At 46.0% G+C, this 144,179-nt stretch overlaps 2 protein-coding genes across 3 annotated transcripts; both read right to left on the bottom strand.

Annotated features, from left to right (window-relative positions):
* Positions 1 to 5,588: 5,588 nt before the first annotated feature.
* On the bottom strand, positions 5,589 to 14,960 carry LOC311231340 (N-acetylneuraminate-9-phosphate synthase-like). Its single transcript, XM_084317896.1, has 6 exons — positions 14,660 to 14,960; positions 13,005 to 13,220; positions 11,165 to 11,264; positions 8,103 to 8,257; positions 7,649 to 7,915; positions 5,589 to 6,931 (listed from the first exon to the last, which is right to left on the bottom strand). The coding sequence occupies exons 1-6, from the start codon at positions 14,789 to 14,791 to the stop codon at positions 6,722 to 6,724; spliced, it is 1,080 nt and encodes a 359-aa protein (XP_084174022.1). The 5' UTR covers positions 14,792 to 14,960; the 3' UTR covers positions 5,589 to 6,721.
* Positions 14,961 to 15,389: 429 nt separating this feature from the next.
* LOC311231872 (N-acetylneuraminate-9-phosphate synthase-like) lies at positions 15,390 to 66,590 on the bottom strand. 2 transcript variants are annotated; one of them, XM_084318501.1, is made up of 6 exons: positions 66,493 to 66,590; positions 51,554 to 51,769; positions 47,436 to 47,535; positions 46,412 to 46,566; positions 41,207 to 41,473; positions 15,390 to 17,018 (listed from the first exon to the last, which is right to left on the bottom strand). In XM_084318501.1, the coding sequence occupies exons 1-6, from the start codon at positions 66,541 to 66,543 to the stop codon at positions 16,833 to 16,835; spliced, it is 975 nt and encodes a 324-aa protein (XP_084174627.1). In that variant the 5' UTR covers positions 66,544 to 66,590; the 3' UTR covers positions 15,390 to 16,832. The 2 variants fall into 2 exon arrangements, with proteins under 2 accessions (XP_084174627.1, XP_084174626.1); XM_084318500.1 differs by lacking the exon at positions 66,493 to 66,590 and adding an exon at positions 51,923 to 52,288.
* Between the last annotated feature and the right edge of the window lie 77,589 nt (positions 66,591 to 144,179).

Here is a 144,179-nt window from a genome sequence, read left to right on the forward strand (position 1 = left end):
GAAATAAAACAAAGTCAGTTGTCATTAAGGAACCTCACCAGACTACAAAATTAAATGTAGGCATTGCCTTGTAAAGTCAATGCGATTATCTTACATATATTATTTTATAGGTTGTCGTTGTCGGTCAAGCTAAAAAAGGCTTTTACACACTGTTTTTTTTTCTTTATCAAAGTGAAGGTTTATTATTTTCAGTAATTAACATGTGCAATCACCTAATGAATGCTGTATCAATTGCACTGCATCCAGAAGAGAGGAGGTTCAGTTAAATTCCTCTCCTTGGTAGGCTGAGAGTAATAGATTAATGTAGCACTGTGAAGCTGGGATTACTAGAACACTAATGCCTAAAGCCACTAATATACTGCCTTAAATAGCAGCTAAGAATTGTGTGCTATATGCATGGTCAATGCAAAGAGAGGAGAGGGGGGGATCCTGCTGGTGTGACCAGAGACAGAGCAGATTATCTACGCTGTGTGGTCTATGTGATCTAATGGATCTATGAATAGAAGAAAATAAATGAGAATAGACACAGGCCTCGTTTGACTGTCACAGTGCCTTTAGGACAATTCAATTCCTATTTTATTGTCCTATTCTAGGACCACATTTAATATTTCCCTGCTACTCTATTTTTTAGCATTTAGTTATATTTTAGGATCACATCTATTTATATTCTACTCTATTTTAGGCCCACTTCCACCAGTAGAATCAAATCTACTCTACAAATTGAAATGCACTAAACAAGCAAATTTACCACAATTTAAACTTGTTTTCTAAACTTTTTTTTTTTTTTTTACGCAGATGTCTTTTGACTCTCTCGAACGAAGCAGATGACTTGTGACCCACTCTCTCAAGCAAAGCTCCGGAGGAGCGTATTTTTTTTTTTTTTTTTAACTTCTGTCCCCCTTAAGCCAGCAATAAGCTAGCAGGACTAAGACAGGCAATGTTTCCTTATCTTTAGGGAAAGAGGGTCCTAAAGAGTAGGTCTTAATGCACAAGACCACTTCCAGTGTTGTTGTAACGGTTTAACTAAGCCAGAACACAGATGCAGACGATGTGGAATCAGAGTAAAACCCAAATGACGGGTGTATTTAATTAGAAAAGAATGGAAATGGGATCCAGTCACTAGGCAGTCCAGAGAGTGTGCGGGTACAGGGTAGCCAGACGAGCGGGGGGGGGGGGGGGGGGGGGGGGTCGTAGCCAGGAGCGGGTTCTCATACAGTCCAGGAAGTATTGATCTGTAGGGTAGTCAAGACGAGCGGAGGGTCGTAGCCGGGAGCGGGTTCCGAGACTGTCCAGGGATATACACGGAGAGAATGGTCAGGCAGGCGAAGGTCATGCACAGGGATCCAAGACGGGGGAACAGGGTGTGGGGCAAGGAACGAACTGCGGGCAAAAGAGGGCAAGAAAGAGTAGCTGGGTAGGGAATAACAAGAGTTAAGGTGGACAGGAACCCTGGAGGGGCATGCCAGTTGTAACCCCATGGCAGCTTAGGCTCCTGTGCCTTGTTGGACATGGGCACATTGGAATGGGTGTGCACCACTTTGTAAGGGCAGGAACACTCCAGAAGATTTTGACCAGATTTATAATCCAGCTAGGGGTCAGTGATATATTAGATTGTCACTGGTTAAAATGAGTTTTCAAAAGGAGATCCTGGAGATTGTGATATATTGTTGCACAATCCACACTTGCCACAGTGCACTGTAGTCTCACAGCAATAAGGTCCTGGGTTCAAAACCGATGAGGGGGTTCTCTTTGTGGAGTTTGTGTTCTCCCCGTGTTTGCAAAGAAACCTTTCTTCCAGGGACTCAGGTTTCCTCCTACACCAATAGCAATAGATATGCATGCTAGGTACATTCAGGGCCGGCTCTGTTACATTTGGTGCCCTAGCCTAGATGATGCCAGAGAAATATGATGATGTCAGTTTTCCGAAGGTTCCTGGTTTGATTCCCACTCCATCCGGCAGTGTGTCAAAGTGTCCTTGAGCAAGACCCTTAACCCCTAACTGCACCCGATTAGGCATACAAAAATTATTGTTTGTTTCCTGTTGGTTGTCAGTTAAGGCCATGGGTAGGTAGGGAATTTATTTAATAATTTTTTTTATTTTATTCTTTCCCACGGCGACTATGGATAGGGAATTTCTTTATTTAATTAAAATGTTCACAACAACATGGATGCATGTACTCTGACAGCATGTTTAATATCCATAATACTAAAGGTTTGACTAAGATTTTTATGAAACTTTATTGTACATTTTTATTTAATTATTATTATTTATTTATTATTTAATAATAAAAAAAATTTAAAAAGATTTTAAACTCATTAAATAAATTGGGTCGCACCTAAATCGGCAGGGTCAGTCCGCAAACGGAAACAAACCATTTTTCTCTTTTAGGCCCGAGCAGGTTGGCACCTTGCATGGTTGCCTCGCCGTGAATGTGTAAGTGACTAAACGACACTACTCCTGAATGATATCTCCCAGCTGCTACAGCAAAAAAGCCAAAAAATGTATAGCTATGAGATGGAAACAACCAGACAAGCTTACAACGATTAATTGGGCCCTAGCATTACACATAAGAGATATCCACAGCCCGGGTAATTGGAGTCAAGGAATCTAACATTAGTTTGTGGGCATCGGCAGCTGGGAGAGTAAAGTCAATGATCTAACAGCAGAGCGAGACCGGGATGGTTGGTCGTGAGGTGGGGGGTGGATTTTGGGGGAAGAAATGTCATTTAACATTATAATTTTATTTGTATCTCTATATATGCTTGTGTATTCAGGGTGGAGTGGTTTGGGCCCTCGTTTGTTTTGGTTTTTGATGGTCATGGCTTTAGGCTGGTGGGGGCCCAGGATCCGGGGTCTCAGGGAGTCTAAATGTCATTGAGGCGTGAGGTAAATGTGCTGTTTAAGTTAAGTATTGTGTGATTTTGTGTGAAGGGCGGACTAGCAAAGTAAGATTTTCATTGTATGGCAAACTGTTTAACTGTGCATATGACAATAAACAATCTTGAATGTTCTGGTTCCCTGGGATGCTGGATTGAGGGTTCTCATGAGCTGTGGGCCGTGGCTGTCGGGGTTGGGGCGGATGGGGCCTTGGGATGTTTCACTCTAGTCTATAGATATGTATATATACACTACCGTTCAAAAGTTTGGAGTCACCACGACAATTTTGTATTTTCCATGAAAACTCACTTTTATTTATCAAATGAGTTGCAAAATGAATAGAAGATATAGTCAAGACATTGACATGGTTGGAAATAATAATTTTGTCCTTCAAACTTTGCTTTAGTCAAAGAATGCTCCCTTTGCAGCAATTACAGCATTGCAGACCTTTGGCATTCTAGCTGTTAACTTGTTGAGGGAATCTGAAGAAATGTCACCCCACGCTTCCTGAAGCACCTCTCTCACAGTCACAAGTTGGATTGGCTTGATGTGCTTGAAGTGCCTTCTTGCGTACCATACGGTCAAGCTTCTCCCACAACAGCTCAATGGGGTTGAGACTGTGCTGGCCACTCCATTACAGACAGAATGCCAGCTGCCTGCTTCTTCCCTAAATAGTTCTTGCATAATTTGGAGGTGTGCTTTGGGTCATTGTCCTGTTGTAGGAGGACATTGGCTCCAATCAAGCACTGTCCACAGGGTATGGGATGGCGTTGCAAAATTGAGTGATAGCCTTCCTTATTCAAAATCCCTTTTGTCTTGTACAAATCTACCACTTTACCAGCACCAAAGCAGCCCCAGACCATCACATTACCTCCACCATGCTTGACAGATGGCGTCAGGCACTCTTCCAGCATCTTTTCACTTGTTCTGCGTCTCACAAATGTTCTGTGTGATCCAAACACCTCAAACTACGATTCGTCTGTCCATAACACTTTTTTCCAATCTTCTTCTGTCCAATGTCTGTGTTCTTTTGCCCATATTAATCTTTTCCTTTTATTGGCCAGTCTCAGTTATGGCTTCTTCTTTGCCACTCTGCCTAGAAGGCCAGCATCCCGGAGTCGCCTCTTCACTGTAGACGTTGACACTGGCGTTTTGCAGGTACCATTTAATGAAGCTGCCAGTTCAGGACCTGTGAGGAGTCTATTTCTCAAACTAGAGACTCTAATGTACTTGTCTTCTTGCCCAGTTGTGCACCGGGGCCTCCCACTTCTCTTTCTACTCTGGTTAGAGCCCGTTTGTGCTGTTCTCTGAAGGGAGTAGTACACACTGTTGTAGGAAATGTTCAGTTTCTTGGCAATTTCTTTCATGGAATAGCCTTCCTTTCTAAGAACAAGAATAGACTGTTGAGTTTCATATGAAAGTTCCTTTTCTGGCAATTTTGAGAGTAATCGAACCCACAAATGTGATGCTCCAGATACTCAACTAGCTCAGAGGAAGGCCAGTTTTATAGCTTCTCTAACCAGCAAAACTGTTTTCAGCTGTGCTAACGTAGTTGCAGAAGGGTTTTCAAGGTTTTTCTAATCATCCATTAGCTTTATAACGCAATTAGCAAACAGAATGTACCATTAGAACACTGGAGTGATGGTTGCTGGAAATGGGTCTCTATACACCTATGTAGATAGACATTCCATTAAAAAGCAGATGTTTGCAGCTAGAATAGCCATTTACCACATTAACAATGTATAGAGTGTATTTGATTAATTTAATGTGATCTTCATTGAAAAAAAAAAAAAAAAAAAGTGACCCCAAACTTTTGAACGGTAGTGTATATTAATTATTCATTTTCATATTCTCCCAGTCTTGTGATCCCAGTCATTGTTATGTATAATTTAATTGATTTAATTTAATTCATCATGTCTTATTTGATTTATCATTATTATTTATCACAAAAGAATGTGTGAACTACTCATTCAGTTCACAACAAAAAATTGTAGTACTTAAGTTTCTTCAATGTCATACCTCCACATGACTAAGCACTACTATACCATGACAATAATAGAGCAGAACCCCCTAATATTTCCTAACCTTATTTTCTCTTTTTAAACAGATACAAATTGATGTAAGAAAATATATACATTTGGTTAAAAACATCCGTTTCATTAGCCTATGTGACCCAGGTGTTATGGGGGAGGGGTTAGCCTATATCAAAAAGATTAGTTTCTAGTAACATAGGTTTAAAAGGCAACCCCCCTGGCAACCGTGTCTATACTTTCCGTAGCCGCATTTCTGCAGGACGCTCTCGGATTGGCCGACGTCAGTTTCTACACTGGTTAGGCTTAGGCACTCTTTCGAAGTAGGTTATGGTTAGAGTTTGTCTTAGAGCGTGACGGCAAGTTCTTTCGACGGTTAAGCTTAGGCACTCTTTCGAAGTTGGTTAAGGTTAGAGTTTGTCTTAGAGAATGGCGATAGAACGCCAGGTAGTTTGCAGGCTGTTCAACGCGGAAATGGGCAAAGACACAGCTCGTCATGCGATTGGGCAAACATGTCAGTGGCCAATCAGAGAGCGTCAGTCAGTGGCCAATCAGAGAGCGTCCTGCAGAAATGCGGCTACGGAAAGTATGGACGCCTGGCAACCAACCCCCCTGTGTAAATCTAGCCTACAAACCAGTAGCTTTAAGGTTTTGGTTGAGATAAATAAAACGGCACCAGCTCCACCCAGTGGCTGCAAAGCAAACCTCACTTTTATTTCTTCTCCCAACACCCAGCAGGCCAGTAGGCTTGACTTAACCATGTCATCATATAACAGAATGTACTGGTAAATACCACATCAATATGAGTTACAAACAATAACTCTGGTGTCCAGCATAAATTAACCTTTTAGAAAAAAAATCGAATTAAACAATTATTAGCCTAAGCAGTGATAATAACATAAATGTTAGTTTCACACAAGCTCTTTTGAAAAAAAATAAAGCTGCATTACACAGGAACAGACAATCTGATATTAGAACCTTTGCACTAAAGATGTGATCTTTGTAAATTGATAACATTTATGTTTTTATTTTCTTTCGTATTAGCTTCACCTATCCATAGGGATGCTACCGATTTGCTTCCTAGTGACTGTACATTTTAAATTGTCACTTAGTGACAATGTTATAAACGTACTATGGCTGCTGTCCCAAGTGTTAAAGGGGCACTTCATCAAAAAACAATGCCGATTTATTTTGCACAAAAGATTTCACACATGCAAAAACTCTAAACACACATTAGTTATTGAGAATAAACAAGTTAGAATATGGCCACCAGTGATGTCATTGAATCCTTGTGTTGTTAGTTACAGCTCAATTAAATGATGCAATAGCAATGCCTTGTCTTATAGGGACTGCTACCTTATAATTTCATTGAGCTGTAATTAACACAAGGATTCAATGTCCCTGGTGACATCACTGGTGGCCATATTCAAACTCATTTACTCTCACCAACTGTCAAACTAAAATAATGTGTGCAAAACAGTTTAGAGTTTTTGGATGTGTGTGAAAAATATAAAAAAATTCAAAATAAATCAGCATTGTTTTTGGTGAAGTGCCGCTTTAAAGAGTGGATTACTGTGATACAAGGAAGTTCCCTCTCTATCCATTTCAATTCTGTGTCGACACTGTGACACAAGCCTAATCCTTTCACTACTACACTACAGACGGTTAACCGTCTGTAGTGTGGTAGTGAAAGGGTTAACCTTCTGTAGTGTGGTAGTGAAAGGGTTAATACATTCATATGATTTGACCAGTTTCTTAAATGACCTCTCTTTTCTTGGACCTAGGCCGACTCCCACTGCTTTCTCCTTTCCCTTCAGCATTTGGCCTTTTTGCAGGAGTTGTCCACCACCTCTGGCGTGACGCTCTCGTCCTCCTCAATGTCCTCTGTGACTGCCTTACCGACCAGCTGGAAGATCTCCTCGGGGGCCACGCCTTTGGGCTCGGCCACCTTCACCGTCAGCATGTCCAGGGTCAGGACAGAGCCTCTGGAAATAGCCACCTTGGCCACCACAGACTTCCCCAGCTGGGAAGGGAAGGAGACAAGGGAGGGAGGGTGAACAGCATTATGATAATGGAGAGCAGGTGAAGAGCAGATAATATGGTATTGGGAGGTCCCCACTCTTACTGCCATGATGTCCCATTTGTTTCATGTCCTCACCCTTATCGTCATTATGTCCCCTCTGTTTTATGTCCTCACCTTATCACCATGATGTCCCATCTGTTCTGTGTCCTCACCGTATCGTCATGATGTCCTATCTGTTTTATGTCCTCACCCTTATCGTCATTATGTCCCCTCTGTTTTATGTCCTCAGCCTTACCGTCATGATGTCCTATCTGTTTTATGTCCTCACATTATAGTCATGATGTCCCCTCTGTTTTATTTCCCCACCCTTAATTTCATGATGTCCCATCAGTTATAATGTCCTCGCTGTATCGTCATGATGTCCTATCTGTTATATGTCCCCACCCTTACTTTCATGATGTCCTATCGGTTATAATGTCCTCGCTGTATCGTCATGATGTCCTATCTGTTATATGTCCCCACCCTTAATTTCATGATGTCCCATCAGTTATAATGTCCTCGCTGTATCGTCATGATGTCCTATCTGTTATATGTCCCCACCCTTAATTTCATGATGTCCCATCAGTTATAATGTCCTCGCTGTATCGTCATGATGTCCTATCTGTTATATGTCCCCACCCTTACTTTCATGATGTCCTATCGGTTCCGTGTCCTCACCTTGTCGTGGCATGGCTTCTCACAAGGCAGCATCTGTTTGACGCCGGTTCCCATAGCCCTCTCCACCAATCGGATGGATTGTACGAGTTCCGCCAGCTCCGAGGGTACCAGGGATGCTTCGTGGTCACTTCCTTTCCAGGTCTTGTCCAAGGTCACGTGACGCTCCACGACTTTTGCCCCCAGAGCCACAGCAGCCACAGAAATACTAATCCCAGACTCGTGTCCGGAATATCCAATGGGAATGTCGGGGAATTCCTTCTGGTATTCCTGTTGATTAAAGAGTGGGAGAGGAAAGCATTTTAGTATTTCTTTCTGTAAAAGGGGATCTACAAGGAGCTATATGGTACGGTATGGTAGGATTATGGTGTGGTGTGGTATGTACGGTCTGGTATTCTCCCTACCCAGCGAGCTGGAGCAGTTGGTGTTATATTCTACCTTACTTTGTTCTACTCACCATGATGACCTTCAGGTTTACATCCTCAGCGTCCAGCGGGTAGGCACTGGTACACTGTAGGATGGCAAAATTTTGGTTGTGCTGCTTCACCGTCTTGTAAACCCGGCGCATCGTTTCCATCGACTGCATCCCACTGGACACCACCATTGGACGGCCTGAGAAGTCACAGGTCAGAAAGGTCACAATACATGCCACTGCACCACAGGTACAGTAAAACAAGGACACAGTGTCATAGATGTGAAGCATCGCAGGCTTTAAGGGGGGGGGGGGGGGGGGGGGCAGCGGTCTGTGTTGTACTGCGCATAGGCTTTCATAGTGGTATGGAGATGGATAGCATAAGGTGCCCTTTGTGCACTGATTTGCCAGCACAACACACACAAATGCATAAGCACATGATGACAGAGTAACCGCATGCATCGACCTCGATATTGTCCAAATTGACAAACGCATCTCAGGGCAGTGAGCGAATCCTCTCGGATAACCAATTAGATTAATTTTTTCAGAAAATCTCTTAGTTACATCAATATTGTGCTGTCGGAACAGTCTTGTGTTTGTAGGTATTTAGTGTTCGCTATTGTTCATTTTAACCTCCGTCATCTTCTTATCAGCCAGGAAATGTGCATGTGATGTGTATTATAAGGTGATAAATCTAGTGATCTATGCACAACATCTATATTCCCCACCCAGCAAATCTCTTGTTACAGCAACATTGTGTAAGCCAAGCAGGGTTGTATTTGTGAAGGTGAAGTATTTTTTTGGTGAAATGAGACTGAGACGTATTCAGACCTATACAGTCCTGAAGTCCTGAATTTCCCCCAACGGGATCAATAAAGGAATATCTTAATGACATGGCTCTCTAGCCCATGGAAAAGCAAACCGGTTCTAAGAAGGTTAGCCAGTTGAACCAACTACAAACCGGCACAAGCACCAGTCCAGAACTATAACTAGGTTGGCATTGGTGGAAAGTAACTGACGGTATATGCCGTAATCATGGAATACGCTAAACTAAGAAAGAAAGTAGTACTTAGATACTAATACTAATTATACTAATACCTCTGACCCTCAGCACTGGGCCCCCCAGGGCTGCATCCTTTCCCCTTGGCTCTTCTCCCTCTACATCAACCAGTTCACCCCACTGGACAGTTCAGTCAAGGCCTTCAAATACTCCACCACCATCCTGGGCCTCATCTCCAACAACGACGACGAGTCCATTTACTGGCAGGAGGTGGACAGAGCAGTGAGGTGGTGCTCAACCAACAACCTCCTGCTCGACACCTCCAAAACCATGGAAATTGCCATATATTTCAGGACTTAAAAAAAGGAACCATACTCCCACCATCTCAGACCAACCCATAACCCTAACAACTGAATCAAGTTCCTCGGCACTAGGGATGGGTACCGAATTCGGTACTTTTGAGGTACCGAACCGAAACACGTCGGTACTACCGAGTATCGATTCAAGTGAGATACAGATTTTTTTTGTTTGCTTTTTTTTTAGTTGCTTTTTTCTTTTCATGTCAACGTTCACACGCACAATATATGCTTACCTAGGATTTGACTTGATTCAACAACAAAGCAGTCGGAGCAATGGCAAGCGGAAAACGGTCGAAATTGTAGTTATTTGAAGTTTGGATTATTTTTTTCACGACTGAGGTAGGTAAATAAAATTTTTTGAGACTAAAGTACAGAAAAAAAAGTACCGTTGGGTACCGGTATCGATTCAAATGTGAAAGGTACCCATCCCTACTCGGCACTCGCATCAGCAATAAACTAAAATGGGACATTAACACCACTGCAGTGTTTCCCATTAATTACCTAGACTGTGGCGGCCCGCCACAGTTGTATAATGAACCAAAAAAATAAGTTATTAAAATACAGTATATATTTTTTTTTATTAAATATAAAGTTTGCCAATAGGGATGTATCAGTAGTATTGGCAGTGGTAGTAGTCGTATTAGTAATCCAGTATATTTTTATATTTTCTAAAAAATAACCCAGTTCTACACAGGTAACCACTTTTGCTTCATTTCTTTGATGGCTCAAATGTATGCCCTCTAGTCCAGTGGTTCCCAAACCTCTCCTCGCGACACCCCAGCCGTTCCATGTATTTGTTAAATTCCACCACCAGCACACCCGATTCAACTAATAAAGGGCTAGTTAAGTTGAATCAGGTGTGCTGGTGGTGGAATTTAACAAATACATTGACGGCTGGGGTGCTTCGAGGAGAGGATTGGGAAGCACTAGCCTAGTCGATTTTGTGGTGTTTTGAGCACAAAGTTCATCTAGCCTCTTTATTTTGCTCTCAAAGTGCACCAGATTGATGCATTTAACTTTAAAATGTACACAAGTTCCGGGGGGGGGGGGGGGCATGCCACCACAGTCTCCCAAAATCCTGTGGGAAACACTGCACTGCAATCATCAAAAAGGCCCAGCAGCGCCTGTACTTCCTCAGGCAGCTGAGGAAGTACAGAGTCCAACAACGCCTGCTGGTCCAATTCTACACCGCCATAATTCAAAGCATCCTCACCTCATCCATCACAGTCTGGTATGGTTCCACGGACAAACACACCAACCACAAACTCCAACGCATCAGCAAGACAAGACAATAATTGGCTGCCCCCTCCCCCCTCTCTGGACTCCATCTACACCTCACGCACAGTCACCCGCTCTGGTAAAATAGTCAACGATCCCTCCCACCCAGCACACCACATATTCCAGCGCATGCCCTTAGGTCACTACAGGTCAATTTTAACCAGACACACACGCTTCACAAACAGTTTTTAAACACCCTGGCCTGGCCCCCCCCCCCCCCCCCTTGCACAGACAGGCAAGAATCGGTCACTGACTGACAGTTACATGTGACTGTCCTGTATGTATTTATGTATCTATGTATTTATTGTGGGGATAGAGGGGGGTGTTTGATGTCTGATGTTTCATGTTGATGTCCCAGTGCTTTTAACAAACTGTACCGCAAACGCAAACAATTACCACCAACAATCGTTGTGTGGCATTTAATGTATCTTGTATAAAGTAATACAAGTTAAAACCATCATAAATATCACCTTTCTTAGCAGTTTTCTCCAGTAAGGGGAAGTTGTTGGTGTCTCCAGAGCCCACTTTGAAGAAAGGCACGTCGAGTTCATTGAGGAACTCCACAGCCATCTGAGGAAAAGACAACAAGCTTGTTTACATGCACATCAATAAGGTGTTTCTATGCATGTCAATATGGTAAGATATGGTGTACTGTTTACATATACATCAATAAGGTAAGATACTGTGTTTCTATGCACGTTAATAAGGTAAGATAAGGTGTTTCCATGTACATCAATAAGGTAAGATACAGTGTTTCCATGCACATCAATAAGGTAAGATGTTCCCACAGCATGTTTACATGCATTTTCTTTGTGTATTTAGGCTATTTATTTTAGGGGTCCATTCCAACTGGGTTCAGCTATATTAAAGAAAAGCATACATTCATGGTACTGTGAGATATTATGTAGAGTCATACACAAATGATATGCCACTTGCTATTAAGAGATGCATCCCTGACCATGTACGCAGATGATTCTACTCTTTATTATGCAGCTCCCACTTGTACAGAGCTCAAACAGGTTTTAACAAGGGAGCTTAACAGCATATACAATTGGATTAAAGATAACAAACTTGTGCTGAATCCATCTAAAACTGTTGCCATGCTATTTGGCTCCAAGCTTAGATTAGCCCAAGATCCTCAACTCAATTTAATCATAGAGGGTCAACCCATTCAACAATTAAAGAAGACTAAGCTATTGGGACTATGGCTTGACAGCACACTGTCCTGGTCTGACCATATAAATAACATTGTAGAACGGGTGCATCAGTCGCTGCAAGAAGATGTGCACTTTTTCTTCCATCTGTGTTGTTGAATCTAATTGTTTGCTCCTTGGTTCTCTGTCATCTGGATTATTGTTCTGGGGTGTGGTCATCTGCTTCAACTTCTCAGGAAGTTACAAATTACGCAAAACAAGGGAGCTAGACTTGTATTGGGTTGCTCATCAAGGGCTAATGAAATGCATGAGAAACTAAAATGGCTGAGTGTGGAGAAAAGACTGTCTACAAGTTTGCTTATTCTTTCACAAGGTAATTCATACTCAAAGACACCTGCATTTATCTTTAAGACGATTAGCTACAGTGCAGATGACTCTACCCATACCTAGAACAAAATAATCTTCCAAGTTCCAAGTAACATTCGTTCTATCAGTGGAAAGGCATGTTTTAAGAAAATACTCAGAATCCACCTACATTCTTTAGTCTAAATAGAATGAACATGATTGTCTTATTCTTCCGTCTTTGAATCTTAATTTTTTTTTTTTTAAGATTTTTTTTTTGGCGTTTTATCGCTTTATTTCTACTGGGCAGTCCAGTAGTGAGAGGCAGAGGAGGAATGGGAGACAGAGTGGGGGGGAAGACATTCGGCAAATAACGACGGGGGCGCCCCTTAATATTTTTTTCTCTGACCAATGAAATACATTTTTATCTTTTTTTTATTAGGATTATGGATTGCTTGATTATGTATGCGTTTATGTTTTATGTTTGTGTATGTCTGTCTTGGACCCCAGGAAGACTAGCTCGACATCAAGGCGTCCAGCTAATGGGATCATGGGATCCTTTTAATAAACCATAAATCATTATGTTGATCAGCATCCTATTTGGTTTTGCATGTCTTCTTGGACTATTACATTTACATTTAATAAAGCGACTTACAAGTTTTGTACAACAAGACAGCAGGAAGGGTACACTACAACTCTTTCAGCTGAGTAACAATGTTCATCAAAGTGTTGAGTTATTAGGACGTGCACGACAGTAAGGTTAGTTAGGGTTAGAGTATTTTTTTTCCCTATTGTTTATTATTCTGGTTCTCACCTCATCCATTCCTGAGGCAGTGAAGAATATGCCAACCTCCTCTGCATATTTCTGCAGCTCCCTGTACTGCTCGTGGCTGAACTCCAGGTGACGCTTGTGTTCCCCATAGGTTTTGCCCCAGGAGTGTTTGGAGGTGTAGGGGCGTTCCAGAGCGCGCTTGTTGAACTTGTGCTCCAGTTCACTTTTCTGGAACTTGGCACAATCAGCTCCACAGTCCTGTTGAGGAATTAAACCATGTCTCTAAAAGTCATCGCGCAGCTTCCTAAACGTTTCATCACATAGTAACCTAACTGATGTGAATCTTGCCTTGTGTGCTCACCGACTTCCACTAGCATTGCTAAAGAAAGAAAAGCAACCAATAAATAAAAATGAATACGGTATGCTTGCAATATATAACACTGGCTGAAATTACAAGTGGGGTGGCTTATTAAAATAAGGATATTTCACAATCCTTGTATCCTCAGGATCACAAGGAGCCAAGCAGGTTTTTTTCTTGGCCAAGGGAAGACACAGGTGACACGACGTCACGTGTTACTACTGGACAAAATGGAAATTCAGCATAGACCACCTGCACTTCCGCGTTACATTGATCTCAAGTCATGAGAGCGGGGGAGAAAATGAATGAATGTGGATACGCGAGAGACGTGATTTCCCCCCCGTAGCCTATGTTTGCAAAGACCCTCTCTGATTGGTTTAGCGCCGAAGGGTCTCTTCCGCCTTGTATATTCTCTGCTTCAAAGTGGTTATGCTTTGGCCCTCTTTCGAAGCGAGTTATGCTTAGAGTTAGGGTTAGGGTCGGGAACAACGGACGACCCTTCGGCCAATCAGAGAGCGTCTTCGCAAACATAGCCTACGGGGGTAACCTCGTTCCCAGCTTTATCTCGAGAGACTATTTTCCGCACCTACTCCCTAACTACACCTGCGCAGATTGATACACCTAGATCTCACCAATCTGCGCATGCGGAGTTCGGGAGTAGAGCGGAAAATAGCTCGGCCGAGAAAGTGCCGATCTATTTGAGATTAGTCTCTCCGTCAGGAGACTGGCGTATACAAGTCTATTGGATCGTATCTCCAGCACCCCCACAGCCGTAGCTACAACAACCACTTAATGCCAAGGCTCTCGTCCACATTCATTAATGTATGTTATGTATGTCATAAATGTCTATATGAATTGAAAATGGGGGACCCTGATGGAAACAAGACAAACGTCTTTCTCAGGTCTGCATCCCCTTAACAATTGTATGTATTGAGCCGTACTGTATTGTACCCATTCTGCAATCTGTTAAATAAAGTTCTCATTCATTCATTCATTCACTCCCCCGCTCTCTCCTCCACGAGTTCAATGTAACGCGGAGGACTGGTTGATGACAGCTAGTATCCGCTTTTCTGAAATCTATCCAAATTCATTACCCCCCCCCCCCCATTCAACCTTTATTTAATTATCGGGAATACATAGAGGGTAGACCCTCATTTTCAATGATGCCGAGATTATATTTGGCAACAATAAACAATAATAAAAACTATAAAATGCAAAAAAAGATTAAACACAAGATTAAAAAGCAGTAACGTTAGCAGTTAACATAAACGAATGGAACAAATGTACAATTCAGAAACGACCGTCTACTCGTTCGCTTCCGTTTGTCTAAAATTGTTACCTTTGCCATTTTGATCATTTTCTTTGCAATCTCGATGTCTCCTTGATGGTTTTGTCCAATTTCAGCAATAATGAAACATGGGTTAGAACCCCCAATCATTCTCCCGGGACACAATTCGAATTTGATAGGCATTCTGACAAAGACGAGAGTTTGAAAATAAGTGATATTTGCTATTTGCGTCAAGAGCCGCACGGTACGTTTAAATAACGTAAAAGACTAGCTTATATAATGTTTTAGCGAATGAACGGGGGACATTTATGGTCGGTTAACAATTCCTGTAGACCCGGACACCGGACATCCGGGATTCACGGCCATGGCTAGAACGGATCCGCATTTTGTTGAAATGCATTATAACTTAGAAAATCGATGATTACGCAAATAACCGTTTCAGCTCAGTTTTAGGTTAAAGTGGGGTGTCATATGTCTAGTGAGGTTACGGTTAGGATTAAGGTAAGGAGTTAGGTTTATAATCAAATTGTAAGGTGAAAAATCAACGAAATGCGTATACCTTCTAACCATTACTCCAGAAGAAGTCTGTGCGTGGCCTTCCCGTGCTCATTTCAACATAAAGGTCCTTATATTCAGTTTCTTCCCATTTATAGCATTGCTATTTAGATGTTTAGACATGTTTCACTCAAATAAAACTATAATCATAATTATTTTCTATTGTTTTTTAAACTTTTTATTATACACACAACAACTATTTCAGAAACAGAATAAATGCAGCTATATGGCGAGTTGGGGATTACATGTATAATATGACAGTAATCTGAACAAATATATATATATTCGATTGTTTTACTGCAAAGCATTTCGAATGTGAAATTATAGACTATCATAATTCATAATTTCACTAAATAAAACAATGGTTGTAGATGGTAATCATTACACAATTCACATTATAGTCTGTACATAAAAATAATTGTAAATGTGTTTGGAATTCTTTAACTTCAATGGATTTTGGAGGCAAGGAAACAAAAAACGAAGCAAAAGTAATCAGATTAATGTATGTTTGAGTAGGTTTACTCGTTTGGATTGGTTGCTGATTACAATTTGAAGCAGTCAATTATCCGAAATTATATGATTTGAATAATCTGAAACATGATGCATGTTTATTTCTGCGTCACAGAAAACTGAGAATGGTGTACATGGCCACTAGGGGTAGACATTTTACAAGCCTTCTGCAGTAAGTGTGAGCTAGTGCAAAATGGGGGACTGCATCTCTGCCACTTTCTCAGTCTTCTTTATGCCTGTTTTATCTCTGTCTGTCATTCCTTTGTCTAGTTATCGCTCCCTCTTTGTTTCTTCAGTGTGTGTGTATGTGTGTGTGTGTGTGCGCGTGTGTGCGTGTGTGTGTGTCTCTCTCTCTATCTCCCCCTGCTCTTGTTGTCTCGGTTATTCGATCATGTCAGCTTCAATACTGCCGTCTTCCTCCACCTCCACTTTGACACACAACAACTATTTCAGAAACAGAATAAATGCAGCTATATGGCGAGTTGGGGATTACATGTATAATATGACAGTAATCTGAACATATATATATATATATATATATATTCGATTGTTTTACTGCAAAGCATTTCGAATGTGAAATTATAGACTATCTATCATAATTCATAATTTCACTAAATAAAACAATGGTTGTAGATGGTAATCATTACACAATTCACATTATAGTCTGTAAATAAAAATAATTGTAAATGTGTTTGGAATTCTTTAACTTCAATGGATTTTGGAGGCAAGGAAACAAAAAACGAAGCAAAAGTAATCAGATTAATGTATGTTTGAGTAGGTTTACTCGTTTGGATTGGTTGCTGATTACAATTTGAAGCAGTCAATTATCCGAAATTATATGATTTGAATAATCTGAAACATGATGCATGTTTATTTCTGCGTCACAGAAAACTGATAATGGTGTACATGGCCACTAGGGGTAGACATTTTACAAGCCTTCTGCAGTAAGTGTGGGCTAGTGCAAAATGGGGGACTGCATCTCTGCCACTTTCTCAGTCTTCTTTATGCCTGTTTTATCTGTCTGTCATTCCTTTGTCTAGTTATCGCTCCCTCTTTGTTTCTTCAGTGTGTGTGTATGTGTGTGTGTGTGTGTGTGTGTGTGTGCGTGTGTGTGTGTGTGTGTCTCTCTCTCTATCTCCCCCTGCTCTTGTTGTCTCGGTTATTCGATCATGTCAGCTTCAATACTGCCGTCTTCCTCCACGTCCACTTTGACCACTTTGCCGATCATCTTCTGCATGTCCTCTGGAGCGATGCCCTTCGGCTCGGCCACCTTCACAGCAAGCATGTCCAAGGTCAGCGCAGAATCCTTAGTGATGGCCATCTTAGCCACCACCGACTTGCCCAGCTGGAGAATTGAGGGGGGGGGGGGGGGGGGAGAGACAAATCCCAGACATACGAATTAAGAACAAATAATTTGACGCTGGCTTTTTTGACTTGCTAGAAAGAATGTTTGCATCGTAGGAACTTCCCCCCGGAACTAGGGACATTTTCAGGACCAGGGTATAAACTTCTGGGAGATTATTTTACCCCTCAAACTCTGCTCTGTGTGTAGGACTTTTCCGAAGTCCAGGAATTTTGGGGGGTGGTGCTTGCAGGCACCATTCGCAGCACTTTACCGCTATGCATTAATACAATTTTCCCACATTGAGTGCTCTTAAGCAGAGGCAAGCTAAAGAAAGTCCAGGGAAGAGGAGCCATAGCCTGGTGGTGCTATCACCCCAATAACCCTTACCCCTCACCTCTGCTCTCTCCCTCCCTCCCGGCAACTGGAAGATGACAACCCCAGATGGGAAGAATGTATGTTTAATTACTCTTCCACCCCCTCATTAGGAACAATAAAATATACAGACTCTAGTCACCCAAACAACTGCCTCTTTGAACTGCTGCGGTCAGGCAAACGCTACCGGAGTCTCATGGCCAGTACAGAGAGACTCAGAAGGAACTTCTATCCCCAGGCCATCAGGATGCTCAATGACACTATGTAACAACCCATCATCTACACACACTGCACAAGTGCACAGACATTCACATGTACACACTCACTTTAAAGTTTAAACAAACAAACACTCACCTTACCACTCACTCTATTCACTTTTGACACTTTAACACACTTTATATTTATCTATTATTAAAGAGATTTGCACTACATTCATACCTCATTTGCACCCTACCCTAAGTTTTGTACCTCTGCATTGTACCTCATTTTACTCTGTATTGTATCGTGTATATGTGTATATTGACTTTACTTACTTTTTACTTACTTCTTTATTACTTTTTTTACTTACTGTTGTGAAGGGCCAGATCAAACTGAATATATATATGTATCGTTTGATATACCTTGTATATTATTTATATATATACACGGAATATCCCTTTACCTGCGTACAGACCAGAGTAATATTCGCTCTCCTATTGGACAGCGGCCCCAGGCGCCAACGACCAAGCCCCCAACAGCAAGTTCAAAGACAACTCCGGGCATGTCAGAACATGCCCAGAGTCTGCGTAGTAATACAAGACAAGAACTGAGGTTGGGACTAGATATTCACTTAAGTATAAATACGGCACAGGTGTAAACAGCAGTACCTTACCTAAACCTTACTTACCCTTCACCACGAGTCAACGTGCAGTGAAGTGAGCAACCTTGCATCTAAATAGAGCATTGAGAACCGCGTGCAAATAGAATGTTAAAGTGTCAGAGTTTAATGCAGTAACGTTGAGTTCGACTTAATCTAATGTGAAGTAATAGTCGATCCTTTATTGTGTATCGTGCGGCCACGGTTCTTCCGTGTGTAGCATTACCCATCGGTTCGTCGTGACTTTAGCTAGTGCACTTATCCAGGCTGTGTGGCCTAAATACGTGCCCACACCCGAGGAGTCCTAGGCGAGAACCGTTGGACATGTACACAGGAGAATCGGCACCGGCGATTGCAGAACCATTCCTGGTTGGATTATATTGCTTTGGGACCGTGACCACCGGAGAAGAGCACCGTTGATTTCCACTGTCGTTTGGGATTTAACCTCGTGAGGATTACCACTCGGGCCTGCCTTTTGGAAGGGGCTGGCTAGCTGTCGTCAATGCTGTCGAGCATCTTGGATTACAACTATTGCTTTTGTCTGCTGATCAAGGGAGTACAAGCACCGACTCCTGTACCTGGAGCCTCTTTATTCCTCGTTGACTCAGACGGAGTACCCGAACTTTCCTCTACCCATTGTCTCCAGTTGGTACCGGTGTTGCCCTATATAATTGCTACTGTACCACAGGTGGCGTCAGCTTAGACCCATCATAGTATTCCTACTATTCTGACTTATGCTCTTGACTGACTTTACGTATATTCTTCGCCATACAAGCGCAACCCTAATTCTCAATCTGTAACCTAACGTTGCCTAATAATAATAAATAACCCTCCAATAGAATTTCTGTGTCAATGCCGTGTTCTTGTGAGTGTTCACCATCAATATTTGATGTACTGTTTGGCCAGTAATTAAAGTACATAACTAGCAGTGGTTTAATATATCACAATCTTTAATACAGTCAGGGTTTTGTAACCCCTCAGTTACACTTACTTTCTTTTTACTGTATGTAGCACACTCTCAGGGGCTCATACAGAAACAAGCATTTCATCATAAAGTATTCTGTATTTTGTTGTGACAAATAATAAACAAACTTGAACTTGAAACTATAGTTATATTTCATTTATTGCTTTGCACTCTGCTCTATTGGAACTGTCCCTTTAATCATATGCTATCATGAAAACTTTCAACCACATGTACGCTCCTCACCTGCCTGGCCACACCCACATCCGCTCATACATAAGCGGGGCCATGGCCATACTACCAGCTCCTTCCCTACTTTCACCACTGTGAAGTCTGTGTATAGCACCGCTTCAAGTTTAGTGCTTAAAGTAGTTAGTTAGTTATAGGAGCTGTGTTGGCGTTGTCTTTTGTTTCTCCCTCTCTCACTAATTTACGGGAGAAAGAAAGGATAATGTCATCACCACCGGAGAGTCTAGAGGATTATTCTGACCTCCACCGGCGTTTCACATTTGGGGAGTGCGTGTCGCTGGGCAGTTCCCCCGCCAGTGTTGCTGTGCTGCTAGATACTATTGCCGCGAGAGGTAGTCGGCTGGCCGACGGTCTCTCTAGGTGGGTGGTGTCTTGCGACGCAGGCCTAAGATGTGTCAGTTGTGCGGGGTCGGCTGCGCAGGCTTGCAGCCCTGCAGAACAGCCGGTTCCAAGCGAGGATTCCACCGTTGCCTCTCCATCGCGGGATGGAGGGGACGGGGGGGTTCTTGTTTGACGCCCCACGAAAACAGAGGCTTTGTTTTTTCCTGGGAGCCCCGATTCCGAGTCTAGGGTTCGAGTCCCAAGTCTCTGAGGAGGGATGCCCTCTGCCACCGCACTGGACGTTGGCCCCCGCCTTTCAAGAAGAAAGTGGGCTGGTCTCCCGGCACGAGGGGTGCGAGCTTGCATGTTTTTTAGCCCGAGCTCAAGGCGGCAGCAGCCCGCATAAAACGGGGCTTGCTGCCGACGCCACTGTATCTCTGGTAACGCCGTCCTGTGAGGGAGACGGGTGTTGTCTGCCCTTTTTTTCTTTGGGCTAAAGAAGAGGCAGTCGGCTGTCTGAAGTGATCAGGCCTGCATCGCTATTCCTCACATTACACAGCTTCAGTAGTAGCCGTTAGCTAACAGTGGGCCCGTGAGAGCTAACCATTAGCTTGCTGCTGCGTTAGCCGGTAGCTATCGGTGGGCCAGTAAGAGCTAGCTGTTAGCCGGTAGCTGGCCGTTGGTCGGAGCCGACGGTGGGCCTGTGAAGGCTAGCCGTTAGCTTGGTGCTAACCGTCAGCCTGGAGTTAGCCGTTAGCTTGTGCTAACCATTGGCGTTAGCCGTGGGGAGGTAGCGGGCCCTGAACACTCTGATTCGGCATCATCTCTGGCAGAAGATGTCGTCAGCCTGCACCATGGCCGGCCGCAGGATGTGGGCGAAACGCCGGAGTGAGACTCCAGCCGTCGCCAAGAGGCCTCGTCAACGTGGTGGACCAGCCATTGTTGCGGCCATTCATCCTGCGTCCGGGGGTCAGGTAGGACTCGTAACGCTATGCCCCACTCTCCCCCCCCCCCCCAAATGTTTTTGGTTAATAACAATGTTTTTGTTTAACAAAAGGTGTGTTTACTTCACTGTATTTTGGGGGATATGACGTGTGCTATGTGAACCCACAGCTACAAATGCCTTCTTGCTTGGAGTTTGTGCAGTTTTCTCTGAGCACTTAGCCAAGGGCTTATGTCCTTCTCTCTACTTAATTATTTAAATAGTTTTTATTGTTTTTTTTAAGGTTCAACAACATTATATACATACATACATACAACCATACATACAATACATGACTACATATAACCACACAATAACTAAAATAAATGAAAAATAAAGTAGACAAAAAGAGAAAAAAGAAAATAATAATAATAATAATAATAATAATAATAATAATAATAATAATAATAATAATAATAATAATAATAATAATAATAATAATAATAATAATAATAATAATAATAATAATAAAAGAAAATTGCATCGTTCTTATACAGGTTGTCACTTGCCATACAGAAATTGCCTCACCGTCTTATGCCTAAGCATCCTCATTTTAGATTAAAATAGTCTAAAAATGGCTGCCAAACTTGGAAACATTTCTGGGTAGAGCCCCTGGTGGAGTATTTAAGTCTCTCAAGTTTTAGGTGTGCCATCACATCTTCGACCCAGCGTCGATGTGATGGAGGAATGGCTGACTTCCAATTAAGCAAGATAAGGCGTCTAGCCAACAAAGAGGAGAAGGCCACAGCATCTGATTGAGCGACAGATAGCCTAATTTCGCCAGGGAGCACTCCAAAGACTGCAACCAAATGGTTAGGGCTGATCTCCCTGTCACAGAAGGCCAGAATCGGGATAGTGATGGGCATGACCAGAACATATGGCAGAGAGTGGCTGGAGCCTGATGGCACCTGGAGCAGGTCGGATCGACATCCGGGTAGATCTCGGCAAGTCTGCTCTTAGAGAGGTGTAGTCTATGGAATACCTTGAATTGTAGTAATCCATGTCTGATGCAGACAGATGATGAATGTATTCTTTTAATTGCCAATTGCCAAGAATCGTCAGGGATTTCAGGTCCAATATCCTTACCCCATGACTCCTTGATACGGTCCAGTGATGGGGATGCCATCTCTTGGATATCACTGTATAGTGAACTCACTATCCTCTTTTGTTTTGGGTCTCCCTCCAGCCACTTATCAAGCCACCTATCCGGTTGAAGTACAGGAAAAGAAGCAAAATATTTCTTTACAAAACCCTGCACCTGTAAATATCTGAAAAGATGTGAGCGGGGAATATCATACCCGCCTACCAACTGTTCAAAGGACATAAACAGCCCTTCTTTAAACAGGTCCTTCACCTTCTTTAGCCCTTTTCCAGCCCATGTTTTGAATGCTGCATCCATGAGTGAGGGCGTAAAAAGTGCATTAGATGCAATTGGGAGACAGGGTGAGGCTTGTTTATATTTGAAGTGAGTCCTAAACCGTGCCCATATGTAACGGATGGTATCGTGAAGCGCAGTCAGGAAGGGCTGGGGTGAGTAGCGGTGCTATGGGTTAAACTCACTCTCACATCCTCAAAAGACGCATAGACCCAGCACTTAGAAGTGGATTCACCTCTTGGTACAGTGGTCTGTGTTGCTGCCCGCGGTGTGGGAGACCGGGGTTCGACTCCCACTCGGGGCATCGAAGTTTGAGGTGACGTTGTAATAACCGTTACAATGGTGCCGATTGACCCGGATGCCTTGGGTGGAGTGGAGTGAGTTTGAGAGGGTGAGTGTAATGGATGGTATCGTGAAGCGCAGTCAAGAAGGGCTGGGGTGAGTAGCGGTGCTATGGGTTAAACTCACTCTCACATCCTCAAAAGACGCATAGACCCAGCACTTAGAAGTGGATTCACCTCTTGGTATAGCGGTCTGTGTTGCTGCCCGCGGTGTGGGAGACCGGGGTTCGACTCCCACTCGGTGCATCGAAGTTTGAGGTGACGTTGTCACAACCGTTACACATATACGGAGTGAGCCAATCACCATGGGGTTATTTGTGAGGCGCTTTTTACTGAGTGGCAGTGGAGCACACACTAATGAGGATAGTGATACCGGGTGAGCGGAGTGTTGTTCCATGTCAACCCACACCATTCCGCCTCCCCCGTGTGGTGCAGCTATCCCATATGTCAATTTATGGATGTTTGCTGCCCAATAGAATTGCAAAAAAATTGGGAGTGCTAATCCTCCATCCTCTTTCGGTCTTTCCAAGAATGCCCTTCTAATGCGCGGGGTGGTCTTATTCCAGATACAGGTTGAGATAAATTTGTCTAATTCTTTGAAAAAGCATCTGGGGATAAAAAACTGGCACTGTTTGAAACAAAAATAGGAACCTGGGCATAATTGTCATCTTGATTGAGTTAATCCTGCCAGCTAGTGATAGGGGAAGTGTTGACCAGCGAGCAAGATCTTGTTTAGCCTTATCCAGGGCTGGTTTAAGGTTTAGCTTAAATAAGTCACTATACTTGCGTGTCACAGTCACTCCCAGGTATGTGAAAGACTCAGAAATTATCTTCAGTGGGTATGCGCCGAACAACATCCTTCAAGCTAAATTGTTAACCGGAAACAACAAGCTCTTAGAGCGGTTCATTTTGTATCCTGAGAACTTGCCAAAATTTGAGATAATGTCCAGTGCCTTCGGGATGGAAACATGGAGATCTGACAGGTACAGGATCAGGTCATCTGCATAAAGTGATAGTGTATGTGTTTGGCCACCCCTATCAATACCTGCAAGGCCCGCATCGCTCCTCAGAGCGACCAATGGTTCAATGGCGAGATCGAACAATAAGGGACTCAATCCGCAACCCTGTCTAGTGCCCCTCCCTATCTCAAAGTATTTGGAAATAGTCTTATTGGTTCGGACAGAGGCCTGTGGTGAAACATACAAGACCCTAATCCTAATACAAGGCCCGAACCCAAACCTCTCTAAAGTTGTGAAAAGATATTCATATTCGATGCGATCAAACGCTTTCTGAGCATCGAGAGATAACAGAACCTCTGCCGTGGACGAGGCTTCAGGAGAGTATATGATATTGAACAGCCTACGTATGTTGCCAAAAAGCTGACGCTCAAGAATAAAGCCTGTTTGATCCGGGTGTACCACTGTATGAATAACTGACTCCAGTCTACTGGCAAAAACTTTGGTTAAAATCGTATAATCGCAGCACAGCAAACTGATTGGCCGATACGATTCACACTTCAGAGGGTCTTTTCCTTTTTTAAGAAGGACTGAAATTGTGGCCTGAGTCATTGTGGGTGGGAGTGACTCCCGTTCCAATGCCTCTGCATATACATCTTTTAAAATAGGAATTAGTTTGAGAGAGAATGTTTTAAAAAACTCTATTGGGGAGCCGTCCGGCCCTGGGGCTTTGCCACCCTTCATCTTCCTGATAGCTCTATCAATTTCAGCCACAGAGATATTGCGGTCAAGATCCGACCTATCCTGGTCACTTAAGGTCTGCAAATCAAGATCATCAAGAAACCGCGCCATCTGTATATCCTCCCTCTTCTCAGAGGTGTAAAGGTTCTCATAGAACTCCTTAAATTGGTTATTAATGATTTTTTTATCTGTAGCTATTCCATCTGAAGTGTCAATCTCTGCAATAAGTCCGGCCTCTGCAGACTGTCTTAGCTGGTGACATAGCAATTTGCTAGCTCGTTCCCCATGTTCATAAAACTCCTGGCGAGATTTAAGATGAAGCTCCTCCACTGCCACAGTGGACAGGATGTCAAATTCTGTCTGCAGAGTAATTCTCTCCTTGTAGAGGTCAGTGGATGGTGAGGCTGAGTGTTTATGGCCCCTAAGGACCCTGAGCTTTTCCGGGGGGAAAATGCCAGGGCGGACCGGACGTCACAGGGGTTGATGTCATGAATGTGTGTCTCATATAGGTGCCACTACGAGTTGCCCTTAACAGTGGTCTGTTTGCACAATGTTAGGTGGGTTGGTCCTTCTCCATTCGTTTTCACCCCTCCCTCCCTGCTAAAGGGGGCTGTCGGGGAGGCTGCTTCTGTCAACTCCTCTATGCATCCCTGTGTAGGTCCCGGTCCTCCAGGCCCAGGTCGGGTCGCGTGAATATTAAAGGCAACCAACTTGTGTTCAGCTTTTCGTTCAGCGTTTCTCTGATTGGCCACACGGCCACGTGACCGCCCTAGCACACGCCCTTATCCGCTGAGAGACGCGGCAGATGTGCAGAGAGTGAGCTGGGATCATTTGGTGGTTGAACCAGTTCAGACAGAGGTGTTTATTTATATTAATAAACATATCTACTAGAAACACTGGTGTTCTGTTGTGTGACTGTGCTAAACTCTTCCACCACATGACCGACATTTGACATACAGTACACCTCCTATCTATAACGCTGCCACCACCCACTTCAATGACAGAGCTCTCATATTTGCGAATGCATAAACTATATCTTAAATTATGGCTATGTGTCTAATATGGCTGTCGCGAAGTCATTGATAAGCGACAGCCATATTAGACACATAGCCATAATTTAAGATATAGTTTATGCATTCGCAAAATATGAGAGCGCTGTCATTGAAGGGCTTCTACAACGGAGCACGGCCGCTGCTGCGTCAAGCCGGCGGCGGCGCACGGAAGCCGGGGACAAACCACCGCGTCGCCCCGCTGGCGCTTCAGCAGCCTCCACTGGCGAAATAACATATAACGTTACAGCGTACAGTTCCACACTGATGTACAGTGACACCCAGCAGAGTTTCTAGTTACAGTAGTGACGCATGAATCAATAGTCCTAACAGTGTTTATTATTAAGAGTCAGATAGTCCGCACAGTGTTTATAGTCCTAACAGTGTTTATTAGTAAGAGTCAGATAGTCCTAACAGTGTTTATTATTAAGAGTCAGATAGTCCTAACAGTGTTTATTATTAAGAGTCCTAACAGTGTTTATACGCGCAGTTATGTTTCCGGGGTTTCTCAGTGGGTTAAGGGAGCAGCCACTTTCTGTTAATAAACATAAGGGGGTGGTTGTCTCCCCGGTGTGTTGGTAGCAGAGTCGACTCTCTGGTTGAGCCTGGGTCTGACCCCGGCTGCCCGAGAGTATGCCCCCGCATCTTTCATGACGTCTGCCAATTGTGTCAAACTCTTTCTCTGAACCTCGACCCCGCAGGGTTAATAAATTGGCTGGGTCAAGGTTCGTGGTGGAATCTGTTAGCTGGCGGAGTTGGCTAACTCCGACTGTGAGGTTCGTGGCCCCATGAGATTGTGACATGGTGCACGGCATACCGAACACCCTTTCCACCGCGATACTGTTCTTGCAGTAAGCCCCTTAGGCGCCTGTCTAGTCCGCAGTGCTCCGGGCGCAGGTCGAGTTCTGCTCTTGAGACCTGTCGACCTGGATTGAGGGATCAACCTCCTTGGAGGGTTGTCTCCCCGGCGCGCCAGCTGGCCCCACGACATTGTGGGGGGAAAGCCTCCTTGGGAGCGCTTCGGAGCGGCGTGCCAGGGGGAGAAGGGCCTTCACCTATTTTAGGCCCTGTCCGATACGCTGGTGATGTGGGGGGTGGTGTCACCAGTGACCGTCTGGTGGGGTCTCGATGTTGCGGCCTCGTAGACCTCACCAGGCCCCTTTTTTCAGGGGGTCCTAGCCCCCGGGACCACCTGTTTTTTCTTAATCCTTGAAGTGTCTATTTTATGATTCTGCCAGGTAACAGGTTGAAATAATGTCCCATGGGGTTTATTTTTAACCCTTTATTACACCTATCCTGAACCAAAACCTGAAAAAGAAGAAAAAGAAAACATATAGAGACAAATTAAAACATTTTCCCAAACAAGTTTGACCCAAGGAATTCAGTACAATGGTTATTTTTAAGATTCAAACACATCTGGTGCGGCTACGTGGTGCAGTGGGCAAGGCGCTCACCACGAATACTGCAGACGCTGGGTTCGCCTGTTCGAGCCCAGCGCTCCACATTGCTTTCAGTTTAGCTGGTCGTCCGTACTAATACACATTGGCAGTATTAGGGGGTGGGAAACTGATGGGTGGGGATCGGGCGTTGTGGACAGCGACTCCTACAAGTCGGTTGGTGCGCCTGCACAGTAGAATCAGGAAGCGATGGGGGCGGCGCCTCTCCAAAGCGCAGACCCCTGACGCTGAAAGATTGCGCAGCGCAGGTGAAAAGATGCGACTGAGTATCGGAGGGGACTCGTCCTATGTATGACTTAGTACACAATGCAGCCGGCTTGTGGGAGGCAAGAAACAGCGTTCGAGACAGGGGAGGGTTGAATTGGATGATACGAAATTGGGATGGGAGAAAAATAGAAATGGGAGAAAAAGTGGATAAAAAAAAAAGATTCAAACACATCTTGGTTTAGGTTAATATTGGAAATAATATTGTAATAAAGATTGTCTCCATGCCGTTATGCCCTAAATATTGTGAAAAGACTAATTTGTCCTACATAGACAAAAATGAACACATTTTCCTATACAATTTGAAATCCAGTGAAATATGTTTTGTTTTAAGGTTCAAACAAAGTACTATTACAGTACATCTTCTCTGTTGGCACAACATTCAAACCTAAACTACTAATCATCATCATGATCATCATTGCCAAAGAGATTGTCATATTCTATCTCTCCAATCTCCATCTCTTCCTCCTCCTCATCACACTCCGTATTCTCCATCTTCCTCATCCACGTTACGTTTTGCATAATCTGCCTCCTTATTAAGAGCTTCTTGCTCTTCTGACTCCGCTTTCTGGGCCAGTACCTCAACAAAAGAAGGAGGGAGGATGGGTCCAACCTTCCAGACAGGCTCTAACACCCCCTCATCCATCATCTTCTCCCAGCCCATATCCTGATTCCTGATCATAGGGTTTGGGCCTCTCAAATATTGGCTGGTCTGCTCTTTTGTAGCAGGCAACTCTGAAATTGACTTGCTGTACACGTGGGATGAGACAGACCTTGGGAGGAGGCAGGCGTTCAACTTTGGATCTGGATATGCCCATCAACCTCCAAGAACTCATGCATTACCCCCTCTCGCCTCATGCACTTGGCTCTCCCGATGGCTTTTTTGCCAAGACAAACAATGATGATCCCCCTCTACCAGCATGACCAACCTCTCCACATACTGGTGATCCTGAGTCCTCTACCATGTCAGCATGACCAACCTCTCTATATACTGATGATCCTCCTCTATCATGTCAGCATGACCAACCTCTATATACTAGGGCTGTCCCCGACTAAGGATTTGGATGGTCGACTAGGATTGGCCAAAATTTGCCGTTAGTCGACTATTGGTAAAAAAAAAAATTATCATTCCATTTGGGCTGTGGGGGGTGCTTAATGTCTGAAGGAGTCGACTGAAGGCTTCTTGTCCTCTGCAAAAGCATGCAATTGGTCCACTGATGGATACATCTTGATATTTGTCTACTCTAGTGTGTTCATTAGATGGGTGAAATCCTCTTTCAGTGCCTCTGTGCCTGTTTTCGTATGCAGTTAGCCTCTGGTATGCGTGCCATTAGCGTTAGCCATGCTTCTAGGCCTCTTTTCTTTTGGAAAGAATGATTTTTTTTTTAAATATATATATTTTTTATTATTATTATATTCGACTAAGAGGTTGGCCAGTCGACTACGGCTCCTTTCGACCGATTAGTCGACTAATCGATTAATAGGGGTCAGCCCTGCTATATACTGATGATCCTCCTCTACCATGTCCGCATGACCAACCTCTCCATATACTGATGATCCTCCTCTACCATGTCAGCATGACCAACCTCTCCACATACTGATGATCCTCCTCTACCATGTCAGCATGACCAACCTCTCTATATACTGATGATCCTCCTCTACCAGCATGACCAACCTCTCTATATACTGATGATCCTCCTCTACCATGTCAGCATGACCAACCTCTCCAGATACTGATGATCCTCCTCTACCATGTCAGCATGACCAACCTCTCCAGATACTGATGATCCTCCTCTACCAGCATGACCAACCTCTATATACTGATGATCCTCCTCTACCATGTCAGCATGACCAACCTCTATATACTGATGATCCTCCTGTACCATGTCAGCATGACCAACCTCTATATACTGATGATCCTCCTCTACCAGCATGACCAACCTCTCTATATACTGGTGGTCCTCCTCTACCAGCATGACCAACCTCTCTATATACTGGTGATCCTCCTCTACCAGCACGACCAACCTCTCCATATACTGATGATCCTCATCTACCATGTCAACATGACCAACCTCTCTATATACTGATTATGCTCATCATTGCATTCATTAATTTATTTGCATTTATTTAAAATTTGTTGGACCTTATGGTGTTCTTGTTTTGTTCTTGACTTATTGTTATGTTTCTTCTTGACTTGTTTAAAGAAGACGTGTCCGGCCCATGGGGACATTAACGTGTGTTGTCGGGCCTTACAAATACATTTTATTTGATTTGATTTGATCTACCATGTCAGCATGACCAACCTCTCCAGATACTGATGATCAGGGGCGGATTTAGGATTGTAGGAGATCCGGAGCTTAGCCCGGATAGGTGCCCTTTTTTATTTTTTTTTTATTTAAAATGTTTTGGCAGGCAAGGGGTGGTTTGGAGGGGGTCAGGCCCGACCCCCTCCACGGCATTTTTTTTTTATTTAATGAACCTGTACATGCAATTTCCTGCAATATAGAGCCTTCAATCTTGACCAATAAAGCTGCTCTTTTCACTATAAAACTCAGTTATGGTTAGATTTATATATTGGGGGGGGATATATCATATTTTTCATATGATCAAAAAGTGGTGGAGCAAGAGCATACCTTTGCTCCCCCAAGTTCAATAGTGGGAGAGCAGAGATGCTCCGAATGCTCTTATGGCCAGGCGTCTATGATTCACTGATACAAAGTAAAATAGTGCAGTGCAATAAAATAGTTAGTAAAATAGAATAAAATAATGCAATAGTGCATTGCAATGAAATAGTTATCATCGTATTTTTTCGGGAGGCCGGTAAGGAGTGCATTACAGTAGTCGAGTTGGCTTGAGATAAAGGCATGGATCTGGTTTTCAGCGTCCTTTTGATTTATAAATGGCCGTACTTTAGCTATGTTTCTAAGGTGGAAGAATTAAGTTTTTGTCAACTTGTTGATTGTGATTTAAAGCTTAGGTCTGAGTCTACCATAACACCAAGACTTAACTCACTCAAATACAGTTAGCAGCTGGATAGACCACAGATGGAAATTAGCTTCTGCTAAATCTGGTGCAAACATATTTTCATGTAACAATGATGAATTGTCAAAAAAAAAAAAATATATATATATATATATAATTTCTTTTTTCTTTTTTTTTTTAAATAGATTCGGGGCTTTTCAGAAAACATTCGGGGCTTGAGCCCAAGTAGCCACCCCTAGCCCCGCCCCTGCTGATGATCCTCCTCTACCATGTCAGCATGACCAACCTCTATATACTGATGATCCTCCTCTACAAGCATGACCAACCTCTATATACTGATGATCCTCCTCTACCATGTCAGCATGACCAACCTCTATATACTGATTATCCTCCTCTACCATGTCAGCATGACCAACCTCTCTATATACTGATGATCCTCCTCTATCAGCATGACCAACCTCTCTATATACTGATGATCCTCCTCTACCAGCACGACCAACCTCTCCATATACTGATGACCCCCCTCTACCATGTCAGCATGACCAACCTTTATATACTGATGATCCTCATCTACCATGTCAGCATGACCAACCTCTCCAGATACTGATGATCCTCCTCTACCAGCATGACCAACCTCTCCAGATACTGATGATCCTCCTCTACAAGCATGACCAACCTCTATATACTGATGATCCTCCTCTACCATGTCAGCAAAACAGATTGTCTCTAAACTTGAACAAAACAAAATGAATGATTTTTGGAAATCGTAATTATGACACACCGATCCAAGTTACGATAGATGATACCGTTATTGAAAGAGTACAGCAAACCACTTTTTTAGGAGTGATCATAAATGAAAAAAATTGTTGGAAGCCTCACATAAGCCATGTAAGAACAAACATTTCAAAGAGTGTGGGTATTATGTGGAGATCAAGGTATTGGCTGAACCAACAATCTTCTGTTATCTTATATAATGCTTTGGTCCTTCCATATTTGAATTATTGTGTTCAGGTGTGGGGAAATACCTATGAAACCAACCTACTTCCTTTGGTTATGCTCCAAAAAATAGCAATCAGGATTGTAACAAATGAGAGCTACAAAGCACATACAAATTCTTTGTTTTTAAAAGTTTCAGTCCTGAAATTAAAGGACCTGGTGTATTACAAAACCGCCCAGTTCATGTACAGAGTCATACACCACAGCCTTCCTGACACGATACAGAAATTGTTCTGTGAGAGAGCTGGCCTTCAAAGATATAACCTTAGAGGGAAACTCAAACTGGAACAGCAATCTTCAAGAACAACCAGGAAGGCTATGTGTATTTCTCTGTGTGGAGTTACCTTGTGGAATAATCTGGAGGAGGAGATCAAATCCAGTCAATCCATAAATATATTAAAGAGGAAGTTCAAAATGATGGTGTTCACAAATTATACCAGGGAGGAAGACCAACGTATTGTATGAGAATGATTTGAAGGGTGACATGAGAGTATAGTCTAGTGTGTGCGTGTGTGTGTGTGTGTGTGTGTGTGTGTGTGTGTGTGTGTGTGTGTGTGTGTGTGTGTGTGTGTGTGTGTGTGTATGTGTGTGTGTGCATGTGTGATTGTGTTGTGTGTAGTTGAAGTATTTGCAAATTGTATTGTATTATATGTATTGGTAATCATGTCATATACTTGCTGAAGTATATATAATATTATATATAATATAGTTATTGATGGGGGATGGAAACATATAAGCGTTGCTTCTTCCATCTCCTTTTCAAACAGTGTATAGTTTCTGGCTGTTTTATTTTAAAAATAAAATTGGGGGGGGGGGTTCCTCTTTTCCCATTTCATTTATTTTCAAATGTTGTTTTGCCGGACAATGGTAAATGTAGCCAAACTAACACTGTGGTTTGAAATAAAACTATTGAATCTTGAATCTTGAATCTATACTGATGATCCTCCTCTACCAGTATGACCAACCTCTCTATATACTGTACTGATGATCCCCCTCTACCAGCACGACCAACCTCTCCATATACTGATGACCCCCCTCTACCATGTCAGCATGACCAAGTCAAGTCAAGTCAAGAGATTTATTTGTCACGGCATACAAGTATACAATGAAATGCGGGTGGTCTTGCCCGCAACAATGTGCAAATAACATATAATAGAATCAACATTGTGCAATAAACAAGTAATATTGTGCAATAAACAAGTAACATGTTAGGGCATATCGGTATAAGTTATTTACAGAGCATGGAGGACATACTAGGTCCTTTGGTAGTGTCTTTCTGTACATGCTAATTTATACAATCTCCGGTTATACTATACTATTTTTAAAGTGACCTTTCCTTAGTGGCGATAAGTGTGGGCGTGTGCAGCATGAGTCTGTGCTTGCTCGTGTTAAAGTGGCTGCTAGTGTGTGAGCGTGTACAGTGTGTGTGTTGTGTGTGTGCTCATGTGTGCTTGTGTGTGGAGAGTTCAGTGTTCAGGGCTCTGATGGCCTGGGGAAAGAAGCTGAGCCGAAATTTCTCTGTCCTAGCAGCTGGTGTTCGCAGGCGTCTGCCTGACCTGAGCAGCATGAACAGGCTGTTGTTGGGGTGGTGTGGGTCTTTCATTATTCTGCAGGCTCTGGATTTGCACCTCTTGTTGTATAGAACCTGCAGGGGTGGTAGTGCAATACCCGTGGTACGCTCGGCTGAGCGCACCACTCTCTGTAGGGCCTTCTTGTCCTGTGCCGTGCTGTTTCCATACCAGGCAGTGATGTTTCCAGTCAAGATGCTCTCTACAGCTCCGGAGTAGAAGGACTGGAGTATCTATATACTGATGATCCTCCTCTACCATGTCAGCATGACCAACCTCTATATACTGATGATCCTCCTCTACCATGTCAGCATGACCAACCTCTATATACTGATGATCCTCCTCTACCATGTCAGCATGACAACCCTCTCTATATACTGATGACCCCCCTCTACCATGTCAGCATGACCAACCTTTATATACTGATGATCCTCATCTACCATGTCAGCATGACCAACCTCTCCAGATACTGATGATCCTCCTCTACAAGCATGACCAACTTCTATATACTGATGATCCTCCTCTACCATGTCAGCATGACCAACCTCTATATACTGTACTGATGATCCTCCTCTACCATGTCAGCATGACCAACCTCTCTATATACTGATGATCCTCCTCTATCAGTATGACCAACCTCTATATACTGATGATCCTCCTCTACCATGTCAGCATGACAAACCTCTCTATATACTGATGACCCCCCTCTACCATGTCAGCATGACCAACCTTTATATACTGATGATCCTCATCTACCATGTCAGCATGACCAACCTCTCCAGATACTGATGATCCTCCTCTACAAGCATGACCAACTTCTATATACTGATGATCCTCCTCTACCATGTCAGCATGACCAACCTCTCCAGATACTGATGATCCTCCTCTACAAGCATGACCAACTTCTATATACTGATGATCCTCCTCTACCATGTCAGCATGACCAACCTCTATATACTGTACTGATGATCCTCCTCTACCATGTCAGCATGACCAACCTCTCTATATACTGATGACCCCCCTCTACCATGTCAGCATGACCAACCTTTATATACTGATGATCCTCATCTACCATGTCAGCATGACCAACCTCTCCAGATACTGATGATCCTCCTCTACAAGCATGACCAACTTCTATATACTGATGATCCTCCTCTACCATGTCAGCATGACCAACCTCTATATACTGTACTGATGATCCTCCTCTACCATGTCAGCATGACCAACCTCTCTATATACTGATGATCCTCCTCTATCAGTATGACCAACCTCTATATACTGATGATCCTCCTCTACCATGTCAGCATGACAAACCTCTCTATATACTGATGACCCCCCTCTACCATGTCAGCATGACCAACCTTTATATACTGATGATCCTCATCTACCATGTCAGCATGACCAACCTCTCCAGATACTGATGATCCTCCTCTACAAGCATGACCAACTTCTATATACTGATGATCCTCCTCTACCATGTCAGCATGACCAACCTCTATATACTGTACTGATGATCCTCCTCTACCATGTCAGCATGACCAACCTCTCTATATACTGATGACCCCCCTCTACCATGTCAGCATGACCAACCTTTATATACTGATGATCCTCATCTACCATGTCAGCATGACCAACCTCTCCAGATACTGATGATCCTCCTCTACAAGCATGACCAACTTCTATATACTGATGATCCTCCTCTACCATGTCAGCATGACCAACCTCTATATACTGTACTGATGATCCTCCTCTACCATGTCAGCATGACCAACCTCTCTATATACTGATGATCCTCCTCTATCAGTATGACCAACCTCTATATACTGATGATCCTCCTCTACCATGTCAGCATGACAAACCTCTCTATATACTGATGACCCCCCTCTACCATGTCAGCATGACCAACCTTTATATACTGATGATCCTCATCTACCATGTCAGCATGACCAACCTCTCCAGATACTGATGATCCTCCTCTACAAGCATGACCAACTTCTATATACTGATGATCCTCCTCTACCATGTCAGCATGACCAACCTCTATATACTGATGATCCTCCTCTACCATGTCAGCATGACCAACCTCTATATACTGATGATCCTCCTCTACCAGCACGACCAACCTCTCCATATACTGATGACCCCCCTCTACCATGTCAGCATGACCAACTTTTATATACCGTACTTTTCGGACTATAAGCCGCGGCTTTTTCCCCCATTTTTCGACCCTGCGGCTTATATACCGGTGCGGCTTATATATGGACCAAACCCGAAAATATTGCTTTTTTTACTGCATTGAAATGTTATTTATCTGTTCCCTTATTTGCTAAACTTAATACAACTTGTAAATGAGTTAATTCTTGTTATTTGTCCGACAGTATTGTGACAATCCCCTCTGTGCACGAACCCTTACATATGGTAATTAAACATTAAAACACCTGCGGCTTATAGTCCAGTGCGGCTTATATATGTACACATCATTCAATTTAGCTGCTGCGGCTTATAGTCAGGTGCGGCTTATAGTGCGAAAAGTACGGTACTGATGATCCTCATCTACCATGTCAGTGTAACGGAGGTACCGCAGTCTATCCACAGTCACGTGGTACAAGTAGTTCGGTGGCTGTGGATGTTAAGCGGTACTGCAAGTAAACTCACTCCCCAGAGGCATCCAAACTGAGCACTTAGAAGGGATATCCTTTCTTGGCGCAGCGGTTTGTGATGTCGGCCCCGGTGCAGAGAGACCGGGGTTCAACTCCCACTCAGGGCGATCCCTTAACAGGGGTCGAATAGGAATTTGAAACACAACGCAGAGCAATACGAGACCGGTTACATCAGCATGACCAACCTCTCCAGATAATGATGATCCTCCTCTACCAGCATGACCAACCTCTCCAGATACTGATGATCCTCCTCTACCATGTCAGCATGACCAACCTCTATACTGATGATCCTCCTCTACCATGTCAGCATGACCAACTTCTATATACTGATGATCCTCCTCTACCATGTCAGCATGACCAACCTCTATGATCCTCCTCTACCATGTCAGCATGACCAACCTCTATATACTGATGATCCTCCTCTACCATGTCAGCATGACCAACCTATATACTGATGATCCTCCTCTACCATGTCAGCATGACCAACCTATCTATATACTGATGATCCTCCTCTACAAGCTTGACCAACCTCTCTATATACTGGTGATCCTCCTCTACCAGCATGACCAACCTCTCCATATACTGATGATACTCCTCTACCATGTCAGCATGACCAACCTTTATATACTGATGATCCTCATCTACCATGTCAGCATGACCAACCTCTTTATACTGATGATCCTCATCTACCATGTTAGCATGACCAACCTCTCCATATACTGATGATCCTCCTCTACCATGTCAGCATGACCAACCTCTCCATATACTGATGATCCTCCTCTACCAGCATGACCAACCTGTATATACTGATGATCCTCCTCTACCATGTCAGCATGACCAACCTCTATATACTGATGATCCTCCTCTACCATATCAGCATGACCAACCTCTATATACTGATGATCCTCCTCTACCATGTCAGCATGACCAATCTCTATATACTGATGATCCTCCTCTACATGTCAGCATGACCAACCTCTCTATATACCGCCCTGTTTCTATTCTTACCTCCATCTCGAAAGTCATGGAAAAAATAGTATACGAACAGGTAGAAAAGTACCTCGCGGAAAGAAATCTAATCTACGAATTCCAATCTGGCTTCAGAACATCCCACTCCACTGACACATGCCTTCTCTATTTGAATGTCCACATCAAACAAGAGGTGGACGCGGGCAAATACTGTGGCATGGTCATGCTGGACCTACAAAAGGCCTTCGACATTGTCAATCACTCCATTCTGATTGACAAGCTAAAAGCAATTGGTTTTGATACTCTTGAGCTGGATGCAATCCTACCTGGAGGGGAGAGAACAGGTGGTGGAGGTAAACGGTACCCTACCCCCCCCCCCCCCCAGTGAGCTGTGGTGTTCCACAAGGAAGCATACTAGGGCTGCTACTGTTCCTAATTTATGCAAATGGAATGTCGTCAGCTTGTGACTGCAACTTGTTCCTCTTCGCGGACGACTCAGCCCTGCTGGTCTCTGACAAGAACAAGTTACAGGTTGAAAAAACCCTCAGCTCTGAACTAGGCAGAATCTGCACCTGGCTCGCTGATAACAAACTATCATTACACCTGGGTAAAACAGTCCATTCTCTTCGGTTCAAATAACAAACTCAGCAAGACCGACGGCTTCTCAGTTACAGTGGGTGACAATATTGTCACAAGGAAAGATGAAATTACATACCTAGGTTCCATCCTAGAGGCAAATCTTTCCTGTGACAAAATGGCATCCAATATAATCAAAAAAGTCAACCAACGAACTAGATTCTTGTATCGGATCTCCTCTCGGGTAAACAAGAATACCCTGAAGACTCTGGCATGAGCACTCATTCAAGGGTACTACGACTATGCTTGCACCTCATGGTACCAAAGCACCTCAAAGGCGCTAAAACAAAATTCACAAAACAAACTGGTCAGACTACTGCTTGACCTTACTCCTGCCCACTTTGACAACCTAGGATGGTTAGAGTAGACGACAGAGTACAGCAACTTGCAATGGGCCTGGTCTACAAGATACACTACACGACCAAGGTACCCATGTACATGTCAAAATACTTCCCAAAGGTCAGTGAATACCACGACCACAACACCAGAGGGAGCTCCACAAATCATGTTAAACCCAGATTCGGCTCAAACAAGGGACTAAACACGTTTGGCGCAATTATGCCACATCAATGGGGAACGCCCTACCCACAGCTGTAAAGGAATGTGAATCACTACCCACTTTCAAAACCACTCTCAAAGAGCACCTACGGGAGACTGCAATTCGAAACTGGCCCCTGTAAATGTCCTAACCCAACCCCCTCCAATGTACTGTAAATGTCCTAACCCAACCCCCTCCAATGTACAGTTACCCCCCCCCCCCCTGAGTCTCTGGACTGAGAGTACTGCAGCACTCTGCTGGGATACTATGACTTTTCTGGGGATGACTGTGCCAGCGCTTTCAGAGGAAAGAGGTGAATCTGTTGAATAAGCTGCAGAAGAACCCTAGATTCCAGAAGGCTTTTAGTCAGCTTGGCGCATTGTCGCTGGTAACAGATGAGCTCCAACAGGAGATGGAGTCCTTCACATGCATTATGGATGGCCAGGGTTGGATGAAGTCAGTTGATGCTGTGTGATGCTGTGTGAGTGCTGATAAAGTCCTGGATGCAAACTCCAAAGTAGACATTGAACGCCTGCCTCCCCCAAGGTCTGTCTCATCCCACATATACAGCGAGCCAACTTCAGAGTCGCCTGCTACAAAAGTAAGTAAGTAAGTAAGTAAGTATTTATAAAGCACCTTTCATACATGTCATGTAGCTCAAAGTGCTGTACACAAACATAGGCATATATAACGATAAAAGCAATAAATGATATAAAAGAGCAGAACAGCCAATATTCAAGAGGCCCAAAGCCTATGATCAAAGTATGGACTGGGAAAAACAATGGATGAGGAGGTGTTAGAGCCTGTCTTGACGGTTGGACCCATCCTCTGTCATTGAGGTACTGGCCCATAAAGTGGAGTCAGAAGAGCAAGAAGCTCTTGATAAGGAGGCAGATTATGCAAAAAATAACATGGATGAGGAGGATGGAGAGTACGAGTGTGATGAGGCGGAGGAGGAGATGGAGATCGAAGAGAAAATAGACTTTGACAATTGTTTTAGTGATGATGATGATTAGTAGGGCTGTCCCCGACTAAGGATTTGGATAGTCGACTATGATTGGCCGAAATTTGCAGATAGTCGACTATTTTATTAGAAAAAATAAAATTGGGGGAAAAAAGTATAATTTTTTTGTATCATTCCATTTTGGCTGTGGGGGTGCTTAATGTCTGAAGGAACGGAAGGCTTCGGAAGGCTTCTTGTACTCTGCAAAAGCATGCACGGAAGGCTTCTTGTACTCTGCAAAAGCATGCAATTGGTCCACTGATGGATACATCTTGATATTTGTCTAGTCTAGTGTGTTCATTAGATGGGTGAAATCCTCTTTCAGTGCCTCTGTGCCTGTTTTCTTAGGCAGTTAGCCTCTGGTATGCGTGCCATTAGCGTTAGCCACGCTTCTAGGCCTCTTTTCTTTTGGAAAGAATGATACAAAATAAATACATTTATAATCTTTTTTCTTTTTTTGTATTCGACTAAGAAGTTGGCAGTCGACTACGGCTCCTTTCGATCGATTAGTCGACTATTCGACTAATAGGGGTCAGCCCTAATGATTAGTAGTTTAGGGCACAGAATACAAATAGAAGAAAATACTTGAATGTTGTGTCAACAAAGAAGATATCCAGTCCATGATATCCAGTGCATATGAAAACATTACCTAACCTTAAAACACATTGGGTGCCAACATCGTTATTTCTCGCCATGCGTTGGTTGCCAATAACGAGTTTTCTCGTTATTTAATCGTTATTTCTTTTATTAGCGATATCCATTCATTTTTCATCCATCCAGCCTGACGTTATCATTGGGAATGGCTCTGAGCTCGAAAAGGGCAAATACCGCCCCCTATCGTCTCCCGGATGGTAATGCACATCATTGGATTGGATTGAGTGGCCATGTGCATCAGAGAAAACTCCGGTCCAGGGTTTCCCCATCTCTGGCAAGCAGTGTCTGTTACCACATTCACTGGGGAGGCTCGGAGCAGCTTTCGGTTATGTGTTTCGGACTATAATGTTGGATCAATAAACGCGATCAATATTTGGAATGGCGATCAGGAATTGGATTAATCTTTTTGCAGAACATCTGATGTGAGGTAAGGACTCTATTTTACCAGTATTGGGTTAATCAGATGTTTTTTTCATAGCGATCACAACGTGTCTGTGTGTGTGTGCGTGTATGACGTTAACGCTGACCAGGTCATGGATAATAGATTTTTCAGCCCGCTTCTCTAGCGTGCATAAGTACACATATACTATTGATAATCTAGTGTTTATTTGAAAACTATTCATAAATCAGCCAACGTGTTTTGTGTATTCCACTAAAGGGCTATTATCGCGGAATTTCTCTGAAATTACTAGAACTCTCTGAAACTATACTTGTATTCAAAACGGTATAAAACGGAAATGTACCAATGAAAAAACAATCCGTTTCATACATGTTGACTGCAAGCAAGTCATTGATAAGCGAGGGGTGTTTTAGACCCATAGCCATAATTTAAGATATAGTTTAAGCGTTCGCAAATATCCCCGACCTCCCATTGACTAAAGCGCTGGCACTCAAGGGGTTATCTGGGTAAAGGGGCGTGGCACCCAATGTGTTAACAATAAATAAATCACTTATCAAAATCGCATGGGAAAATGTATACATTTGTCTCTATAGAATTGTTTATGCAAAACTATAATATTTAGGGCATAACAGCATGGAGACAATCTTTATTACAATATTATTTCCAATATTAACCTAAATCGATCTCGTCCAATGCACTACATTTTAGTAAAAACGGAAAATAGAGGGGGAGCTCCCGTAGCTCACCGCATATCTCGGCGCTATTTCTGCGTCGGGGAAAACCGTGCTCGTCACGGATCTGGGGGACACGAGTTCGATTCCCGGACCCGCCGTCATTTCTCAGAATATCTTCCCCTGCTCTACATCCCATTTCAACCTGTTTCTGTCGGTCATGCTTGACCAGAAAAGCGATAAACGCTAAAAAAAAAAAAAAAAAAAAAAAACGGAAAATATAGATGTGATATACGTTTTCTTCAGCGTTTTTTTGCTTTTTCTGTCCTGAAATGTTATCAAGATGTGTTTGAATCTTAAAAATAACAATTGTGCTGAATTCCTTGGGTCAAACTTGTTTGAGAAAATGTTTTAATTTGTCTCTATATGTTGTTAACTTCAAAAGTTACGCTATTTTCTTTTTCTTATTTTTCAGGTTTTGGTTCAGGATAGGTGTAATAAAGGGTTAAAAATAAACCCCATGGGACATTATTCCAACCTGTTACCTGGCAGAATCTTAAAATAGACACTTCAAGGATTAAGAAAAAACAGGTGGTGAAAAAAAATAGGTGGACCTATGTTTCACACATCGATCTAGACTATATATGATGGAGGTTTCTTGTGTGTGTGTGTGTGTGTGTGTGTGTGTGTGTGTGTGTGTGTGTGTGTGTGTGTGTGTGTGTGTGTGTGTGTGTGTGTGTGTGTGTGTGCGTGCGTGCGTGCGTGCGTGTGTGTGTTTGTGGCTACAAACTTAGGTCTCATCAGAAAATAGTACTACTCAACCACAGGAAGAAAGAAAAACATAATAGCTCTCCAGGGAGAAGTGCCTCTCTATATCCTCCATTATGCACAACCAGTGCAAGTCTGTCTGACGGCCCGATCTGCGGAGCACAGTGGACTATTGAGAAACAATAGGAATTTTCAATCGGTTCTCCCAGCCCATGTGACCATTTCTAGCATTCCCATTGGCTATTTCAAGATTATATGCCTTACTTCCACGCACTACTACTATACAGTGAGTGATTGGGGTGAGAGGTGTCCTTGACAATACTGCGTGCCTTCCTCAGACACCGTTTGTGTTGGACATCCTCAATTGCAGGGAGTGATTTGTTGTACAGAACTTGTAAGTCACTCGAAGCTGAACCAACCTTATCATGGCAAGTCTTCTCACAGGGTAGCATGAATTTGGTAGGGGCCCCAAAGGCCCTCTCCACCAGTCTGATGGCTCGCACCAGCTCTGCCAGCTCTGAGGGCTCCAGGGATGCCTCGTGGTCATTTCCCTTCAAAGACTTGTCCAAGGTCACATGGCGTTCTACAACCTTTGCCCCCATCGCCACAGCAGCCACAGTGATGTAGATTCCCCGCTCATGTCCGGAATATCCGATGGGAATGTCAGGGAATTCCTTCTGGTATTCCTGTAGGGAGAAGGAGAGCAAAAAGAGTCACATTTCGGTCACTATTGAATGGGAATTAGAAATAACATAATTTGAACATTATATGATATTGTTACTTTTTTTGCATTCCATGAGGAATATCATGTATCATGAATCATCATCACAACCTTACTGCCCATCACTGTAAGGATTGGCCAAGTGGTTGAATTAGGAGCACGGAAGTTGTAGACAGTGTTTCCTTTTATTTTTCACTGGTCAAAATATGCAATAAACAGAATGGTTTCCAAAAAGACAAAAAATTGAAAATGTACAAGAATTCAATAAAAAACAGATAAAAACACAAAGCAACTTACGTCTCAAACATAGAAACGATCATCACAAAACAGGTCAGGAGTGGTTATTAACACTTTGGGTGCCGGGAAACGCTTAAACACGTCATTCCCGGCCATGCTCAAGTTGCCGAAGACGCTTTACAGCGTCTTTAATATCAATATTTCAAAAATCTGGGATCGGATTCATATGTCCCCTCCGCTGGCCTGAGATCCACCAGGAGGACCCACTGAGCTCTCTGGCGGTTCAGGAGCGCCATCTGGTGGCCGATCGGCGCAATCGCTTAACAGGAAGTGCCGTAGAGGTTGTGCTGGACGGCCGTATTACTTCCGGGCACTCGCTAATAGGTCCCGGGACTCGATCTCGACACACTACATAGCGATCGATTGCCAATAACTCGATAAACAACATGATTTGGACGTATATACCATTATACAAGCTGGAGATGGACCGGGTAAATCTACATCCCATAATGATAAAATTTCTACTCTACGATGATCGCCCAACGGCGCGCGGAGACTGGGGTGAGTTTTAGCGTGTAACGTTACCGTCTTCGATACTAACTGCTATTATCAACATTTGACCCACATTAGATGATTGGTATAACGCTGCCCACGGAATTATAAACGCCCCCTAGCCCATCCGGTCAACATCAGATGACGTGTAGTAACTTCTAGAAGTACGTCTAGTTGGAATGTTTTATATCGCGCTGATTGCCATAAAACTGTATTGCATCATCAATATAATGTATTTGGGGCTATAGATCACGTTCTGGAGAAAGCTGCAGAAAGAGATGAAAACATACTTATACATTAGACCATACTTTACTATGAATATGTGAATGAAAAAGTTTAACGTTGCTACACAATGAACAATTGATTGATTGATTGAAAAGTTTATTAACAGATTGCAGAATGGGTACAGTACAGTACAGCTCAATACATACAATTGTTAAGAGGATGCAGACCTGAGAAAGACTTTCGTCTTGTTTCCATCAGGGTCCCCCATTTTCAATTCATCATATGACACACATGACATACAGATAGACAGTACTGCTACATCTATACATTTATGACATACCAGATTTTCAAATACAGTACTGTTTGTGATACTAAAAAAATCCAGAAGAAGAGTATATACATTTGACATAGAAACTGTGCATTGGGGAGGTTGGGTAGGTGGGGTGGGGCTGTACATTGGAGGTGGGGGGGGGGGGGGGGGGTTGGGTAGGGGGGGACACACACTGTACATTGGAATACTGACATACATTTGACATGGAAACTGTACATTGGAGGAGGTTGGGTAGGTGTTGGGTTGGGTGGGGCTGTACATTGGAATACTGACAAAGCCATGCTTGGTCTTTATTGTACAACTGGGTTAGGACATTTGTAGGGGCCAGTTTTGAATTGCAGTCTCCCGTAGGTGTTCTTTGAGAGTGTTTTTGAAGGTGGGTAGTGATTTACATTCCTTTACAGCTTTGGGTAGGGCGTTCCACATTGTTGTGGCATAATTGCGAAACGTGTTTAGTCCCTTGTTTGTGCCGAATCTGGGTTTTACATGATTTGTGGAGCTCCCTCTGGTGTTGTGATCGTGGTATTCACTGACCTTTGGGAAGTATTTTGACATGTACATGGGTACCTTGGTCGTGTAGTGTATCTTGTAGACCAGGCCCATTGCAAGTTGCTGTACTCTGTCGTCTACTCTAAGCCATCCTAGGTTGGCAAAGTGTGCAGGGGTGAGGTGGTTTCTAGGAGTCAGGTCAAGCAGTAGTCTGACTAGTTTGTTTTGAGATGTTTGTAATTTGGTTTTTAGTGCCTTTGAGGTGCTTTGGTACCATGAGGTGCAAGCATAGTCGTAGTACCCTTGAATGAGTGCTCCTGCCAGAGTCTTCAGGGTATTCTTGTTTACCAGGGAGGAGATCCGGTACAAGAATCGAGTTCGTTGATTGACTTTTTTTATTACATTGGATGCCATTTTGTCACAGGAAAGATTAGCCTCTAGGATGGAACCCAGTTAGGTAATTTCATCTTTCCTTGTGACAATATTGTCACCCACTGTAACTGAGAAGCCGTCTGTTTTGCTGAGTTTGTTATTTGAACCGAAGAGAATGGACTCTGTTTTGCCCATGTGTAATGATAGTTTGTTGTCGGCGAGCCATATGCAGATTTTGCCTAGTTCCGAGCTGAGGGTTTTTTCAACCTGTAATTTGTTCTTGTCAGAGACCAGCAGGGCTGAGTTGTCCGCAAACAGGAACAAGTTGCAGTCACAAGCTGACGACATGTCATTTGCATAAATTAGGAACAGTAGTGGTCCTAGTATGCTTCCTTGTGGAACACCACAGTTCACTGTGAGGGGGGGGATAGGGTACCGTTTACCTCCACCATCTGTTCTCTCCCCTCCAGGTAGGATTGTATCCAGCTCACTGATAAACTATCAAAACCAATTGCTTTTAGCTTGTCAATCAGAATGGTGTGATTGACAGTGTCGAAGGCCTTTTGTAGGTCTAGCATGACCATGCCGCAGTATTTGCCCGCGTCCACCTCTTGCTTGATGTGGTCGTTCAAATAGAGAAGGCATGTGTCAGTGGAGTGGGATGTTCTGAAGCCAGATTGGAATTCGTAGATTAGATTTTTATCCGTAAGGTACTTTTCGACCTGTTCGTATACTATTTTTTCCATGACTTTCGAGATGGATGTAAGGATAGAAACAGGGCGGTAGTTGCCTGGGTCTAATTTGCTGCCCTTTTTGTGCAGGGGTGTTACTCTCGCTATTTTGAAGTCCTTGGGGACGTGTCCCTGTTTTATGGAGAGGTTTATTATGTGTGTGATGACTGGGGTGATGGCGGCTGCTGAGTCTCGGAGGAATTTGGAGGGGATGTTGTCATGGCCAGTGGCCTTGTTCGGTTGGAGGGCGCTCAGTTTATTGAGTACCTCATCTGTAGTTACCATTTCCAGTTTGAAATCGTCTTTGTGGACGCCTAGGTTCTTGTAGTATGCTACTATGTGTTCTACCCCATACTGCCCTGAGTGGGAGGGTAGTTTGTTTACCAGTGTTGTGGCTATGTTTGTGAAGAAAGTGTTTAAGTAATTGGCTACACCCAGTTTGTCTGTGATGAGCGTGTTGTCCGTCTTTATGTTTATGTTTGAGAACCTGGTTTTAAGTTTTTTACTGCAGCCTAGTTGATTATTGAGTAATTTCCAAAGTTCACATGGTTTATTTTTGTTTTCCTCAGTTTTGTCATTGATGAAATTTTTTTTTGCAGTTTTTATCATGGAGTTTACGTCATTTCTTAGTCTGTTTCTTTCTAGTTTGAGTTCAGTCACGTGGGCTTGGAGTTCACTGCTCGTGCTTTTGGTAAGCTTTGACTGACTTTTATGAAATTCAGAGCATTTTTTGTCTCTGGCTTTCATAGCGGTCAGTATTTCAGTGTGCATCCACGGCTCAGCGCGATTTTTTACCCTGGTGGTTCTTAGGGGGGCCATGTTGTTTAGTATTGTTGAGAATTTGGTTTTGAAGCCAAGCCAGGTTTCTTCAACCAGTGTACCATTGAGTTCATCTGACCAGTCCAGGCTCTTCAGTTCAAGGTTAAAGGCCTCGCTAGAGTACGTTTTGAGGTCTCTAGATGTGACCATTTTGTGACAGCCAGCCTTTTGCTTTGGCTTTTTGCGGGAACAGAATATCATATAATGATCACTTAACCCGCATGCTATCACCCCTTTATTGGAGATCATGGACTTGTCGGAGGTCAGGATGAGGTCAATGGTAGTCTGGGTTGATTCACACACCCTTGTGGGTTGGGTGATTAGCTGGCTGAAACCGTGCAGATCAGAAAATCTACTGAAGGCCTTGAAGACGGGTGCTGCTTTACGTAGCATATCCGTGTTCCAGTCCCCAATAAGGATTTTTTCTACGCCCTCCACCCCAGTTAAGCACCCATCAAGTATGTCATAAAAGCCACTCTGTTCTGGTGGTCTATAGATTGTGCCTATTAGTACTGATTTTGCCCTTTCAAATAAGATTTCAATCCAATACATATAGGACTTTGAATGGGCCCTAATAATGGCAATGTAGCAATAGAATTTAAAAAGTTATAGCCCTGCAAAGAAGGGGACTTTCTCTATAGACAAATAGAGCTGGCAACCTACGGTTGATAATGAATTTAACCCATGGCAGCCAAAGTGTTTTAACCAAATGTGCTGTTATTCTTGAATTATATATAAAAAAAATATATAGATTTGGGGTATTATCCCTGTGATAAAAACTCAACATAAACGACTACACTCGTAAAATCTATTTAGCTGTCAATATCCAGCCCAAGACTTTGCCGTTTGGTATAACTTTGATTATAATGTATCAATATGAATTTCCTTCGCAACTTTGATTCACTGATAAAAAATTATTTCATCATGACAACATGCAAACAATCTGGTTTCGCTTTTGCATTTCAACGCAAAAGTAGGATAATTCCAACGTATGAGACAGCTGAAATGCAACAACACATCGGTAACGGATTCTTTCATTCCAATGAATGAATACCTTTATAACACATTCAGAGTAACTGCCCAGTTTACTAGTCATTAAATTTTATTCCATTCTATTGTATTGTATTGTATTCTATATTCTACTCACCCCAATAACTTTGAGGTTGACATGTTCAGGTTCCAGCGGGTAGGTGCTGGTACACTGCAGGATGGTGAAGTTTTGGTTGTGCTGCTTCACCGTCTTGTAAACCCGACGCATGGTCTCCATCGACTGCATCCCACTGGACACCACCATGGGACGGCCTGCAGATACAGTGAGATAGTGTTTGCCAAAGACTCTGCCACTACCCATATATGGGCCATAAATGGGCCAAATAATTTTGGTAAATTGGTCTCCAAGTTTACTGGATGAACCAGTAATGGCTTCCACGTCACTGCAACGTAATTTTGAATATAATATTGTAGGCTAAAAAGTAAGAGATTGAAGTTGACGTTTTACCAGATTAGCCTGAATAATAACTTTCAACTCCAAGATGTGGGTGAAGAGAGAAGTTATGTTGTAAGTAGGACTGTCAATAAAGTGTACATTCTTCTTTTTTAGATTAATTTGAAAACCTTAATGCATACCCGACTATCGCATTCGCATATGGTGTCCGACTATCGCATATGGTGTCTCAGGCTTTCTGTAGTCGACATGTGTCAACAAATGTACATGTCTGTTTGAATTTATGTTGTGCCGTTGTTACTGTAAAAATGTAATGATTGTGATATGATGTTGCTAATGAGACGATGAGCTGTATGTGTGTGTCACTGGAATTTCCCCAAGAGGATCAATAAAGGAATATCTTATCTTAACTTCCCTAACCCCAACCGCCACCCATAGATTCAACATACAGCCACGGTGGCTGGTTTGTTTGTGTTCCTGATAACTCTGACATGCAAACAGAGAGAATAATACGTTACCAGACATCCCCTGAATGTCGTATTTCATTATGAATGACTTTTGGATTAAACCAAGTTGTATAAATGATGCAGGTGAATGGTGATGAATGGTATTTCCCAGCAGAGCAACACGTACTGATGTTAATAAAGTGTCAGCAAATCTGATAACATCTAATAGCTTTCTTACAGAGGGACGCTACAATAATAATTATCAATAGATGAGTTCAGACCTTTCTTAGCAGTTTTGTCCAGATAGGGAAAGTTGTTTGCATCGCAGGAAGCCACTTTGAAAAAAGGCACATTCAACTCATGAAGGAACTCCACAGCCATCTATGGGAAAAAATAAAAATATAGAAATAATATGAACATTCTGTCCCATACACCCCGTGCACATCTGCATGCACTCTACGGCTGCGCAATCGGCACAGGTGATACTAATAAAGCTGATCAGCGTTGGATCTTCTTTAAGAATAATAATAATAATAAACTTTATTTGTATAGTAGCACCTTTCATACAGAAACTGCAGCTCAAAGTGCTTCACAACAGAAAAAAGACAGGCATAAAATGAGCACATAAAGTGCAGACATATAAAATCACAGTTTTTTACATTAGGATCTAACATCCCAACAGGCCACATTGTTTATGGTTTGATTCAGTTTTAAATAGACAATAATAAAAAGAGTAAGATAAAATAGACAGAGGAAAATTGTGCAATAGTGCAGTGCAATAAAATTGTAGAATAGAATAGATTAAAAATATATATATTTTACAGTGCAATAAAATAGTTCTGGATTACTGTTCAACAGTTCAAAGTCGTCTTTACCTTCTCTGTTTGGTACCCACAGTTTAAAACTTGACAGTCTTCCCTCCCACTTTGACCCTTTGAACCTCCCACCCATGGCAAACCTCCCTCTCAGGGTGCAGTTCCCTCTCTCAGGGTGCAGTTCTAGGCCTGGGTCCTACACAGTTTTAAAGCCTGACAGTCTCTTGTTTGATACCCACACAGTTTAATACCTGACAGTTTTGAACCTGTAATAAAAAGCAATAGACAGAGTAAAACAATACAGTGCAATAACAGAATAGTAGAATAGATGCAATATTATGCAATAGAATGGACAGAGTAAAATAGTGCTACAGTGCAATCAACAGCGGGGTGTATTAGAAGGCTATGGTGAAGAGGTACCTTTTTAGCTTATTTTTGAAAATATTAAGAGATCTAGCTTCCCTAATGTCCATAGGCAGGGGCCAAGGGGATTAATAAAGGAATATCTTATCTTATCTTATCTTAGCTGGGGGGGGGGGGGGGGGGAGCTTAGGATGATTCCAAGGGCCCAGCACTGGGGGGGGGGGGGGGGGGGGCAAATTATTATTATTATTTTTTTTACTAGACATCACTCAGGTGTATTATTGATGCTCTCATTGATACTATGTTTGTTTCTGAAGTGTGTGTGTGTGTGTGTGTGTGTGTGTGTGTGTGTGTGTGTGTGTGTGTGTGTGTGTGAGAGAGATATATAGAGAGAGAGGGGGCTTTGGTAGACTATTGCATTGGTCCATTCATTGAAGATGAACACAATGCGACATCCTTTACTAGGCTCACCCACCAACAGTGCAGGTGCTGAACTGCTGATCCGAATGTATAGGTAAAAAACCATATTATGTGTTTTCATCAATAAATAAATGGCAAAAAATAATTATCTCGCGTGCTCCATAACTTTGGTGCATAGTTTGCAAAGGCTGCATCCCCGATTTTCCTTAGACTGTGGCTTGGAACCTTCAATAGACCAGTAGTAGATGATCGCAATGTTCTAGGAGGCACATAGTTGACTATGTAGCTTGGTCCTGTTCCATTTAGTGCTTTGTATATAAGGAGGAGGACCTTGAAATCAATTCTAAATGTTACCGGAAGCCAGTGTAGGTTAGCTAATACAGGACTGATGTGGTCTCTCCTCTTGGTTCTAGTTAGTAGCCTAGCTGCCGAGTTTTGAATGAGTTGGAGTCGTTCTGTTATTTTTTTTGGGAGGCCAGTGAGGAGTGCATTACAGTAGTCAAGTCGGCTTGAGATAAAGGCATGGATCAGTTTTTCAGAATGGCCTGGCAAGTATATTTGATATTTCTTTTCGTAATAATGTTTTTGCGTCTGTCTTGTGTTCCCGTTGTGTTCCTGTGTATCCAACCTTCCCGTGGATTTTTATCCTGTGAAGACTTATTTTGTTTTCTCCCTCTGTGTCTTCACAGTTCTACTCCCGTGCTCTCCACTGGTCACGGTCATCCACCCGCCAAAGACGCTAAAGACGTGCACTTATTATTATTACTAATAAATAATAATATACTACTTATTATTAAATGCCCTATGCCCTACGCATAAAACCCCTCCCCACACCCTGGCTAAATGAATCCATGCGTGCTCTTAGATGTGCATGTAGACATGCCGAGAGGAAGTGGAGGAAGGACAGGTTGCATGTCTCCCTCCAAATCCTACACAGCGCTCTGTCCATCTACCAGATGGCTGTCAAAATTGCAAAAACAACTTACATTTCCAACCTAGTCACAACAAATTCCAATAAACCCCAGGCCTTGTTCAAAGTCCTAAACTCCCTCATCAACCCCTGTGCCACTCCCTCTGTCGTACCTTCATTAGCTCTATGTGAAGGCTTCCAACACTTCTTCATCAGCAAAGTCTCTGCCCTCAGATCTCTCTCCCCCTTGAACACAACAACATCCATGATAAATTCCAATCTGGCTTTAAACTTGACACAGCACTGAAACGGCCCTCCTCCGTGTCTTAAATGACCTGATTTCAGCTGCTGATGCAGGCAACCCATCCCTACTACTACTCCTTGACCTCACAGCCGCCTTTGATACAGTAGATCACCACATCCTTTTAGCTCGCCTCGAGCATTATGTAGGCCTTAGGGGCCCCGTCTTAGACTGGTTCTGGTCCTACCTAAGCAATAGGACCTTCTCTGTCCAACTCGGTGACTTCACTTCCTCTGTAGCCCCCCTCACCTGCGGGGTGCCCCAAGGCTCGATATTGGGTCCCACCCTCTTCCTCTTATACATACTCCCCCTAGGCCAGATCTTGGCAAAACATAACATCTCATTCCATTGCTTCGCCGATGACGTGCAGGTCTACCTCCCTTTAAAACCCACCCAAGGGAAAACATCAATAAAACCACTACTTCAAGTGCTGGATGTCTGAAAACTCCCTGACATTAAACGAAGGGAAAACCGAGGTAATTGTTTTTAATAGTGCCCCCCCCGGCCCCCCTCATTGACGCACTTGGTCCCCTGGGTCCAAACCTCTCCACCTCTGTCAGGATCAGGAACCTCGGGGTCATCTTCGACAGCAATTTTAAATTCGACAAACAGGTCAGCGCCGTAGTCAAAAACTGTTTTTACCACCTCAGACTCCTGGCGAAGACAAAGGCATACCTCTCCCAAAGTAACCTAGAGACGGTGATACATGCCTTTGTCACCACTCGCCTCGACTACTGCAATGCCCTCTACACAGGCATCGACAAATCCCTGCTTCGCCACCTACAACTGGTGCAGAACGCAGCCGCGCGCCTCCTCACCAAAACTAAAAAACATGAGCACATCAGCCCAGTTTTGGCCTCGCTCCACTGGCTACCTGTTCGTTTTAGAATAGATTTTAAACTAGACCTAAATATTTTTAAATCACTAAATGGCACGGCCTCCCTATCTATCCGAGCTCTTGCACCGCCACCCCCCCCACGATCCCTCAGATCAGCTGACCAGCTGCTATTGGTGGTGCCTAGAACTAGGCTCAAGACTAGGGGAGACAGAGCCTTCTCCACCGCAGCGCCTAGATTGTGGAACAGCCTCCCCCTCAGCGTACGGGCTGTGCAGACCGTGCAGGCTTTTAAATCACTTTTAAAAACCTACCTGTTCTCCTTGGCCTCCCCCCCCCACTTAATCACCACTAGACCCCTGGCCCTTCTATCCTCTTTGTTTTACTGTGTCCTACCTGTTTTTATTACTTTCATTGCTTTACTGTGTTTTAATCTTATATCTTGCATCATATTATTTAGTTTTTATCAACCTGCCTGTGAAGCACTTTGGTGCCAGCTGTCGCTGCCTGGAAATGTGCTATACAAATAAAATTGACTTGACTTGACTTGACTATGGGGTTGAACATTATCCTGTCTCCCGTGTTGTGCATTTGAGTCCTAAAATTATTTGGTCATTATTAATCTTTTGAAAAGAACACCATCACATAAAGTATTTTAAATGCTCAAGTATTCCCGCCTCAAATTCAAAGATGAGTTAAATGAAATGTTTGAAAAGGATCTACTTTTAAACCAATCAAGTGATTAATTAATTTACCTCATCCATTCCCGAAGCCGTGAAGAAAATCCCTATCTCGTGGGCGTATTTCTGCAGCTCCCTGTACTGCTGGTGGCTGAACTCTAAATAACGCTTGTGTTCCCCATAGGTCTTCCCCCAGGAGTGTCTGGAGTTGTAGGGCCTCTCCAAAGCGTGCTTGTTGAACTTGCACTCCAGTTCACTTTTCTGGAATTTGGCACAATCAGCTCCACAGTCCTGTGTGAGGCAAGTAGATGAGAAATGTTAGAGCAGTGGAGAAAGACAAGAGTCAAGGGGTAGAGTGACAATGACTGAATTCATGTTGATATCGGTCCAAACATAATATTTACAATATATTACATACATGGAATAAATTCATCTATATACTACCTTTGCCATCTTGATCATTTTCTTAGCAATCTCAATGTCACCCTGATGATTTTGTCCAATTTCAGCAATGACGAAGCATGGGTTGGAGCCCCCGATCATTCTACCCGGACACAGTTCAAACTGCAGAGGCATTCTGGTGTAATGTGGTGAATGAATAACTGATGATACAGAAAGTAACGGCAAGAATATTACGAGTCTAGAATCTACCAAAAAGGTGATAAAAAAGAGCAATTTAAAGATGGTGTGGTTTCTTCTGTTCAGTCGATGAGATGGTCAAATACCGTTGTAGGAAAAGAGAGTTCTATAACTTCAGAAGTTGCTTTATTACAAAATAGGTTCAGTTGACAAAAGTTAGGTCACGATTTGACTCCAGTCCTCCTTTCTAAGTTCTAACACACACACTGTCAAGTCATCAAGCAAGAGCAGGAGCAAAGAGAGAGAGAGAGAGAGAGAGAGAGAGAGAGAGTTTGTCTCTAAGCAACAGTATAGTAGAATATAATCCCTCCTATTTACTACTGATTGGTCTAATCAATTATACTTCCCTATTCTTTGTCCACTCATTGCTCATGTTCAACCTACTCTAATTAGCATCTAATTACATTTTAACCAACTAACTTACTGATCGTAGCTCTTGTCTTTAGGTTTATGGCTCCCTGCTTACCGGAAAGGGCGAGGCCCTCCTGACAGTAAAACAATAAAATGGCGCTCAGCTGTTGTCTTATCTTCACATGGCCCCTCTTTATTACTGACTCTGACACACACTCTGTAGGCTACAGTATGGTACTGAACTGTATGTACTGCATACTGTAGTATTAACCATTAACCCTTGTGTCTGATAAGTACAAAATTGTCCTTTGAGATTCTTACTTTTGTGATAACTTTGCAGTGGTTATGTTTGCCCAGCGCACACACATACAGTACACCACATTATTCTGCGAAGCAGCAGAATAGGAGGGGGCATAGGGTACCGTCCACCATCTGTTCTCTCCCCTCCGGGTAGGATTGCATCCAGCTCACTGATAGACTATCAAAACCAATTGCTTTTAGCTTGTCAATCAGAATGGAGTGATTGACAGTGTCGCATGTATATACACTCCTTTTCTGGACACTTTTGTATCACAAACAGTACTGTATTTGCAAATCTGATATGTCATAAATGTATAGATGTAGCAGTACTGTCTATCTGTATGTCATGTATGTCATATATGTTATGATGAATTGAAAATGGGGGACCCTGATGTAAACAAGACGAAAGTCTTTCTCTGGTCTGCATCCCCTTAACAATTGTATGTATTGAGCTGTACTGTACCCATTCTGCAATCTGTTAATAAACTTTTCAATCAATCAATCAATCAATCAGTCGAAGGCCTTTTGTAGGTCCAGCATGACCATGCCGCAGTATTTGCCCGCGTCCACCTCTTGTTTGATGTGGTCGTTCAAATGGAGAAGACATGTGTCAGTGGAGTGGGATGTTCTGAAGCCAAATTGGAATTCGAATGTAACCTTAATGGTTGAATATAGAAACTGCGCCACTCTCTGTTAGGTGGAGAGACCCTCATTTATTGTTACACATTATGTTCTACTGAGTTCCCAGACCACACAGGGTTTCTAATAAAATAACAGGCGTACAACAGAGGTTTTTGTATTCCCAAGATTTGACACTTTATTAAATAAAAACACTAAAAAGGGATCATACCCAACTGGACCAATCAAGACCACCACTACTAGTAATTAAAAAGAATATTGCACACCAAATGTCATAATCACGGCGAGAGCCTTCTTTACTCCTCCTCATCCTCCCCCACATTCACGACGGAAGTCTCACTCACCCCTTATCCTCTCACACCCATATATGGGCAGCATCCGTTCCCCGGATTCACACACTGCCAAGCTCATCAATCAACACCACACGGCTGTGACTCATCCCCTGATCAACGAGATGGTACTTCAGTCTGCAGATCCTGTCGTGACCTCGTCGGAGTGTTAAACTAGCTTCCTAGGTACGACGACGAAACCTAAGCCTTGCAAACCTGTTCTTGTTGATATTCCTTGTCCTAACCCTTGTTCTCTATGTGCCCAGGACTTCGGCTCCAGTACACCTGGACATCCCGTGCTGCACAAGGAGTGCACCTGTCCTAACCCCAAGAACATTCTTGTACCTGGGCGTTTATTTGATTTTGGGCACTTTTGGGAAAATCTATTTATCAAAAATAAAATTGCATAAAACCTTTTCATAATATGAACATTGTTGTAAACATCACTTTACGGAATTTAATATATTTAACACTTTTCCTAGAATGTCAGAGAACATTGTCATTACCATCACGTTACCAAATAACTCTTTAAAATGTAAAAAAAAAGTAAAACATTTGTGCTTTTAAGGCATTTATGTAACATTATACCTTACTTCTGATGTATTAGTGGTTTGAAATATTTTACTTGAATTTAAACATGCTTTAGATCTTTAGATATGCAGCCTTTTAAATATATTGCTAGATCCTGTCAAGAAAGATACAATTACTACAACAACAGGTCCATGACTCTTGTTTTTCATACATAGAATGTTAAGGGAGGGCTTGTAATATAGGAAAACATGTAGGAAAATGTCAGATTTAAACTATTTGTTACAAATTTGTTAAGAAATATGTCATGTGTTGGTAATGACGTACTGTTGTGGTAATGACGAAATGTGATGGGAATGACATTTAGATAGATTTATTGAATTCATTCATGGATACAGTAACACAACATCAGAATCATAGGTATTATCAACAACTGTTACAACAGGATAGGAACATCTAAGAAACCATCTAAAAAAAACACTGACAACCTTTATGGTTTCAAACAACATACTTTAACAGTAAGAGGTTTGTTCTTTTAACATGCCTACATCTTCTTCTCCCTGAGGGAGCATACTTGTTTCCAGACAGAGGCATTGAGCATCATATGTCTTTTAGTAATCAGTTGGGGCTCTGGGACCAGCACAATTTCCATTCTATACCATATTAGGGGAGAACGGGGGACGTTGTCACACTTTTTACTCTAGTGTGAATTGCTCATAATCAAAACATCTTTCAATAGTCATTCCTACATTAAATTGAAGATGTTGGCTTGAAATGTGTATCCCTCTCATTTTCCAAAGTATTGTAACAAAGAGTTAATCACCTATCAAAGACACTCTGACACATTGTGACAACCAACCCCATCATGGGGATGGTTGTCACACACTATGGGGTTGGTTGTCACCATGTGTTTTAAAACTTTTAATGGGAAAATCTTAAAAAGAAGACAAGATTTAGATTTCAGATAATGATTGAAGAAGTGCGTCTTTAGTCGACGGCGAAAGATTGGATGGGTTTCGGCTGTCCTAACTGGGGTGGGTAGTTCATTCCAACATTGTGGGGCAAGGACTGAGAATAGACAAGAAGGCAGAACTAAATTTGAAAGTTTAATTGCATTGACAAGTTGACAAATACATAACTTAATGCATCTTAATGAACATAAACAGGAAACACATCTTTAGGCCATCCTATATAACAAAATAAAAACACAATAAATCGGCCTAACAATAATAGCCTACACAACATGTCTAGTAAAGTACCTGCACAGCAGGATGTCTGGCAACACCACATTAGAATAGTATACACAAATATACTAGTATAATATAATAGTATACCCAAAAAACCCAAATATCGGTTATCGAATATCGATAATATAACAACCAAATATCAGTTATTCGATAGTTGCCCTTTATCTGGCACTATTTAAAAGTTTCACTGAGATCGGAATAAAGGAGTTTTTAAACCTATTTAGTCTAGAGCGTGGAACTCTAAACCTTCTCCCATAGGGCAGTAGCTCATACTCGGCATGTAAGACATGGGAGGGGTCCGAGACTATTCTATTGGCTTGCCTTAGAGTAGCCTGTTAAAAAATAGACTGCAGGGATGGGTGACCTTTCACCCCTATGATCTTCCATGCAGTCTGCATCAGACGGACCAGTTTGGACTTTAATTGTACAGACAGGTTACCAAACCAAGCTGTAATACCGTATCTGATGAGACTCTCTAATACAGATTGGTAGAAAAGTAACAAACATTTTTTATCTACACCATGAACTCTAAGGCGACGTAGAAAGTGCAGTCGTTGTTGTAGTCTGCTACACAGGCTATCTACATGGGTGTTCCAGGTTAGTGTGTTATCGACAAAAATCACAAGATATTTATATGAAGAGACCGGCGAGATGGACTGTGTGTGGATGACCACAGGCCTGTGGTCCCCAACACCTCTGGGGTCAAACACCATCTCCTCAGTCTTAACTGATTGAAAATGTTATTAACAGATTGCAGAATGGGTACAATACAGTAAGGCTCAATACACACAATTGTTAAGGGGATGCAGACCAGAGAAAGACTTTCGTCTTGTTTACACCAGGTCCCCCATTTTCTATTTATAATGAATTGTAAGTAGGGTGCAACTAGCACTGTGCAATCCATTCTTTGTGGATCTAGCCCTTAATGTTGCTAGTCTTTATCACTTTGTGATGGAGCAGTTTGTCAGCCATCAGTTGAGTATTTGCATGTGTTTTACACAAGCATGTGTCCCTATCACGGACGGTTGGCCTCACTATGGGCAGGTTTTCCATAACTTACTATAGGAAATCTTGAGCTGTGGATGTTCATTCTTGAATTTCCGCCAAAGACTGTACGTTTCATTCAGAAAGCGCTTTTGCATTTTCACTTTCTTCTGCGTCAATGTGTCTCTCTTCCCTGTTGTTGCCCGTGAGTTATCATCACGTTCCAGAAACTCTTTGACTTTTGTCCTGGTAGAGAGAGGCAATGCATTTGCATGTTTCTTCTGAAGTCCAGTTCCTCTTCTGTATTTCCGCATCATCTTTGCAGATAATCCAAGTTCCTTTTGAGCCAGATACACCAACTTGTACTTTTTCAGAATCCCCCCCCCTTAGAATCTTTGAAATTACTTGCTTCTCTTTAGTGTTGGTGTCTCGCAGCTCTGACACTAGAGTATTGTGGAACAATATAGTGTCTTCCTGAGATCACAGTTCTTTGACTTCATTTGTTGTTTTGATTTTGATCGTGGCGATTCTTGTGGTTTGAGCTTATTTGACAGTCTTTCATATCGTTTTTTATATTTCACCATATTTCGTTTTGCTCTCTCCAACATCAGGTTGGCTTCACACAGATCTCTGTAGACTTTACTTCTGTTTCTGTTCACCTTTTTTCGTCCTCTTTGTTGTGGGGTTTCTTGTGGCGTACTGTAGGCTGATTGGGACTTTCACATCTGGCAATAGGGACAGGGACAGCATTGTGTTGCTCAGGTTGTTGTGTTGGTGACACTGGTGGCCTATTCACTGTTAGGTAGTCATCCATATTTCATATTTGCTTATCGTTTGTTCTTTTGTTTCTTTGATTGATTCGCCATTGATGCCTTTTATATCTTTGTGTGCATTTGGGCAGCTGAGATATGCATTGCAGCTTACCCGTCTCTTTTCTCTTTTTATACTGCTCTTTTTCTTTTTGAAAGTATCTTTGATATTGTTCTGGATCATCTTTAAGTCTGTCTCTGTATGATTTTGATCTTTGGCCTGTTGATTTAGGTGCCATGGTGAAGACACTAGCATAAACAAATACAAAAACCAATAAATAAATAAATAACAATAAATATCAGTTATAAATGAGACACAACATATATTTACATATACATATACATACAAGTAATGTTATCCAAAAAAAAAAGCTATAAACAGATATCTTTGTCATTACCACCACACGTTGTCATTACCGCCACACTTCATTGTGTGGCGGTAATGACGGTGATGGTAATGACATTTTCTTACTTTTAAGCTAACAGCTAGTGTTACAAAGGATCAGATTAAACCGAATATATATATTTATTGATTGATATATATTGCATAATATTTGTATATCGTTTGATATCCCCTGTATATTCCTTGTACATATACACGGAATATCCCTTTAGCCTAGTACAGACCATAATATTTCATTCTCCTATTGGACAGCGGTCCACAGGCGCCAAGGCCATGCCTCCAAAGTCAGGTTCAAAGTCACCGCCGGGGACATGCCTGGACATGAATGGTATTGCGCAAGGATATGAGACAGGAATAAAGCTGGTACTAGTTTATTCATCTAAGCGTATAAATACGGCGCAGGTGAATACAGAAGTATGTTACCCAATAAGTTGAAGCCTCACCCACGATACGACGTGCAGTGAAGTATGGCCTGTTTGGCCCCAAATAGAGCATTGAGACCGCGTGCGAATTAATAACTGAAGTGTCAGAGTTTGGCGCTATACCGTCGAGTGCGACATATTCTATTAAGTCAGTAATAGTCTATTTGTGTATAGTGTATCGTGCGGCTAAAGTTCTACAGTGACCAGCATCACCAACGTTTTCCTCGTATCAGCTAGAGTGCTTATCCAGGCTGGGCTGCTTTCATGGCGCTTTCACCCGAGGAGCCCTAGACGAGGACCGTTTGGACATGTACACTGGATTATCTACCCGACGACTGCATAGCCCTTTTCGGCTGGATTATATTTGCTTTTGGTCCTGTGATTAATGGAGCGGAGAATCGCCGACGCCCACAAGTGTGTGGGATTTACCCTGTGAGGAGCCACGTCGAGTCTGCCCCTCAGAAGCCTGAGGCAGGCTAGCTTTCTTCCCTGTGGAGCTACAGGCTACGGAGAACAGCTGTATTCGTCTGTGGATCAAGATCTTATTGCACCGTCTCCCGTACTCGGAGTCTCCTTATCATCGTTGACCCAGACTCTATTACCGACAAATCCTCTACCCTTGCTGGCTTACAACCGGGGGGACCCTTCCAGTATCTCCCGCTATATTACTAGTGTACCATAGATATAATTCCCTAAGATTCAGGTTGTATAATTACCTCCTGCGTAACCAGAGAATGGACATTCGTTATTGATTTGCCTACGCACATTCCTTTGCCTTATAAGCGCATTCAAAGTGAAATAGAGAAGTATATTATGTACCTTTTGCTGCAATAAATACTTAATTACAACTTTGTGTGGAACCGATTTCATTGTGGGAAGTGTTCATCATTATATATATCATGTACTGTATGGCCAGTAATTAAAGTGCATAAGACGGTAGTGGTTTAATGATACCATACTTATCAATACAGTCAGGGAATTGTACCCCTTGGTCCTTCGAGCCGGAGGGTAACTAGCGTAATATTAATATAGTGGTATTAATATTGACATGGCCAATGATGAACACTCCACAAAACGGTTCTCCTAAAATAGATCGCCCGCAGCGTAGACGGCAGACACCTCAGTACTTAGAGGATTACGTTGCCAATATACTACCTAGCTTTCTACAGACGGTAAACGCGGAAAAAGTAGATAGTAAAATTATGTCCGACCCTATCGACCAGGCTACCCCGCCAATAGAGGCCCTAGTGGGTTCTAACGTAACTGACCAAGCTCACGGTGGAGACCAGGAGGGACCCGACATGACTTTACCCCCCGCCAAGACCGAAGAAGTAGTCCCCGGAGAGCTCCAGGATAAAGACAGCCCTCCAGGGATGGAACTCGACCCAATACAAGAAGAGGCGAGCACCCCGGAGATGGATCTCCTCGACTCGCCACAGGAGAACGGATCTCCAACGAGTACTACCAGGAGCGGATAACCTCAACCAGCGTCTTCCCCCAGCGAGGCGGACAAGATGCTGGCACAGGCCTTCCTCGCCAGCCTGGCAGCCTCAACAGAGCGTGATCGACTCCAAGCACAGACGCTTAGTGAGCGCGAACATTCTTCCATGGAAAGAGAACGCCTTCAAGCGCAGCAACGGAGCGACGAAGATCGTACACGTCTAGAGATTAGACGCCTTCAGACGGAAGAGAATATGGGAAGGGACCGGGCCGAAGCCCAGCGCGCCGCCGCCGAAGCCCAGCGCGCCGCTGCCGGTGCCCAAAGAGAAGCAGAGCGCGACCTCGCTCTCACCAAGCGCGAAGCCGAGCGCGACCGATTACAAGCGCAGATAATGGAGCAGCTGATCACCAGGGCAACACCCCCTCCCTCCGCACGGGGCTCCAGGGCCTCGTCAAGACAAGGGTCAAGGGCACCCTCCCCGACCCGATCAAGCGACCCTGAGCCCGACCACCAGAGAGAGCCTATACCCCCCTCCGAACCCCTTCCCCGTCCGGTCCAAGTGAGACCCAGCTACAAGGAAGAAACGGTCTACACCGCGGAGAGGCTAAATAGACGACTACAGGATCTAGATGACCTGCCAGAGGAAGAAGAAGAGGGAGAGGAGGAGAGTCAAGCCCAACAGCAGCACAGTACTCCACAGGACCAGGAGGTCCAGTACAGCCCAGGCTTTACCCCCGCGGCTCTGCGCTACAGACCCCCGACTCAATTCACGGGTGAGCTTGACGCACGACCAGCCCCGAGGAACAGCACCTGGGTACGCGGGCCATGGTATCCAGCAGGTACCAGCCCACCAAGAGGCGTAAGAGGAGACTCGCCTAGGAGGCCTCTCTTCCAACGCTCACCGATGTGCCAGCCATCCATGGCATCATACATTGGCACACCGACGTTCCCGGACTTCACACACGAGAACAGAGCACAGTACACAGAGCTACGAATGTGCTTAGAGACAATGATGTCCGATGTAGCTGATGAACCGTACAAATATGCTATCCTGCTGAAGCACCTCAAGGTGCCCCGAGCGCACAATATAGCGCTGGCCTATGCCACCTCTACTACCCCATACACCGCGGCTCTAGCAGCACTCGACCAAAGATATGGACGCATATGGGACTACGTAATACAAGAGATAAGGCATATTGACCGCCTACCCCCAGCCACAGACAATCGCTCACTAGATGACCTGTCTATCAAGGTACAATCCCTGGTAGGGATGCTGGGGGCGCAAAGAGAAAAGGGTATGCACGAACTGTACGCAAACTCTAATGTCGAGAGGATTTTAGAGAAGCTTCCGCCCGCCCGACAAGAGCGCTTCAGGCGGCAAAGAGACCACCGTGATCCTAACGGTCCCGAGCCATCCCTCCTAGACCTAGCCGACTTCCTGGCGAGAGAAGTCAACAGCCTACGGTTGGATACGTTCATGCGGAGCACACCAAGCTCCAGAGAGGGACCTAGGAGAGCAAACGATGGCCGCAGATTGGTGACCGTCATGCACCAATCAGAATCAGTACCGAGCAGAAAGAGAAGTGGAAGATGGTGTGCCCGTACTGCGAAAATGAACACTGGCTGTCACAATGTGACACGTTCAAGAAGATGACCGCCGACGAGGTGAGTCAATGGATAAAGTCCAACCGACGCTGTTACCGATGTGCGCGCAGTCACATGGCAGCCGATTGCCGCTTAAAGAAGAGGTGTAGTCGGTGTGACGGAGCCCACTTAGACGTCCTACACGACAGTAACAGAAGAAAGCCTGCACCCTCAAGCAGCACAAAGGCAAGTGTTATGTACATTGACCCCGCCAGCAGCGGGGGCGCCCGGGTGCTCTTAAAGGTGGTCCGCGTAACATTGAGTTACCAAGACAAGGTCATGGACACTTACGCCGTCCTTGACGACGGGTCAGAGAAGACCCTTCTCCTCGCGTCCGCCGCGGCCCAGCTGGGGCTGCGGGGGAGCGAAAACCAGATGACGATTCGGACAATAAGAAGAGATCTAAAGACGATAAAGGGCGAGAATGTCTCCTTCACTCTCGCAGCAAGCGGGCAGCCAGAGAGACGGTATAGGATTACTAACGCTTTCACCAGCCAAGAAATAGGCCTGTCGCAGTACACCTACCCCATCGCCAAGCTGATGGATAAATATGTGCACCTGCGTCAACTACCTATACCGCTCATAGACGGTGCCACCCCGACCCTGCTGATAGGCTCCGACCATGCAGACCTCATCGTCCCGATGGACCGGGTCCACACAGGGCCCAGAGGCTGTCCTGCAGCAGTCGAGACCCGCCTAGGATGGACACTACAAGGCCCCCTCGCTAGGTCTCTTAACCGAACAGCAGCCACTAGCTGCCTCCACTCCAGAGTGACAGAAGAAGACACCACTCTCCTACAGCATGTCGAGAGGCTATGGACACTAGAGACAATGCCCTTTAAGAACGAAAAGAAAGACATTCGCTCCAAGGAAGACATTTACGCTATAGCCCTCCTCGAGCAGGGGACAAAGAGAGTCAAAGTCAACGGAGTGATGAGATACGCAACTCCACTTCTGAGGCGAGAGGGTATGCCTACCTTCCACGCCCCAAAAGAAGCGACGGAGCGGTATCTATTGAACACAGAGCGGCGCCTAGCCAGAGACCCCGCTCAAGAGACTGTGTACCGCGCTGAGATTAACAAGCTAATCACAGCGGGACACATAAAAAAAATTGACATTAAAGAGGCCGATCAGACGACCGAATCATGGTACGTGCCGCACCACAAAGTCCACCACAACGGCAAGGATCGTATTGTGTTCAACTGCAGCTACCAGATCGGATCACAAAATCTGAATAAAGAGCTCTTGCCCGGCCCAACACTCGGCCCCTCTCTACTAGGCATGTTACTACGTTTCCGCCAAGACAAGGTGGCCATCAGCGGCGACATCAAAGGGATGTTCCTGCAGGTGAGACTAGTGGAGGAGGACAAGCCCCTGCTGCGGTTCCTATGGAGAGAGAGGATCGGGGATGAGCAACCAGCCATCTATCAATGGGAAGTCCTCCCTTTCGGAACCACATGCAGCCCATGCTGTGCTACGTTTGCATTGCAAAAACACATCGCAGAGGACCCAGCAGCCGATGAAGAGGTCCGACAAAGTGTAGGAAATAGTTTCTATGTGGACAACTGTCTGCAAAGCGTCTCGACGCCAGAAGAAGCCGAGGCCCTTCTACTCAAGCTCCGCGCCTCCCTGATCAAAGGCGGCTTTGATCTCAGGCAGTGGGCCAGCAGCGACCCGCAAGTATTGCGCAGCCTCTCCCCCGAGGACAAGGCAGCAAGCAGCGAGACCTGGATGGCGACCATCCCAGGAGAAGCCCAAGAAATGACATTAGGACTAGTCTGGCGCTTCAAAACAGACTCGCTCCATTATAAACACACACCCCTGACCAAGGAGCAGGGAAGGTCGACTGCACTACCGACCACCAGACGGAGTGTATACAGAACACTCGCCAGACAATATGACCCGTTGGGATGTATTCTACCTTACACCACCAGGGCAAAGATGATTGTAAGAGCGTTATGGGACAAGGACCAAGGCTGGGACGACCCCATACCCGAACACCTTGCATCCACATGGAGAGAGTGGGAGACAGAGCTCAGCTCACTCCCAGGTGTCAACATACGCCGCAGCTACTTCCCACCCACAGTGAGGCCGGAGACGTGCCAGATGGACCTGCACGTCTTCAGCGACGCCTCCGAAGTAGCCTACGGTTCGGTGGCCTACTTGCGTGCCCGAGAGGAGGGAGGAGAAATACATACTGCTTTCATCCTGGCTCGCTCAAGAATAGCCCCACGCAAGCAACAATCTATCCCGTTGTATGTAAAGAAAGGAAGAGGAACCGAGAAGCGGTGGGGTATTGTATTCAAATGCATGACCACCCGAGCGATGCATATAGAACTCCTTCCAACCATGAGCACAGACTCATTCCTTATGGCCTTCCGAAGATTCACATCGCGGAAAGGCAAACCGTCTATATTATTGTCTGATCACGGGACAAACTTCAAAGGCGGAGAAAGAGAGCTGAGAGAGAGCTTCCAAGCTATGGGCCCAGAACTTAAGACCCACCTCGCTCCATCCCAGATTGACTTCCAGTTTAATCCCCCGAATGCACCTCACTTCGGTGGAACTTGGGAACGAGAAGTACGTTCAATAAAAACAGCCCTGTACGCCGTGCTTGGGGCCCAGACCGTGGCGGAAGAAGTCCTAATGACAGTCCTCACGGAGATCGAGGGAGTATTGAACTCAAAGCCCCTCGGTTACGTCTCAAGTGATGTAGCAGATGTCGACCCAGTCACCCCCAACACACTCTTGATGGTGCGGCTGGACCCCGCGCTACCACAGACAATGTACAGGCCTGAAGAAGCGAACGGCCGAAGAATGTGGAGGTACAGTCAAGTATTGGCTGACAAGTTTTGGAACAGCTTCCTACTCCATTATCTACCATCTCTACAGACCCGCCAGAAATGGGTGAAAGAGAGAGACAATTTGACAGAAGGAACAGTCGTCATGATTATCGACCAGTCACTACCCCGAGCTATGTGGCCGGCTGGCCGCGTAAGCAAAGTGATCACCGGTGCCGACGGAAAGGTCAGAGCAGCCGAAGTGCTCGTCCAAGGGCGGATCTACACCCGACCCGTGGCGAGGCTAATAGAGTTGCCAAGGCTCCCCGAGACTATTGATGACGACCATGACCCCATGACTTTGTGAACTGCCCTACCCCTCACAACAGACATTGAGTAGTGGACAGTGCGGTTAATCTGTCTCTGTTTAGCTAATTAGGTGGGACTAATTAGGAGGCGGCTGTTACAAAGGATCAGATTAAACCGAATATATATATTTATTGATTGATATATATTGCATAATATTTGTATATCGTTTGATATCCCCTGTATATTCCTTGTACATATACACGGAATATCCCTTTAGCCTAGTACAGACCATAATATTTCATTCTCCTATTGGACAGCGGTCCACAGGCGCCAAGGCCATGCCTCCAAAGTCAGGTTCAAAGTCACCGCCGGGGACATGCCTGGACATGAATGGTATTGCGCAAGGATATGAGACAGGAATAAAGCTGGTACTAGTTTATTCATCTAAGCGTATAAATACGGCGCAGGTGAATACAGAAGTATGTTACCCAATAAGTTGAAGCCTCACCCACGATACGACGAGCGGTGAAGTATGGCCTGTTTGGCCCCAAATAGAGCATTGAGACCGCGTGCGAATTAATAACTGAAGTGTCAGAGTTTGGCGCTATACCGTCGAGTGCGACATATTCTATTAAGTCAGTAATAGTCTATTTGTGTATAGTGTATCGTGCGGCTAAAGTTCTACAGTGACCAGCATCACCAACGTTTTCCTCGTATCAGCTAGAGTGCTTATCCAGGCTGGGCTGCTTTCATGGCGCTTTCACCCGAGGAGCCCTAGACGAGGACCGTTTGGACATGTACACTGGATTATCTACCCGACGACTGCATAGCCCTTTTCGGCTGGATTATATTTGCTTTTGGTCCTGTGATTAATGGAGCGGAGAATCGCCGACGCCCACAAGTGTGTGGGATTTACCCTGTGAGGAGCCACGTCGAGTCTGCCCCTCAGAAGCCTGAGGCAGGCTAGCTTTCTTCCCTGTGGAGCTACAGGCTACGGAGAACAGCTGTATTCGTCTGTGGATCAAGATCTTATTGCACCGTCTCCCGTACTCTGAGTCTCCTTATCATCGTTGACCCAGACTCTATTACCGACAAATCCTCTACCCTTGCTGGCTTACAACCGGGGGGACCCTTCCAGTATCTCCCGCTATATTACTAGTGTACCATAGATATAATTCCCTAAGATTCAGGTTGTATAATTACCTCCTGCGTAACCAGAGAATGGACATTCGTTATTGATTTGCCTACGCACATTCCTTTGCCTTATAAGCGCATTCAAAGTGAAATAGAGAAGTATATTATGTACCTTTTGCTGCAATAAATACTTAATTACAACTTTGTGTGGAACCGATTTCATTGTGGGAAGTGTTCATCATTATATATATCATGTACTGTATGGCCAGTAATTAAAGTGCATAAGACGGTAGTGGTTTAATGATACCATACTTATCAATACAGTCAGGGAATTGTACCCCTCAGTTACAGCTAGCATAACATCAAACTTGCTTATATTCAATTCTGAGCTAGCTAGCAATGTACTCAATGTACCTACAAATATGAAGAAGTTTGACTAAGATTCAAAAGCATTATCAAATTATAGTGTGTTTGGTAATGACACACAATAAACATATTCTGTAGTATGAGTAAGTAAATGTGAAAATATCTTACATTCCTGGTGATCAAAATGTCAGTCTTCCACTCTGACAGCCATGTGCTCCACTGTCACTACAGGTTGTAATGGGTACCAAAGCAAGGGGCGTAGCCAACACTTCATTGTATTGCAAATAGTTCAACGTGATGGTAATGACACAGATATTAAGGGACAAACCTATTTTGATATTTATTTTTTTCACATATTGTACTTAAGTTAAATATTTGGCAGAGAATCATTGATTCAAATGTAGTTATAGTAATATATACCTAAAAGTATTGTTTTTTAATAGTTTTTTCTAGAGAAATACAAGACCAAACGTTAAAACTCTGGATTGGGACAATGTGAAAATGGTCAAATTCCAACATTAAACAACAAAAAATAAGATAAGAAATGTATGTTTTAAATTGAATAATTAAGTCTAGGTAAGTAATTAATTATACTAATCAATGACAGCATAAATAATCTGGAACTATTTTTTTTTCTTTCAAATATATCCCAGGGACATGAAAATGCCCAAAATCAAATAATCACCCACCTGTCTGTCGCACATTCCATTTGTTGAACTGTCTGCTTTGGGAAACAACATTAAAACACCCTAAAACACTCCATTCTCTCTCCTCCTGTGTTCTGCTATTGGGCTCCGCCAAACCCCATTCTCACACCAAATCAGCACTGCACCTCTATAGAGCACACACAGCACTTCTAATAAATAGGAAACATCACTGCACTCCTGGATAGAATAAACAATTAAATAAAGCAGTCAGATGGCACAGAGGTACAAAATGGAATCTAATTAAAACTCTAAAAAGGAAATTACTTGAGGACGTACAGAGAAATAAAAAGGAGGAATTAAAAAGAGGAATTAAAAAGAGGAATTAAAAAGAGGAATTAAAAAGAGGAATTAAAAAGAGGAAAAACAGTGGCTGCCCTACACACCGTGTCAGTACAGCCTCAAGCTCCCAATAGACCTGTCGCTAAACCACGCCCCAAATAGAATTTGTCCAATCATATCACAGCAAAAATCCTAGCTTGGAGAATAGTCGGACAACAAGAGAAAATCCATTTGTGGCGCATCAAACCAGACGGCTGTGATCGAAACCACTGTGAAGAGTTCAGTTTATATGTTATTATTTACCTAATATCCGATGGTGAAACGCTGTGCGTGGGGTACCTGTAATTCGGACACCAGGTACCCTGAAAGACTGGATGGAGGAGTATATTTCATACCTTTTCCGAAGCCCAAACGAAAACTAGAGAAATGCAAGCGATGGATTCTGTTGTGTCGTCGACCACATACACAACTGAATGTGAAGACCATTACCGAGGACACTTATGCTTGCTCAAAGGTAAGGTCAATTTATAAAGACATAATATTTGACGGTGTTGAAATATGACATGTATAATCATGGAAATTATAGCAGAGGCATTCTACATGTATAATCATGTAGCAGAATACATGCAAATCCTAGTTCCCTTGGCATTCTCTCTCTCTGGCACACCAGAGCACTCAAAGATCCTAATCAGTGACCATAAAAACTCACACACACACGATGCAAAATCTAATACAAAGACACATTCATTCCCCCAAGACACAACGTTGGAGCATATAGCTTTAACTCAATTAATTTGACACAAAATGCCACAAGTAACTAAATTATGACTTGACTAGGATTACCCCGCGATTAGAAGACGGGGCCAGGTAGAGTTTAAGTACCAACGATAAGACACATACCAATAAATCTTTTTCCCTCCCTTTCAGAACAGACCCACACTAACACACACACACTCACACACACACAAACACACACACCAACACACACACACCCACACACACTCACACACACACACACACACCAACACACACACACCAACACACACACACACACACACTCTACCAGCACACACACACCAGCACACACACACACACACCAGCACACACACACCAACACACACACACACACACTCTAGCACACACACACACACACCAGCACACACACACCAGCACACACACACACCAGCACACACACACACACACCAGCACACACACACCAACACACACACACACACACACACACTCTAGCACACACACACACACACCAGCACACACACACCAACACACACACACACACACACACACACTCTAGCACACACACACACACCAGCACACACACACCAGCACACACACACACACCAGCACCCACACACCAACACACACGCACGCACACACACCAATTATATGATGTGCCGTGGAGAGGGGTGATAAGAAAACGGAGGAAGGGAACCAGACCACTTCTTTTTCATTAGGAGCACACGCTTTGGCCGGCCGGTCATATCACTCTGTGTTCAAAGAACTAGTATTTTTGTTTATTTCACCTTTTATATCATATTCACTTTTATACCTTGTTCATTCATTTTTATATAATAAAACTACCTCAAAAGTGTTTCATTCTTTACTTCTTTTTTTAAATCTTATTACCGATCGGGTTTTCAAAGGTTGCAGACCCGACAACGGCATGTATTAGAAACGTAGACCAAACTATTAGTTTGCTAATGTTTGACTTTGACTGCGAACTAGCTATCGTATATCCAGCCCAGTTAGCTAACGTTAGCAGCTAGCTAACGTTAGCTGCCAACATGTAACGATACCGCAGATATTTCTGCATCATAATGTTAGCTTTCTGCATCATAACGTGAGCCTTCTGTATCATAAGGTTAGCTTTCTGCATCATAACGTGAGCCTTCTGTATCATAAGGTTAGCTTTCTGCATCATAACGTGAGCCTTCTGTATCATAAGGTTAGCTTTCTGCATCATAACGTGAGCCTTCTGCATCATAAGGTTAGCTTTCTGCATCATAACGTGAGCCTTCTGTATCATAACGCGAGCCTTCTGTATCATAAGGTTAGCTTTCTGTATCATAACGTGAGCCTTCTGTATCATAACGTGAGCATTCTGTATCATAAGGTTAGCTTTCTGCATCATAACGTCAGCAACGTTACCGCAAGCCAGGTGCATAACAGTGGAAATGATGACCAACAAGGACAGTTATAGATGTAATGTAGTGACCACCATTGATAGTATAAAGAACTGGCTAACAGACAACAGAATACTAATAACATGAATACTACTACATGCACTAAGAATGCTCGATGCACTTCAGATGCCATAGTGCCACTTGAAACCAGTAACAACAGGGACAACGATGTAAACAGTAAATAAGTCCTGGACTTTTCGTTTTATCCCTGACAAGGCAAACACAAATGTTGATCTGTCAAAGTTGTTATGTTTGTTGTCAATAAAATCCACTTTGAGCTGCATTTTATGTATGAAAGATGCTCCATAAATGAACTATTATTATTATCCGTCTATGCTTAGCTAATACTCAGCTTTTTGTGTTTTTTTTCACAGAATGAGGTGTGCTGGAGATGTTACTGCCCTCACAGAGACGACACAGGTCAACCAAAGACAGGACATGAGTGACAATGAAAGAGGTCTGATTTATGTTTTTGGACTAAAGTGAGCATCATGGAATGTGTGCAGCTTTACAATCATGTCATGGATGAACTGAATATATTAACTGAATAATATCCCTCTCTCCTCATTCACCTCTCCCCCTCATCCCTCTCCCCTTATCCATCACCCCTCTCTCTTTATCCATCACCCCTCTCTCCTCCCCTCTTACTCCAGATGAGGAGTGCCGGCCTGTGGGCACCAGGCTCCCCCAATGGAAGGTGGACATTACTAGAAAGCTAAACAGAATGCTTAAATAGGAATGTTAGAGGTTCTAGAAGGTGCTACTATGACATCATCACCAACATTCCAGAATTATCGGTCAGAACTAAGGTTCTAGAATGTACTGCCATGACATCATCACACACGTTCCAGAATGTTCGGGCGGCACACATTTTCTAGAATGTTCCTAACAATAGGTCTGTGGGTGAATTATGTACCATTACAATCACTACAGTACTGTATTAAGTTTCAAAAGTAAAAGTACAGTACATATTCTATAGGGTGTTCTTGTATTTCAGTGCATTCAACCCTCGATTGACCTGAAGGTTGTTAAAGTGGTCCAGTTATGCTGCTCTGTGTCCCTCAGATTGCTGGTTTACAATGTTAAAGTACTTAATCTTCATCAACAGTTGCTGATATTGCAAATGTCAACAGACCAGGCTATTAATCCATAATGGAGGTACTAGAAGAATATAATGTTAAATTACCATAGATGTATCACAACAACACATGATATTGTTCACTATTCCAGTTTATATCGTACATCCATTTGTGTAACTGTAAATCCATGTATATTTATTGTATATATTAAAAATAGTGGCTATTTATGTACACTTTAGTTGTGGGTTTTCTTTTCTAATCAGAGTGATCTATCTTGAGAATGTGTTGTATATGCATTTATTTATATTTATATTAAATATAACTTATACTTAGTGTTATAAGAAAAGCTATGTCCTGTACCCATATACTGTGATTTACAGGTATTTTGGTAAATGGTAAATGGCTGTATTTATATAGCGCTTTTATCCAAAGCGCTTTACAATTTGTTTCTCACATCTTACCCATTCACTCACACATTCACACACCGACGGTGGAGGCAACCATGCAAGGTGCCAACCTGCTCATCAGTGTCTTGCTCAAGGACACTTCGACACGCTGCCCGGGAGGAGCGAGAATCAAACCGGGAACCTCCGGATTACCAGACGACTGCTCTACTTCCAAGCCACTGTCGCCCCCTATTAGGTCTATTTTATTATTAGGTATTTTTACTTTGGTCTCTATCACTATACATTTATAGTTAGTGTAATCAATCATTTGACCTGATGTACACTAGAATGTGCAGCATACCATTCTCTGACGTCTCACCCCTTTATGGAGGAGGATTGTTGGCAAGTGACAGCTCTCACTTTTTTCCTCATTCTAGTGACTAGTGACACAACTGTCGGGTCTAGCTCGTATACTGCGTTGGACCACTAAACTAAATGTATCAGCAATAGTAGTAATCATGGATTATCGTCATAGTTTTTGTAATCTTCAATCAAGTCAACTGTAAGTAATGCTTGAGACGTTATCTATAGCTAATGCTTGCATCACATGGAGGTCTAAGGTAAATGTGTATCTCATGAACGTACTTTTCCACTGCATATTGTAACCCTCTCTGTCTCTCAATGGGGAGCGACGACGCCTCCCTTGCGGACCAGCTCAACACCTTCTACGCGCGGTTTGGTGCAAACAGTGCCGCTGCTAGCTCAACGGCTAGTGACGTCACTGGTGCGCCGGCTGTTGTGGAGGGGGGGGGGGGGGGGCATCCGCGGGGGGGCGGGGACGCTCTCTCATTGACGGTACACAGTGTGAGAAGAGCATTTATGCAGGTGAACACCAGGAAGGCGGCTGGCCCAGATGGAATAACAGGACGAATACTTAAGTCCTGTGCTAACCAGCTAGCCCCTGTGTTCACCACCATATTTAATCGATCCCTGAAGGAGTCAGTGGTCCCTGCCTGCTTCAAGATGTCTACCATTATCCCGGTACCAAAGAAACCCTCCCCAGCAGGTCTCAATGACTACAGACCGGTGGCACTCACCTCTGTGGCCATGAAATGTTTCGAGAGGCTGGTCAAGTATCACATTTGTGCCTCCCTCCCCAGTGATATGGACCCTATGCAATTTGCATACAGGCCAAACAGGTCCACTGACGATGCGGTCTCCCAAGTACTGCACAGCACCCTCTCTCACTTGGACCGTCAGAAGGGGGGCTATGTGAGACTGTTGTTCATTGACTACAGCTCAGTGTTCAACACCATAGTCCCCACCAGACTCAAGTCAAGTCAAGTCAAGAGTTTTAATTGTCACGGCATACAGGTATACAATGAAATGCGGCTGGTCTTGCCCGCGACGATGTGCAATACAGTGGTACAACATATAATAGAATCCAATAGAAATACAGTGGTACAACATATTAATAGAATCCAATAAAACAGTGCAATAAACAGGTACATGGTGTGCCATCTCGGTATCTGTACATTAGTATTTACAGAGCATATAGGACATGCTAGGTAGCTTTAGTAGTGCAATACACTGTTCCTGATGTTATACTACTTTAAAGTGGCCTTTCCTCTGGCCATAAGTGTGCGTGTGTGCGGCATGAGTGTTAAAGTGGCTGCTAGTGTGTGAGCGTGCTCAGCGTGCGTGTCGTGTATGTGCTTGTGTGTGCTTGTGTGTGGATAGTTCAGTTTCTGTGTCTCTCAATGTTCATTGTTCAAGGCTCTGATGGCCTGGGGGAAGAAGCTTAGCCTAAGCCTCTCCGTCCTAGTAGCTGGGGTTCGCAGGCGTCTGCCTGACCTCAGCAGCTGGAACAGGCTGTTATTGGGGTGGTGGGGGTCTTTCATTATCCTGCAGGCTCTGGATTTGCACCTCTTGTTGTATAGAGCCTGCAGGGGAGGTAGCGCAATACCCGTGGTACGCTCGGCTGAGCGCACCACTCTCTGTAGGGCCTTCTTGTCCTGTGCCGTGCTGTTCCCATACCAGGCAGTGATGTTTCCGGTCAAGATGCTCTCTACAGCTCCTGAGTAGAAGGACTGGAGTATCTTCCCCGATACTCTGAACTTCCTTAACTGTCTCAGGTGGTAGAGGCGCTGCTTCGCTTTCTTTACTACTGTGTCTATGTGTGTTGACCATGTCAGGTCCTCTGAGATGTGGACCCCCAGGTACTTGAAGCTGCAAACCCTGTCCACGGTAGCCCCGTTAATCATCAGTGGTGTGTGTGTCTCCTGCTGTCCTCTCCTATAATCCACGATCAGCTCCTTGGTTTTACCAATGTTCAGGAGCAGGCTGTTGTCCTGGCACCAACGTTCCAGTACCTCAACCTCCTCTCGGTAGGCCTTCTCGTCGTTGTCCGAGATCAGCCCCACCACCACCGTGTCGTCGGCGAACTTCACTATGGAGTTGGAGCTGAACTTGGCCACACAGTCGTGTGTGTAGAGTGAGTACAGCAGGGGGCTTAGAACACAGCCCTGGGGGGACCCGATGCTCAGGGTGATGGTGTTGGAGGTCTGACCCCCCACCCTGACCGCCTGGGGTCTTTCACTCAGAAAGTCCAGTACCCAGGCGCTCAGGGCGGAGCTCAGGCCTAGCTCGATCAGCTTGTCCACCAGTCTGGTGGGGACTATGGTGTTGAACGCTGAGCTGTAGTCAATGAACAACAGTCTCACATAGCCCCCCTTCTGATGGTCAAGGTGGGAGAGAGTGCTGTGCAGTACCTGGGAGACCGCGTCATCAGTGGACCTGTTTGTCCTGTATGCAAATTGCATAGGGTCCATATCACTGGGGAGAGAGGCACAAATGTGGTCCTTGACCAGCCTCTCGAAACATTTCATGACCACAGAGGTGAGTGCCACCGGTCTGTAATCATTTGGACATGTTGGGGAGGGTTTCTTCGGTACAGGGATGATGGTAGACATCTTGAAGCAGGCAGGGACTACTGACTCCGCCAGGGATTGATTAAATATGGCGGTGAACACCGGGGCAAGCTGGTTTGCACAGGACTTAAGTATGCGTCCTGTTATACCATCTGGGCCTGCAGCCTTCCTGGTGTTCACCTGCATAAATGCTCTTCTCACACTGTGTTCCGACAACGAGAGAGCGCCCCCGCCCCCCCGCGGTTGCCCCCCCCCCCCCTCCACAACAGCCGGTGCGCCAGTGACGTCACTAGCCAGAGGGCTAGCGGCGACACTGTCTACACCGAACCGAGCGTAGAAGGAGTTGAGTTTGTCCGCGAGAGAGGCGTCGTCGCTCCCCATTGAGGGGGCGCTGACTTTGTAGTCAGTTATTGTCTTCAGTCCCCTCCACAAGCCTCTTGTGTCGTTTTGTGCCATTTGTGTCTCCAGTTTCTCAGCATATGTCCTCTTAGCAAGTTTAACAGCCTTGCGCAGAGTGTAGACTGAAGCCTTGTTGTTGTGAAGGATCAGATTGAACCGAATATATATATTTATTTATGGATATATATTTAATAGTATTTGTATATCGTTTGATATCCCCTGTATATTCCTTGTACATATACACTGAATATCCCTTTAGTCTACTAACAGCCCATAATAGTTTCATTCTACCATTGGACAAGAACCTGGCGCCAGCAGCCAAGCCCCTTGGTTCAAGTTCAATCGTGCCGACGAACATGTCGTTACAAGCCCGGTTCCGCGTAGGAATACGTCTGGCGAAATACGAATGGTACTATTTGTTCACAGCGCATATATATATGGCGCAAGTAAAGTAGAACTTTCTTTTAGTCCATTAGTTCTTTACCCTCCAACCTAGTAACAGACGTGAAGCATCACCCACGACGCACGTGTGGTGCAGTATGGCCTACTTGGCCTCAGAATAGGCATTGAGACATTGTGTGGATTAATAGTTGAATTGTCATAGTTTGGCACTATACCGTCGAGTGGGACGTATTTCTATTAAGTTAATAATAGTCTATTATGTATGGTGCATCGTTCGGTTAGAGTTATAAAGTGAGCAGTACCCCCATCGTTCCTGGCGTTATCTAGAGTCTTAACCAGGCTGGGCAGACCACGTGTGGTGCTTGCATCCGAGGAGCTCTGGGCCAGGACGAGTGGACCTGTATATTGGATTACTTTACCCGGACGACGGCGAGCCCTACACGGCTTGGATTATCTACGTGCTTTGGGTGCTTTGATTATGCCATGGATAACGGCCAACACTGCTGAGTGTTGGAACTACCCCCCCGAGAGGAGTCCAGGTGAGACGGCGCTCTACCCCGAGTGAGGTCGCCTCACGTCTCTTCGTTGTGGACCGGCAGCGACCGTCTACAAGAGGGCCCAGCTGTATTCATCTGCGGACCGAGGTTCTGTGGGCACCGTGTTCAGCACTCTGAATTCTCCCAAGAAATCGTCGGCCAGATGGGATATCGCCAGCGGCTCTCCTAACCCCCCCCCCCTACTGACTTACAACCAGCGGGACCCCCCTTTAGTGTATCCAGCTATAATCATTTAAGTACCATCGCTATAGTTCCCTAAAGAACCAGGTTGTATACTTGCTCCCTGCGTAACCAGAGATTGGACATTCAATGTTGATTTGCCTACGAATACTCATTTGCCTTACAAGTGCATTCAAATCATAAATGTCATTAAGTGAACGTTGTATATACCCTTTGCTATATAAAATATTCGATTTATACATTTGTGTGGACTTCGTTTCATCAGGTGGGAAAGTGTTCATCATATCTACATCATGTACTGTGTGGCCAGTATTTAAAGTACATAAAGCAGGTAGTGGTTTAATGATACCATACTTATCAATACAGTCAGGGAATTGTACCCCTCAGTTACAATTGGTCCTTCGAGCCGGATGGTAACTAGTGTAATATTAATATAGTGTTATTAATATTGAAATGGCCTATGATGAACACTCCACGAAACGGTCCTCCTAACGTAGAACGCCCGCGGCGCAGACGACAGACACCTCAGTACTTAGAGGATTACGCTGTCAGTCAACTACCTAGCCTTCGACAAACGGTAAACGCGGTAAAAGTAGAAAGTAAAATTATGTCTGCCCTTAACGACCAGGTTACCCCGACCACAGAGGCCCTAGTGGGTTCTAATGTAACTGACCAAGCTCACGGTGGGGACCAGGAGGGAGCTGACATGCCTTTACCCCCCGCCAATACCGAAGAAGTAGTCCCCGACCAGCCCCGGGAGGAAGACAACCCTACAGAAAGAGAACTATGCACGGAAGAAGAGGAGGAGAGCGCCGAGGAAATAGAGCTCCAGGACTCCCCAACGAGTACAGCCAGGAGCGGCTCACCTCTACAACCGTCTTCCCCCAGCGAAGCGGAGAGGATGCTATCACAGGCGTTCCTCGTCAGCCTGACAGCCTCTACCGAACGCGATCGACTTCAGGGTGAACGCGATCGACTTCAGGGTGAACGCGATCGACTCCAGACACAGCAACGGAGCGAAGAAGAGCGCATACGCCTGGAGATGAGACGCCTTCAGACGGAAGAGAATATGGCAAGAGACCAAGCAGACACCCAGCGTGCCGCTGCCGGTGCCCAAAGAGAAGCAGAGCGCGCCGCCGCCGAAGCCCAGCGCGCCGCTGCCGGTGCCCAAAGAGAAGCAGAGCGCGCCGCCGCCGAAGCCCAGCGCGCCGCTGACGGTGCCCAAAGAGAAGCAGAGCGCAACATCGATCTCATCCAGCGCGAAACCGAGCGCGACAGACTACAGGGCGAGCGCGACAGACTACAAGCCGAGCGCGACAAGTTATGGGCGCGGCTAATGGAGCGGCTGACCCCCAGGGCAACACCCTCTCCCTCCGCCAGGGGTTCAAGGAACTCGTCGAGACAACAGTCAAGGGCAGCGTCTCCTAACCGAGCAAGCGACCCTGAACTTGACCAACAGACCAAGCCTATACCCCCCGCAGACCCCCTTCCCCGACCGGTCCAAGCGAGACCCAGCTACAAGGAAGGAGCGGCATACACTGCGGAGAAGCTAAATAAACGACTACAGGATCTAGAGGACCTGATAGAAGAAGAAGAGGGAGAGAAGGAGAACCAAGCCCGACGACAGCACAGTACTCCACCGGACCAGGAGGTCCAGTACAGCCCAGGCTATACCCCCGCGGCGCTGCGCTACAGACCCCCGACTCTATTCACGGGTGAGCACGACGCACGACCAGCCCCGAGGAATAGCACCTGGACCAGCGGGCCATGGTACCCTGTCGGTACCAGCCCACCGAGAGGCGCAAGGGGAGACTCGCCTAGGAGGCCTCTCCCCCAACGCTCGCCGATGTATCAGCCATCCACGGCGTCATACATTGCGATACCGACCACCAGACGGAGTGTGTACAGAACACTCGCCAGACAATATGACCCGTTGGGATGTATTCTACCTTACACCACCAGGGCAAAGATGATTGTACGAGCACTATGGGACAAGGACCAGGGCTAGGACGACCCAATACCCGCACACCTTGCCTCCACATGGAGAGAGTGGGAGACGGAGCTCCGCTCACTCCCAGGCGTCAATATACGCCGCAGCTACTTCCCACCCACAGTGAGGCCAGAGACATGCAAGATGGATCTACACGTCTTCAGTGACGCCTCCGAAGTAGCCTATGGATCGGTGGCCTACTTGTGTGCCCAAGAGAAGGGAGGAGAGATACACACTGCTTTCATCCTGGCTCGCTCAAGAATAGCCCCACGAAAGCAACAATCTATCCCGCGTCTAGAGCTCTGCGCAGCCCTAGCAGGAGCGCATCTAGCCACGTTAATCCAACGTGAACTCACCATTCCGGTGCACAGAACAATCTTGTGGTCAGATTCCACGACAGTACTCACATGGATCAAGTCTGATTCATGCAGATACAAGGTCTTCGTGGGAGTCAGAGTCACCGAGATTCAAGAGTTAACAGAAGCAGCGAGCTGGCGGTATGTGGACACCAAACACAACCCAGCTGACGTCATCACCCGGGGAATGTCCCTAGATGACCTCACCCGTCGCAACATCTACAGTGATGGACCAGAATTCCTCAAGCTCCCGGAAGAAGAGTGGCCTACGCCCACCCCACGGGAAGCGAGTAAAGAGGAGGCTGAGAACAAGAAACCTATGTTCTGTGGACTGAGCACAGTCGCCTCCACAGACCCCAACATAGATGATTGCATTACCCTACAGAGTGCGCAGCTAAAGACATTCCTGTGGCACCACCCAGAGATTCAGTCCACTGCCGACATTTCAGCAGCTGACTACGAAGAAGCAGAACTTCTTCTACTACAACGAGCCCAGAGAGACTCGTTCCCCGATGAGCTAGACTGTCTACAGGGAGGAAAGCCCGTCCCATCAGACAGCAGACTGCTCCACCTGGCACCCGAGAGCGACGCCCATAATCTCATCAGAGTGGGTGGTCGTCTGCGGAGAGCCCCCGATCTACCGGATGACGTTAAGTACCCGATAGTCTTGAACAGCCGACACAAGGTCACAGAGCTGATCATAAAGAAATACGACGAGGATGTACACCACGCAGGAGCAGAGAGAGTCTTCGCGGAGATCAGACGTCGCTATTGGATACTTCAAGGAAGAGAAGCGGTGCGACGCTTCCAGCGAACCTGTCTAGACTGCCGAAAGTGGCGCGCGCAGCCCAGCATACCCCGGATGGCTGACCTACCTCCCTGTCGCCTCCGACTCGGCGACAAGCCATTCCACTCCACAGGCATGGACTGTTTTGGCCCGTTGTATATAAAGAAAGGAAGAGGAACCGAGAAGCGGTGGGGTATTGTATTCAAATGCATGACCACCAGAGCGATACATATCGAACTCCTTCCGACCATGAGCACAGACTCATTCCTTATGGTCTTCCGAAGATTCACATCACGGAAAGGAAAACCGTCTACATTGTTGTCTGATCACGGGACAAACTTCAAAGGCGGAGAAAGAGAGCTGAGAGAGAGCTTCCAAGCTATGGGCCCAGAACTTAAGACCCACCTCGCTCCATCCCAGATTGACTTCCAGTTTAATCCCCCGAACGCACCCCACTTCGGTGGAACCTGGGAACGAGAAGTACGTTCTATAAAGACAGCCCTGTACGCCGTGCTTGGGGCCCAGACTGTGGCGGAAGAAGTCCTAATGACAGTCCTCACGGAGATCGAGGGAGTATTGAACTCCAAGCCCCTCGGCTACGTCTTCAGTGATGTAGCAGATGTCGACCCAGTCACCCCCAACACACTCTTGATGGGGCGGCTGGACCCCGCGCTACCCCAGACAATGTACAGGCCTGAAGAAGCGAACGGCCGAAGAATGTGGAGGTACAGTCAAGTACTAGCTGACAAGTTTTGGAACAGCTTTCTACTCCACTACCTACCGTCTCTACAGACCCGCCAGAAGTGGGTAAAAGAGAGAGACAATTTGACAGAAGGAACAGTCGTCATGATTATCGACCAGTCACTACCCAGAGCTATGTGGCCGGCTGGCCGCGTAAGCAAAGTGATCACCGGTGCCGATGGCAAGGTCCGAGCAGCTGAAGTGCTCGTCCAAGGGCGAACTTACACACGACCCGTGGCGAGGCTAATAGAACTGCCCAGACTCCCAGACACTATCGATGACGACCATGACCCCATGACTTTGTGAGTTGACTGACCCTTACAGCGGACCTTGAGTGGTAGACAGTGCGGTTAATCTGTCTCTGTTTAGCTAATTAGGTGGGACTAATTAGGGGGCGGCTGTTGTGAAGGATCAGATTGAACCGAATATATATATTTATTTATGGATATATATTTAATAGTATTTGTATATCGTTTGATATCCCCTGTATATTCCTTGTACATATACACTGAATATCCCTTTAGTCTACTAACAGCCCATAATAGTTTCATTCTACCATTGGACAAGAACCTGGCGCCAGCAGCCAAGCCCCTTGGTTCAAGTTCAATCGTGCCGACGAACATGTCGTTACAAGCCCGGTTCCGCGTAGGAATACGTCTGGCGAAATACGAATGGTACTATTTGTTCACAGCGCATATATATATGGCGCAAGTAAAGTAGAACTTTCTTTTAGTCCATTAGTTCTTTACCCTCCAACCTAGTAACAGACGTGAAGCCTCACCCACGACGCACGTGTGGTGCAGTATGGCCTACTTGGCCTCAGAATAGGCATTGAGACATCGTGTGGATTAATAGTTGAATTGTCATAGGTTGGCACTATACCGTCGAGTGGGACGTATTTCTATTAAGTTAATAATAGTCTATTATGTATGGTGCATCGTTCGGTTAGAGTTATAAAGTGAGCAGTACCCCCATCGTTCCTGGCGTTATCTAGAGTCTTAACCAGGCTGGGCAGACCACGTGTGGTGCTTGCATCCGAGGAGCTCTGGGCCAGGACGAGTGGACCTGTACATTGGATTACTTTACCCGGACGACGGCGAGCCCTACACGGCTTGGATTATCTACGTGCTTTGGGTGCTTTGATTATGCCATGGATAACGGCCAACACTGCTGAGTGTTGGAACTACCCCCCCGAGAGGAGTCCAGGTGAGACGGCGCTCTACCCCGAGTGAGGTCGCCTCACGTCTCTTCGTTGTGGACCGGCAGCGACCGTCTACAAGAGGGCCCAGCTGTATTCATCTGCGGACCGAGGTTCTGTGGGCACCGTGTTCAGCACTCTGAATTCTCCCAAGAAATCGTCGGCCAGATGGGATATCGCCAGCGGCTCTCCTAACCCCCCCCCCCCTACTGACTTACAACCAGCGGGACCCCCCTTTAGTGTATCCAGCTATAATCATTTAAGTACCATCGCTATAGTTCCCTAAAGAACCAGGTTGTATACTTGCTCCCTGCGTAACCAGAGATTGGACATTCAATGTTGATTTGCCTACGAATACTCATTTGCCTTACAAGTGCATTCAAATCATAAATGTCATTAAGTGAACGTTGTATATACCCTTTGCTATATAAAATATTCGATTTATACATTTGTGTGGACTTCGTTTCATCAGGTGGGAAAGTGTTCATCATATCTACATCATGTACTGTGTGGCCAGTATTTAAAGTACATAAAGCAGGTAGTGGTTTAATGATACCATACTTATCAATACAGTCAGGGAATTGTACCCCTCAGTTACACTTGTACTCTTCCATATTTCCTGACTCTCTGCCCAGGTTATAAGCCGTGGTGCGTGAGTTTAGGGCTGTTCTTATAGTGCTGTCCACCCAAGGTTTCTGGTTTGGGAAAACCCGCGCCTTCTTTGTGAGGACAATGCCGTCCGCCACTGTTGCTATGTAACTCACAACGGTATCAGCGTACTCGCTGGCGTCACTGGCGCTTCCTTTAAACATGTCCCAGTCTGTATCCTCGAACGCGTCGCGGAGCGCGGCCTCTGATTCGTCAGACCACTTTTTTGTCTCACGTGACACGACGAGTCGTGATCGCTTGCGCTTACAGAGCCCATCAGTGGCGGAGCCGCTACAGCCTTGTAGGCAGCTCTGAACGGGGTGTAACAGTGGTCGAGTGTGTTCCCCCCTCTTGTGGAGCAGGCGATGTGCTGAAAAAAGGTCGGCATCACTTTTTTCAGATTTGCCTGGTTGAAGTCACCAGTCACTATCGTCGCGGCTTCCGGGTGCTTGATCTGCTGTTTGTTGATGTGGTCGTGTAATTCCACCAGCGCTTTGCCAGTATTTGCCTGTGGGTGAATATACACGACGGATATAATGACCGCGGTAAACTCACGGGGTAGGTGGTACGGGCGGCACAGGATTTGGAGATGTTCCATATCTGGGGAGCATGAACTTGAGAGGACATGTACTTCCTTGGGATTAACCCAGAGATTGTTCGTGAGGATGCAGACCCCACCTCCGATGCTCTTCCCAGAGGCTGCCGTGCGATCTGCTCTCAGGACGGTGAAATTGTCCGATGGAGAGACGCTGTTGTCCGGCGTCGCTGGCTTGAGCCATGTTTCAGTGAAACACATGATGTTAACGTCTCTCATCTCCCGTTGGAATCGGACCCTCGCTCTCAAGTCGTCCATCCTTCCCTCCAACGAACGTGCATTCGCCAGAAAGATGGATGGAATTGCTGGACGGTAAGCAGATCTTTTTAATCTAAGTCTGATACCGCCTCGTCTACCTCTATGCTTCTTTCTGCCGTTTCCTTTGTTGTCGTTCTCCCGCTTGATTTCTGTTAGCCATTCTGGGCATAAAGTGTCTCCCAACTCCTCTTTGAGTCCGGAGTTTAGGTCCATAAGTGTCTGGCGGTCGTATGACATACCCGCCAGTGATGTTTTAATAAAAAAAGTAGAAAAAACAAACATAATAGCTAAAAATTTGCACAATCGTCGCGGAGCTAAACCAAAGGCGACTGACCGGGGTCGCGCCATTCTACAGAAGGTGGTGGACTGGTGGACTGGTGGACAAGCTGATCGAGCTAGGTCTGAGCTCCGCTCTGAGCTCCGCTCTGAGCGCCTGGATACTGGACTTTCTGAGTGAAAGGCCCCAGGCGGTCAGGGTGGGGGGTCAGACCTCCAACACCATCACCCTGAGCATCGGGTCCCCCCAGGGCTGTGTTCTGAGCCCCCTGCTGTACTCACTATACACACATGACTGTGTGGCCAAGTTCAGCTCCAACTCCATAGTGAAGTTTGCGGACGACACAGTGGTGGTGGGGCTGATCTCGGACAACGACGAGAAGGCCTACCGGGAGGAGGTTGAGGTACTGGAACGCTGGTGCCAGGACAACAGCCTGCTCCTGAACATTGGTAAAACTAAGGAGCTGATCGTGGATTATAGGAGAGGACAGCAGGAGACACACACACCACTGAGGATTAACGGGGCTACCGTGGACAGGGTGAGCAGCTTTAAGTACCTGGGGGTCCACATCGCAGAGGATCTGACATGGACAACACACATAGACTCAGTCGTAAAAAAGGCGAAGCAACGCCTCTACCACCTGAGACAGTTAAGGAAGTTCAGAGTATCTGGGAAGATACTCCAGTCCTTCTACTCCGGAGCTGTAGAGAGCATCTTGACTGGAAACATCACTGCCTGGTATGGAAACAGCACGGCACAGGACAAGAAGGCCCTACAGAGAGTGGTGCGCTCAGCCGAGCGTACCACGGGTATTGCACTACCACCCCTGCAGGTTCTATACAACAAGAGGTGCAAATCCAGAGCCTGCAGAATAATGAAAGACCCTCACCACCCCAACAACAGTCTGTTCATGCTGCTCAGGTCAGGCAGACGCCTGCGAACACCAGCTGCTAGGACAGAGAGACTTCGGCTCAGCTTCTTCCCCCAGGCCATTAGAGCCCTGAACACTGAACTCTCCACACACAAGCACACATGAGCACACGCACAACACACTCACTGTACACGCTCACACACTAGCAGCCACTTTAACATGAGCAGGCACACACTCATGCTGCACACGCCCACACTTATGGCCACCAAGAAGGGTCACTTTAAAAATAGTATAGTATAACCGGAGATTGTATAAATTAGCATGTACAGAAAGACACTACCAAGGGACCCAGTATGTCCTCCATGCTCTGTAAATAACTTATGTACATATACCGATATGCCCTAACATGTTACTTGTTTATTGCACAATGTTACTTGTTTATTGCACAATGTTGATTCTATTATATGTTATTTGCACATCGTTTGCGGGCAAGACCACCCGCATTTCATTGTATACTTGTATGCCGTGACAAATAAATCTCTTGACTTGACTGCTTCTAGATGAAATATTTGTGTTATCTTTAAAAAACAGGTCTATTACCTGCTGTGGTAAATCTCCAGCGGCCTAGCCCCTTTCGTGACTGTGAAGCAAGGCTTGCATCACAGTCAGGAAAGGGGCTGCCTGCAGCCATCGTCAACGAGAGTCATTCACGGTCGGCTTTGTGTCCGAGTTTTCAAAGGGGGCGTGGCTTAGCGATAGGTCTATTGCCAGCCAGCAACTGTGCTCCCAGACACCAGGATGGTTGGCCACACAAAACACGTCTTAGAAACCAGTGGGGCAGCACGACCTCCGCTGCTGCTGTAATCACCTGGAGTGTAAATGCCAACTGACGAGAACAAACGTGAGTTTTGTCCAAGTCTCACAGGACTTTCCCTTTGTGGCCATGATTGTCATGTAGACTGGTCAGTACCTCGACCTGCAATGCTTTGGGTAGCAGTAGCTGGTGTACAGCCTCTTGGCTTGGGGGTATCCAGATCTCCCGGTAAAGTACCATGTGCTTCTCCCTGATCCTCTTCCATTGTCGAGCCAGCTCCAACACCTGAGGCAGTTCTCTGACCCTTTCTGCTCCATTTGGGGGCCGCCCTCTTCTCCAATAGGGCAGGAAGGCTTTAATTACAGGGTCGGCGGCTTGCAGGGCCTGCAGTTCAGCCTGGGTGCACACTGGAGCTGCGTCCACAGCCATAGTGTGGGCTGTGAACCCTGGTGTCCTGCTGGGGCGCTGTGAGTGGCGGTCTGCCACTTGCGATGGGATGGCGATGCCAGGGAGGGCTGCAGAGATGGGCTGAGTGTTTGGGAGGCGAGAAAGGGCGTCGGCAGTACCTGGCCAGAGAACTCCTCGGTCCTAGTGTACCTCAGGTTACATACACCCCCACTTTAAAAGGTTGCCGTCCCAGCAACATAATTTACCCCAAACTGGGCCTACCCTAATCTTAGTCCCATGGCCTGAAGACTAGTTGGTGGGAATTAACGGCTGGAGCTAATGGGGCTAAAGGCCGGGGTAGGTTGAAAGGGTTAGAATGCTGACCTGCCGTTGTTCTGTTTGACAGTCTCCCAGCCGCCAGTCCTGGTTGCAAACCGGTCATGATGGCTGCGTGGCAGGGCAGTCCTCGACTAAGGGGAGGGGGGCTGATACAGGGCCAGTCTTTTGAGGTCGGGGCTCTAGTGCTTCCATTTGCTGCTGGTCCTGCTGGTTCAGCGGAGGGGTCAGGGCTCCTGACAGAAAGCTGTCGTCCATTTCCCACTCTTGTGACGGCACTCTGTCCCTTGCTCTAGCCGGGATTAACTCCGTCAGTGGTTCGGACACCGGGGCTCCATTGGCTGTGATCGGTCTCAATTCTGAGCGGTGGATGTTCTTCTGCTGCTCTGGGTGGTCTCGGGACTGGATCTTGTATATGGTGCCAGCCTTATCCAGGCATTCCACGACTTGGTAGACCGTTGATTCCCACATGTCTTGGATTTTTCGTCATCCTGTTCCAGGGAGCGCAAGAGATCGAAGATGGTTCTATTAAATCTCTCGCATTGTCCATTCCCCTCTGGGTGGTATGGGGTGCTCCTGCTCTTTGCCACGCCATACAACTGGCAGAGGCGCTTGAGTAGCTCTCCTTCAAAGTTACAAGATACAAGATACAAGATACTTTAATGCCACACAACAATGGTTGGTGGTAATTGTTTTCGGTACAGATTGTTAAGCACTGGTTACATCAACATGAAACAGACATCAAACATCAAAAACGCCCCCCCTCCCACCTCCCAATCCCACAATAAATACATATATACATAAATACATATAGGACAGTCACGGTAACAGTGTCAGTCAGTGACAGATGCTTGCCCGTCTGTGCAAAGGGGGGCGGGCCAGGGTGTTCAGTGTTCGGACTGCTGTGGGGAAAAAACTGTTTGTGAAGCGTGTGTGTCTGGTTTGAATGGACCTGTAGCGACCTGAGGGCATGTGCTGGAATAAGTGGTGTGCTGGGTGAGAGGGGTCGTTGACTATTTTTCCAGAGCGGGTGACTGTGCGTGAGGTGTAGATGGAGTCCAGAGAGGGGAGGGGGCAGCCAATTATTTTGGAGGCTGTCTTGATGATGTGTTGGAGTTTGTGTTTGGTGTGTTTATCAGTGGAACCGTACCAGACTGTGATGGATGAGGTGAGGATGCTTTGAATTATTGCAGTGTAGAATTGGACCAGCAGGTGTTGTTGGACTCTGTACTTCCTCAGTTGCCTGAGGAAGTACAGGCGCTGCTGGGCCTTTTTGAGTTGCGGCCTTGGTCAGAGTGGATTCCGTTTTGGCACTCCGTATGAAATAGAACCACTTTTCGGTGAGGATCTTGACCACTGTGTGAGCCTTCTGATCAGACGTGGGATACGCCTGGCTGAATTTGGAGAAGACATCGGTGACGACCAGAATATTCTCTCTGCCATCACTGGCCCTTTCCAAGGTGGCGAAATCAATGGCTATTACCTCCAATGGCTTGTAAGCCATTAGATGTCCCATGGTGGTCCGGACTGTTGGCCATACTGCCTTTGCCACAACGCACCGCTCACCACCGGTCGATATCCAACCGCATGTTTGACCAGTAACACCTCTCCTGGACTAGGCCAGTTGTCCTCTCTGCTCCTTGGTGGCCATGATTGTTGTGTAGACTGGTCAGTACCTCGACTTGCAATGCTTTGGGTAGCAGTAGCTGGTGTACAGCCTCTTGGCTTGGGGGTATCCCTGATCCTCTTCCATTGTCGAGCCAGCTCCAACACCTGAGGCAGTTCTCTGACCCTTTCTGCTCCATTTGGGGGCCGCCCTCTTCTCCAATAGGGCAGGAAGGCTTTAATTACAGGGTCGGCGGCTTGCAGGGCCTGCAGGTCAGCCTGGGTGCACACTGGAGCTGCGTCCACAGCCATAGTGTGGGCTGTGAACTCTGGTGTCCTGCTGGGGCGCTGTGAGTGGCGGTCTGCCACTTGCGATGGGATGGCGATGCCAGGGAGGGCTGCAGAGATGGGCTGAGTGTTTGGGAGGCGAGAAAGGGCGTCGGCATTTCGATTGACAGGGCCCGGTCGGTACTTGATGTCAAAGTTGAAACTGGCCAACTCCGAGGCCCATCGTTGCTCTACAGCTGCCAGCTTAGCTGTCTGCAGATAGCTCAGGGAGTTGTTGTCTGTGTAGATGGTGAACGTGGTTCCCAGGAGGTATTCTCGAAACTTTTCGGTCACCGCCCACTTCAGCGCCAGAAACTCCAACTTCATGGAGCTGTAATTTGACATGTTTCTCTCAGTCTTCCTAAGCCCCCTGCTGGCAAACGCAATCGGCCTGCATGCTCCATCTTGTTCTTGTGAGAGTACTGTGCCGAGGCCCTGATGGCTGGCATCAATTTCTAGAATAAAGGGCTGCTTAAAGTCGGCATACCCCAAGACTGGGGTGGTGGTCAGCTTTGTTTTCAGGGTCTGAAAGGCCTGTTCGCACTGTTCATTCCAGTGTCCTTGTAACTTTACACTGGATTTTGAGCGGGGCTTTTTGTTGGTTCCCTGTAGCTCGGCAACAAGCCGGTGGAGTGGAGCGGCATGCTTGGCAAACCCTTCAACGAAACGCAGATAGTATGACGCAAACCCCACAAAGGATCTGAACTCTGAGACAGTCGATGGGTGCTTCCAGTCCACCACTGCTCTGGTCTTCTCCGGATCAGTAGCCACCCCGGCGGCCGAGATGATGTGGCCCAAATACTTCACCTCCCTCTGAAAGAAGTGGCATTTGGACATCTTCAGTTTCAGGTGGTGTTGCCGGAGCCGACTCAGGACCATCTCCAACCGCTGCAAGTGCTGACTGAAGGAGGTCGAGAAGATAACAATGTCATCTAAATACAGTAGGACTGACTGGAAACTCTGAACGCCCAAGATGCGCTCCATCAGACGTTGGAATGTCCCTGGCGCGTTGCACAGTCCAAATGGCATTCTGTTAAATTCAAACAGGCCAAACGGGGTACAGAAGGCTGTTTTCTCCTTGTCCTTCTCAGCCATTGGTACTTGGTTGTACCCACTTGCCAGGTCGAGGGTGGAGAACCATTTGGCGCCAGTCAGGGCATCCAGGGACTCTTCTATGCGTGGCAGTGGGTAGGCGTCTTTCCTCGTCTTGGCGTTGAGTGGCCGATAGTCAATGCAGAGTCGTATGTCCCCATCCTTCTTCAGGACGACCATGATGGGCGAGGCGTAGGGGCTACAGCTCACTCTCACAATGTCCTGCTGTAACAGCCCCTGGATGTGGGCCTTGACCAGTGAGAACTGAGAGGGGGGAAGGCGGCGGTATCGTTGGCGTACCGGGACGTCATCCACCAGAGGGATTTCGTGGTGGATTAAGTTGGTGCAGCCCACATCCCCATCATAGCGGCTGAATGTGTCACTGTACTGTGACAACAGAGTCTTTGCTGTTGTTGTTTCCTGGGGAGACAGGTCAGGCCATTTCAATTCCTCGAGGCCAGCGATGGTAGCGGGTGGAGGGGGCTCTGCCGCCATGGAGCAGATGAATGCAACCTGCTGTCCTTCCTCCTGGGTCTGCTCCTCCACTTGTACGGTCTGGGATGAGGACTGCACTTCAGCCAGATGAAGTGTCCCCAACACCGTTTGTGGTTTCAGCCACTGGTCTTCCTCCCCCACATTAACCACAGGGACATTGATGACCCCTCTGGAAACAGAAAGGAGGGCACCCGAGATTAGTAGATTGTTGGGCAGATTACCTTCTCCATACGACAGTGGCTCCAGTAGTACTGTATGGAGCGCTGGGCCCCGATTACATGTGGCCTGGACAAACCGTAGAGAACCCACCAGTATCCGGATTGCCCTGCCCGGTAATGACACTGCCTCTCCCACTCTGCCGGTCTCCAGGAGCCGCTCCCTTTGTTGGCACTGGGATAGTGCGCTCGCCCATTCTGTCCCTGCTTGTTTAACAAGGGGGACAGAGAAGAGGTGGTTACCGTGTTCACGGAATAGTTCATTATAGCAACCACTGATAATGCTCATTCCCAGCAGGCCAGGCACAGCTACTTTCCGACGCTGGGTAAGCGGGTCGGGAGGGTCTTTTACTACAAAGATGCCCATCTGTGGGAGGACTTTTCCCAGGACTTCAACATCTAGCTCCACATATCCCAAGTACGGGATATGCAGCCCATTTGCTGCGGTCAGTTGAAGCCAGTTACAGGATTTCAGCTGCTCTTTGGTTTGGGGTTTAAGATGCTTTTCAAAGAAGGCTGTAGTCACCATTGACCCTGTATCAAGTAGGGACGGCACCTCCACCCCCCCTATTCTGGCCTGCATCACTGGGCACTGTCCAATTAAACGTGATGCCACCTTGCTCTCATTTGAACCCACATAACCCCCCTCTGGTGCCTGGTTCTCAACACAGAAGGGTGCTAGTTTCCCTGCTGCTCCACTGCATTCACCCTTGCCCCCACCTGTCTGTCCTATGTCCTTGACTCCCCCCCCCTGGCCCCACCCAGCTCCACTCTGCAAAACCTAGCAATATGGCCTGCTCTGTTGCAACGCATACATATTGGTTTGCCATCTGGTTGGAAATGGTACGAGCCTGGCCTGTGCCCACTGGGGTGAGCCTGGGGCTCTGTGGGGCTAGCAGCAGTAGCTGGTATACCTACATGTTTGAGAATGGCGTCAAGTTGAGCTTGCTGCCTATGGAAACACTCTTTAAGTTCCCTAAAGTCATCACTGGGCCCGGCAGAAATGGCACTGGTGTCAACATTACTCTCTACCATTTCAGAGGTGTGTAGGTCACATGAATATGCTCGTGCTCTGTGGGTGTCAATAGGGGGCCTTAGTTTTTCCCATTTAATGGCAACTTCACATATAGCTTTAAATGAATGGGTGGGGTGCTGCCGGACTATATGTGTCAATTCACGCTGTAGTTTAGCGTCCCGTACATTCTCAACAAAGGTGTCACGAATGACCATGTCTGGGTTTGGAACACCCCGTGGATCTTTGCTTTTAAGAAAAAACCATTAACTCCAACAGTGCCTGAGCAAATTCACGAATGGATTCATTTCCTTGTTGCTGCCGCTGAAAGAACTGTTTTTGCAGCGTCACATATGTCTGATCACAGCTAAAATTATCCAACAGCATAGTGAAGATGGCCTCCGGGTTAGCTCTATCTGTAGCGGAGCTAAACTTAACCTCCCTCTTAGCCTCTCCATCTAAAAGATCACACAGAAATGCTGTCTGTTCTACCAGGGATGTTTGCTGCACAGACAGTGACTTTCGTGCTTCCTCCACCCACTCCTCCACAGTCATATTATCCTGGGCCATAACGCCGGAAAAACTTGCATACTTCCGCTCCCTGGGCGCATAAATATACACTCTCTGAGGTGCTGTGTTAATAGTGACATTATTACTCGCTGTCGGGGCTAGAGGCCCAGAGGGTCCTGCTTGGCCTGATGCTTCAGGGGTTGGTGTATTTCCCCTGTCTCGAAGCTGAGTATTTTCTGCCTGCAGCTGTTTAACAAGCTCAGTCAAGGCCTTAATTTGTTCTTGAATGTCAGTATCCGTCAGACTTATTTTAACTGTCTTTGTCTCCTGCACACACAGGGAAGGTAGGAATGTTCACTGTAACTGTTGGTAGAGTGCGGTGGATGTCCTCTTCTCCTGGACAACCACTGTTTTTCCTCAAACCCCAAACACTACTCTGTGCCTCACAATAAAATCAAATAAAATCAAACCACACATGAGACTACAAAAACCTCTGAATCCTGTGTTAACTGCGCAAAAAGGTAACCTTAATAGTTGAATATAGAAACTGCGCCACTCTCTGTTAACACTTTGAATGCCGACGACGCGTATTCTCGTCTTATCAGATCCCCCGTTGAGTGCCGACGACGTGTATTGTCGTTTGATTTTTTTATTAGCGATCTGAATTCATATTTCATTAACCGAGTCTCCCGTTGGTACAGCAGACCCTCTAGGAGCTCAGATGGGGAAAAACCGCCCCTATCGTCTATCCCTGTGTAACTGCAGGTCAGTCGATTATACTGGGAGATCCCTGTGGGATCTGTAGAGGTGGAGCCAACTGGCTCCATTATGCTGGCGAGCCGTCTGATGATGAGGGATCTGATCGCGAGACGGAAAGCAGCCTGGAATATATATTTACAGCAGCCAATAATCAATCAATAAACGCGATCGATATTTGGAATGGCGATCAGGAATTGGAATAATCTTTTTGGAGAACATCTGATCTAAGTTAAGGAGTCTATGTTACCAGTCTTGGGGTAATCGGAGCTGTATTCACTGAGATATCAGCATGTGCCGTGTGTGTGTGTGTGTGTGTGTGATCTTGAGGAAACGAGAGAATAGATTTTTCAGCCCGCCTCTATAGCGTGCATAAGTACACATATACTATCGATAATCTAGCGTTTATTTGAAAACGATTTATAAATAGGCCGACAAATGACAACGTGTCTAGTGTATTCGAGAATATTCCAATAAATGCCGTTTATGGGGGAATCTTTAAATTTTCCGAAAATTTTCGAGAGAACGATAGCTTTTCGAAATGCTATAAAAAGGATATGAACCGATTAAAAAACAATCCGTTTGGACAATGTTGACTGCAAACAAGTCATTGATAAGCGACGGGCAGATTAGACACATAGCCCTAATTTAAGACATAGATTATGCGTTTTTAACGCTAACATTGAAGTGGATGATGGCATTCAACGGGGTAAAAAGGTAAACAAGGCCGGCATTGATAGTGTTAACACATTCTGCGCCAATACCGTTGTACGACGTGTTTCAAGTTCATGCGAATTCTGCCAAACCACGGCGTACGACGTTATTGAGATCATATTTAATTTTTTCGCCATGTTATTCATATTTCCCTCACGGAGCCTGGTCTGATGCAGTGTGAGCCAGCACAACTCTGCAACGCTTCAATACTGCCCCCTGGTGGATGATCGGTGAGTTGCCAAACCGGAAATGGACGAGTCGATCTCGGTGCGTCTCCGAAATGCGTCCGGCCACTCGCATATTGTTGCGGGACTGTATACACACGTCCGTGTGTAGCGATCGCTGCCATAACGCAATAATCGATACGATTTGGCCGTGTATTATGATTATACAAACCGGAAATGGATTTAGGCGATTGCGTCAAATAAGTGGGATATTTTTCCTCCAATCTCATCGTCAAACGGTAAGAGGACGCTGACGTTACTTTCAGCCTGTTTGTTTATTATTATCCATGCAAACTGCTCTGATCAATATATCACCCATACTACATAAAACATTTAACGACGATCACGGAATTATAAACGACCCCCCCCCCCTCCGTTCATCTGCGCATGATCAGTCATAACGTTTAGGATCATGTACAGTTGACATTTTTTATATAGCGTGGATCGGCAACAAACGGCATTTGATAATCTATATATGCGTTTATGCCTATATCTCACGTTCTAGGAATTACTGCAGAAAACGATAAAAACATATTTATATTCTAGACGGTATTTTCGTATGAATGTATGAATGAAAAAGTTAAACGTTCCTACATCCTGAACGATAGATAATCGATGTTGAATGGGCCATAGTAATGTCAATTTAGCAATACAATTTAAAAAGTTATAGCCCTGCGAAGAAGGTGAACATCTCCATAGGCTTACAGTGCTGGCAGAGAATGGTATAAGATGCTCAAATTGCGTGGCAGGGAATGTGTTAAGGGGAGAGACCCTCATTCATTGTTACACATTTATGTTCTACTGAGTTCCCAGACCACAAATGGTTTCTAATAAAAGAACAGGCGTACAACAGAGGTTTTTGTATTCCCAAGATTTGACACTTGATTAAATAAAAACACTAAAAAGGGATCATACCCAACTGGACCAATCTAGACCACCACTACTAGCAATTAAAAAGAATATTGCACACCAAATCAGCACTGCACCTCTATAGAGCACACACAGCACTTCTAATAAATAGGAAACATCACTGCACTGCTGGATAGAATAAACAATCAAATAAAGCGGTCAGATGGCACAGAGGTACAAAATGGAAACTAATTAAAACTCTAAAAAGGAAATTACTTGAGGACGTACACAGAAATTAGAAGGAGGAATTAAAAAGAGGAATTAAAAAGAGGAATTAAAAAGAGGAAAAACAGTGGCTGCCCTACACGCCGTGTTGGTACAGCCTCAAACTCCCAATTGCCAGCCAGCAACTGTGCTCCCAGACACCAGGATGGTTGGCCACACAAAAGATGTGTAATCGGTTCCAACAGTGACTTCATGTTAATTCTTTAGCTTTGGAGCATCTTAGTGACCTGATGATTAGACACTTCAGCTCTGGTGATTTTAGAATAAAGACGGGATGTCATGATCTCTGATTGGTCTTGATGCAAACTTTGAGACTTCAAAACGCTGAGTAATGTCAGTTACTGGAAAGTAGTCATTTAATGAGCTAGCTAGAGTGTGAGGCTCACTAACCAGGACATTACTGACATGTAATTCTAAGGCATTGGTGGTCTGATTATTGTGTTTGCCTGTCAGCTTATTGATGTATTTCCAGATCCTTTTACAATTACCTCTGGCGCTTTCAATGACACTAATGTAAAATCTAGCTTTAGCTTTTCTTAGGGATTGTATAACCTGATTTCTTGAGTGTGTGAATCTCTGTCTGTCAGTAGCTAGACCCGATTGCAAACACTGTTTTAGTAGGCCTTATTCCCCGTACCTGGTTCAACTAAGTCGATCAAAAGTCCCATTATCCAGATTCAATTAACCTGATGTTTGAATCTGCGCTTTCCCTGTTCCTCGAACGCTGATTCAGTCTTGTTAATTCTAACCAGACTTGATACTCAGGATCATTGCGCGCGGCCGCCTCAGTTGAAAAGAGAGCAGGTGTCGATCGCAGAAATCCTGATTTTCTAACGGCATTGATTGATTGATTGATTTAAAACTTTATTAACAGATTGCAGAATGGGTACAATACAGTACGGCTCAATAGCCTCGCCGACAAGTTAAATGCATATCTATAGGCAGTGGCGGCCAGGGGTGCAGTCGTAATATGGGCGAAGGCCAAAACGCCCGTGCACGCAAGCTCCCGCGCACGCGCATACATGTTCCCTCGGTTGCGCACAGAACAGATGATATACCTTGTCTCATCCTTCCAGTCGAGAGATCAAGCAACCCCCCACCTACAGGGCTTGTATTTGGTTGTCGGTATCCTATTATTATGCAAAGTCTAGGTGATAAGTGCCGGCGACGAGTCATTTTTGTGTCGTCGCGCCGGTACTTATTACCTAGACTTTGCATAATAATAGGATGCGCGCACTTCGGCCTCAGTGACGAAGCCCAAACGTCGTTTGACCGCGTATGCCCAGCACTGCACCCCTGGTGGCGGCGCAGGGGAGGGGCTAGCAGGGGCTTAAGCTCCCCCTGGAAAAGGCTCAGCCCCCTCTAAGCCCCCCCTCCCCCAGTAATGTGTTTTTGCTGAAAAATATTTATGAAATAAAAAATATAATATATGAAGACATCGGACTGACTGATGTAACTAAACTAAATTATTAAATCATATTTTTTATTTACACAAGTGATGATGATGATGATGACCGTTCATTGACCTTTGACGCACTTGTTGTGTGATTTGATTGGTTCGTTTGTAATATCGTGATTGCATGCGTCATACTTTGACGTTAACGTCTATAGCTGGCGCCAGTTTCTACTTCTAAACACTCTCTCTACACGTAGTAGTTAGTAGCAGCAGACGGTTATTACAAGCATCGATTAAGTTAGGTGACATTTAGGTGAAATACAATACGTTTGGAAATTAATTGTGCGTTATATTAAGCAAATTATGGACCGCTTTAGGTTTACGTTTGTTATTGGAAAAAAGCGAGGGAGGGAGAGCAGTGGATGATGATGATGGCTGGAGATCCACACATTCCTAATTCCAGCAATGGAAATGCTATAACGTGGTGGAGGACATTGTGATGCCAACCATGGAAGATAACGAGGACAAGGAGGACGATGATGAAGAAGAGGAAGAACAACAACGGGTAGTGGCGAGGCCCGCGGAGGGTTCATCTTCAGCAGAAGACGCGGATAATGACAATGAGAGTGGAGTGGGGCGAGAAGAGGTACCGTTGGCTACCATATCTGCCGTCATTGGTGGCAAAAGGCCTGGTGGTCCTGTGGATTTATGCCCTCAACGAGAAACGCAACGTTGAAACGTGGAATGCAATCTGGGAGTGTGCCAGTGACCAGTGCGCTTCGGTGGGCATTGAAATGCAGCGACCGCAGGTGAGGAGAAAAGCCCAGTCTATACTTTCCGTAGCCGCATTTCTGGCGGACGCTCTCTAATTGGCCACTGACTGACGCTCTCTGATTGGCCACTGACATGTTTGCCCAATCGCGTGACGAGCTGTGTCTTTGCCCATTTCCGCGTCGAACAGCCTGCAAACTACCTGGCGTTCTATGTTATCGCCACGCTCTAAGACAAACTCTAACCTTAACCAACTTCGAAGAGTGCCTAAGCCTAACCAGTGTAGAAACAGGCATCGGCCAATCAGAGAGCGTCTGCCAGAAATGCGGCTACGGAAAGTATAGACGCAGCACAGCCGCCTCGCCACCTGCAGGGGTTCGTGGTGAACAGCACACACACACACACAGACACAGACACACACACACACACACTGGAATGTCGGGTCGCTGTGCCCAGTTAATGTTTATTTTGTTTGTTATTGTTTGTTGCATTAAAATTCATTAGCACCTGCTATAAACAATCCAGCCCCCCCAATGCCAATTATCTGGCGCCGCTGCTGTCTATAGGCTAATGTTAAATCCCTCATTACCGCAATCAATCAGATTATATTTCTTTAAATGTGCCTGCTGGCAGTAGGCTTAATGGAATGAATAATCGAATGAGATCTATTGCTAGCGAAAATAATTAGTTCAACTCTTTCAGAATAAGTAGATACAAACAAGCCCAAAGAGTATCTAATTGTTACGAATTAATAGATACTTATGAGGATATCTGTGTACAGCGTATGCGCTCGGCTTAGGTATCATGTACTTTATATATAAATACATGGTTCCCAAAGTTTCAATGCGCGACCCGAAATAACGTGTCAGAGAGGCTTGGAGGGAGGCTATACAGTTTCACTGTTAATCAGGTTTTAATCTTCGGACATCATCCATACATGCATTGAATTGATTAACCTTTGGTTTATACCAGTGACACATGTTCATCATCAGATAACAGTGCTTGAACAGATAAATGCATTTTCTCAAATGCATTAATGTCAACGGCTCATTCAATTTCTCAAATCCGTCAAACAGCGCATCTCCTCAGACATTTTAATCCCAGTTACAATATCACAATAACGTGTGAGTGACAGTGATACAATTCAACAATCCACAGATTCAGATTCCTCGTAATTCATAATCCACAATCCGACACTTCAATTTATGCTTGAATGAAACACAATCCGGGCGCTCCGTTAAGCAAATACATCCACAGCGGAGAATATGAAACGAATCAGAGCCAAACGCCCGGTTTCATTCATTAGAAATATCCCTGCGGGATTCACATTTGCAATGTGCCGTTATTAAAATAACCACATCCACATGCAGTGTGTATTGCGACTCCGAGTGCCGTATATATAACGTGCATTATTTAGGACAAAGTAAATTTAGTATCAGCATTTTAGGTCTATTATTTTACATTTCAAAAGCCCCCTCTAGGAAAAGGAAGCACAAAAACATAATTCAGAATGGTATAATGGGATCTAGACTGTGATAATTATTTCAGGAAGCGAGCTGGCATTTCTTTGCGAGGGTGTGGCCATGGTTCATCCAGCTAACTGAACTAAACCCTGCTCCGGAGCAGGTTCAAACTTTTCTATCTGTTGCCATAGTGACTTAGAAAATCCGACGTCGGGGAACGGAAATGTTTGGCTTAAGTCAAACTATGCTGAAAATTAGACGGCTAACTCAGTTAGCAAGGTACGGGGAATAGGGCCCTATGTCTTGCTCAGAGTTCTACACTTGATGTCAATCCAGGGGAGAGATTGGCCTTTGCCTTTACTTTGGCCCCCTCTCCTGAAGAAAATTAGCATCACCTCATAGATCTTTTTTAGAAAGATATCACAGCCGATGTCAATGTCATCACAATTAATAACATCATTCCATTCAACTGCCTCCAAAGCTGCCATGAGGTTTTGTTGTTGGTTATTAGGAATGAAAAAAGTCGTATGAGGGGGCCTGACAATTTCATGACAGTTTTTTAGAGAAAAAGATGATATTGTGGTCAGATAAACCTGTTAATAGATTGTATGTCCTGATTATTCTATCTGGCTTGGTTGACAATAATAAATCTATAGTGGTCTGTGACTGTGTCGTGATTCTGGTTGGGTCTGATATGAGTTGAGTGAGGTTATATTATCATACTGGCAATCGCGTCTCGCTCTGCCTACTGAGATATATCATTATCTCCAGCACCTAGTGTGCTCTGGGAAACAAAACAAATGCACCCACTTGCACACCACTCCCATGCGTGCCTCTATATTACGCCGGAAGTGGTCACGCCTTACCCTTCCACATCCGAAACTGCTACATTGTCCTGTGGCGTGCCCCAGGGTTCTGTGCTGGCTCCTACTCTGTTTGCACTTTAGATGCTCCCCCTGGGAGTAATCATTAGTCAATTCAAAGAGGTCTCTTATCATTTCTACGCTGACGATATCCAATTATATGTCTCTTTCAAGCCTGAACAAACTGACAAATTATCTGCCCTCTTTGACTGCCTGACTGCTGTCAAGGATTGGATGGCAAACAACTTCCTTCAGTTAAACGCAGAAAAAACTGAGGTTCTTATTATAGGCTCAGAAAAAGTCACCTCAGAAGTTGCCACATGCATGGGGACCCTCTCAACAAATCTGAGGCCCAAGCTCAGAAACCTTGGTGTGATCTTTGACCAGCAGATGCGCTTTGATCACCATATTAGATCTCTGACACGTACCTGTTTTTTCCATCTACGAAATATTGCCAAACTCCGATCTGTTGTGTCCCAGGTAGAGCTGGAAATGATTATTCATGCTTTTGTTTCATCCCGCCTGGACTATTGTAACTCCCTTTTCACTTGCCTCGATGCATCCACTTTGGGCCGGCTACAAATGGTCCAAAACGCAGCCGCTAGGCTGCTGACTAGGTCCAGAAAATATTGCCACATCACTCCCATCTTAGTTTCCCTTCACTGGCTCCCCATCAAATTCAGAATTCACTTTAACACTTTGATTGCCTAAGGTTAAATTCATGATATACCATCCGTTGCCAGCTCTATTTGTCTATGGAGAAGTTCCCCTTCTTTGCAGGGCTATAACTTTTTAAATTCTATTGCTACTGTAGATTGCCATTATTAGGGCCCATTCAATGTCCTATATGTATTGTTCAGGGTGTATGAACATTAAACTTTTTCATTCACATATTCATACTAAAATATGATCTAAAGTATAAGTATGTTTTCATCTCTTTCTGCAGCTTTCTCCAGAACGTGATTTATAGCCCCAAATGCATTATTATATTGATGATCAAATACAGTTTGGTAGCGATCGGTGCCAGATGAAACATTTCAAATTGACGTGCTTCTAGAAGTTTCTACGTATCATCTGATGATGACCGGATGGGCGGGGGATCGTTTATAATTCCGTGGGCAACGTTATACCATTCATCTAATGTGGGTCAAATGTTCATCATAGCAGTTAGTGTCGAACACGGTAATACTACACGCTAAAACTCACCCCAGTCTCCGTGGGCCGTTGGGCGATCAGCGTGGGGTAGACAGTTTTCCATTATGGGATGTCGAAATACCCGGTCCATTTCCAGGTTGTATAATAGTATATACGTCCAAATCATGTTGTTTATCGAGTTATTGGCAACGGATCGCTATGTATTGTGTTGAGCTCGAGTCCCGGGAACTATAGCGAGTGCCCGGAAGTAATATGGGTGATCACCACTTCATCCACATGACTTCCTGTTTGGCGCTTCTGCCGATTGGCCACCAGATGGCGCTCTTGAACCGCTAGAGGATTGAGAGGAGCTCAGAACTGTGTGTGAAGGCTGCAGAGGGGAAATATGATTCCGATCACAGATTTTTGAAATATTGATATTAAAGACGAGTTAGGGCGTCCTTGGCAACTTTAGCATGGCTAGGAAAGACGCCTAAACACGTTTTCGGCACTTAAAGTGTTAAGGTTCTGGTCATCACCTATAGAGCACTCCTTGGTCAGGCACCTGCCTACATCTGCGACCTACTGCGTCCATACACCACGAACAGATCGCTCAGGTCGTCTGATCAGGGCTTGCTGGCTGTCCCCCTGTCTAGATTGAAGAAAAAAGGGGACCGAGCATTCAAAACCGTGGCCCCCAGGTTGTGGAATGCTCTGCCCTTGGACCTTAGATCTGTGGTCTCTGTAAACACTTTTAAAAAGCAGCTAAAGACTGTGCTGTTTAAACAGGCGTTTGGCGAATTATGCCCTATGTAAATCTTTTGTCTTTTTATCTGTTTTGGCTTTTCCTGATCTTTCACGTTTTGAATTATTTTCTTTTACCATGCTGCTATCTTTTGCATTTTATTGATGTTTTTACTATGTGAAGCACTTTGACCCTGGTCTGTGAAAGGTGCTATATAAATAAACTTTACTTACTTACTTACTTTACTCATTCGTTTCCAAACGCGGAAGCAGCTCAGATGCACTTCTTGAACTGGAAATTGTTATGAAGCGTAAGGAGAAATGACACAATGTTGGTAATTCGCCAGAAGTTCGCCAGCCCCCGGAACCTTCTCGGCACGTCCTAACAGCGTGGCGGTCCTGTCCTGTTTTTTCCTTGTCGCATGACAGTGGACCGAGGGACTTCGCTCGACGGTTGGCAGTCGAGCCACGTCGCGCCCAGGTAGGACCTGCGCTAGCAGGCATTGGTACTGGTATGTGTAATACTGCTTGTTGTCTCGTGAGACGACCGAGTGATGTATTGGCGCGGGGGGTGGGATATTTGGATAAACGTGGTCATCATGACTCACTTTTGGATGTTTTTCCAAGTATCGTAGCGCGCGCAGCTAATGCTAATGCTAAGATGTTTGGGGCGCCGTTCCCATGTGCCCCGCCGGGGTTGTCACCACTCTTCCCTCCTCTTAGCCGTTTCATAGCTGAAGGTCAATCGGTGTCTAATGTTGAGGGTTTTGCTGAGGCTTTTTTACCCTTTACACGGGTAGATGGGGTGATGACAGGGCTCAGGACAGGTGTGCCGTGCTTAGAGGAGCAGGTAGCATCGGTCCTTTGCCCTGGCATGGTTGAACGGTATCCCACCCGGAAGCCGACGCCGGAGGGCGAGTCGGCCCGGCAGGTGGCTGAGTGGGCTGATGAAGCTTATACCACCGCGGGACGGAATTTAGCAGCAACCAATAACATTGCTCAATTGGCTACTTTTCTGTCCAAAATGGTGTCGCGTGAATTTTTCCCGTAGCCTTTGTTTGCGAAGACGCTCTCTGATTGGCTAGCCCGCGTACAGAAAAGACCCTCTCTGATTGGTTTAGCGCCGAAGGGTCTCTTCCGCATATTCAACAACAATGTATATGTTGTTCCCTAACCCTAACCTTAACCTTAACCCTACCCCTAACCCTAACCTTAACCTTAACCCTAACCCTAACCTTAACACTAACCCTAACCCTAACTCTAAGCATAGATGCTTTGAGGGCCAAAGCATAATCACTTTGAAGCAGAGAATATATAAGTACAAGTAGGGCTGGGCGATATGGCCAAAAACGTTATCGCGATAAAATTATAAAATTATTTTCATATAACTCGATATCGATAATTATCGTCGATATAATGTCTGTCAAGTTTAATTAACTTCTTATGCCCGGCGCCGATTATCGTAGCGCGCACAGCTAATGCTAATGCTAAGATGTTTGGGGCGCCGTTCCCATGTGCCCCGCCGGGGTTGTCACCACTCTTCCCTCCTCTTAGCCGTTTCATAGCTGAAGGTCAATCGGTGTCTAATGTTGAGGGTTTTGCTGAGGCTTTTTTACCCTTTACACGGGTAGATGGGGTGATGACAGGGCTCAGGACAGGTGTGCCGTGCTTAGAGGAGCAGGTAGCATCGGTCCTTTGCCCTGGCATGGTTGAACGGTATCCCACCCGGAAGCCGACGCCGGAGGGCGAGTCGGCCCGGCAGGTGGCTGAGTGGGCTGATGAAGCTTATACCACCGCGGGATGGAATTTAGCAGCAACCAATAACATTGCTCAATTGGCTACTTTTCTGTCCAAAATGGTGTCGCGTGAATTTTTCCCGTAGCCTTTGTTTGCGAAGACGCTCTCTGATTGGCTAGCCCGCATACAGAAAAGACCCTCTCTGATTGGTTTAGCGCCGAAGGGTCTCTTCCGCATATTCAACAACAATGTATATGTTGTTCCCTAACCCTAACCTTAACCTTAACCCTACCCCTAACCCTAACCTTAACCTTAACCCTAACCCTAACCTTAACACTAACCCTAACCCTAACTCTAAGCATAGATGCTTTGAGGGCCAAAGCATAATCACTTTGAAGCAGAGAATATATAAGTACAAGTAGGGCTGGGCGATATGGCCAAAAACGTTATCGCGATAAAATTATAAAATTATTTTCATATAACTCGATATCGATAATTATCGTCGATATAATGTCTGTCAAGTTTAATTAACTTCTTATGCCCGGCGCCGATTATCGTAGCGCGCACAGCTAATGCTAATGCTAAGATGTTTGGGGCGCCGTTCCCATGTGCCCCGCCGGGGTTGTCACCACTCTTCCCTCCTCTTAGCCGTTTCATAGCTGAAGGTCAATCGGTGTCTAATGTTGAGGGTTTTGCTGAGGCTTTTTTACCCTTTACACGGGTAGATGGGGTGATGACAGGGCTCAGGACAGGTGTGCCGTGCTTAGAGGAGCAGGTAGCATCGGTCCTTTGCCCTGGCATGGTTGAACGGTATCCCACCCGGAAGCCGGCGCCGGAGGACGAGTCGGCCCGGCAGGTGGCTGAGTGGGCTGATGAAGCTTATACCACCGCGGGACGGAATTGTTTGCACCGCTTGTTTTTTCTTTTCTTTTTTTTAAATCTTTTTCCCCCTTCTTTTTCCTCCGATTTTCTCCCATCTCAATGTTAGTCGTTATGCCAATTCCCAATCCCCTTCCTGGTCGCTGCGCACTTACCCCCCACAGTCGGTCTGGGAGAGTGGAGGCTATCACGTGCTTCCTCCGACACACGTCTAGCCAATCAACCGCTTCTTTTCACCTGGCAGCGCGGACTCTCACTGAGAGGGTGTAACGTGTGGAGGGATCACACTACCCCCCTTAGATCCTATCCGCGCTGAGCAGGCGCCCCGACCGAACTGTAGGAGTCGCTGTTTACAATGACCCGGACCCACCCCGCCAGCTTTCCCACCCTCTAATACAGCCAATTGTATTAGTGTGAACGGCCAGCCAAGCTGGTGACAACGCCGGAGTTGTGAGCTGGATTCGAACCAGCGTCTCCGGTGTTGGTGACAAACGCAATCTCCGCTACGCCACCTGACCGCCTGCACCGCTTGTTGTAAATGTTCTGGAGAGTGGGAAGCCCCCCTCCAATTGTGCGCTCGGCTGAACGGGCCACTCTCTGTAGTCTGCTACGGTCTTGTGCGGTGCTATTCCCAAACCAGGCGGTGATATTGCCAGTCAGGATGCTCTCTATTGTACATGAGTAGAAGTTCTTAAGGATCTTCTGACTGACTTGGAACTTCCTTAGGCGCCTGAGGAAGTAGAGGCGTTGCCGTGCCTTCTTCACAACACTGTCAATGTGTGTGGTCCATGTCAAGTCCTCAGATATGTGGACTCCGAGGTACTTAAAACTGTTCACTCTCTCAACCGGTGCCCCGTTGATGCTGAGGGGGCTGTAGTCCCTGACCCCCGACCTCCTAAAGTCCACAATCATCTCCTTTGTTTTGCTGACGTTCAGGGAGAGGCTGTTCTCTTGGCACCATCCCGCCAGGACCTTGACCTCTTCCAGGTAGGCCCTCTCGTCGTTTGCAGAGATCAGGCCCACCACTACTGTGTCGTCAGCAAATTTGATGATTGTGTTGTTCCGCTGAGCCACACAGTCATGTTGCTGAAAGTTGCTGAAAACAATGTATTTGGATGGGACAGGAAGAACCATTCGCAACCCGGAAGTCCTACCGGAAGTGCCTACTTCACGTTGTGCAAGTGGAGAATAGGCAAAAAACGCTTGGATACAGCTGCGAAACGGGCTATGTGTTCTGCACAGGGCCGGCTCTGACCAATTGGCTGCCCTAGGCAGGATTGTATCTGTTGCCCCCTTGCACAGGCACGTGCACACATAGAGCCCATGGGGTGCTTGAGCACCTGCCCTTTTGAGCCTCATAAAAAAGTGCCCATTAAAAAAAAAATATATATATATTTCTTTATTTGTTTACCGTTACGCATATAGACTGCCCTTCCAACTGAAAAATGTCAGGATAGAATCAAAATATTAGGTAAAGAGAGAGAGATGCCCCATATTCCATTGCAGTTTGCATGGCCTCCTCAGCGTGCCTCTCCGCGGACCTATATATTTTATGCATAGCGTGGGTGGTGATGATGATGATGATAGAAACCGCTGTGGCGCATACAGTTGAATGCTGATTACACTCAGTGAGGGACACGAAGAAGTCAAGTCCGATGGGATTTGGGAATCTCAAATACAAATCGGGATTGGAATAAAAAATGCATTTATATTAAACAATACAGAATATACAGCACTTATTGGGGTCTGTAGGGTAAGCACTTATTCCCTCCCCCCTGAACATTTATGGAGCTGTATGGGCCTTTTGTAAGTGATATGAGTGTCTTTCAAGGATAAGTGAGCTCCTGCACTGATTATTATAGTTCAATATTTAATATTCTGTATTGATATAGGTAATGCGTCTAAAATATTGAAAAATGTAATTTTTGCTGACGATACAAATGTCTTCTGTGAGGGAGAGAACCTCCAAATGCTTTTAAAGAATGTCGCAGCTGAGCTATCCAAGCTGAAAGTGTGGTTTGATGTAAATAAATTATCATTAAATATAAAAAAAAAACAAATTCATGATATTTGGTAAACGTGATATACAAGTAGATACACCGGTTGAACTAATGATTGATAGTATTAAACTGGAAAATGGTATTTGAGAATACATTTCTGGGTGTAATAATAGACCACAAACTCAACTGGAAACCTCAAGTCAAATATGTCAGGACTAAATTGGCACGGAGTGTTGGTGTTTTATGCAAGATAAGACACATTCTAAACAGAAAAACACTGTATACACTGTACTGTACACTCTTCCTACCATATATGAGCTGCTGTGCAGAGGTGTGGGGTAATACCTACAAAAGCACTCTACAGCCAATATGCACCATGCAAAAAAAAGCAATACGAATAATCAACAATGTAGGATATTATGAACCAGGGGCGTCATTTTGGTATGGCAAGGTATGGCACTCGCCATACCTTGGCAATTTTTTTTTTTTTTTTACAATTTTTTATGTTGATTTAGAATTCGAATGTCAACATTATGAACGAAGCTTCGAACTATTCGGTACAGCCCTAGCATGTTTTGATATTGTCAATTATCTCACTTTTACTAGGTGACTTTTACTGTGACTAACTGAAATATGGCCCAAAAAAAAGGAAAATGGACATAGGGACGTTTTTGAATCAAAGGGCAGCAGAGACAAGTGATACAGGGACACAGGTAAGGTCTGGCTTAGTGATTATAATAGTGCAGTTCAGCATTCAGTAACCCATACTTTTTGTGAATGTGTTTTTGATACTACATTCTGTTGAACACACACCTCAAAACCGTACCTAAGGAAAATTGGCTCAATTGCAAGAAAAGTAATAGACAGTTATGATATTACATTCTGCATAATTCGTATGCAAAATATTGTGGTTCCCTGCTTTAGTCTGTTGACACATTTCTATACTAAAAATGCTTGTGTAGTCCTGTGTCATACCTAAATGTCATATAACTGAATTGTATAGAAACAACTCACCAAAAGTGACTATTGCACAACTGATTTGACAAACCCCCCCTTCACCCCCCCCCCCCACCCCCCCCTAGCCATACCTTGCCTTTTACTGAAATGACGCCACTGTTATGAACACACCAATAACTTATTTATAAAGCTACAAGCATTGCAATTTATGGACCTAGTGGATTTCAAAACTGCCCTCATTGTATACAAAGCCAGATACAAACGAATCCCAGGCAACATTAAAAAATGGTTCAGAGACAGGGAAGGAGAATATAACTTAAGAGGGAGAGGGAATCTTAAACAACCAATGGTACACACTACGCTGAAAAGCATGTGCATATCTGTGTGTGGAGTGAAGTTGTGGAATAATTTACTTGAATACATCAAACTGAGTAAACATATGGCACAATTTAAAAAGCAGCTAAAAAAATACACATTAGAGAAATACAGACATTTGTAATGAGGATAAACAAAGTTATGTTATATTGTGTTATGTAGTGCAGTACTATATTTATTTTATATAATTTCTTTTGTACTATAAGTAAAAGTATATTCTATATTGTAATATACTAAATTACGTTATATCTAGTCAAATTAATGGAAGAACAAATATAAATGTAAGGGGGTAGGGATAAATAAGCTTAGCTTCCCTCTACTCCTTTTTTGGACATGTCTGCTAACCAAACACATTGCTCTTGACCTGTTGTTTATAATTCCTTTATTTTTTTTAATGTTTTTTTAATGTTTTTTTATTAAAATAATTATAATAATAATTTGTTGTTATGATTGTTTGGTTTGACGGAGCTAGATACCGCGATTTGTTTGGAGGAATATGGAGAATTACATGTTCAAAAATAAACGATTCATTCATTCAATATTTTATCACCAAAAAATAACCAAAAAACATAAAAAGGGGGCCCCTCGCCCAAAAAATCACACACACACAGGTAAAGTCCCCTGAGAGGGACCCTGTCGGCCACCCGCCCCCTGCGGACGGGTGTCCCCCAGGGCTCGGTTTTAGGACCCCTTCTCTTCTCCCTCTACACTAAATCACTGGGTAACATTATCACGTCTCATGGCTTCTCCTACCATTGTTATGCCGACGATACTCAACTCTTCCTCTCCTTCCCTCCCTCAGATATCCACGTCTCTGTGCGGATCTCGGCCTGTCTGTCCGACATCTCAGCCTGGATGACGTCCAACCACCTCAAACTGAACCTAAGCAAAACAGAATTGCTCCACCTGCCGGCCAAATCCTCCCCCCTAACCGACCTTTCAATCACAGTCGAGAATGCAGCTGTGACTGCGTCCCCGACCGCCAAGAACCTTGGTGTTGTCCTCGACGACCAGTTGAACTTCTCTGCTCACATCGCAGCAACGACCAGAACCTGCCGATTCCTCCTGAGCAACGTCAGAAGGATACGCCCCTTCCTGACAAAAGAAGCCACCCAACTCCTCGTCCAATCAACAGTCATCTCCCGCCTCGACTACTGCAATGCACTGCTCGCTGGCCTCCCGGCCACTGCCACTAAGCCTCTTCAACTCATTCAGAATGCAGCGGCCCGCCTGATCTCAAACCTACCGAAGTCGGCCCATGTCACCCCACTTCTTAGGGACCTGCACTGGCTCCCCATTGCTGCACGAATCCGCTTCAAGGCCCTCGACCTAGCATACCGTGCGGCAAAGGGAACCGCTCCCGCCTACCTCCGGTCAATGGTCTCTAACTACACACCCTCAAGACCCCTACGCTCTGCATCTTCTGGCCGCCTCAGACCTACTCCTATCCAAGCTCCGGGAGGGTCATCAAAGAGAAGTCGCCTATTCTCAGTCCTTGCCCCACAATGGTGGAATGAACTACCCACCCCAGTTAGGACAGCCGAATCACGTCCAATCTTTCGCCGTCGACTAAAGACGCACTTCTTCAACCATTATCTGAATTAAAAAAAAAAAAAAAAAAAAAAAAAAAAATCTAACCCTAACTAACCGTACTGTCATGCACTTGTCCTAATAAACTAACCTACACTGTAGCACTCAACACTTTGATGAACATTGTTGCTCAGCTGATAGAGTTGTGCCCTTCCTGATGGCTTGTCGTACAGAACTTGTAAGTCGCTTTGGATAAAAGCGTCAGCTAAATGACTAAATGTAAATGTTGTGCCTTTGAGCACCTGCCCCTCTAAAGTCCTGTGCACGTCCCTGCCCTTGCATCACAGTTTATTCACTACCAATAATATGCACTCACCCTTTTGTTTTCACATTTTTCTTTTATTGAAAATAACCCACAAAATCAAACAGTTAACATCAAAACAGTGAACAAATGACATTATTATTAGTGCTGTTACAAAGGATCAGATTAAACCGAATATATATATTTATTTATTGATATATATTGCATAGTACTTGTATATCGTTTGATATCCCCTGTATATTCCTTGTACATATACACGGAATATCCCTTTAGCCCAGACCATAATAGTTCATTCTCCTATTGGACAGCGGTCCACCGGCGCCAGGGACCGGCCTCCGGAGCCAGGTTCAAAGTCACCGTCAAGATGTGTCTGGACATGCCCGGCCTTGCCCAGGGATACGCGACAGAAATGAGATTGGAACTAGTTTGTTCACCGTGCGTATAAATACGGCGCAGGTGAATGTAGAAGCCCCTTACCTCCTTACCCCCCTTACCCTTCGTCCTTAGTATGTTACCGATAAGTTGAAGCCTCACCCACGATACAACGTGCGGTGAAGTATGGCCTGTTTGGCCCCAGAATAGAGCATTGAGACCGCGTGCGAATTAGTAACTGAATTGTCAGAGTTTGGCGCTATACCGTCGAGTGCGACATATTTCTATTAAGTCATTAATAGTCTATTTGTGTATAGTGTATCGTGCGGTTAAAGTTCTACAGTGACCAGCATCTCCAACGCGTCCTCGTATTAGCTAGAGTTCTTATCCAGGCTGGGCCGACCACATGGCGCTTTCACCCGAGGAGACCTAGACGAGAACCGTATGGACATGTACACTGGATTAATCTACCCGACGACTACATAGCCCTTTGCGGCTGGAATATATTTGCTTTGGTCCTGTGATTTATGGAGCGGATAATCGCCGACGCCTGCACGTGTTGGATTTACCCCGAGAGGAGTCAAGTCGAGTCGGCGCTTCAGAGAGCCTGAGGCCGACTAGCTTTCTTCACTGTGGAGCTACAGTCTACAAGAGAACCAAGCTGTATTCGTCTGTGGATCAAGAGGCTACTGCACCGGCTTCTGTACCTGAAGTCTCCCTAGTCATCGTTGACCAGACGTCCTACTACCGACAGATCTTCTACCCCCCCCGCTGGCTTACAACCAGGGGGAACCCCTTCCAGTATCTCCCGCTATATTACTAGTGTACCATAGATATAATTCCCTAAGATTCAGGTTGTATAATTACCTCCTGCGTAACCAGAGAATGGACATTCGTTATTGATTTGCCTACGCATACTCCTTTGCCTTACAAGTGCATTCAAAGAATAATGTAAAGTATCCTATGTACCTTTTGCTCCATTAAATACTTGATTAATACCTTTGACTGGAACCGATTTCATTGTGGGAAGTGTTCATCATATTCATATATCGTGTACTGTATGGCCAGTAATTAAAGTACATAAAGCGGTAGTGGTTTAATGATACCATACTTATCAATACAGTCAGGGAATTGTACCCCTCAGTTACAATTGGTCCTTCGAGCCGGAGGGTAACTAGTGTAATATTAATATAGTGGTATTAATATTGACATGGCCTATGATGAACACTCCACAAAACGGTTCTCCTAAAGTAGATCGCCCGCAGCGTAGACGGCAGACACCTCAGTACTTAGAGGATTACGTTGCCAGTATACTACCTAGCCTTCTACAGACGGTAAACGCGGAAAAAGTAGATAGTAAAATTATGTCCGACCCTATCGCCCAGGTTACCCCGCCAATAGAGGCCCTAGTGGGTTCTAATGTAACTGACCAAGCTCACGGTAGGGACCAGGAGGGACCTGACACGACTTTACCCCCCGCCAAGACCGAAGAAGTAGTCCCCGGAGAGCTCCAGGATAAAGACAGCTCTCCAGGGATGGAACTTTACCCGCTACAAGAAGAAGAGACCCCGGAGATGGATCTCCAGGACTCGCCACAGGAGAACAGATCGCCAACGAGTACTGCCAGGAGCGGATCACCTCAACCAGCGTCTTCCCCCAGCGGGGCGGACAAGATGCTGGCACAGGCATTCCTCGCCAGCCTAGCAGCCTCTACAGAGCGCGATCGACTCCAAGCACAGATGCTTAGCGAGCGCGAACATTCTTCCATGGAAAGGGAACGCCTTCAAGCACAGCAACGGAGCGACGAAGATCGTATACGTCTAGAGATTAGACGCCTTCAGACGGAAGAGAATATGGTAAGAGACCGGGCCGAAGCAGAGCGCGCCGCCGCCAAAGCAGAGCGCGCCGCCGCCGAAGCCCAGCGCGCCGCTGCCGGTGCCCAAAGAGAAGCAGAGCGTGCCGCCGCCGAAGCCCAGCGCGCCGCTGCCGGTGCCCAAAGAGAAGCAGAGCGCGACATCGCTCTCACCAAGCGCGAAGCCGAGCGCGACCGATTACAAGCGCAGATAATGGAGCAGCTGATCGCCAGGGCGACACCCCCTCCCTCCGCACGGGGTTCCAGGGCCTCGTCAAGACACGGGTCAAGGGCACCCTCCCCTACCCGATCAAGCGACCCTGAGCCCGACCACCAGAGAGAGCCTATACCCCCCTCTGAACTCCTTCCCCGACCGGTCCACGCGAGGACCAGCTACAAGGAAGAAACGGTCTACACCGCGGAGAGGCTAAATAGACGACTACAGGATCTAGAGGACCTGCCAGAGCAAGAAGAAGAGGGAGAGGAGGAGAGTCAAGCCCGACAGCAGCACAGAACTCCACAGGACCAGGAGGTCCAGTACAGCCCAGGCTCTACCCCCGCGGCTCTGCGCTACAGACCCCCGACTCAATTCACGGGTGAGCTTGACGCACGACCAGCCCCGAGGAATAGCACCTGGATACGCGGGCCATGGTACCCAGCAGGTACCAGCCCACCAAGAGGCGTAAGAGGAGACTCGCCTAGGAGGCCTCTCTTCCAACGCTCACCGATGTGCCAGCCATCCATGGCATCATACATTGGCACACCGACGTTTCCGGACTTCACCCACGAGAACAGAGCACAGTACACCGAGCTACGAATGTGCTTAGAGACAATGATGTCCGATGTAACTGACGAACCGTACAAGTATGCTATCCTACTGAAGCACCTCAAGGTGCCCCGAGCGCACAATATAGCGCTGGCCTATGCCACCTCTACTACCCCATACACAGCGGCTCTAGCAGCACTCGACCAAAGATATGGACGCATATGGGATTACGTAATACAAGAGATAAGGCATATCGACCGCCTACCCCCAGCCACAGACAATCGCTCACTAGATGACCTGTCTATCAAGGTACAATCCCTGGTAGGGATGCTGGGGGCGCAAAGAGAAAAGGGTATGCACGAACTGTACGCGAACTCTAATGTCGAGAGGATTTTAGAGAAGCTCCCGCCCGCCCGACAAGAGCGCTTCAGGCGGCAAAGAGACCACCGTGATCCTAACGGTCCCGAGCCATCCCTCCTAGACCTAGCCGACTTCCTGGCGAGAGAAGTCAACAGCCTACGGTTGGATACGTTCATGCGGAGCACCCCAAGCTCCAGAGAGGGACCTAGGAGAGCAAACGATGGCCGAAGATTGGTGACCGTCATGCACCAATCAGAATCAGTACCGAGCAGCAAGAACCACAGTACCCCCTCGATGAAAGAGAAGTGGAAGATGGTGTGCCCGTACTGCGAAAAGGAACACTGGTTGTCACAATGTGACACGTTCAAGAAGATGACCGCCGACGAGATGGGTCAATGGATAAAGTCCAACCGACGCTGTTACCGATGTGCGCGCAGTCACATGGCAGCCGACTGCCGCTTAAAGAAGAGGTGTAGCCGGTGTGACGGAGCCCACCTAGATGTCCTACACGACAGTAACAGAAAAAAGCCCACACCCTCAAGCAGCACAAAGGCAAGTGTTATGTACATTGACCCCGCCAGCAGCGGGGGCGCCAGAGTGCTCTTAAAGGTGGTCCGCGTAACACTGAGTTACCAAGACAAGGTCATGGACACTTACGCCGTCCTTGACAACGGGTCAGAGAAGACCCTTCTCCTCGCGTCCGCTGCGGCCCAGCTGGGGCTGCGGGGGAGCGAAAACCAGATGACGATTCGGACAATAAGAAGAGATCTAAAGACGATAAAGGGCGAGAATGTCTCCTTCACTATCGCAGCAAGCGGGCAGCCAGAGAGACGGTATAGGATTACTAATGCTTTCACCAGCCAAGAAATAGGCCTGTCGCAGTACACCTACCCCATCGCCAAGCTGATGGATAAATATGTGCACCTGCGTCAACTACCTATACCGCTCATAGACGGTGCCACCCCGACCCTGCTGATAGGCTCCGACCATGCAGACCTCATAGTCCCGATAGACCGGGTCCACACAGGGCCCAGAGGCTGTCCTGCAGCAGTCGAGACTCGCCTAGGATGGACATTACAAGGCCCCCTCGCTAAGTCTCTTAACCGAACAGCAGCCACTAGCTGCCTCCACTCCAGAGTGACAGAAGAAGACACCACCCTCCTACAGCATGTCGAGAGGCTATGGACACTAGAGACAATGCCCTTTAAGAACGAAAAGAAAGACATTCGTTCCAAGGAAGACATTTACGCCATAGCACTCCTCGAGCAAGGGACAAAGAGAGTCAAAGTCAACGGAGTGATGAGATACGCAACTCCACTCTTGAGGCGAGAGGGTATGCCCACCTTCCACGCCCCAAAAGAAGCGACGGAGCGGTATCTATTGAACACAGAGCGGCGCCTAGCCAGAGACCCCGCTCAAGAGATGGTGTACCGCGCTGAGATTGACAAGCGAATCACAGCGGGACACATAAAGAAAATTGACTGGCGACGCCGTGCGCTGCTCCGCGCCTCCCTGATCAAAGACGGCTTTGATCTCCGGCAGCGGGCCAGCAGCGACCCCCCAGTATTGCGCAGCCTCTCCCCAGAGGACAAGCCCCTGCTGCGGTTCCTATGGAGAGAGAGGATCGGGGATGAGCAACCAGCCATCTATCAATGGGAAGTCCTCCCGTTCGGAACCACATGCAGCCCATGCTGTGCTACGTTTGCACTGCAAAAACACGTCGCAGAGGACCCAGCAGCTGATGAAGAGGTCCGAAAAAGTGTAGAAAATAGTTTCTACGTGGACAACTGTCTGCAAAGCGTCTCGACGCCAGAGGAAGCCGAGGCCCTTCTACTCAAGCTCCGCGCCTCCCTGATCAAAGGCGGCTTTGATCTCAGGCAGTGGGCCAGCAGCGACCCGCAAGTATTGCGCAGCCTCTCCCCCGAGGACAAGGCAGCAAGCAGCGAGACCTGGATGGCGACCATCCCAGGAGAAGCCCAAGAAATGACATTAGGACTAGTCTGGCGCTTCAAAACAGACTCGCTCCATTATAAACACACACCCCTGACCAAGGAGCAGGGAAGGTCGACTGCACTACCGACCACCAGACGGAGTGTATACAGAACACTCGCCAGACAATATGACCCGTTGGGATGTATTCTACCTTACACCACCAGGGCAAAGATGATTGTAAGAGCGTTATGGGACAAGGACCAGGGCTGGGACGACCCCATACCCGAACACCTTGCATCCACATGGAGAGAGTGGGAGACGGAACTCAGCTCACTCCCAGGTGTTAACATACGCCGCAGCTACTTCCCACCCACAGTGAGGCCGGAGACGTGCCAGATGGACCTGCACGTCTTCAGCGACGCCTCCGAAGTAGCCTACGGCTCGGTGGCCTACTTGCGTGCCCGAGAGGAGGGAGGAGAAATACATACTGCTTTCATCCTGGCTCGCTCAAGAATAGCCCCACGAAAGCAACAATCTATCCCGCGTCTAGAGCTCTGCGCAGCCCTAGCAGGAGCGCAACTCGCCACGTTAATCCAACGTGAACTCACCATTCCGGTGCAAAGAACAATCTTGTGGTCAGACTCCACGACAGTACTCACATGGATCCAGTCTGATTCGTGCAGATACAATGTCTTCGTGGGAGTCAGAGTCACAGAGATTCAAGATTTAACAGAAGTAGCAAGCTGGAGGTATGTGGACACAAAACACAACCCAGCTGATGTCATCACCCGGGGAATGTCCCTGGATGACCTCACCCGTCACAACCTATACAGTGACGGGCCAGAGTTCCTCAAGCTCCCGGAAGAAGAGTGGCCTACACCCACCCCACGGGAAGCGAGTAAAGAGGAGGCAGAAAACAAGAAATCTATGTTCTGTGGATTGAACACACTCGTCTCCACAGACCCCGACATAGACGATTGCCTCACCCTAGAAAGTGCGCAGCTAAAGACATTCCTGTGGCACCACCCAGAGGTTCAGCTCACTACTGACATTACTGCAGCTGACTACGAAGAAGCGGAACTTCTTCTACTACAACGAGCCCAGAGAGACTCGTTCCCCGATGAGCTAGACTGTCTACAGGGAGCAAAGCCCGTCCCATCAGACAGCAGACTGCTCCACCTAGCCCCCGAGAGCGACGCCCATGGTCTCATCAGAGTGGGTGGTCGTTTGCGGAGAGCCCCAGACTTACCGGATGACGTCAAGTACCCGATAGTCTTAAACAGCCGACACAAGGTCACAGAGCTGATCATAAAGAAATACGACGAGGATGTGCATCACGCCGGGGCAGAGAGAGTCTTCGCGGAGATCAGACGTCGTTATTGGATACTGCAAGGGAGAGAAGCAGTGCGGCGCTTCCAGCGAACCTGTCTAGACTGTCGTAAGTGGCGAGCGCAGCCCAGTATACCCCGGATGGCTGACCTACCTCCCTGTCGCCTCCGACTCGGCGACAAGCCCTTTCACTCCACCGGTATGGACTGTTTCGGCCCGCTGTATATAAAGAAAGGAAGAGGCACCGAGAAGCGGTGGGGTATTGTATTCAAATGCATGACCACCCGAGCGATGCATATAGAACTCCTTCCAACCATGAGCACAGACTCATTCCTTATGGCCTTCCGAAGATTCACATCGCGGAAAGGCAAACCGTCTATATTGTTGTCTGATCACGGGACAAACTTCAAAGGCGGAGAAAGAGAGCTGAGAGAGAGCTTCCAAGCTATGGGCCCAGAACTTAAGACCCACCTCGCTCCATACCAGATTGACTTCCAGTTTAATCCCCCGAACGCACCTCACTTCGGTGGAACTTGGGAACGAGAAGTACGTTCAATAAAGACAGCCCTGTACGCCGTGCTTGGGGCCCAGACCGTGGCGGAAGAAGTCTTAATGACAGTCCTCACGGAGATCGAGGGAGTATTGAACTCAAAGCCCCTCGGTTACGTCTCAAGTGATGTAGCAGATGCCGACCCAGTCACCCCCAACACACTCTTGATGGTGCGGCTGGACCCCGCGCTACCACAGACAATGTACAGGCCTGAAGAAGCGAACGGCCGAAGAATGTGGAGGTACAGTCAAGTACTGGCTGACAAGTTTTGGAACAGCTTCCTACTCCACTACCTACCGTCTCTACAGACCCGCCAGAAATGGGTGAAAGAGAGAGACAATTTGACAGAAGGAACAGTCGTCATGATTATCGACCAGTCACTACCCCGAGCTATGTGGCCGGCTGGCCGCGTAAGCAGAGTGATCACCGGTGCCGACGGAAAGGTCCGAGCAGCCGAAGTGCTCGTCCAAGGGCGGATCTACACCCGACCCGTGGCGAGGCTAATAGAACTGCCAAGGCTCCCCGATACCATCGATGACGACCATGACCCCATGACTTTGTGAACTGACAGACCCCTCACAACAGACATTGAGTAGAGGACAGTGCGGTTAATCTGTCTCTGCTTAGCTAATTAGGTGGGACTAATTAGGGGGCGGCTGTTACAAAGGATCAGATTAAACCGAATATATATATTTATTTATTGATATATATTGCATAGTACTTGTATATCGTTTGATATCCCCTGTATATTCCTTGTACATATACACGGAATATCCCTTTAGCCCAGACCATAATAGTTCATTCTCCTATTGGACAGCGGTCCACCGGCGCCAGGGACCGGCCTCCGGAGCCAGGTTCAAAGTCACCGTCAAGATGTGTCTGGACATGCCCGGCCTTGCCCAGGGATACGCGACAGAAATGAGATTGGAACTAGTTTGTTCACCGTGCGTATAAATACGGCGCAGGTGAATGTAGAAGCCCCTTACCTCCTTACCCCCCTTACCCTTCGTCCTTAGTATGTTACCGATAAGTTGAAGCCTCACCCACGATACAACGTGCGGTGAAGTATGGCCTGTTTGGCCCCAGAATAGAGCATTGAGACCGCGTGCGAATTAGTAACTGAATTGTCAGAGTTTGGCGCTATACCGTCGAGTGCGACATATTTCTATTAAGTCATTAATAGTCTATTTGTGTATAGTGTATCGTGCGGTTAAAGTTCTACAGTGACCAGCATCTCCAACGCTTCCTCGTATTAGCTAGAGTTCTTATCCAGGCTGGGCCGACCACATGGCGCTTTCACCCGAGGAGACCTAGACGAGAACCGTATGGACATGTACACTGGATTAATCTACCCGACGACTACATAGCCCTTTGCGGCTGGAATATATTTGCTTTGGTCCTGTGATTTATGGAGTGGATAATCGCCGACGCCTGCACGTGTTGGATTTACCCCGAGAGGAGTCAAGTCGAGTCGGCGCTTCAGAGAGCCTGAGGCCGACTAGCTTTCTTCACTGTGGAGCTACAGTCTACAAGAGAACCAAGCTGTATTCGTCTGTGGATCAAGAGGCTACTGCACCGGCTTCTGTACCTGAAGTCTCCCTAGTCATCGTTGACCAGACGTCCTACTACCGACAGATCTTCTACCCCCCCCGCTGGCTTACAACCAGGGGGAACCCCTTCCAGTATCTCCCGCTATATTACTAGTGTACCATAGATATAATTCCCTAATATTCAGGTTGTATAATTACCTCCTGCGTAACCAGAGAATGGACATTCGTTATTGATTTGCCTACGCATACTCCTTTGCCTTACAAGTGCATTCAAAGAATAATGTAAAGTATCCTATGTACCTTTTGCTCCATTAAATACTTGATTAATACCTTTGACTGGAACCGATTTCATTGTGGGAAGTGTTCATCATATTCATATATCGTGTACTGTATGGCCAGTAATTAAAGTACATAAAGCGGTAGTGGTTTAATGATACCATACTTATCAATACAGTCAGGGAATTGTACCCCTCAGTTACAAGTGCTGTCAGGCGATACTTTTTTTTTATCTAATTAATTACAGGATTTGTGATTAATGAATCTAATTAATCACATTTTAATCGCATAACCATTTTAGGCCTGATATTCTATATTCTATAATCATATTTCAAATGGCATGTGTCCGGATGGCAGAATTCAGTACTGTATCTACAAAACCTTCTGTTTAATCATCTTCCATTTATTAATTTGCTTAGATTTTTCAGGTCTGGTAAATTTTAGCATGGTGTTATTCACAGTCAAAGATAAAAAAAAATGTATTGATATTCTCATTTGGTTCATTACAATTTACTCAAGCCCAGTAACATACACAGTATTTCTGACACTGGGAATGCATTCCCTGAGATCCATAGATGTCCCTAGAATCAGATACCAAGAACATGCAAATGGACCATATTTAAAAAAAAATCTGTAAATGTGCAGGTTATTATGGAATTAATGAGATAAAAAAATATTTAAATAAAAAAATATTTGAATATTTTCTTTAATTACTTTTCAGTTAATTTTCATAACTCGATAATTTGCTGTGTAATTAATTAATCTAATTAACGCGATAAACTGACAGCCCTAATTATTATAATAAATATTTACAATATATTATCTTAAAATTTTAACCACACTAAAAAAATGGGAAAGAGGTCTTTGAATTTACACGAATACAGTTAGTGCATTCAACTAATTCATTTATAATCCTTTTGTGATCATGTTTTAATCAAGTAAACTTCCGTTGTTTATGGAGAATGTTGAATTTACTGGTTTCTCTCGCGTTGATTGAAAACTGACAACTCAGTGAAATTGAGTTGAGTTCAAGTCACCAACCGGAAATAGTACCGGAAATAGTATTCGACCGCAATAAAGTGTGACAGACTCGTTGAGAGAAGAACTGAAAATTCTTCTTTTGAGAAAGAACTCCAGAATTGAAAGTAAGTTGATCAAATTGATTTATGTTGGTGTTCAAGTGGGCACTGGGCGACATTTCCTCTAACGTTATATTGCTGTTTTCGTACAGTATGTAACTTAACCATTTCAAAAGTCTTGGTGTTTCTTGTCAATGCTAACTTGGCTAACGTTGTTTCATTACGAAAGGGGCTACTAATGTTAGCTAGTTTGAGGTTCATTATGCCTGGGTCCAGTTACTTGTGGAAATTATATGTAATGATTTTACAATTCTGTATCAGACAAGCGTTGGGTTAGCCACTGGCTAGCTACACAGCATAAAATGTTTGGACAGCTCGCGTTAGCTACAATAGACGAGCTAGCTAACGTTAGCTACAATAGACGAGCTAGCTAACGTTAGCTTTAGACAAGCTAGCTAATGTTAGTTAGTGCCTCTAAGCCCTAAGGTATGCTTATAGCTGGGTAGCTAGCTAACATTAGCTATGGTTAATTAGGGCCCGGTCACACATGCGTGAAAAATAGAATGGGAGGCGCATTTTATCCCGCAATAATTGTGAATGTGTGACTGGGCCCTAACGTTACTTAGCTAGCTAGCTCACTGTGTTATATTGTCTAACTACTAGCTAGCTAAATGAAGTCCCATTGATGAACAGAAATAAGCTCAACACTGCCGTGATCAGTGAAATTATTGTTTGTTTCAGGTTCATGGTGTCTACGGTCAAATTGTCTCCTTGTATTTAAAGTTATATCCATTAATTATGATAATTCCATAATGTTTTGAATTGTCAGTGCAGTAGACCTTTTTATTATAATTAGGCCTAGAGATTAGAGCTTTAATAATGTAACTAATGATGGTCTTGATTTATGTTACAGGTGCTGGGAATGTAACAGAAATTATCAAGTAGGTCCCAAGCTTTTGCATCACTATTAAGGCATTCTTTAACAGCATCATAACACATTAAAACACATTTAGCTGGTTAGTGTTTGTATTTGTATTTAAAGATATATCCATTATTTATGAATTGATGGCACTAGTACATTTCCATAATGTATGATGTCATAATATACCATTCTAGAACATTTGTGATGTCACAGACCATTCTAGAACATTTGTGATGTCACAGTATGATGTCATCAAACATTCTAGAACATTTGTGATGTCACAGTATGATGTCATAATAGTACATTCTAGAACATTTGTGATGTCACAGTATGATGTCATAATAGTACATTCTAGAACATTTGTGATGTCACAGTATGTCATAATAGAACATTCTAGAACATTTGAGTTCTATATATATTCAACAATTCTCTCTACCCGCCGCGTCTCGGTCTGGTCCTGGTCTGCCAGGCTGACGTGGTGATAATGACCAAGCCAGCGTTTCTGGCTTTCATGGTAGAGGTGGTGGTGAGAGTGAAGGACAGTGACACAAAGTCTGACGCCTGCCAAACGGTGGCTGAAGCAGCTGGGAGGTTTTTGGGGGTAGGGATAAGAGGAGAAGAAATTCATAAGCTACTAGGGGAAAAGGAGAATGAGGTGCAAAGTGGGGGCGAACAGCAGCCAGGCAAGAGTGGTGCACTAGGGGCAAAGGAGAATGAGAAGAAAAGTGGGGGTGAACAGCAGACAGGCAAGAGTGGTGCACGAGGGGCAAAGGAGAATGAGAAGAAACGTGTGGGTGAACAGCAGCCAGGCAAGAGTGGTGCACTAGGGGCAAAGGAGAATGAGAAGAAAAGTGGGGGTGAACAGCAGACAGGCAAGTTTCAAGTTTCTTTAATAGTTGTCATACAGAAGTACAGAATACTTTCATACAAAATGCTTCTTACTGTTACGCTCCAGAGACTGTGCTAGACAAGATAGTATCAAATAACATAGTGCTTGTAATTTAGAAGAAGAAAATGAGGTCACAGTGTTCGGTATAGACATATGTACAATGTTCTGAGTTACCATATAATAATATACAATACTATGCAGTGTACTAATGTACAGTACTATATAGTGCAAAGCAGAAATGGGATGAGGTACAATTTAGGTACAATTTACAGTAAGGTGTACGAGTTGTAGTGCAATCCTTCATCAATAAATATAAAGTGTGGGGAGTGGGTGCTACAGTGTGTTTGTTTAAAGTGGGTGTGTGCTAGTATAAAGTGTGTGGAGTGGGTGCTACAGTGTGTTTGTTTAAAGTGAGTGTGTGCGTGTGGATGTGTGTGCTATGTGCGTTTGGTGGTTGTTGTTGTGTAGTGTTCATTGTTCGTTTAGCAGCCTGATGGCCTGGGGATAGAAGCTTCTTCTGAGTCTTTCTGTGCTCGCCTTGAGACTCCGGTATCGCTTGCCTGACCGCAGCAGTTCAAAGAGGCAGTTGTTCGGGTGACTGGAGTCTTTAATGATTCTCTTAGCCTTGCCCTTGCAACGCTTGTTGTAAATGTTCTGGAGGGTGGGGAGCCCCCCTCCAATTGTGCGTTCGGCTGAACGTGTCACTCTTTGTAGTCTGCTTCGGTCTTGTGCAGTGCTATTCCCAAACCAGGAGGTGATGTTGCCGGTCAAGATGCTCTCTATTGTACATGAGTAGAAGTTCTTAAGGATCTTCTGACTGACTTGGAACTTCCTTAGGCGCCTGAGGAAGTAGAGGCGTTGTCGTGCCTTCTTCACAACACTGTCAATGTGTGTGGTCCATGTCAAGTCCTCGGATATGTAGGCTCCGAGGTACTTAAAGCTGTTGACTCTCAACCGGTGCCCCGTCGATGCTGAGGGGGCTGTAGTCCTTGACCCCCGACCTCCTGAAGTCCACAATCATCTCCTTTGTTTTGCTGACGTTCAGGGAGAGGCTGTTTTCCTGGCACCATCCCGCCAGGACCTTGACCTCTTCCAGGTAGGCCCTCTCGTCGTTGGCAGAGATCAGGCCCACCACCACTGTGTCGTCAGCAAATTTGATGATTGTATTGCTACTCCGCTGAGCCACACAGTCGTGTGTGTACAGGGAGTAGAGGAGGGGACTCAGAACACAGCCCTGGGGGGCCCCTATGTTGAGGGTGATGGATGAGGAGGTGCAGTTGCCTGCTCTCACCACCTGGGGTCTGCCAGTCAGGAAGTCCAAGACCCACTGGCAGAGGTCATAGTTCAAGCCCAGGTCCCTGAGCTTGGCTATGAGTATGGAGGGGACTATGGTATTGAATGCCGAGCTGTAGTCGATGAATAGCATTCTCACATAGTTCCCCTGCCTCTTGTCCAGGTGTGATGCTGCTGTGTGCAGCACATGGGCTATGGCGTCCTCCGTGGACCTGTTGGGGCGGTATGCAAATTGCAGGGGGTCCATGTTGATGGGGAGGGAGGAGCAGATGTAGCCCTTTACTAGCTTCTCAAAGCACTTCATGGCTATGGAGGTGAGAGCTACAGGGCGGTAGTCGTTGAGGCAAGCAGGCTTGGATTTTTTGGGTACAGGGATAATAGTGGACTTCTTCAGGCAGGTGGGGATGACAGCCTGTTCTAAGGACAGGTTAAATATGTCAGTGAATACTGGGGCCAGTTGGTCGGCACAGACTTTTAGGACGCGGCCGGGGATGCCGTCCGGACCTGCTGCCTTCCTGATATTAACTTTTTTAAAGGTCCGCCTCACCTCATGCTCTGTTACCCTGAACACTGCGCCTCCATCAGCAGCCGACCCCCCCCCCCCATTGCTGTGGCTTGTGAGCTGGTGTTGTTATTACCAGCATCAAACCTCGCATAGAAGGTATTGAGGTCATTTGCTAAGGAGATGTCACTGTTCAGTTTGAGGGAGGCGCCTTTGTAGTCTGTCATCGTTTTGAGCCCCTGCCACATAGCTCTAGAGTCAGCTTGTTCAAACTGGAGTTCAATTTTATCCCTGTAGCGCCGTTTGGCCTCTGACACTGTCCTCCTTACGTTGTATCGCGCCACCTTGTGGTCATTCATGTTGCCTGCCACTAGGCCGTCGTTGTATGCTTTGGTGCGCTCTCTCAGAGCTTCACGGACGGATTTGTCTACCCAGGGTTTTTGATTTGGGTAAACTCTCATTTTGGTAGTGGGGATTGTTTCTTCCACCAAAGTACAAACATAGTCCACCACTGTCTCCGTGTAGACATTAATGTTATCTGTGTCGCGGAACACATTCCAGTCTGTGCAGTCAAACGCAGACCGGAGCGTCTCCCCCGACGTCAAATCCCATTTCTGCACCTCTCGCGAGACTACAGGAGTACTTTTGATTCTCTGTTTGTACATTGGTGAAAGAAAGATGGACGCGTGATCTGATTTACCAAAGCCACTATCAGAATGAGCCTTGTAGCCACCTTTAAATTGCGTGTAACAGTGATCTAGGATGTTACCGCCTCTGGTGTTGCAAGTCACATGCTGATAGAAGTCAGGTAATACCTTTCTCAGATTGGCGCTATTGAAATCACCCAGCACCAAAATGGCGGCGTTAACGTTCGCCGCTTGTATTCTATTTACCTCGTCGTGGAGTCTGGAGAGCGCGACGTTGTTGCTGGCTTGCGGTGGAATATACACTCCTACAAGGATGATCGCCGTTAACTCCCTCGGGAGGAAGAAAGGACGACACTTGATGGTTATATATTCCAGGTCTGGGCAGCAGTGGTTGGATAATTCCTTCACGTTAGTTGGATCGCTCCAATTGTTGTTAAACATGAAGGCAATACCTCCTCCACGTTGTTTACCGGACTCTGCTGTACGATCCTTGCGGTGGATAAAGAAGTGTTCAGCTGGTTGGATTGCGTGGTCTGGAACGACCGGCGTGAGCCACGTTTCGGTGAAGCAGAGAACGTTGCAGTCCCTAACGTCTCTTTGGTATTGAATCCTTGCTCGGATATCATCCAGTTTATTGTCAATTGATTGTACATTGGCTAGCAATATACTGGGCAATGGCGTTCGGTGGCGTCTGGATCTCAGCCTGTTACGGATCCCAGCTCTCTTCCCACGCCGTCTGGTTCGTTTGTTCCTGGGATCAAGGAACAAAGGCTCTGGTCCCATTCTCCGGAGAATCTCAACAGGCCATTGTTGCGGTTCGGAAAGCTGGTCCAGGGAGTAATCCAATCGGTAAGTTTCCCGTAATCCGATGTCTATAAGTGACTGACGGTCATACACATTAAATGCACCTACTGTTGGTACAGACAAAACTCTTAAAACTATAAATATTAACAAAAGTAAGCACAGTCTCGACGGAGCGAACAGAAAGGCAGCCGGACGTTGCAGCGCCATTCTCATTCTACAAGAGAGTGGGCGGCGGAAGGGGCGGAAGGGGCGGAAGGTGCGGCCAGCAGACAGGGGTGAGGGGGGTCCACGGGCAGGAGGCAGGAGTGGGCGGGGGGAGCGGGCAACAGACAGGGAGAGTGAGGGGGCCAGTAGCATGGAGGAAGAAGATAGCGGATTAGATCATAGATGTTCTATATTCTTCAGTGGAATGCCCGGAGTCTGACCGCTAATGGACAGGAGTTAAAAAGATTTGTGGAGGAATTCATAGTGAAACCTGAGTTAATTTGCATTCAGGAGACGTGGCTGAAACCTTGCCTTGAGTTTGTTATTCCAGGATATGTGTGTTTAAGAAAAGACAGAGTTGATAGAATAGGTGGAGGGTATGCAACTTTCATTAGAGAAGGGATCCAGTATAGGGCACTGGACATAACATCTAATCTTGAGTGTGTGGCAGTGGAAGTTTGGAGTAATCAGAGCCATAGTCCCATAACGGTGCTTAATTTATATAATCCTTGTAAACAACTTATTTTGTCTGAATTTGATGAAATTATGCAGAAGGTGAGATGTCCAGTTATATGGGTCGGTGATTTTAATGCTCATAACCCATTGTGGGGAAGCAATAGTAAGGACAGTAATGGAGTCGTGGTTGAGGAGATTCTGGATAAGCATGAGCTAGTTATGATAAATGATGATAGACCGACTAGGTTTGACGTCTCAAGGAATACTTGCAGTCATATAGATTTGTTTTTTTCTCTTCAAATTTAGCTAGAATTGGAGAGTGGGATGCGCTGGATAGTTATAATCTGGGTAGCGACCATTATCCTATTCTGTGCAGATTTGGTAAGGATCTGATAATAGAAATTGAGGAGAGAGGGCGGCTAGGTGGTGTAGTGGGCAAGGCACTCACCACCAGTGTGGAGACGCTAGGATTCGCGTGTTCGAATCCAGCTCTCCACATTGTTTTCAGTTTAGCTGGTCGTCCGCAGTAATACACATTGGCCGTATTACGGGGAGGGAAACTGAAGGGTGGGGATCGGGCGTTGTGAACAAGCGACTCCTACAAGTCGGTTGGTGCGCCTGCGCAGTAGAATCAGGAAGTGTCGGGGGCAGCGTGAGCCTCCCATGCGTTACTCCTCGACACTGAGAGATCGAGCTGCGCAGGTGAAAAGATGCGACTGCTGTTACCTCAAGTACCGGAGGGGACTTGTGCTATGTATGACTTAGTCCACATTGCAGCCGGCTTGTGGGAGGCAAGAAACAGCGTTCGTGACAGGGGAGGGTTGAATTGGATGATACGAAATCGGGATGGGAGAAAATATAGAAAAATGGGAGAAAAAGTGGATCAAAAAAAAAGAAATTGAGGAGAGAGTGCCCAGGTATAATTTCTCGAAAGCTAATTGGGAAGAGTTCATGGAGGCGGCCTGAAAGTTGATAGGAGAGATTGACTCTGAGGGGAGTGTAGACAGGTGGAATGCTTCTCTTAGTGAGATGATACATAGGGCAGCGCAGGACACAATCCCTATGAAGGAGGATCCCAGAGCTAGAAAGATGGTTCCCTGGTGGAATAAAGAATGTGACGTAGCTGTAAGGAATAGGAATAAAGCATTTATGAGGGTGAGACAGTACCCAGGGATGTGCCAGGCAGTAGAATATAAGAGGTTAAAGGGAGTAGCACGAAGAGTTATTAAAGATGCTAAAAAGAGTAGTTCTGTGAAACACTAGGCCCTGAGACTTCTGTGAGGCAGTTGTGGGCAGTTGTACACAGAATGGCTGGAATATATAAAAAAATCTCGATTCCAGTGATTCAGAAGGGTGGGGTAGAAGCAGTTACCAATAAAGAGAAGGCAGACATGCTGGTGGAGGCATTTCAAGCAGTGCATAGCTCTGGGAGTCTGGGGGAGGAGAGAGGGAGAAAGAGGACTGAACTGATGTCGCAGAATGAGTGGAAGTTGAGTAGGAGCTGTGAGGATTGGTCCGTTACCGCACGCTTCCAGGTACCAATTACCTTCACGCACCTGAAGTGAGTTCCAAATCAGCTCGGTGGAGCCCTTATATACTCTGGTGTTCCGAACGTTCTGTGTCGGGTCGTTTTGGGCTTACCACTAGCTGCTGCTTGTTTTCCTCCCGTGTTGTACCTCGTCTGTTTTCTCCAGGACGTCTATGGAAGTCGCCGCTGTTGCTTCTCTCTGCCATCCGTTGGATCTGTGCCTCGTTGCCCGCTTTGCGCAATTGCGCCTTGGTGAGTTTTGGATAACGTACTTTTTGTGGATGCTCTGTTTTTTCTCGCATTTTTCTGGACTCGGGACCAATCTGTTTTTTGTGTGTTTTCGGTAAACACTGAAGAGGAGTCGCTTGTGTTAGTACTGGACTCAGCTAAATGATACGGGACTGCTTCTTATTCCAGACGCTCGTTTGTTGACTTTCTCTCTCTCTCTGTTCCTTCCCGAGCGGATCTCCAAGTAGCTGCAGAGCCGCAGAGTCAGAGGCGCAACGCCACAGTGCCGTCTCTGCTCAGAGCCAAGCTGCAGAGCCGCAGACAACTCTGCCCAAGAACATTCTCCCCTTGTGCTTTCTGTTGTTTTTCTCATCTCTGTTTCTGGAAATAAATACGCCCTGGTTTTTGGCTAACTCTGAACTACCTGTCTGTGCCGTGTTGTTGGGGTTGTTAACAAACCATAACATTACGACCCGACCATGTCGACCCCAGCCGACACAGACAGAGTTAGGGCAGCGTTGGCGGTCCAGATCCAGTTGACCAACGACCACACCCAACAGTTAGGTGCGGCTGCGGCTGCTGTGCAGGACCTCCGGGCCCAGGTCCAGCCTATTCAGGATTCTCTTGACACTCTGGCCACCCAGCAGACTACCCAGGGTAATCAGCAGGCTGATATTCTGCACCAGCTACAGAGCTTCCTCGGGTTCGCAAACTTTTACCGGACATTCATCCGGAACTACAGCCAGGTGGCGGAACCACTTACCAGGCTGACCTCTCCCTCCCTGCCGTTTGACTGGTCTCCAGCGGCCTGTGCTGCGTTCCGTTCCCTCAAGAAGAGGTTCACCACCGCCCCGGTCTTGCTCCACCCAGACCCCAAGAGGCAGTTTATTGTGGAGGTGGACGCCTCGGATACTGGACTAGGGGCTATCTTGTCTCAGCGGTCGGTGACAGACCAGAAGGTCCATCCGTGCGCTTTCTACTCACGTTGTTTCCTTCCTGCCGAGAGGAACTATGACATTGGCAATCGGGAGCTGCTGGCGGTAGTGGCTGCCTTGGAGGAGTGGCGTCATTGGCTGGAGGGGGCAGAGGAACCGTTCACCATTTGGACGGACCATAAGAACTTGACGTACATCCGTGCATCCAAGCGCCTCAACGGCCGGCAGGCAAGGTGGGCCAGCTTCCTCAGTCGGTTCGACTTCTCGCTGACTTTTCGCCCTGGGTCCCGCAACACGAAGGCCGACTCTCTGTCCCGGATACACTCCAAGGGGGCTCCAACCACTGAGGATCCGACTCCCATCCTTCCAGAGGCCAGGGTGGTGGGAGTGGTCACCTTGGGCATCGAAACCGTGGTCAGGCGTGCCCTACGTTTTCATCCCGCTCCCAGCAACGTACCTGTTCGTCGCCTCTTCGTCCCCGACTCAGTCCGGTCCCGGGTTCTCCAATGGGGCCATACCAGCCGGTTTGCCTGCCACCCCGGCGTTCAACGCACTTACTCCTTCCTGGCTCGTCGATTCTGGTGGCCCACCATGAGGAACGACGTCAAGGTGTTTGTTCTGGCCTGCACGGTCTGCGCCCGCAGCAAGGCCTCCCACCAGGCACCCTCCGGGCTATTACAGCCACTTCCCATTCCGAGCCGCCCTTGGTCCCATGTGGCATTGGACTTCGTCATGGGTCTTCCTTCGTCCCAGGGAAACACGTGCCTTCTGACTGTGGTGGATCGGTTCAGCAAGGGGGTTCACCTCGTGGCCCTTCCCAGGCTTCCCTCAGCTTCCGAGACAGCGGACCTCCTGACAAGCCACGTGTTACGCCTCCATGGTTTCCCCCAGGACGTCGTCTCGGACCGGGGTCCCCAGTTCACTTCCCAGGTATGGCGGGCCTTTTGCAAGGGATTGGGGGCAACTGTCAGTCTTTCGTCTGGTTACCATCCCCAGACTAACGGACAAACAGAGAGGATGAACCAGAGCGTGGAGTTTGCTCTCCGTTGTGTTGCCGCCGAGAGACCCGCTTCCTGGAGCCGGTTCCTCCCCTGGGTCGAGTACGCCATCAACTCCCTGGTCAGTTCCGCCACCGGCCTCTCGCCATTCGAGGTATCCCTGGGCTACCAACCCCCTCTTTTCCCTGCACAGGAGTCGGAGGTGGCAGTTCCCTCCGTGCAGGATCATCTCGACCGGTGTCGTCAAGTCTGGGAGATCACCAGGACTGCGCTGCTCCGGGCATCGGAGCGCGCCAGTCGGGGAGCTGACCGACGCCGGATCCCTGCGCCGACGTACCACCCTGGGCAGAGGGTATGGTTGTCCTCCAAGGATCTTCCGCTTCGATCCTCGGCCAAGAAGCTTAACCCCCGGTTCGTCGGCCCTTTTGAGATCCAGAAGGTGCTCAGTCCCGCAGCGGTGAGTTTTAAGCTTCCTGCATCCATGCGCATTCATCCCGTTTTCCATGTGTCCCAGGTTAAACCTGTCTCTCTCAGTCCCCTGATGCCTCCTGCTCCAGATCCGCCTCCTCCCGAGATGGTGGACGGACACCCCCAGTGGAAGGTCCGTCAGCTCATGGACGTCCGACGGCGGGGACAGGGGTTCCAGTACCTGGTGGACTGGGAGGGATACGGTCCGGAGGAAAAGAGTAGTTGGAGGAAGTTCTGTGAAATACTAGGCCCTGAGACTTCTGTGTGGCAGTTGTGGGCAGTTGTACACAGAATGGCTGGAATATATAAAAAAATCTCGATTCCAGTGATTCAGAAGGGTGGGGTAGAAGCAGTTACCAATAAAGAGAAGGCAGACATGCTGGTGGAGGCATTTCAAGCAGTGCATAGCTCTGGGAGTCTGGGGGAGGAGAGAGGGAGAAAGAGGACTGAACTGATGTCGCAGAATGAGTGGAAGTTGAGTAGGAGCTGTGAGGATTGGTCCGTTACCGCACGCTTCCAGGTACCAATTACCTTCACGCACCTGAAGTGAGTTCCAAATCAGCTCGGTGGAGCCCTTATATACTCTGGTGTTCCGAACGTTCTGTTTCGGGTCGTTTTGGGCCTACCACTAGCTGCTGCTTGTTTTCCTCCTGTGTTGTACCTCGTCTGTTTTCTCCAGGACGTCTATGGAAGTCGCCGCTGTTGCTTCTCTCTGCCATCCGTTGGATCTGTGCCTCGTTGCCTGCTTTGCGCAATTGCGCCTTGGTGAGTTTTGGATAACGTACTTTTTTTGGATGCTCTGTTTTTTCTCGCATTTTTCTGGACTCGGGACCAATCTGTTTTTTGTGTGTTTTCGGTAAACACTGAAGAGGAGTCGCTTGTGTTAGTACTGGACTCAGCTAAATGATACGGGACTGCTTCTTATTCCAGACGCTCGTTTGTTGACTTTCTCTCTCTCTCTGTTCCTTCCCGAGCGGATCTCCAAGTAGCTGCAGAGCCGCAGAGTCAGAGGCGCAACGCCACAGTGCCGTCTCTGCTCAGAGCCAAGCTGCAGAGCCGCAGACAACTCTGCCCAAGAACATTCTCCCCTTGTGCTTTCTGTTGTTTTTCTCATCTCTGTTTCTGGAAATAAATACGCCCTGGTTTTTGGCTAACTCTGAACTATCTGTCTGTGCCGTGCTGTTGGGGTTGTTAACAAACCATAACAGGAGCTCAGAAAATAAAAATCAGATTAATTTGTACTTTACAATGAAAGAGTTAGGGGATGCTATCCAGGCTGGTGCAAATACGACGCCTGGCAGAGATGGATTATCCTATGAATTATTTAAGAATTTGGACGAATTTGTAAAGGTTGAAATACTGGGTTTGTTTAATAATGTGTGGTTAGAAGGCTGCTTGCCAAAGGAGTGGAAGCATGCCGTCATCATTCCTATTTTGAAGCCAGGTAAAGTAGCGGCTGAACCAGGGTCATACCGACCCATAGCCTTGACGTCTGTATTGTGTAAAATTATGGAAAGGATGATTACTAATAGATTAGTTTATTTTTTAGAAAGTAAGGATCTTTATGTTGGGTATCAGAATGGGTTTAGAAATGGCAGGTCTACAATGGAATCAGTAGCTGTTCTAGATCAGGACATTAGACAGGCTTTTGACAATAAGGAAGTAGTGATAAGTGTATTTTTGGATATAGAGAAGGCGTATGACTCTTTGTGGAAAGAGGGGTTGCTTTTGAAATTGTATGAGTTAGGAGTTAGAGGGAGATTGTTTAATTGGATAAAGGATTTTCTATTAGACAGGACGATCCAAGTACGTGTGGGGGGGCAAACCTCAAAAACTGTAAAAATAGAAAATGGCACCCCGCAAGGAAGTGTGATTAGTCCGGTCCTCTTCGATGTTATGATTAATGAAATTTTTGGGCGAATTGGAAGAGGGTTTGGGTTGTCTTTATTTGCAGACGATGGGGCCATATGGAAAAGAGGGAAGAATGTTGAGTATTGTTTAAAGCAGGTACAAAGAGCTCTGGGGGATGTAGAGGAATGGGGAGACAAGTGGGGTTTTAAAATCTTCGCCTCTAAGTCTAATTATATGATTTTTGGTTTTAGAAAGAAGGTGCCTAGGGGGGGGGGGGGGGCGTGGTGAGCAGCAACATGTAACACGCGTCCGTTTTGAGCTCTGCACGAAAACAATTATTTCGTTAAATTTCAGCCTTTAGACTAATACTATAACTTGTTCAAATGGAGTATAACCACTCAACAACATAAGAAAAACAGTATTTTCGCAAATATTCTGTTGCACTTGAACGACAATCGACCCTCAGATGGCTAGCAAGCAAGAGCAGGCTGGCAAGAGCAGGCCTAAATCAACCCCGAAAGCCTCGGGCACTGTTGGAACCGGAACACCCAAAATGGCTGCGCCAGATATGCATTTCACCTCCATCATGCAAGCCATCAAAGACTCGGAACAACGGGTGATGTCAAAGATAGAAAGCACGGTGGCTATAATAACCACAGAACTGTACGCTAAGCTGGGAGACCTCTCCGACGAGCTACGAAGAGAAATAGTTACCGTGCGTTCGGAGCAACATGAGGCTATAGATCAGGCTAACCAAGATATCAAGCTACAGGCTACAGCCGTACAAGCGTTGGAAGAGGGAGCTAATCACTACTCCGATAGAGTCGTTGAGCTAGAAACGGAGGTGAAATCGATGAAATCAGATATCAAACAACTAACGGCCAAAGCAAATGATCTTGAGTCCAGACAACGCAGAGACAATTGTCGGATAATTGGAGTAGATGAGCGTTTTGGAGGTGCACGTATGGAAGAAACGGTGGCGAAGCTGCTCCAGGATTCACTCAACCTAGACTACACTCCGACGATTGACCGGGCACACAGGAGTCTGCAACCCAAGCCAAAGGATGGGGATCCCCCGCGACAGATTGTGATCAAGTTCCACTACTTCCAGGAGAAGGTGGACATCCTGAGGAAGGCATCGACTCAACGACCCATCCACCACAATAAGAAGCAGATCTACATCTTCCCAGATTACACGATGGCAGTAAGAAAACAACGGGCGGCATTCAAGGTGGCTAGAGAGATGCTACACAGCTGCCCGAATATCAGGTTTGGTCTGTTGTTCCCAGCGACGTTGAAAATCACATCTCCTAAAGGGGAGCAGAAATCTTTCGACGACCCATCCGAGGCGGAGGATTATATAACCAGACATCTGAAAACCAGGGACTCGAACCAACAAGGTATCCCCACTGCCGGCCGAAGCCAGTCAAGCTAAACGTTATTATTGTGACAACAGTTAACAGAGGTTGTTACAATGAATGTGTTTGTGTATATTGGGATTGTGCTATGGACTTGATATAGACATTAATTTGCAGTAGCCACTGCTAGCTGCTAACTCGAGACCGGAGCGAACTGTGTGTATATGATGTCTCTGGGACAGACTGATGACGTCAGACTGATGACGGCGTATCTGTGCGACCAATGCTCTTGGCATCTCGACTATTCAGTGGTGATGGAGGCTAAAAGGAGGTAGAGGGCGCTGAATATCCAAATATAATTTCACCTACCATATTAATTACCCTCTTACATATATGTGTGTGTGTATATGTATATATATACATATGAGTGCTTGGTTGTGTGGGGATGTGTGTGCGTGTGCTCAATATTCCATTTAACCTTGCCTTACATAGATAAATGTTGGGGGATGCATGCATTGTGTGAATCTACCTTTTTTCTTTACTACACTGCTGCGGTATGTGTGTGTATGTGTGTGTGTGTTTACGGGTGCACGCACACATTCATATATATGTATTATAGGGGGTGGTGGTTGCGCATATATGCGTGCAATAAATTTTTCTTTATTATTAATATTATTTTAATAGGAGGGAGAGGGCACACATTGTTTAGTCAAATATGGGCTGAAGGGGCCAATATAATTTCACTTGCCATATTAATACTATGTGTGTGTATATGTATGTATGGTTGTATAGGTGGGAGTATGTATGTGTAAGTGCTCATTTATCCTGTTCTACCACTCAGGATATAGTTGTCGGTGGATACATACGTTGTGAGCTACCCTATTTTGGTACTACATTTCCAGCGTGGGTGAGTGTGTGGGTGTGTGTGTATATATATATATGTATATGTGCATTTATTATCTCTATATTATTAAATTTTTTGCGACCTAACAAGCACAGCCTGAATGCAAACATATGACTACTGTTGAGAGGTTATACCAGGAATTAAAAGTCTAGAAGACTGTTGTATTTGTTATTATGCCTTAATTGTTCTATTTCGAGCACAGCTCTTATACGGAGCGAGTTGGGTACTTAGTGTTTTTGTTAGAGGGTATGCTCAATCGGAGTTGGAGCAACCTACTTAATGGGGTGGTATTTTTCTGTGTTTTCTGTACTGTTGTCCTATATGTGTGTAATTGTTCCTCCTCTGAACTCTTGGGATCGACCGTCTGGGTCTGCCTGGATCAGCGCCTCTGTCCTCAGCCTGGCTGCACTGGTATGTTCTCCACGCATTTAGACAAATTCGACCATGGCTAAATTGAATATTTTTATTTGGAACGCAGGGGGTCTTAACGCCCCACACAAGCGTGCCAGTGTCCTTTGGTTATTGAAGAGAAGGAATATTGACATTGCTCTCCTTAGTGAGACGCATTTATTGGTGGGTGATGTGTCAAGGCTAGCAAATCAACAATATCACGTTATCTCCTCATCCTCAGCCGATGATAAGACAAAAGGAGTCGTCATAGTTACAAGACGTAACCTTGATATCAAAGTCCTGGATGTGTGGTCGGACACGGAGGGAAGGATTACTATAGCAAAGGTTGAGTTCTCTCATAGGAAGATGGCAATAATAGCATTGTATGCCCCTAACACATTTGATTCAGCGTTCTATAATACAATCACGAAGAATATGTTGGAACTTACTGGATACGCTCTCATTGTGGGTGGCGATTTTAATGCGTGCTGGGATGCGGAGATGGATAGGTCCGGGTCCTCTGAAACAAGCGACCAAAAACGGTCCTCTAAGGCCCTCAGGATGTGGGCCCAGGACACGGGGCTCGCAGACCTATGGCGCATATCCAATCCCACCCTCAAGGATTACTCTCACCTGTCAGCCAGACACAAAACCTTCTCTCGAATAGACTATGCATTCGCGTCCCCTAATATGTTTGATAGTTTCGACGTCTCATTGGTTCCCCTGGCTCTCTCGGACCACAAGGGGATTTTCCTTAAGGCAACCTTTGGCAGGCTCTCCACGAGAGCTCCCAGGTGGCGTTTTAACTCAACCTTATTAAAGAACGATGATTTCTGTTCTGAGTTCAGAAGTAAACTAGCTGAATTCTTGCAGATCAACGTTGGCACGGTCGAAGACCCTAGGGTCCTGTGGAACGCATTGAAAGGATTTATCAGGGGTCATGTCACACTTTTCGCCTCCAATTTGCGTAAATCCCGGTCAAAGAAGCTAGAAGGACTGGAAACATTATATGCAGACCTATACGCATCTTTGCAAACTAACTATAGCGAACGACTAAACACACAACGTAAGATAGTCAAGAAAGAAATAAACTCCATACTTAAACAACAGTCTGAGTTCTTGATACATAGGACAAGGCAAATTACTACTTTCACGGTTCCAGGCCTAGCCATCTATTGGCAATGAAAATACACTCGAATGATCATTTCTCGGATATCCCTTCGATCAAGACGCGACAGGGAACAGTCACTACTGATTCGAAAAAGATCAACGACACTTTTAAAGAGTTTTACTCACAGTTATATAGCTCAGAGGTTAATTTCGATAACTCTAAATTTGAATCGTTCATTGGCGGGCTTGAGATACCCCACATTTCTGAGGAAGAGGCTAAGGAACTGGGGAAACCGATCACTCTTATGGAACTAAGGGAGACGATTGCTGAAATGCAGAGGGGTAAGGCACCAGGCTGGGATGGTATTCCACCCGAGGTATATTTAGCTTTCTGGGACCAACTGGGTCCATTGATGCTCGATATGATCAATTGCGCTATCGAACAAGGGGAGTTCTCAAGAGATGTCAACATGGCGTTGATTTCTTTACTTCTCAAACAGGATAAAGATCCCAATGATTGTGGTAGCTATATGCCCTTGAGTCTTCTCGGGGCCGATCTAAAAGTGTTTGCCAAGGTGCTGGCCCGCCGCCTGCAGAGATTTATGACGGTATTGGTACACTGCGATCAGACTGGTTTTATCCCGGGGCGCCTGGCTGCAGATAATCTTAGGAGGCTGTTGCATGTAGTCGATAACAGTAAAGACAATACAGCTCCGTCCACAGTTCTGTCTTTGGATGCCATGAAGGCGTTTGACAGACTAGAGTGGTCATACTGTACCTGTGGAAGGTACTTGAGGTTATGGGTCTTGGAAAGAGTTTTATTCATATGATTAAAGTCCTGTATGCCTCGCCGTCGGCAATGATACTGACAGGCAAGAACTGTTCCACACTTTTTCCAGTCTCCAGATCTTCTAGACAGGGTTGTCCTCTGAGCCCAGGACTATTCGCGCTTTCCCTCGAACCATTGGCCCAATTTATTAGGCAATCGGAGGACATCGTCCCCATAATGGTCAATAATACTCCACACAAAATTGCTCTCTATGCGGATGACCTACTGATTTTTATGGACGACCCCTCCCGGTCGGCCACAAAATTACTGGGAATAATCGACGACTTTGGTAAATTGTCAGGCTTTAAGATTAACTGGAACAAATCAGCCTGCCTACCTCTTAATGAGCTGGCCAAGGCGGTGCGACTACCAGCTGATATCCCCATAGTGGAACATTTTAAATACTTGGGCATAGAGATATTCCCCACACTGAGTCAAACTACTAAGTACAACTTCACGGGGACTTATGAGAAAATACGCCAGGATCTAGACAGGTGGTCGTCCCTTCCTAACTCCTTACAAGCCCGGGCTTCCATAATCAAAATGAACGTCCTGCCTAGGATAAATTTTGTTAGCTCAATGCTCCCCCTGCCCCCTCCAATTGAATAGACCACTGGCGCAAGGTACAATCGATGGTATCTAAGTTTATCTGGAATAACAAACGCCCGAGAATCAAAAGAGCTACTACTCAACGTAGGAAACAAGATGGGGGCCTCGCAATCCCTGATTTTAAGCTTTATTTCTGGTCCTTTTCACTGAGACCTCTGATGTGCTGGCTAGACCCTGTAGAGGCTGTATCTTGGCGCTCCTTAGAAGCGGCGGCGGTTTCACCGCTAAGATTGCAGGATGTAGTGTACTCCACTGTCCCTATTTCGAAATGCCGACTGAGGTATGGACCGATCATAACTCACGTGATCCAAACGTGGCGTAATGTACAGAAGTCGTGTGGGGTTAAATGCCCATGGCACCTGGACTCTCCAATTTTTAATAATCAGCAACTACTTGTTGGGCACAAGCCGGTTAGTATTCCTCAATGGCAAAGGAGGGGAGTTCATACTCTGGAGGATATTTATGATAAGAACGGCCTTCGGGCGTTTCAGGACTTAAGAGAATTTTATGATCTTCCAGGCGAGTCCTTCTTTCTTTACCTTCAACTAAGGTCAGCGCTGAGGGCGCATGGCGTGCCGTGGGCTCAAGCTTTGCAACCACACCCCTTCCTCAGGCTCATAGTGGACAGGACGACCTCCAGAGGGTTTGTCTCAGACTTTTATACGCTCTTAATTCAATCCACGTATAAAAATTTGTCATTGGATACAATCTGGCGTGTGGATATCCCGGAGTTGGACCCCGAGTTTGACTGGGATGATGTTTGGGCAAATGTGGCATTGTCTTCCCGCAACCCCAATCACCAGCAAATTAATTTTAATTATATTCATAGGACCTATCTTACACCTAGGAAGCTATTTGCTATGGGACTGGTAACCGACTCTCGGTGCACTTTGTGCTCTCAAAGGGCCGCTGGCACTTATATACATATGTATTGGGATTGCCCACCAGTGGCCCGCTTCTGGAGGTCAATAACGGACAAACTTTCAGATTTGTGTGGCTTAACTATCCCATTCACAGCTGTTACGCTTCTCCTGAACAATATAACGACACTACCCGCGTCCGTACAACTAAAAAGGGTTGTCCTAGCGGGCGTCACAGCAGCGAAGAAGCTAATAGCATTGAGATGGAAGGAGCCTGAGAAGCTCACAGTGATTAACTGGTCCCTAACACTGTTGGATGTGATTTATCTTGAGATATCCACGGCGCGGGTGATTGGGGTGGGGCAGGCTGGTATTGACCTGTGGTTTGCAACAGCTAAGAAGGTCAGGACCGCCGTGTGCGGCTGAGCGGGGTTGAGGTGCTTGTTCGGGGGAGTCCGGCTGTCTCGTGGGAGGGGGAGGAGGAAATGTCTTGTCTGTCTTGTCTTTTGTCTTGTCCTTCTTAACTTTAACTGGGGGATTAACTGGGGGAATTTTATTGGGGGGGGAGCTATTTTGCTATTTTGCTATTTCTTCACTGTTTGGGCACTTTTGCACGGTTCCTGTGAGTCTATGGAACACTCTGTAGGTTTTTGTTTTTCGAAAAGGTTCATTGTTTTGTATTTCTGGTCGGGTACTCAGGGGCAGCGTTTTTTCTACCTCAGGATCTTAAGCCGTTTTGAGGCTGGGCTCCAACCACTGTGTGGCCTGGTGACAATTGCCACATTGTTATGCAGCTGGGAATCTCTGACATCACTGATATGCACGTTTTGAGATGACTCAGATTGGTGAGGGTGAGGGTTGTGAGGGGAATTGGAAGAGTGCGCCAATATGAGAATTAGAGACATAAGTCTTATTGATATAGAGCCACACGGCCGGGAAACGGTACTGAATACTGGGAAAGGCCAATTGTAAGATAGTACCCCTTTAAATTAAAATGTTGTACTCTGTTTTTATAAATAGTTATTTCTTTTATTATTATTGCTCTGTTATCTCCCTGTGAAGTTTTGTGTATTGTTATTATGGTTATTGTATTGTGTTGTCTTGTTTTCATGTTAAGAAAATTTGATAAAAAATTAGGCCAATATTGCGGTTGGCCGTGGTGGAAAAACTAAAAGAACACATATGACTCTGGAAAGTACTGAAAGTACTGGATAAGGTATTATATTGATGGCTCACGTTGGGGTCCTGGGGCGAGGGGGGGTGGGGGGGGGGGGAGATAGAGCGAATATTCATGTATGTTGATGGTTATGGTGTTTTTGTATTTTTAATTTTGTTTTGTTTATTATTTTTCATTCAATATTGGTCCTATGTATATTTTCTGACCCCCTTCTGATCTGGGTCTGGTGATCGTGGGCTCTGGCTGGGGTGGGCCGCGGTTCGGGGTCTCTGCGGGTCGAGGCGCTAAAGAGGCGTTGTGCTTTGGCTCGCGGGGGGGCCGGGCTGTGGGTCCTCCGGGACTGTGGCTTGCGGTTGCTGGACCTGGAGGTGGAGGGGGCTCGGTAAGCACTTTTTATAGTTAAGATTTTATTTTGTTATCCTTTTTCTTTGTGACAACTTGTATTGACTGGTTGTGTATCCGATATATAATAAGTCTAATTTATTGTCTAGTCATTGTTGTGTTAGTTTGTGTTCTTGGATGTCTGTTATGTAATATTGTCATTATTGTGCTGTGTTGTTTCTTGTTTGAAAATATGAAAATAAAAAGATTTGGTAAAAAAAAAAAAAAAAAAAGGTGCCTAGGGGAAGGCTGGTTATGTATGGATCTCCCTTAGAGAGAGTGAAGGTGTTTAAATTTTTGGGAGTTTGGTTCGATGAAAGACTGAATTGGGCTGTGCATATAGAGAAAACCCTGGCAAAGTGTGAAAGAATAGTGAATGTGCTGAGAAGTTTGGCTGGGAGTGGGTGGGGAGCGGATAGAGAGACGTGCATGATATATCAGGCGATGATCAGGTCAGTAATTGATTATGGCTGTTATGTGTACGGCTCTGCGGCCAAGTCTAATTTACGAAAGCTGGATGTGCTTCAGTGCAAGGCTCTGAGAATCTGCTGTGGAGCTTTTAAGACCACCCCAGTTCCAGCACTATTGGTGGAAATGGGGGAGTTGCCCTTAAACCTGAGGAGAGTAAAGTTAGCGCTACAGTACTGGGCAAAATTGGGTGGGACAAGTCTGTCCTTCCCAGCTAGGTGTTTACTTTCAGGAGATGGGGATAAGTATAAGCCTTTTTTGGCCAGTATTGATCAGTGGGCCAGGAAGTTGAGATTGCATCAGGGGGGGGGGGGGTTGCGGAGCACACTCGTTGGCTGTCAGCAGTGGTGCAGTGGCAAATTGACAGTAGGTCAAACGCTCCACGCGCGCGCATGCACAGTTTTTTTGGGCACAGATTTTTTTTTTTTTTTTTTTGCCTTGAAATAGAGATGCTGAAAAAGGTAGCAGGATGTTGCCTATATTGTCAACAGATATGGTTGAAAAACAAACAATGTTTTAAATGTATTGATACAATTTCTTTAATTGAATCAACTTAAACTAGAAAAGTAAATACAAACTAAATTAACAATGTAAGTTACATTGTTAATTTAGTTTGTATTTACTTTTAGTTTAAGTTAATTCAATTAAAGAAATTGTTTTACACACAAACACAAAAGCAAACTGTAACTGAGGGGTACAATTCCCTGACTGTATTAATCAAGTATTAGTATCATTAAACTACTACCGTCTATGTACTACTGGCCACACCGTACAAAGGTATATCGGATGACAACACTTCCCACAATAACACGGTTTCCACACGAATACTCGTTTAGAATATTTATTACATTAAGAATATGATATTACATTACTTTGGTCACGTTAGATGCGCTTATAAGGCAAAGAATGTGCAGGCAAATCAATAGTGAATATTAAGTAATTAGATCTAGTATTCTGGGAAGGGGGGGTGTACTACCGGTTGTAAGCCAGCAGGGGGGGGCAATGCTCTATGAAAGTCAATGGTCCACGGAGGCGATCTTACTCCCTGGAGCAGCGGGGAGAGGCAGCCTGGTCCCAGGGTGCGCGCCGCGTAGGTGAAAGCCGTGGAGCCTCTGGTACGACAGAGATGGGCTCGAGTGATGGTCTCACGGGCAGGTGTAGATCCCACAGTAGCAGTGGGGTAGGCGGTTCTCTGCTCCAGCAGCTTGGTGAAGAATGAAGAATAATAATCCTTGCCGGAAAGTGGCTCTACTGGTCCGGTGTAGGTATCCTCCGGTGCGGGGTAGTGCACGGTTGAACTTGACGTTACTATCCTATTAGTACGCGGCAATAAATGCTCTATGTAGACGCACAATTACCCACTTCACGTGGTCTTTGACTCGTAATGAAGGTTTACTAATAAATAGCGAACGATACGTTAAACAAACGTATTAGGATAACACGAGACTCTATCTTGGGGCGATGCGAGCCCTACTCTGCACCACACGTTGCGTAGTGGGTGAGGCTTTACTCTGTAACTGAACCAGACTGAACTGAAGGCGAACTGAAAAGGAAGTTCTGTATTCGCTAGTCATATTTATACGTACGGTGGACAAATAGTGCCATTCGTATTTCGGTAGCCGTATTCCTACGCGGAACCGGGGCTAGTTGGGACATGTTCGTCGGCACCTTTCAAGTCAGCTCTAGGGGGGTAAGTCACTGGCGCCAGGGGATCGCTTCCAATAGGAGAACGAATATTATGGTCTGTCCTGTATCAGGTAAAGGGATATTCCGTATATATGTACAAAGAATATACAAGGGATATCAAACGATATACAAATATTATACATGGGATCTCAGGCAATAAATATATATATTCGGTTTAATCTGACCCTTTGTAACAGCCGCCCCCTAATTAGTCCCACCTAATTAGCTAAGCAGAGACAGATTAACCGCACTGTCCACTACTCAATGTCTGTGAGGGGTCGGGCAGTTCACAAAGTCAGGGGTCATGGTCGTCATTAGGCGAGTCGGGGAGCCTTGGCGACTATCAGCCTCGCCACGGGTCGGTTGTAGATCCGCCCTTGGCCGAGCACTTCTGCCACTCTGACCTTTCCGTCGGCACCAGTGGTCACTTTGCTTACGCGGCCGGCCGGCCACGCAGCTCGGGGTGGTGACTGGTCTATGGTCATGACGACTGGACGGGATGAAGGGGGGCTTAGGAGGAAGCGGGCCTGAGACTGCTTTGATCTGTGCTTGGCTGTGCTTTCTCCTCCTCCGTCTGTTTCTCTTGTTTGCTCTGTACCCCGTCTGAGGAGAGGCCGGTCCCGGCCGCCCCGTCAAGGAGTCGCTTGGGGTGCTGGGTTCGATGTCAGCTACGTCTGGAGCGCAGCTGAGGGGGGTGGAGTTCCGAACTCCCTCTGGTGCCCACGGTTCTCTCACGGGCCTCTCGCTTAATGTCAATAGCCTCTGCTGTACGGGGGAGAGGCCGGTGTCGCTCACCTCTGTGTGTAGGCAGCTTGTAGACGTGGGTTGACTGTCAAGTCCGTAGAGGGGGCCTTGGAGCGTCCATCCCAGTCGGGTCTGAACCGCGACCGGGCATCCTTTGGGTCCGACGTGGGCCGCCTCAATTGGGAGAATGAGGTCCGCGTGGTCGGAGCCGATGAGCAGGGTCGGTGTGGCACCGTCGATAAGCGGTATAGGTAGTTGACGTAGGTGCCCATACTTAGCCATCAGCTGTGGGATGGGGTAGGTGTACTGCGACAGGCCTATGTCGTGGCTGGTGAAGACGTTACTTATACTATACTGCTTCTCGGGCTTGTCCACCGCTGCTATCTCGAAGGAGACCTTTTCACCCTTTATGGTCTTCTGGTCCCTTCTGATGGTGCGTATGGTCATCATATCTTTGACACCTCGCAGGCCCAACTGGGCTGCTGCGGAAGCGAGGAGGAGAGTCTTTTCGGACCCATCGTCCAGGACGGCGTAAGTGTCCAGGACCTTGTCCTCGTGGCTCAGGAGCACTCTGACCACTTTGAGGAGCACACGGGGGGTCCCGCTGTGCTGGTCAATGTGGAGCACTCCTGTGGGTGGTGACGTAGACTCTATATGGTACGAGTCGCACCTTGACTCCCAGTGTCTGCCGCAGCAGTCGGGACACCAGGGAGCGGTCTGGTGGAACTTTGGTTCTGGTGCCACCGCCTCGGCATGGTACATTACCGCGACGGGCCCACTCGGTTGTCCTGGCTGACGCTTGTTGATGTCATGCAGGACCTCCAGGTGGGTGCCACCGCACCTGCTGCACTTCCTTTTCAAGCGGCACTCAGCTGCTAGGTGGCTGCGCGCGCAGCGGAAGCAGCGGCGGTGGTCCTTGACCCACTGGCTCACATCATCCGTGGTCAGCTTCTTGAAATCTTCGCACTGATAGAGCCGATGTTCTCCCTCACAGTACTGGCACTCAATCTTCCACTGGTCCTCTTTCGTCGAGGGGGTGTTGTGGTTCTGGTGCTGCGGTACTGATTCGGCTTGGTGCATAACAGTCACCGATCTTCGGCCATCGTTTACTCTCCTAGGTCCCTCTCTGGAGCTTGGTGTGCTCCGCACGAACGTATCCAATCGTAGGCTGCTGACTTCTCTCGCCAGGAAGTCGGCCAAGTCTAGGAGGGATGGTTCTGGACCGTTAGGATCACGGTGGTCTCTTTGCCGCCTGAAGCGCTCCTGTCTGGCGGGCGGCAGCTTCTCTAAAATCCTCTCGACGTTAGAGTTGGCGTATAGCTCGTGCATACCCTTTTCTCGTTGCGCTCCCAGCATCCCTACCAGGGACTGTACTTTTATAGACAGGTCGTCTAGTGAGCGATTGTCTGTTGCTGGGGGTAAGCGGTCAATATGCCTTATCTCTTCTATTACGTAATCCCATATACGTCCATATCTCTGGTCCAGCGCTGCTAGAGCCGCGGTGTATGGGGTCGTAGAGGTGGCATAGGCTAGCGCTATATTGTGCGCTCGGGGCACTTTCAGGTGCTGCAGTAATATTGCATACTTGTGGCGTTCATCAGCGACATCCACCATCATTGTCTCTAAGCACATCCGGAGCTCCGTATACTGTGCTCGATTCTCATGGGTGAAGTCTTGAAACGTCGGTGTGCCAATGTATGATGTCATGGATGACTGGCACATCGGTGAGCGTTGGGGGAGAGGCCTCCTAGGCGAGTCTCCTCTTGCGTGTCGTCTTGCGCTGGTACTTGGTGGGTACCGAAGGTCGGGTACCCAGGTGCTGTTCCTCGGGGCTGACGGTGCGTCAAACTCACCCGTGAGTTGAGTCGGGGGTTTGTAGCACAGGGCCTCGGGGCTGACTTCTGGGCTGTACTGGACCTCCTGGTCCTGAGTACGTTGCTGCTGGTCGGGGCTGTACTGGGCCTCCTGGGCCAGAGCACGTTGCTGCTGGTCGGCTTGACACTCCTCCTCTTCCTCCTCCTCTTCCTCTGCTAGGACCTGGAGTCTTCTGTTCAGTCTCTCGGCGTGGTCCGATTCTTCCCGGTTGCTGGGTCTCGTATGGACCGGCTGGGGAGGGGGTTCGGAGACGTGGACAGGATCCTCCTGTTGGCGGGGTCCCGGGTCGCTTCGTCGGGTAGGGGAATGTGTCCTAGACCCATGTCTTGACGATCTCTGAGAGCTCCGTGTGGAGTGAGGGGGTGTCGCCATGGCAACCAGTTTGTCCATCAGCTCCGCCTGCAGCCGGTCGCGCTCTGCCTCGCGCCGGGCATGGGCTGCGTCGCGCGCTGCTTCGCGCTGGGCATTGGCGATGTCGCGCTGCGCATTGGCGCTGGCCTGGGCAGCGTCGCGCTGTGCGTTGGCGACGTCGCGCTGGGCATTGGCGCTGGCATGGGCGGCGTGGAGCTGTGCATTTGCGACGTCGGCGCGGCTTCTCTCGATGTTCTCTTCTGTCTGGAGGCGTCTGGTCTCCAGCCTTATGCGGTCGTCTTCACTCCTTTGTTGCGCCTGGAAGCGCTCTCGCTCGCCTGCAAAATGTTCGCGCTCGCACGTCTGTTGCGCTTGAAGTCGATCGCGTTCGGTGGAGGCTGCCAGGGTGGCGATGAGTGCTTGCGCCAGCATCTTGTCCGCCTCGCTGGGGGAAGACGCCGTTCGGGGCGATCGGCTCCCGGCAGTACTTGTTGGAGATCCGTTCTCCTGTTGCGTACCGAGGAGATCCGTCTCCTGGGTGCGCGTCTCTTTAGGGTTGTCTTCCTCCCGGAGCTGATCGGGGACTATTTCTTCGGTATTGTCTGGGGGTAAAGTCGTGTCAGTTCCCTCCTGGTCCCCACCGTGAGCTTGGTCAGTTACATTAGAACCCACTAGGGCCTCTGTTGGCGGGGTAGCCTGGTTGTTAGGGTCGGACATAATTTTACTTTCTACTTTTTCCGCGTTTAACTTCCCTTTAAAGCTAGGTATTGGACTGACAGAGTATGCCTCTAGATAGGGAGGTGGCTGCCGTCTGCGCTGCGGGCGATCTAGCTTAGGAGAACCGTTTGTGGAGTGTTCGTCATCGGCCATGTCAATATTAATATTATATTAATATTACGCTAATTATTATCCGGCTCGAAGGACCAATTGTAACTGAGGGGTACAATTCCCTGACTGTATTAATCAAGTATTAGTATCATTAAACTACTACCGTCTATGTACTACTGGCCACACCGTACAAAGGTATATCGGATGACAACACTTCCCACAATAACACGGTTTCCACACGAATACTCGTTTAGAATATTTATTACATTAAGAATATGATATTACATTACTTTGGTCACGTTAGATGCGCTTATAAGGCAAAGAATGTGCAGGCAAATCAATAGTGAATATTAAGTCATTAGATCTAGTATTCTGGGAAGGGGGGGTGTACTACCGGTTGTAAGCCAGCAGGGGGGGGCAATGCTCTATGAAAGTCAATGGTCCACGGAGGCGATCTTACTCCCTGGAGCAGCGGGGAGAGGCAGCCTGGTCCCAGGGTGCGCGCCGCGTAGGTGAAAGCCGTGGAGCCTCTGGTACGACAGAGACAGGCTCGAGTGATGGTCTCACGGGCAGGTGTAGATCCCACAGTAGCAGTGGGGTAGGCTGTTCTCTGCTCCAGCAGCTTGGTGAAGAATGAAGAATAATAATCCTTGCCGGAAAGTGGCTCTACTGGTCCGGTGTAGGTATCCTCCGGTGCGCGGTAGTGCACGGTTGAACTTGACGTTACTATCCTATTAGTACGCGGCAATAAATGCTCTATGTAGACGCACAATTACCCACTTCACGTGGTCTTTGACTCGTAATGAAGGTTTACTAATAAATAGCGAACGATACGTTAAACAAACGTATTAGGATAACACGAGACTCTATCTTGGGGCGATGCGAGCCCTACTCTGCACCACACGTTGCGTAGTGGGTGAGGCTTTACTCGGTAACTGAACCAGACTGAACTGAAGGCGAACTGAAAAGGAAGTTCTGTATTCGCTAGTCATATTTATACGTACGGTGGACAAATAGTGCCATTCGTATTTCGGTAGCCGTATTCCTACGCGGAACCGGGGCTAGTTGGGACATGTTCGTCGGCACCTTTCAAGTCAGCTCTAGGGGGGTAAGTCACTGGCGCCAGGGGATCGCTTCCAATAGGAGAACGAATATTATGGTCTGTCCTGTATCAGGTAAAGGGATATTCCGTATATATGTACAAAGAATATACAAGGGATATCAAACGATATACAAATATTATACATGGGATCTCAGGCAATAAATATATATATTCGGTTTAATCTGACCCTTTGTAACACAAACTTAAAATAATCAGACAACTTGCGTTTACTTGGTTCTTTATTTTGAGAAGGGGAAAAAGTACACACCACTTAAATCTTTTCAATGTAATTTGTTTCACAACAGTGGTTTCAAAACAGTTTCAAGTTTCTTTAATAGTTGTCATACAGAAGTACAGAATACTTTTATACAAAATGCTTCTTACTGTTACGCTCCAGAGACTGTGCTAGACAAGATAAGTATGAAATAAAATAAAGTAGCATGTAAAAAGAAGTAAAAATAGAGGTCCCAGTGTTCAGTATAGACATATGTACAATGTTCGATGCAGACTAGAAGTAACTGAGTTACCATACAATCAGTCAAGCAAGCCCCCACCAAGTGGTCCTGGGCCTATGATTTGGTTTTGCTATCCTCGTTCTCTTGTCCTCAGCTGAGCGATGGCCTCTCAGCCAAGTTGCAACATATATTGTTGAATCCCAGAACTCTGGAGGTGGCCCGTTGATCTTAATGAACATCAAAGATGCTACCCGTGAAATCATTAACCGTGTGCGTGTTGGGGTGATAATTTGATTCATGGCACTGAATCCCCTTTCACATTCTGCAGTGCTACATGGAATTACTTTTGTGCAATTCAATAAAGGCCTAAGCTCATCGGGTATCATTTCTCCATTGCTCTCAATAAAGTCCCTGAATCCATCAATAGTACTGTTAAGGGGCAGCTTGAATCGTTTGCACAGATGCCTTATTTCCACCTCGCCAAATCCTAGTGGCATTTCTTTTGGCCAGCTTTTACACTCAACAACTTGGAGTTGTGCAAGCAATTGAACATACTGTGCTTCAGACTCTTTCTGTGCCACTAATGATGACCCCTTAAAAGATGCAGTGGTGAACAACCGATTAGTTAGATTATCACTCAGACTTCTGATCAACTGTTTCCGGTTGATGGAAACAATTTTCGGTCTGTCTGTCAGATCAACTGTGCCAAATTTACCTGCTTTTACTGCAGTTTCAGCTTCAAGGACTTTGTTGCCTTGTTTTTCTCCCATTACATCAATGAATTTAATGCAACGCCTCATACGTTTGTCTGCAGAGGTTAGTGTC

Source organism: Notolepis coatsorum (assembly GCF_963971535.1).
Source record: "Notolepis coatsorum genome assembly, chromosome: 7".
Lineage (NCBI taxonomy): Eukaryota > Metazoa > Chordata > Actinopteri > Aulopiformes > Paralepididae > Notolepis > Notolepis coatsorum.

Bases quoted from the DNA above. Each gene is read 5' to 3' on its own strand.
- LOC311231340 (XM_084317896.1), bottom strand. From the start codon at position 14,791: ATGCCTATCAAATTCGAATTGTGTCCCGGGAGAATGATTGGGGGTTCT. The intron at 13,221-14,659 runs GTAACAATTTTA...ATTCCTCAACAG, and splicing joins AAATGATCAAAATGGCAAAG to GACTGTGGAGCTGATTGTGC. The intron at 6,932-7,648 runs GTGAGGACACGG...TTCCCTTCCCAG, and splicing joins AGAAGCCATGCCACGACAAG to CTGGGGAAGTCTGTGGTGGC.
- LOC311231872 (XM_084318500.1), bottom strand. From the start codon at position 52,054: ATGCCTCTGCAGTTTGAACTGTGTCCGGGTAGAATGATCGGGGGCTCC. The intron at 47,536-51,553 runs GTAAATTAATTA...TTTTTCCCATAG, and splicing joins CGGCTTCGGGAATGGATGAG to ATGGCTGTGGAGTTCCTTCA. The intron at 46,567-47,435 runs GTCTGAACTCAT...CTGTATCTGCAG, and splicing joins GGACAAAACTGCTAAGAAAG to GCCGTCCCATGGTGGTGTCC.